This window comes from Rhopilema esculentum, chromosome 20, assembly GCF_057945365.1.
Source record: "Rhopilema esculentum isolate cy_ngs chromosome 20, ASM5794536v1, whole genome shotgun sequence".
NCBI classification, from domain to species: Eukaryota; Metazoa; Cnidaria; class Scyphozoa; order Rhizostomeae; family Rhizostomatidae; genus Rhopilema; species Rhopilema esculentum.
In genome coordinates, this window is record NC_142834.1 from 8,548,080 (window position 1) to 8,682,218 (window position 134,139).

Sequence of the window (134,139 nt, forward strand, 5' to 3'; positions counted from 1 at the left end):
TTTTTGAAAGTGTCGCAGAATTTTTATTGGCTGTTTTCGATTTTTAAACTGCAAAAAACCGTTTTTTGCGTGTTTTAATCACTAAATCCTCAATAACTCGGCAAAAACAGGTCTTAAAAATACGGGAAACGGCTCAAAAAATCGAGCATCAAACGGCCCATCTCATGGATGTACTCAAAAATTTGTAACTGTGATACTTTTTGAGTAAATTGCGAAAAACCCAAGTCTTCAGAAACTCGGGGAATCACAAGCCTATTGTTTTTTCTGAACGCCTTTATGTAAACCTGAATCCCCCTCGCTCTCAGCCAAGTAAAAGTCGAATAACTTTGCAAAAACTGGTCCTATGCGACTAAACGAAATATCACAAGGACGGGCGCAATCTTCCGCATCCAATGGTCGAAACTAGCATTTGATACTGTATATGGTTTTGCCAAAAATGCGACTTTTAGCTGAAACACTGGCCATTCAATTTCAGACAAAAGGCTCTCTTTGTGAAAACACTAAGATGTGAGGGCCGGGCCGGCTGGAATATCAAATATCTTTTGAACGCAAAACAGGAAAAATACACAGAAAATGAGCAATATTTATCTCAATCCATGCTACCATTCCACAAAAGGATGTTTAGTTTAACCTTTTGGATGAGCGAGTAAAAATTAATTTTCCCAAAAACAAACAATTCAAAGGATTCTCACTTCAAACAAAAGAAATTCAATAGACGATTTCTAAAGCTTCATCTCAAAATACTCTCTTCATTTGTTAAGGGTAGCAATTGACAAGGGCGAACCTAAAAGGAGACCATAAACAATGTATCAATGATGGGGAATGCTCCCGACGGAGATGGGCATCTTTTCGCAGTAGCTAGACACTGGTCGTGCACCGTTTTAAAAGGAGAGTTTGAGAGGGGCAATAAAGGATTAAAGTAATTTCAGAAAATACATTTACTAAGGATGCAGGGATGGGATAGAAAAGGGGCTAGATATTGTATTGACCTATGTTTCTCGATATTGAAGGGGGTGTATTTATCGTTAATATAGGGACTCTATTGCACATTTTCCGACAATAGATGGCTCCAAATAGCAGGTTTTCATTCAGTATTACCCTACTTAATTTTCGGCAGTATAGCGGCACAAAAGCTTTAGGGGCGAGGGGCATTTCATCTTAGAGCTAAATGTGATGGGACAAGTTACAGGGAGATGTAACAAGGGCGTACGGAAAGAAATTTTCTGCAACGTTCTTATGCATAGAAATTCTTTACAGCTGTAAACGATTACAAACTAGAAAAAAGTGTCTGTATTGGATTTCTGTATAGAGACTTGGTTCCTTTCTTCATGTGCGTTTGCCTCTTTTCTACTGATGCATCGACATCATCTTTTGTTGCGGCGTCCACTGGGTGTCTGCGGCAGCGAAGTTTTTTCTAGAAAATTTTATGAAAATTTCAATTATGAAAAAAGCTTAAAAGAAAAGCCACCTATATTAAGTGATCTATAAAAATAAATACGGAAGGAAATAAAAATAACAAAATTTTTAAAGAGAAACCCTGACGAAAAGGTACCTACAGTAAGTGGTAAAGATTATCGCTTACAGAAACCAAAGAAGGTTTTAGAAAAACTTTATAAGAAAGCTATCTACCTTCATTAGGTGATTATAAAAATAAACACGGAAGGAAATAGAAATAAAAAAGGTTTTTAGAGGAACTGTGAAGCAAAGCTACCCAAAGTAAAATGTAAATAAATAATGCTACGCAAAGAAGTAAATATAGATAAGGTTTTTAGAGAAACGTTTTTTTCAAAGCCTTCTTTCTAAATTAGGTGATGTATAAAAATAAATATGCAAGAAAATAATTACAAATAGAAGACTGAATGCTTCTAGATAATTTCCTTCTTCCAACTATCTTAAGTTAGTTTAACATCTTTTAGCCAGAGTCTTTGATGCGACTCTGTAACAATTTAAAGGTTTGAAAGAACCAAAGCACAGTATACATGGAAAGAAATTTCAAAAGGCAAATGCCTGACATCAGCATATCTTGCCTTGAAGCTCAGAATTGAAGCTGACAAAATGACATGTCAAGGTAGAAGTGCATTAAAAATCTTCCTAATTTGTAGCGATGGATTTTTTTGACGACGGCCTTGGACAGTGTCATGAAAGTTCAGGCTTGTGAGTCAAAAAAATTTCCCATTCAAAGAAACTGCGTACTCCTTGACCTGCTAAACAGGTATGAAAAGTATTTGACGAGTACCGAAATTAACATCTACTAATCTTTGTACTAAAATCTATAAAATCAAGACCTAGTAACTCATTTATGTGAAAGAAATGCAAGAGAATGATAACTTTTTGCAATAATGGAGTTTTTTCTATGGTTTCAAGAGTCTAAATCATTGTAGCAGTTGAATTCACACTCCAATTACACAGGTAACCAAATAATGAATGAAATCTTCGTCACTATCTTGACGTTACCAATTTTTTAAGGTTTTTGAGGAAGATATTAAACACTAACCTTGCAAGACAAACCCCGAATTTTACAAAAAATCTTGTTTAGGCGAGGCTATATAGCCCCTTCTCTATATCATCTCTAAAATAAGGAGGAGGGCTTCTTTTTCTTTAAAAACATATAGTTTCAACTCTTGGAACAATATACTGGTCATGACGATCATAGCAAATACTGCTTTATCCGGCATACCAATTCTTTACTATCCGGCTCACGTTTTTCATACATAGAAGCCTGACGAAGATTCGCCCGAAAGAAGTGATTTAGATTCATTTTGGAACTGGAAGATGCAATCATTCTATTTTTTTTCCGGGGTGGGGTGTTCGTAGGGGGGGGGGGGGGAGAGGTGTAGGTCTCATGACCAGTGATTCACAAATATTATAATAAGAAAAGACCAAATAGAAAGTCAATCAGATGAAGGCATTTGGCACAAACTCGAAGAAATTTGGTCACAGTATTTCGAGGCGAGAATATCTAAGCACTACGTCGCAAATCAATGTAAAAGGGTTTAAGGAATTTAAATCTCCTTAATCACTGGGGTTTTGTATCCAATGAATAGGATTGAATAAGGTTTCCACATATATTGTAATCAAGGCTTTAACCAAACGCATTCTAAGTTTGCTCCCTGAAAACAGGTTTATGTTGCAGCCGGCTGATTGACTGCGTATTTATCGAAATTACAGAATAACCAAAGTAAGAGCCCTTGTTAAAAATATTCAACGATGCTTGTTTGCTTAACGTTAAGCAGAACAGCCTGGAAGATGTCTTATCTTCTTTCTGGTAAGATAAGATAAGAGCAACACTTTGAAAGGAAATTAGAGAACAGATTCGATTACCTCAAATGAACGCGATCAGCCCATTCCCTTCATCCAGGCATCGAATGTCTGCTACTTGTCAAAGCTTTGCGCTGCACTGCAGTACATATTCCAGTATGTTTCATAGATCTAGTTGATTAATAATGGTTCAAAGTTAGTAGAAGTCACAATAGAGCACCATCAAGTAGGCCATCTTGGATAGCATAAACCTTCGAGAGCACTGCCGAATTCATTGCACAATGCCAGAGCGGATAATGTTATCCTCAATTTTCCATTAGCATCATCAAAACTTTATTATACATCATATTTAATATATGGTTTTTAATTCAAGATATTGATTATAAAACAAATGGACTGCTTATTTACTTTCTACGACCACATGCAATGCTCCAGGGAGATTCAATTTGAATGAACCACAGGTAGTCCAAAGGAGAAACAAATAGAACAATACAAGCGGGAGAGGTGACTCTTGGGAGTTCACAGGCAATCGCGCCTCCGAGCTGGCAAGAGATGCATCCAGGTAACAAATATTATTTTGGAAGAAAGGTAAACTATCAAAAGGAACAACTTCTGACTCATTCCTTTCTCCAAACCATTTGCTTCCACCGATAATATCAAATTTATGTTCAGAAAAATTAGCCAAACTGTTTTTTCGGGCACGAGGGGGGGATGTGTCTTTCTTCATGAAAATGTCATGAATAGGAATAAATGGCAGGATCAGTTTATCATGCCTTCCATATCGATGTTGAAGAGATGAACAAATATTCCATATTAAAACCTTTTACACCAACAATAAAAAAAGCTGCTTGACGGCACTTAACACTCCAGACTAAAACATGAATCAATATAGGGAACACAGAAGGATAAAGACGACACTTTTCTCTAAAAGTATGCCTCATAAAATCTCGACTAAACTACAAGTGTCTGAGCGCACAAAAAGGGTATTCGAACTTAATTAACGGGTTCGTAACAACACGAAAAAACTAAAGAATATTTTTCTTAAAGAACTCACAGTTTCGCAATACAAGTACTTAGACAATGCAAATAAATTGACATTTTGTGGTAGTAATCATAAAATCTAAAAAATTCTCTCACAATAAAAAACATTACTTATCTATTTAGAGAGTATGTAATGAAACTATCGGGAATCTCCTGATTCAAATACCCAAGCCAATCAAAAATTGTGCAAAAACAATAGTTATCATATCACCTTGCCTTGATTGAAATAGTATCCTGAAGCACGCCCCACTCAAAAAGTATTTGAAGTCCAGCTATCTTATGTAATATCAAACAATGTCTCGTTTGATGCAGAAGTGACCAGAGACACCAAAGAACCAAAATAGGTTCTTGGCCTATAGTTATGAAGCAATAAACATCCTTACCAAAGACAAGAGCTATTTCATTTCGACTCAGACACATTGTTTAAGCACAACATCAGATTGACAGAATAAAATTTTCCCCAAAAATTCAAATAGTTGTCTGAATGAGCCTTTAAAACCAAGCCTTAACAACTGAGTTGCTAAATACACCTTGAATTAAAATATTACCTCGTTTATATACTAGGAGAAAATGACATCTGTGACATCGCTATCGTCCCTGTTGAGACTCTACTGTCCCGAATTTTCCTGCACAAGACCCTTATGGTAGTTCGAGATAAAGAGCTCAAGATACTGTCTGTATTCGTTAACTTGTTTTGTTAGTTTCTCAACAGTTCGTTCCAGTTTGGCGGACGACTCCCTCTGTCTACTGATTTGTCATTCGTGTTCCTTTTGCTGTCGCATCAATTTCTCTTCGATCTCGTGCCGTTCGAATCGCAGTTTGTTGACTTCAACTCGAGATTCTTGCAGCTCAACTCTTATACTGCAAAGGAAAGAAAGAACCCATAACTCACAAAACTAGGACATTGTGTCAAGAAATTTGTAGGGGTGGTATAGAAAAGATGTGGCAGAGTCCTGGCACTTTTTTGTTAAGAAGTATATTTATCATTATATTGTATCGTAGATAAGCCTGATATAAATCTTCAATAAGATTAAAAGTCTAACTAATAGATGCAGCCAAGGAACAAAAGGTAAAAACGTAATCGATTTTGGCATCAGGTAGCATCTAAATAATTTCAATAAAGTATAAGTCCTGTCCTCTTTTAATTTATACGAAGAGCTAAGAAACAAGACATAAAATAGTTTTCTTCTTTCAACCAAAAGAGAAACCAATAGAAACACAAAATTCAATAAAAGTCGTTCTAGAGGAAAACTTCATTCACGGAACTTGTTTCAAACAGTAAAAATCACTTACTCTGTTTCTTTGATCAGCCAAGCAAGAGAAAGGGCTTTTATCTCATAACTCATTTCCAGCCTGCAACTTCATCAATCAACTTTGCTAAGACGTACAATCAGATAAAAGAGCAACAAAACACCTTCATGATTTGCTCTTCTGCAATTAGCCAAAGTCCTGACTGTAAGCACTTGCAAACAAAATATCTCTCCTCCTTTTGGTTGAATAAGAGAAACAGCAAGTCTTCAAAAAACACAAAATTTACAGCTCTCTTTTGATCACTGTCTTCTCCTTTTCGATAAGGCTCTCTTCAAATTCAACACTCTCCAGAGATTTTTCATCCTCTTTAAAGCATACTGAAATAGTTATCGAACAATCCTGTAAAAAAATAAATTAAAAACCTTCAAGCACAAACATATAAACCGCCCAAAAATGATAGAAAAAGCTTTAAATTAAATTCAAGATCCTTAAAAAACAGGTTTGAAGGAACTGCTGATAGAAAAACTTCACAGAGAAAAAACAGCACCTCAATTCAGGTAACATCTAAATAAACTGAGGCACATTATAATTTCAAGAAAGTATAAGTCCTGTCCTCTGTTAGTTTGTATGAAGAGCTATGAAACAAGACATAAAATAGTTTTCTTATTTCTACCAAAAGAGAAACCAATAGAAAACACAAAATTCAATAAAACTCGTTCTAGAGGAAAACTTCATTCACGGAACTTGTTTCAAACAGTAAAAAAACACTTACTCTGTTTCTTTGATCAGCCAAGCAAGAGAAAGGGCTTTTAACTCATAACTCATTTCCAGCCTGCAACTTCATCAATCAACTTTGCTAAGACGTACAATCAGATAAAACAGCAACAAAACACCTTCATGATTTGCTCTTCTGCAATTAACCAAAGTCCTGACTGTAAGCACTTGCAAACAAATTATCTCTCCTCCTTTTGGTTGAATAAGAGAAACAGCAAGTCTTCAAAAAACACAAAATTTACAGCTCTCTTTTGATCACTGTCTTCTCCTTTTCGATAAGGCTCTCTTCAAATTCAACACTCTCCAGAGATTTTTCACCCCCTTTAAAGCATACTGAAATAGGCTTCAAACAATCCTGTTAAAAATAAAAATAAAAAACCTTAATAAAAAACATATAAACAGCCCAAAGATGATAGAAAAGGCTTTAAATTAAATTCAAGATCCTTAAGAAACAGTTTGAAGGAATTGCTGATAGAAAAACTTCTCAAAGAAAAAAACAGCACCTCAATTCAGGTGGCATCTAAATAAACCTAGGCACATTATAATTTCAAGAAAGTATAAGTCCTGTCCTCTGTTAGTTTGTATGAAGACCTATGAAACAAGACATAAAATAGTTTTCTTATTTCTACCAAAAGAGAAACCAATAGAAAACACAAAATTCAATAAAACTCGTTCTAGAGGAAAACTTCATTCACGGAACTTGTTTCAAATAGTAAAAAAACACTTACTCTGTTTCTTTGATCAGCCAAGCAAGAGAAAGGGCTTTTAACTCATAACTCATTTCCAGCCTGCAACTTCATCAATCAACTTTGCTAAGACGTACAATCAGATAAAACAGCAACGAAACACCTTCATGATTTGCTCTTCTGCAATTAGCCAAAGTCCTGACTGTAAGCACTTGCAAACAAAATATCTCTCCTCCTTTTGGTTGAATAAGAGAAACAGCAAGTCTTCAAAAAACACCAAATTTACAGCTCTCTTTTGATCACTGTTTTCTCCTTTTCGATAAGGCTCTTTTTCAAATTCAACACTCTCCAGAGATTTTTCATCTTCTTTAAAGCATACTGAAATAGTCATCGAGCAATCCTGTAGAAAATAAATAAAAAACCTTAAAAAACAAACATATAAACAGCCCAAAGATGATAGAAAAAGCTTTAAATTAAATTCAAGATCCTTAAGAAACAGGTTTGAAGGAATTGCTGATAGAAAAACTTCACAGAGAAAAAAACAGCACCTCCATTCAGGTGGCATCTAAATAAACCTAGGCACATTATAATTTCAAGAAAGTATAAGTCCTGTCCTCTGTTAGTTTGTATGAAGAGCTATGAAACAAGACATAAAATAGTTTTCTTGTTTCTACCAAAAGAGAAACCAATAGGAAACACAAAATTCAATTAAAGTCGTTATAGAGGAAAACTTCATTCACGGAACTTGTTTCAAACAGTAAAAAAACACTTACTCTGTTTCTTTGATCAGCCAAGCAAGAGAAAGGGCTTTTAACTCATAACTCATTTCCAGCCTGCAACTTCATCAATCAACTTTGCTAAGACGTACAATCAGATAAAACAGCAACAAAACACCTTCATGATTTGCTCTTCTGCAATTAGCCAAAGTCCTGACTGTAAGCACTTGCAAACAAATTATCTCTCCTCCTTTTGGTTGAATAAGAGAAACAGCAAGTCTTCAAAAAACACAAAATTTACAGCTCTCTTTTGATCACTGTCTTCTCCTTTTCGATAAGGCTCTCTTCAAATTCAACACTCTCCAGAGATTTTTCATCCTCTTTAAAGCATACTGAAATAGTTATCGAACAATCCTGTAAAAAAATAAATTAAAAACCTTCAAGCACAAACATATAAACCGCCCAAAAATGATAGAAAAAGCTTTAAATTAAATTCAAGATCCTTAAAAAACAGGTTTGAAGGAACTGCTGATAGAAAAACTTCACAGAGAAAAAACAGCACCTCAATTCAGGTAACATCTAAATAAACTGAGGCACATTATAATTTCAAGAAAGTATAAGTCCTGTCCTCTGTTAGTTTGTATGAAGAGCTATGAAACAAGACATAAAATAGTTTTCTTATTTCTACCAAAAGAGAAACCAATAGAAAACACAAAATTCAATAAAACTCGTTCTAGAGGAAAACTTCATTCACGGAACTTGTTTCAAACAGTAAAAAAACACTTACTCTGTTTCTTTGATCAGCCAAGCAAGAGAAAGGGCTTTTAACTCATAACTCATTTCCAGCCTGCAACTTCATCAATCAACTTTGCTAAGACGTACAATCAGATAAAACAGCAACAAAACACCTTCATGATTTGCTCTTCTGCAATTAACCAAAGTCCTGACTGTAAGCACTTGCAAACAAATTATCTCTCCTCCTTTTGGTTGAATAAGAGAAACAGCAAGTCTTCAAAAAACACAAAATTTACAGCTCTCTTTTGATCACTGTCTTCTCCTTTTCGATAAGGCTCTCTTCAAATTCAACACTCTCCAGAGATTTTTCACCCCCTTTAAAGCATACTGAAATAGGCTTCAAACAATCCTGTTAAAAATAAAAATAAAAAACCTTAATAAAAAACATATAAACAGCCCAAAGATGATAGAAAAGGCTTTAAATTAAATTCAAGATCCTTAAGAAACAGTTTGAAGGAATTGCTGATAGAAAAACTTCTCAAAGAAAAAAACAGCACCTCAATTCAGGTGGCATCTAAATAAACCTAGGCACATTATAATTTCAAGAAAGTATAAGTCCTGTCCTCTGTTAGTTTGTATGAAGACCTATGAAACAAGACATAAAATAGTTTTCTTATTTCTACCAAAAGAGAAACCAATAGAAAACACAAAATTCAATAAAACTCGTTCTAGAGGAAAACTTCATTCACGGAACTTGTTTCAAATAGTAAAAAAACACTTACTCTGTTTCTTTGATCAGCCAAGCAAGAGAAAGGGCTTTTAACTCATAACTCATTTCCAGCCTGCAACTTCATCAATCAACTTTGCTAAGACGTACAATCAGATAAAACAGCAACGAAACACCTTCATGATTTGCTCTTCTGCAATTAGCCAAAGTCCTGACTGTAAGCACTTGCAAACAAAATATCTCTCCTCCTTTTGGTTGAATAAGAGAAACAGCAAGTCTTCAAAAAACACCAAATTTACAGCTCTCTTTTGATCACTGTTTTCTCCTTTTCGATAAGGCTCTTTTTCAAATTCAACACTCTCCAGAGATTTTTCATCTTCTTTAAAGCATACTGAAATAGTCATCGAGCAATCCTGTAGAAAATAAATAAAAAACCTTAAAAAACAAACATATAAACAGCCCAAAGATGATAGAAAAAGCTTTAAATTAAATTCAAGATCCTTAAGAAACAGGTTTGAAGGAATTGCTGATAGAAAAACTTCACAGAGAAAAAAACAGCACCTCCATTCAGGTGGCATCTAAATAAACCTAGGCACATTATAATTTCAAGAAAGTATAAGTCCTGTCCTCTGTTAGTTTGTATGAAGAGCTATGAAACAAGACATAAAATAGTTTTCTTGTTTCTACCAAAAGAGAAACCAATAGGAAACACAAAATTCAATTAAAGTCGTTATAGAGGAAAACTTCATTCACGGAACTTGTTTCAAACAGTAAAAAAACACTTACTCTGTTTCTTTGATCAGCCAAGCAAGAGAAAGGGCTTTTAACTCATAACTCATTTCCAGCCTGCAACTTCATCAATCAACTTTGCTAAGACGTACAATCAGATAAAACAGCAACAAAACACCTTCATGATTTGCTCTTCTGCAATTAGCCAAAGTCCTGACTGTAAGCACTTGCAAACAAATTATCTCTCCTCCTTTTGGTTGAATAAGAGAAACAGCAAGTCTTCAAAAAACACAAAATTTACAGCTCTCTTTTGATCACTGTCTTCTCCTTTTCGATAAGGCTCTCTTCAAATTCAACACTCTCCAGAGATTTTTCATCCTCTTTAAAGCATACTGAAATAGTTATCGAACAATCCTGTAAAAAAATAAATTAAAAACCTTCAAGCACAAACATATAAACCGCCCAAAAATGATAGAAAAAGCTTTAAATTAAATTCAAGATCCTTAAAAAACAGGTTTGAAGGAACTGCTGATAGAAAAACTTCACAGAGAAAAAACAGCACCTCAATTCAGGTAACATCTAAATAAACTGAGGCACATTATAATTTCAAGAAAGTATAAGTCCTGTCCTCTGTTAGTTTGTATGAAGAGCTATGAAACAAGACATAAAATAGTTTTCTTATTTCTACCAAAAGAGAAACCAATAGAAAACACAAAATTCAATAAAACTCGTTCTAGAGGAAAACTTCATTCACGGAACTTGTTTCAAACAGTAAAAAAACACTTACTCTGTTTCTTTGATCAGCCAAGCAAGAGAAAGGGCTTTTAACTCATAACTCATTTCCAGCCTGCAACTTCATCAATCAACTTTGCTAAGACGTACAATCAGATAAAACAGCAACAAAACACCTTCATGATTTGCTCTTCTGCAATTAACCAAAGTCCTGACTGTAAGCACTTGCAAACAAATTATCTCTCCTCCTTTTGGTTGAATAAGAGAAACAGCAAGTCTTCAAAAAACACAAAATTTACAGCTCTCTTTTGATCACTGTCTTCTCCTTTTCGATAAGGCTCTCTTCAAATTCAACACTCTCCAGAGATTTTTCACCCCCTTTAAAGCATACTGAAATAGGCTTCAAACAATCCTGTTAAAAATAAAAATAAAAAACCTTAATAAAAAACATATAAACAGCCCAAAGATGATAGAAAAGGCTTTAAATTAAATTCAAGATCCTTAAGAAACAGTTTGAAGGAATTGCTGATAGAAAAACTTCTCAAAGAAAAAAACAGCACCTCAATTCAGGTGGCATCTAAATAAACCTAGGCACATTATAATTTCAAGAAAGTATAAGTCCTGTCCTCTGTTAGTTTGTATGAAGACCTATGAAACAAGACATAAAATAGTTTTCTTATTTCTACCAAAAGAGAAACCAATAGAAAACACAAAATTCAATAAAACTCGTTCTAGAGGAAAACTTCATTCACGGAACTTGTTTCAAATAGTAAAAAAACACTTACTCTGTTTCTTTGATCAGCCAAGCAAGAGAAAGGGCTTTTAACTCATAACTCATTTCCAGCCTGCAACTTCATCAATCAACTTTGCTAAGACGTACAATCAGATAAAACAGCAACGAAACACCTTCATGATTTGCTCTTCTGCAATTAGCCAAAGTCCTGACTGTAAGCACTTGCAAACAAATTATCTCTCCTCCTTTTGGTTGAATAAGAGAAACAGCAAGTCTTCAAAAAACACAAAATTTACAGCTCTCTTTTGATCACTGTCTTCTCCTTTTCGATAAGGCTCTCTTCAAATTCAACACTCTCCAGAGATTTTTCATCCTCTTTAAAGCATACTGAAATAGTTATCGAACAATCCTGTAAAAAAATAAATTAAAAACCTTCAAGCACAAACATATAAACCGCCCAAAAATGATAGAAAAAGCTTTAAATTAAATTCAAGATCCTTAAAAAACAGGTTTGAAGGAACTGCTGATAGAAAAACTTCACAGAGAAAAAAACAGCACCTCAATTCAGGTAACATCTAAATAAACTGAGGCACATTATAATTTCAAGAAAGTATAAGTCCTGTCCTCTGTTAGTTTGTATGAAGAGCTATGAAACAAGACATAAAATAGTTTTCTTATTTCTACCAAAAGAAAAAACAATAGAAAACACAAAATTCAATAAAACTCGTTCTAGAGGAAAACTTCATTCACGGAACTTGTTTCAAACAGTAAAAAAACACTTACTCTGTTTCTTTGATCAGCCAAGCAAGAGAAAGGGCTTTTAACTCATAACTCATTTCCAGCCTGCAACTTCATCAATCAACTTTGGTAAGACGTACAATCAGATAAAAGAGCAACAAAACACCTTCATGATTTGCTCTTCTGCAATTAGCCAAAGTCCTGACTGTAAGCTCTTGCAAACAAAATATCTCTCCTCCTTTTGGTTGAATAAGAGAAACAGCAAGTCTTCAAAAAACACAAAATTTACAGCTCTCTTTTGATCACTGTCTTCTCCTTTTCGATAAGGCTCTCTTCAAATTCAACACTCTCCAGAGATTTTTCACCCCCTTTAAAGCATACTGAAATAGGCTTCAAACAATCCTGTTAAAAATAAAAATAAAAAACCTTAAAAAACAAACATATAAACAGCCCAAAGATGATAGAAAAGGCTTTAAATTAAATTCAAGATCCTTAAAAAACAGGTTTGATGGAATTGCTGATAGAAAAACTTCACAGAGAAAAAAACAGCACCTCAATTCAGGTGGCATCTAAATAAACCTAGGCACATTATAATTTCAAGAAAGTATAAGTCCTGTCCTCTGTTAGTTTGTATGAAGAGCTAAGAAACAAGACATAAAATAGTTTTCTTGTTTCTACCAAAAGAGAAACCAATAGGAAACACAAAATTCAATAAAAGTCGTTATAGAGGAAACCTTCATTCACGGAACTTGTTTCAAACAGTAAAAAAACACTTACTCTGTTTCTTTGATCAGCCAAGCAAGAGAAAGGGCTTTTAACTCATAAATCTTTTCCAGCCTGCAACTTCATCAATCAACTTTGCTAAGACGTACAATCAGATAAAACAGCAACAAAACACCTTCATGATTTGCTCTTCTGCAATTAGCCAAAGTCCTGACTGTAAGCACTTGCAAACAAATTATCTCTCCTCCTTTTGGTTGAATAAGAGAAACAGCAAGTCTTCAAAAAACACCAAATTTACAGCTCTCTTTTGATCACTGTCTTCTCCTTTTCGATAAGGCTCTCTTCAAATTCAACACTCTCCAGAGATTTTTCATCCTCTTTAAAGCATACTGAAATAGTTATCGAACAATCCTGTAAAAAAATAAATTAAAAACCTTCAAGCACAAACATATAAACCGCCCAAAAATGATAGAAAAAGCTTTAAATTAAATTCAAGATCCTTAAAAAACAGGTTTGAAGGAACTGCTGATAGAAAAACTTCACAGAGAAAAAACAGCACCTCAATTCAGGTAACATCTAAATAAACTGAGGCACATTATAATTTCAAGAAAGTATAAGTCCTGTCCTCTGTTAGTTTGTATGAAGAGCTATGAAACAAGACATAAAATAGTTTTCTTATTTCTACCAAAAGAGAAACCAATAGAAAACACAAAATTCAATAAAACTCGTTCTAGAGGAAAACTTCATTCACGGAACTTGTTTCAAACAGTAAAAAAACACTTACTCTGTTTCTTTGATCAGCCAAGCAAGAGAAAGGGCTTTTAACTCATAACTCATTTCCAGCCTGCAACTTCATCAATCAACTTTGCTAAGACGTACAATCAGATAAAACAGCAACAAAACACCTTCATGATTTGCTCTTCTGCAATTAACCAAAGTCCTGACTGTAAGCACTTGCAAACAAATTATCTCTCCTCCTTTTGGTTGAATAAGAGAAACAGCAAGTCTTCAAAAAACACAAAATTTACAGCTCTCTTTTGATCACTGTCTTCTCCTTTTCGATAAGGCTCTCTTCAAATTCAACACTCTCCAGAGATTTTTCACCCCCTTTAAAGCATACTGAAATAGGCTTCAAACAATCCTGTTAAAAATAAAAATAAAAAACCTTAATAAAAAACATATAAACAGCCCAAAGATGATAGAAAAGGCTTTAAATTAAATTCAAGATCCTTAAGAAACAGTTTGAAGGAATTGCTGATAGAAAAACTTCTCAAAGAAAAAAACAGCACCTCAATTCAGGTGGCATCTAAATAAACCTAGGCACATTATAATTTCAAGAAAGTATAAGTCCTGTCCTCTGTTAGTTTGTATGAAGACCTATGAAACAAGACATAAAATAGTTTTCTTATTTCTACCAAAAGAGAAACCAATAGAAAACACAAAATTCAATAAAACTCGTTCTAGAGGAAAACTTCATTCACGGAACTTGTTTCAAATAGTAAAAAAACACTTACTCTGTTTCTTTGATCAGCCAAGCAAGAGAAAGGGCTTTTAACTCATAACTCATTTCCAGCCTGCAACTTCATCAATCAACTTTGCTAAGACGTACAATCAGATAAAACAGCAACGAAACACCTTCATGATTTGCTCTTCTGCAATTAGCCAAAGTCCTGACTGTAAGCACTTGCAAACAAATTATCTCTCCTCCTTTTGGTTGAATAAGAGAAACAGCAAGTCTTCAAAAAACACCAAATTTACAGCTCTCTTTTGATCACTGTCTTCTCCTTTTCGATAAGGCTCTCTTCAAATTCAACACTCTCCAGAGATTTTTCATCCTCTTTAAAGCATACTGAAATAGTTATCGAACAATCCTGTAAAAAAATAAATTAAAAACCTTCAAGCACAAACATATAAACCGCCCAAAAATGATAGAAAAAGCTTTAAATTAAATTCAAGATCCTTAAAAAACAGGTTTGAAGGAACTGCTGATAGAAAAACTTCACAGAGAAAAAAACAGCACCTCAATTCAGGTAACATCTAAATAAACTGAGGCACATTATAATTTCAAGAAAGTATAAGTCCTGTCCTCTTTTAATTTACATGAAGAGCTGAGAAACAAGATATAAAATAGTTTTCTCATTTCAACCGAAAGAGAAAACAATAGAAAACACAAAATTCAATAAAACTCGTTCTAGAGGAAAACTTCATTCACGGAACTTGTTTCAAAGAGTAAAAAAACACTTACTCTGTTTCTTTGATCAGCCAAGCAAGAGAAAGGGCTTTTAACTCATAACTCATTTCCAGCCTGCAACTTCATCAATCAACTTTGGTAAGACGTACAATCAGATAAAAGAGCAACAAAACACCTTCATGATTTGCTCTTCTGCAATTAGCCAAAGTCCTGACTGTAAGCTCTTGCAAACAAAATATCTCTCCTCCTTTTGGTTGAATAAGAGAAACAGCAAGTCTTCAAAAAACACAAAATTTACAGCTCTCTTTTGATCACTGTCTTCTCCTTTTCGATAAGGCTCTCTTCAAATTCAACACTCTCCAGAGATTTTTCACCCCCTTTAAAGCATACTGAAATAGGCTTCAAACAATCCTGTTAAAAATAAAAATAAAAAACCTTAAAAAACAAACATATAAACAGCCCAAAGATGATAGAAAAGGCTTTAAATTAAATTCAAGATCCTTAAGAAACAGGTTTGATGGAATTGCTGATAGAAAAACTTCACAGAGAAAAAAACAGCACCTCAATTCAGGTGGCATCTAAATAAACCTAGGCACATTATAATTTCAAGAAAGTATAAGTCCTGTCCTCTGTTAGTTTGTATGAAGAGCTAAGAAACAAGACATAAAATAGTTTTCTTGTTTCTACCAAAAGAGAAACCAATAGGAAACACAAAATTCAATAAAAGTCGTTATAGAGGAAAAGTTCATTCACGGAACTTGTTTCAAACAGTAAAAAAACACTTACTCTGTTTCTTTGATCAGCCAAGCAAGAGAAAGGGCTTTTAACTCATAACTCATTTCCAGCCTGCAACTTCATCAATCAACTTTGGTAAGACGTACAATCAGATAAAAGAGCAACAAAACACCTTCATGATTTGCTCTTCTGCAATTAGCCAAAGTCCTGACTGTAAGCTCTTGCAAACAAAATATCTCTCCTCCTTTTGGTTGAATGAGAGAAACAGCAAGTCTTCAAAAAACACAAAATTTACAGCTCTCTTTTGATCACTGTCTTCTCCTTTTCGATAAGGCTCTCTTCAAATTCAACACTCTCCAGAGATTTTTCACCCCCTTTAAAGCATACTGAAATAGGCTTCAAACAATCCTGTTAAAAATAAAAATAAAAAACCTTAAAAAACAAACATATAAACAGCCCAAAGATGATAGAAAAGGCTTTAAATTAAATTCAAGATCCTTAAGAAACAGGTTTGAAGGAATTGCTGATAGAAAAACTTCACAGAGAAAAAAACAGCACCTCAATTCAGGTGGCGTCTAAATAAACCTAGGCACATTATAATTTCAAGAAAGTATAAGTCCTGTCCTCTGTTAGTTTGTATGAAGAGCTATGAAACAAGACATAAAATAGTTTTCTTGTTTCTACCAAAAGAGAAACCAATAGGAAACACAAAATTCAATAAAAGTCGTTATAGAGGAAAAGTTCAGTCACGGAACTTGTTTCAAACAGTAAAAAAACACTTACTCTGTTTCTTTGATCAGCCAAGCAAGAGAAAGGGCTTTTAACTCATAAATCTTTTCCAGCCTGCAACTTCATCAATCAACTTTGCTAAGACGTACAATCAGATAAAACAGCAACGAAACACCTTCATGATTTGCTCTTCTGCAATTAGCCAAAGTCCTGACTGTAAGCACTTGCAAACAAATTATCTCTCCTCCTTTTGGTCGAATAAGAGAAACAGCAAGTCTTCAAAAAACACCAAATTTACAGCTCTCTTTTGATCTTTGTTTTCTCCTTTTCGATAAGGCTCTTTTTCAAATTCAACACTCTCCAGAGATTTTTCATCTTCTTTAAAGCGTACTGAAATAGTCATCGAGCAATCCTGTAGAAAATAAATAAAAAACCTTAAAAAACAAACATATAAACAGCCCAAAGATGATAGAAAAGGCTTTAAATTAAATTCAAGATCCTTAAAAAACAGGTTTGATGGAATTGCTGATAGAAAAACTTCACAGAGAAAAAAACAGCACCTCAATTCAGGTGGCATCTAAATAAACCTAGGCACATTATAATTTCAAGAAAGTATAAGTCCTGTCCTCTGTTAGTTTGTATGAAGAGCTAAGAAACAAGACATAAAATAGTTTTCTTGTTTCTACCAAAAGAGAAACCAATAGGAAACACAAAATTCAATAAAAGTCGTTATAGAGGAAAAGTTCATTCACGGAACTTGTTTCAAACAGTAAAAAAACACTTACTCTGTTTCTTTGATCAGCCAAGCAAGAGAAAGGGCTTTTAACTCATAAATCTTTTCCAGCCTGCAACTTCATTAATCAACTTTGCTAATACGTACAATCAGATAAAACAGCAACAAAACACCTTCATGATTTGCTCTTCTGCAATTAGCCAAAGTCCTGACTGTAAGCACTTGCAAACAAATTATCTCTCCTCCTTTTGGTTGAATAAGAGAAACAGCAAGTCTTCAAAAAACACTAAATTTACAGCTCTCTTTTGATCACTGTCTTCTCCTTTTCGATAAGGCTCTCTTCAAATTCAACACTCTCCAGAGATTTTTCATCCTCTTTAAAGCATACTGAAATAGTCATCGAACAATCCTGTAAAAAAATAAATTAAAAACCTTCAAGCACAAACATATAAACCGCCCAAAAATGATAGAAAAAGCTTTAAATTAAATTCAAGATCCTTAAAAAACAGGTTTGAAGGAATTTTCTGATAGAAAAACTTCCCAGAGGAGAAAACAGCACCTCAATTAAGGTAGCATCTAAATAAAGTGAGGCTCATTATAATTTCAACTAAATAGAAGTCCTGTCCTCTTTTAATTTACATGAAGAGCTGAGAAACAAGATATAAAATAGTTTTCTCATTTCAACCGAAAGAGAAACCAATAAAAACACAAAATTCAATAAAACTCGTTCTAGAGGAAAACTTCATTCACGGAACTTGTTTCAAAGAGTAAAAAAACACTTACTCTGTTTCTTTGATCAGCCAAGCAAGAGAAAGGGCTTTTAACTCATAACTCATTTCCAGCCTGCAACTTCATCAATCAACTTTGGTAAGACGTACAATCAGATAAAAGAGCAACAAAACACCTTCATGATTTGCTCTTCTGCAATTAGCCAAAGTCCTGACTGTAAGCTCTTGCAAACAAAATATCTCTCCTCCTTTTGGTTGAATAAGAGAAACAGCAAGTCTTCAAAAAACACAAAATTTACAGCTCTCTTTTGATCACTGTCTTCTCCTTTTCGATAAGGCTCTCTTCAAATTCAACACTCTCCAGAGATTTTTCACCCCCTTTAAAGCATACTGAAATAGGCTTCAAACAATCCTGTTAAAAATAAAAATAAAAAACCTTAAAAAACAAACATATAAACAGCCCAAAGATGATAGAAAAGGCTTTAAATTAAATTCAAGATCCTTAAGAAACAGGTTTGAAGGAATTGCTGATAGAAAAACTTCACAGAGAAAAAAACAGCACCTCAATTCAGGTGGCATCTAAATAAACCTAGGCACATTATAATTTCAAGAAAGTATAAGTCCTGTCCTCTGTTAGTTTGTATGAAGAGCTAAGAAACAAGACATAAAATAGTTTTCTTGTTTCTACCAAAAGAGAAACCAATAGGAAACACAAAATTCAATAAAAGTCGTTATAGAGGAAAAGTTCATTCACGGAACTTGTTTCAAACAGTAAAAAAACACTTACTCTGTTTCTTTGATCAGCCAAGCAAGAGAAAGGGCTTTTAACTCATAAATCTTTTCCAGCCTGCAACTTCATCAATCAACTTTGCTAAGACGTACAATCAGATAAAACAGCAACAAAACACCTTGATGATTTTCTCTTCTGCAGTCAGCCAAAGTCCTGACTGTAAGCACTTGCAAACAAAATATCTCTCCTCCTTTTGGTTGAATAAGAGAAACAGCAAGTCTTCAAAAAACACCAAATTTACAGCTCTCTTTTGATCTTTGTTTTCTCCTTTTCGATAAGGCTCTTTTTCAAATTCAACACTCTCCAGAGATTTTTCATCTTCTTTAAAGCGTACTGAAATAGTCATCGAGCAATCCTGTAGAAAATAAATAAAAAACCTTAAAAAACAAACATATAAACAGCCCAAAGATGATAGAAAAGGCTTTAAATTAAATTCAAGATCCTTAAAAAACAGGTTTGATGGAATTGCTGATAGAAAAACTTCACAGAGAAAAAAACAGCACCTCAATTCAGGTGGCATCTAAATAAACCTAGGCACATTATAATTTCAAGAAAGTATAAGTCCTGTCCTCTGTTAGTTTGTATGAAGAGCTAAGAAACAAGACATAAAATAGTTTTCTTGTTTCTACCAAAAGAGAAACCAATAGGAAACACAAAATTCAATAAAAGTCGTTATAGAGGAAAAGTTCATTCACGGAACTTGTTTCAAACAGTAAAAAAACACTTACTCTGTTTCTTTGATCAGCCAAGCAAGAGAAAGGGCTTTTAACTCATAAATCTTTTCCAGCCGGCAACTTCATTAATCAACTTTGCTAATACGTACAATCAGATAAAACAGCAACAAAACACCTTCATGATTTGCTCTTCTGCAATTAGCCAAAGTCCTGACTGTAAGCACTTGCAAACAAATTATCTCTCCTCCTTTTGGTTGAATAAGAGAAACAGCAAGTCTTCAAAAAACACTAAATTTACAGCTCTCTTTTGATCACTGTCTTCTCCTTTTCGATAAGGCTCTCTTCAAATTCAACACTCTCCAGAGATTTTTCATCCTCTTTAAAGCATACTGAAATAGTCATCGAACAATCCTGTAAAAAAATAAATTAAAAACCTTCAAGCACAAACATATAAACCGCCCAAAAATGATAGAAAAAGCTTTAAATTAAATTCAAGATCCTTAAAAAACAGGTTTGAAGGAATTTTCTGATAGAAAAACTTCACAGAGGAGAAAACAGCACCTCAATTAAGGTAGCATCTAAATAAAGTGAGGCTCATTATAATTTCAACTAAATAGAAGTCCTGTCCTCTTTCAATTTACATGAAGAGCTGAGAAACAAGATATAAAATAGTTTTCTCATTTCAACCGAAAGAGAAACCAATAAAAACACAAAATTCAGTAAAATTGGTTCTAGAGCAAAACAGAACGGAACTTGTTTCAAAGAGTAAAAAAACACTTACTCCGTTTTTTATCAGCCAACCAAGAGAAAGGGCTTTAAACTCATAAATCATTTCCAGCCTGCAACTTCATCAATCAACTTTGCTAAGACGTACAATCAGATAAAACAGCAACAAAACACCTTGATGATTTTCTCTTCTGCAGTCAGCCAAAGTCCTGACTGTAAGCACTTGCAAACAAAATATCTCTCCTCCTTTTGGTTGAATAAGAGAAACAGCAAGTCTTCAAAAAACACAAAATTTACAGCTCTCTTTTGATCACTGTCTTCTCCTTTTCGATAAAGCTCTCTTCAAATTCAACACTCCCCAGAGATCTTTCATCCTCTTTAAAGCATACTGAAATAGTCATCGAACAATCCTGTAAAAAAATAAATTAAAAACCTTAAAGAACAAACATATAAACAGCCCAAAGATGATAGAAAAAGCTTTCAATTAAATTCAAGATCCTTAAGAAATAGGTTTGAAGGAATTGCTGATAGAAAAACTTCACAGAGAAAAAAACAGCACCACAATTCAGGTAGCATCTAAATAAACTGAGGGACATTGAAATTTCAATAAAGTATAAGTCCTGTCCTCTTTTAATTTATATGAAGAGCTGAGAAACAAGATATAAAATAGTTTTCTTATTTCAACCAAAAGAAAAACCAATAGAAAACACAAAATTCAGTGAAACTCTTTTCAGAGAAAAGCAGAACGGAACTTGTTTCAAACAGTAAAAAACTAAAAAAGCACTTACTCTCTTTCGTCAATTAACCAACCCAGAAAATGGGCTTCCAACTCTTTAAACATCTCAATATTTCTCATTTCTTTAAACATTTCATCGGCAGCTTCATTTCTTAACTAAGGAGGAAGGAAACATCTCCTGAAATCCCCACTGTCACTGCTTGCCAATAAATTATCTTTCCTACCAGTGGCTTAATGAAAAAATCAGCATGTCTTCCAATAAGAGGCATTATATAGGCAGCTCATTTGATAATTGCTTTCTTTCTTGAGGTAATGTTCTCTTCAATTTCAACAATTTCCAGAGAACTTGACATCTTCTTTCAAGCATTTTGAAATAATCATGAAACAGTCCTGTGAAAAATTTACTTAAAAATTCTTTAAAAAACTCAAGAAATATAAACAGGCCATAGAAGAAAATTAAAAGATAGAATAAATGCAATCTTGGAAAAGGTTCTACTCAAATTCCAGATCCCTAAGAACTGCCTACAGGACTGATGTTTAAGGGACTGACTACAAGATAAAAACATCACAGAGAAAAACAGTATCTCAATCAGTGGTGGTTAGTTGGTCAAATATTGCGGGGCACCAAGCCTACTGTTTGATAAGATGATGTCATATTTTCCCGTTTTTTCTGAACAAAAGACCATCACCCTCCAAAACACTTGGGGCAACAATCCCCAGGCCCCCCAGGTGTTGGCCACTGATCTCAATTCAGGCAGCATTTAAAAAGTCAGGTAACAAAATATTTTGAATACAAAGTAGAGGTCCAGTCACTTACTATATAGTACTAACAGTTAAAAGACATAAACTATTTTACTATAAATAAACAGCTAAAAAATATTTTGAGAACCAAGACTTGAAATATTTTTCACCCATCTAACAAGCAAGAAGAAATAGAAAATTTAAAATTCAATAGGCATCACTTTTCCCCAAAATGCTGTAAAATGTTTGCTTTTTTAAAGCCATTTTCAAGTTGTGTTAATGTGTGATCAATTTTAGTAACTAGGAGTTTGTGAATCTTTAGCCTTCTACACAAGACTATATTCTCTAGAGAGTAAAAAATGAGATGTTTCAATAGTTTTTACCCTATGATTATGATGGCATAGAATTTAAATTACCTTAAAATAGAAGTGTTCTATCTTTTATTAGATTCAATATTGAGATGGCCTCTCCTTAAAAATTCCCCTTCATAAAAATTATCCTCATGGGGGAGGGTACTTTAATATCCTCATGGGGGAGGTTTTGAGGAACGAGAACATGCCATTACTTAGGGGAACCTTTTTCTGAAAAGTGCAGAATTATCGGTACCACTTTTAGAAATATGTGTGGAATTATGGGTACCATTTGAAGAAACATGCAGAATTATGGGTACTATTTTGGGAAAAGTATTGCAAAATTGTTAGGAGAGAAATTTAGCATCAATAAAATGAATGTACAGTTAGAAATGAAAGTGTGAAATATGTGTAATATTGAGATTTGCAAACATGGGACATGCAAAATTTGTTTAATGATTTTTTTGCTTCAAAAATGTTGTTTTCCTTGCAGAATTATGGGCAAAGTTTTCATCATGTTTGCGGAATTATGGGTCACATTTGTCTAGATATATGCGGAATTATGGGTCCAAATTTTGAACCAAAATGGCATGTCCCCATCCAAAACTGGGCTTAGTTACCCCCCACCCCCCTCTGAAAAATTCTCTAGTAATTGTAGCTATCTTTTGAATTATGTTTAATATTTATGCTTGTATTTATAATTTTCAACCCTCATTCAAATTTCTACACTAGGGTATCAAAAGTATTGCACCACCTCGAAGGAGGAGAAATGGCGCATGAATGATCGAAAGCTATTGTTATGCAAATTAATTCTGTTTTTAGGGGGCCAATGGCAATTGGTCGAAAGCCAAACAACCATCAATCAAAACTTCAATCTATTTAGAGCATTTATTTAAAAAAAAACAGTAGCAAACGTCCTTTAACAGTTTCAAATTTCAATATTTTGATGGGTAGACGCAAACTTTTGAAACCGCAAAAAGCCTCCTTGAAATGGATCCACATTTTTGGCCAACGTATTCTTGTGGAATTTCGCAATAGGCCTGGAAACCTTTTGCAATTAATGATTCTCTGGCTTTTGGACGACCATTTGGATCACAGTTTGTAACATTTTTCATTTGAAGTCAAACATTTTTAGCGATGTTAAAGGTTGGACTTGATTCTGGCTATGCCAAAACTTTAATTTCTTTTGTATGGAAATAAATATTTGTAAAAATGGTTTCCGTTTACTCAGGTAACTTTTTGATTTGTATTTGTGCAAAACACTCATTATATTTTTTGTGGACGGATTTTGAGCTGCAAAACCTTGCGCAGTGTTGGGTTTCATGCCTTTTACTGCCCCTTGGTGCTGTACGTAGTGAAATAAAACCGACAAATTCTTTCCCCTTTAACATCAAATTTATTTTGGTCGCCAACTTCTCGGTTTCGTTACTACTGTAACATTCTCGAGAAATCTTTTTTGATTTACCGCAGCTGTTGTGTAGCTGCATTTAACTTGGTCAACATTTTTTTTAAAATTAAAGACCGCTTCCCCGTAAATGTTTTAAAGCGACTCGCCTCTCATTTGACAATTTTGTTTCCTCAGGCATGGGCTACATTTTTACAGATAAAAATGTTTTTGTGTAATTTATACATTTTTAACTAAGTTTTCTATGGCGTCAGCAAAATTTGCAAACTTTTCCCGCCAAAGTTTGCTCTAAAATGCGCTTATTTCACCCAATTAATGCATTCAAATGTTTTGCATTGTCAAAAAGTCGACAAAAAGTGCCGCCATTTTGAGCAGGGTGGTGCAATACTTTTGATACCCTAGTGTATAAGTTGGTTTTTGATGTTTTGTGTATTTGTGTATGGGATGAAATTGAATGAACCAAACTGAACTATCCTCTGGCTGGAAATTTTCGCTATTTTTGAGCTTTTGACACTTCTGTCATAGTCTTCTTTGATTCTGAATGTCTCCAGCAACATTAAAGAAATGATTCCTCTGGAGGAAAGGAACACTGCATGCAGCAAGAAGAAGGGGGAGGGAGGATGATGGATCAAAAGTGTAATCCAACTGGTCACATTAATGCCAGTGTTTGGCATTATTAAGCTGCATATTTCATTAAAATAACATGACAAAAATGCTAAAAGGTGGCTTAAAAAATTCATATAACCATCAAGACTCAAACCTGTGTGCACTTTAAAGTGTCCTTTGATTTTCAAAGCATTCGTCGCCATTTTTTCTTGCAAGCTTGCTTAAATTTTGCAGGGGTTGCCGGGATACTCTCCTTCGCAATTCACTCGACATTGAATACAGAAAATCGCAGTTCACAGGTTTACACAACTATCAAAATTAAAATCATTTAGGGTGAGGCACTTGCATTTTTATTGGTTGCTAGGGACACTTAGGAAAACTCATGAGAAGCGTTATCGAGCTAACTGCCCAAAATTTTTATTTAACCTGGTCTACTTCATTGCATCGAGAGTCAATAGAACGAACAGAATCAGTAACGGTAACAAAATAGAAGGAAAAAGGGACATAAAAGAAAAATCTGTTCCACCACACTATGTTGTATTGCTAGTGAAGATTTAAATAAATACAATTAAAGCAACAGCTGGAACTCCCAGACCCCCTCTCGGGCGGGCTTTGTCTCCTTTTGGGTTGCCTCCCTCGGACAGCACACCTCTCCTTTGCTGAAATTCTGGATTCGGCCCTGTGATTTTTTAGCTTGACACCCTACTTACTGTAGAGCTGCTTGAATTGGGCACTAGAAACGCAGCTGAAACGCAAAACTCTTTGTCTTTAACAATAAAGAAAATAAAATTAAGGAGTTCTTTTTATAAAGTTTTCGTAAACAGACGATGATAAACAGTCACAGAGACAGCGAAGAAGAATGGGGCCAAAGCATTTTCTGTTTTTATCATTTCAGTTTTCTTTCTAATTTTTTCATTTTTCTACCCAGTTTCATTGTTCTCTTTAGTAGGAAATACGTTTAAAATAACTTTAATTTTGAAGTAATCTATGGAAAGTTCAGCTAATTTCTACTGAATTGAAATTAATTATTGAGCTTGCAAGCAGTTTTGACTTTGTCTTAAATTGTTTGTGTAATTATTTATAGTTGTTAATATTGCATTAGGTATGTTCAAGGTTATAGAGGGCCAAGAAGTGAAATTGCGGATCCCCTGCGAGGGAAGGGGGCAGAAAACTTCCGCCACTGATAATGATAGTGATAATAGCAAATAAATTCTTTTAGCAGTTGTTCACGCATAATTGCAAAAAACTGTGGTGCCAGCAAGCTTAAAGATATCGCCACCAGTATGTACTCCAGCTTGGGTTTCTTTTGTGTATATCGACTCTCCTGGTGCGAATGAAAAGCAAAGCTGTAACTGTGAATTTTTCGAAACTGGATGCTTGCATTTTGTTTCATTCTCATGTAGTACGGATAATTTACAACTGATAAAGGCCAAATACAAGGTTAGGGTCAGGGTCAGGGTCAGGGTTAGGGTTAGGTATTTGTCATTAGAAAAAATAATCTCTATATAGCAATGAAATATGCAGTATTTGAACTTCAAAATAATCTAAGCAGAGGATGTTCGCCCTGCTGCCAGCTTACCTCAACAAACTTTAAAATGTTGGGCACACACTACGCATATTTTACAAGGAACTGCTGTAAAAGAACACTCTTTATTTGATGATAAGCCTAAAAAACTAAAGTGGATCCAACTAGCACAGAATGAATTGGCGAAATTGATGGAGTAGAGATCATGAATTTTATGAGACCTAACTTGCTTTCCTTCACACAATATTTCGCTTACAAGATGAAGTCGTAAATATCTAGTTATTCTTTACATTTTCAAGGTTTCCAATGCTAGTTGCAAAGCTGTGAGGCCAAGGACAAAATTAATTCATAACAAAATATTTCACAAAAAGCTCTTTTGATTTGCAAAGAGTGAAGGGCAAGTTTTGTAAATAATTGGGGCCTTAATAAATGAATTTGATCATTGGGCCTAAGCCATAACTTTTTCATAAAAAGTGCCATTATAATGCTGAGTATAGAAACTGTGCTTTAAAAGCCTGAGCTCCAGTTTTGAAACGGGTCTGGAACTGGAACTCAGGCTCTAGCCTTTATGGCTATTATCTCAGTGTCCTTATCAATCAATATCATACCTTAATGGTATATGTAACAACTTCGCAACTTTTTATGATTATAAAAGTTATCATCATTGTTAATGGTTTTGTTGAATCAGGATGAATTTAATTCAAAAATCAAAAATTTAATCATTGGTAAACATTGAAAATATTCAATACAGCTTCGTAATCAATGTGAGGCTAGATGGCCTAGGCTCAAGGACAGATGTGACATTTGTTATTTGGCAAGAAATAATGACATGAATCCACAAGAATATATCTCTGAGAAATATTTAGATGGTAGAAATGAACAGAAAATATACTTTGTAGTGTTGCAGATATGAACAATTATCCTTCTAACAGACAATTTCCATTTGGCAGGCCAGAAAGTAACATCGACAATGTTGGTGCCAGATTCAACCCACACACTAATAGGATGCCTAATCGCTTCATTAACATGCCACCTAGGATGCCTGCTGGAAGCCAGCCCTACAGCTACAGTGGAAACCGTATGCAAAACCAATTTCAACAGAATATGCTTCCTTTTGCGGACCAGCCAAGGATTCCGTTCAGACCTGACTCGTGGCTATTAGGCAAAGGCCCAATTTATCAAGACTCGAGTCGGCCACAAATGCCCGGGGCTTTCAATGTACCAAGTAACGTAGCAGAGTTCAAAGGAAGTCAAAATATTGATATGAACGCAGGATACCAAGATAAACAGGGTTTTGGAAGAGCTGAACATGGTGGGAGATTGCCAATGGTGATGGATAACTACCCACGATTTAGAATGCCAGGCTTCCCCCCACCAGTTCCTTTAAATATGTCACTCAATAGACCACCATGGTTAGCAAAAGAAGGGTATGTTGAAGCCACCCCAATGTCTGAGAATAACCCATCACAGAGTTACCACAGTGATGAAAATGTCAATGATAATGAATTTGTGAAAAAGTGGCTATCACAGAGAGATATTAAGAGAAGTTCAATGGAAGTTGAAGGAAATTGTAAGGTATTTCATTAATTGTTTTCATCAATTGCTAATGCTCTCTACCCTCAGTGGAATATGACCCGGTTAGTCATCAAATATACAAAAAATCAAGCCAAACAATAGCAACAACAAAAGATCTATTTGGAGTACAGCTTGAAGAGATTCCTTATTGATTATGTAGGTTCGTGCAAATAATGAGTTTGACTGTTATGTTGATTAATGGTTGATAAAACTTCGGACCAGAGACAATTTATTTTGTTTATTGACTTTTAGTTGGCTGCCCCACTTTAGTAAGTTACTGAGGTGACTACAGAAACCTTACACAAGTCACATTTGTTAGAGGCCCACTCATTGCTTTGTGTGATAGATAGTCTATCTTCATTGTTTTCTCAGATAAGACTTCAACAATTTCAAGATGATTTGAAGAGCTACCTGAAGTGCATTTCTGAGCTGCAATTGTGTAGAGATGTACTTCTGCGATTTGCAAACACAGATGAAGATGAATGGCAAGAGGTTGTTGAGAAGACAGAAAGCATTAAGGTTTTAGTTTAAGCAAACTTACTTCTGAACAAATATTGCTGAATAGTTTCTCACATATTTCCAAACAAACTGTTATTTCAGATTGATATAACTTTTCTTTGAATTTTGCCCTATAAACATTTTCAGATACAGGAATCATGACACCAATGGGTTTCCCCTTGCACAATATGAATCTTATAAAGAAGCTCTATGAAAATCAAGAGACAACTGTAAGAGTAAACTGCAATGATACAAAGTAGTTTAACATAAAAAGGAGGTTGGACAGGGTTGTATTATGCCACCATAGCTATATTTATGCCAATTACTCAATTAGAGAAGTTTTATAATTATAATGGAAGGGTGAGGATTGGTAGTGTAAGGTTCTCCAACATAAGTGTGCAACTCAAAATCAGAGTTACTAAAGCTCCTGAAGCAAATTGAAAATCTTGCAATGACTCATCAAAACTGTTGAAGTTCATTTCACTAACAACTTTATGTCATACCTAAGCATGAATAAATGTATGTATGTTATTATTAGATAGATAGCTAGGTAGAACATGCAGATAACACAGAGCCAGAAAGAGTTGAATAGAGATGAACCTGGTTGTGAGAGTAATTGATCTGAGTTATGCAACCTAGAGTTACATACTTATGTATAATTATTATGACACATTTCAATGGCTTAAAATTATTATAATGAACAGCTAGGTAAAAATGTCAAAAATGAATGAGTGAGTCGTTAATTTTTGACAGAATGAACGAGTCATTAAGTTACCTGAAGATAAATATATGGGCTACCCTTGAAATGTGAAAGATGCATGTGTAACCAGGTTCAAGCAGAGTTACAACATTGTAATCATATTGTGTAAAATTAACATATTTTATCTTTTATAGTAGAAAATAGGAACTTTTGCTTCTGTTCTTAATAAGTGCTATTTTTGTAGGACTTTTCTACAAAGGTGCAGAGTAATCAAATTTTAATCCAATATTATTTTGGTTGTGTTGATGACTTGCTTTCATGTAGGGCATAAATAAATATATATATATATATTATCACTAGGCCAAAAATCAGTTGGTGGTTGTTTGAATGTCAACAAATCAAAAGTGTGGAGGCAATACCAAGTTACAAAAAAATTGCAAAATGTTTATTTTTATCTTCTACATCATAGAAACTCAAAATAGTAATTAGAAACTTTTTCATTCAGGAAAATTTGCAAGTACTTCAAACAAAACTTTTTGAAAGTGATTATCTTATGGCAGTCAACAAGAAATTGAAAAAGGTACAAAAGAAAAGGGTAAGTCATTTTGCCAAATACACAATTAAAGAAGTTTATTCATCACACTAGTGACATCACTTAGGAGTTATCTAAATACATTCGAAATATCATTGAAGGCTTTAAAAATAGTTTTGATGGATGGTGAATTCAATAATTATAGACCTTGCCATTCTTAACTTATTTTTAAGTGTTTATTTAATTGTAAAATTTTATTTGGTTTAAGGAAAGGCAGAGGAATGCTAGAGAAAGAAGAGCAAAGGAAAAGCTTGAAAATAAAAGAAGAACTATTTTGTTACATAAAAAGATTGACGAATGGAGGCATGAAATCGTTTCTAAAATTAATGCAAAGAAAATGGTGAGTATCTTTTCTAGCATATGATTGTTTCTTTATTTCTAGGAGAATGGTTATATTGAATGTTTTAACTGAAATTCTGTAAGGCCAATAGTGTTTCAAAGCTGCATGCTCGTTTACGATGGTTTTTTTATACAAGAACAATTCTTTGATGAATTATTTATTATCCATAAGGTTGACTCGTTGAAGTCAGATGCTGGTCAGTCTCTGGCAGAGGTGCGAAGGAAGATTGTTGATGGTTCAAAGTGGCTGGAAAAGGTAGATGGGACGGTGGAGTTACGTGGAATACGGAGACAAACGGCTTTGCAACGAGGTGCGCTTCCCTTTCATTTTTCCCTTTTAAGTGCTTTGTTGTAGACTTCCGGGCCTTCCCTGACATTATTGACTAAATTATGTCCCCATTGATTACACAAATCTTGTTTCCGCTGCATTCAGCAGACTTCTTCTAATATCATTTTAAACACCTTAGGACAATTTTCACTTTGGCTAACCAATGTTTTATAATTTTGAAATTTTTTAAATATAACTGTCAAAAGTTTTTAATGAACAAAGACGATTTTTTTCAAAAGGAGTAAGGCGTAATTGTCTCGTTTTAGATTGGTATGTTTCTTACATCATGAAAAAAATTCTGAAAATGAGATGGGTTATCGGTTCTACGTTCTACGTCGCTCGTAGCTCCTATAATGTTATTATAACATTGTGTTTCTGAAAATAATCATATTTTTTAGGATTGTTTTAAAATGATTTAAAAACTTTTTATTTTCGGCCAAACAGTTTTTGCGAAGTGATAATCTAAAATTGTCATGCATTTTGTCCATTAGGTATCTTCGTCTTTGGGGATCAGGACAAAAAGTTTGAAGAAAGACTCAGCAAGATGAGAGAAATTATAAAGCAGAGATTAGATATTTACAAAGATGAAGAGAAAACCTTGAAGGTAATGCTAGAGGAAGAACATGAGCAACTTAAACGTGAAGACGATAGCAAACGAAAAGCGCTGATGGAAAAAGGCAAGTTTCTCTTTTTTATTATACTTGAGCAAAAAAGAGGCTATAGACAGTTTCATCTGGTTAATCTTTTTGTTAAGGAAAGATTGCCAGGATATCTGATTGTCTGGTTAACAGCTATAACAATTGATGAAGAATCTTATAGTATAATTCATTTATACACATTTAACATGAAATTTGAAAAATTATCGCCACTTGTGTAGCCAAAAGGCAGGATTATTTCATGCAGTGCCTTTTCACTCATTTGAGTCGTACAAATCATGTTTAAGTTGTAATCATTACTCAGATATCTAAATTAGGCTGGTTCAAGCCGTTCTGCCCCTCATCTTCCTATCACCTGCCCCTTATCTGCCCCCAACCCTTCAATATGTCCTATATGTATGAATTTGAGGTTTTCTGTTTGCAAAGTTTTCCAGAATCTTTGATTTTCATGAGGATGGATAGTAACAACGCTCGCTCGTCCCAGAGATTTTCTTCTGAAACTCACCTCTGCGAAGTCACATTACTAGTTCGTAGAAACAGGGAAACACACGAATATCTGATTGATCGAGAAGTTTACTCAAGTTATCTTTTTCGTTATTAGAATATTTACGTCTTTTTGGCTACAACCCATTGCTGGAATGTCGTCGTTACTGGTTACAGGCTGAAGAGAACCCAATGTCTTTGGTTCAAATAAGGTAAGTAAATATTGTATAAATTATGTTTTGTTTATAAATGAAAGATGTTTTAAATATATTTAAAATGCTTTTGTGAGGTAAAGATAAATCGGAATGAAACATTGATATTGCCCAATTCTATAGCACATATAATTCTTGAAACTTTTAGCTTGCCGATCGTGAAGTTTTTGCTCTCGTCGACCATTTAGTGTTTTTCATGTTTTGTATAATTTTTGTGTTCCTGTTAGCTAAAAGATTCTGTTCTAATTTCTGCAGTTAAAAGCCTCTATTTTCTATGGCTTTCTTAGCATTCTGTGAATTTTATCCATTCTCAAATTCTGTGAATTTTATCCATTCCGAGGAAAGTTTGAAATAGGCTGCTGTTTGACGTTGTAAGATACCCCTTATAAAAACCAAGTTCTAAGTTTCTATTTTGTATATCAAGGTGATTAAAAGGTAAGGTGTTTGCATTCATTTTTAGAGATTTGTTTTTTCCTTTGATTTTTCATTCATATCCCAAGATGGAAAAGATTCTGTTACACTTTTTCAATAAAATTGAAACTGCTTATAATTTGATATTATCATTTCAGACGACTTTGGGACGTACATCTTGTTCCTGATGGTGACCCCATTCCTGATGGATGGGTTTCACCAGAAATAAACAAGAACCCGTCATGGAACAAGTATTTAAAAAGGAAGAAGTGACACGGTGGAATACAGGGCATGATTTTTGGACATATTCGTGTTTTCCTTATACCAAGCGAGCGAAATCTGGCTCCCTCTATTATATATGAATACGAGTATTGCTTTTACATTACAAACTATATTTTCCATTGTACAGAACGTTTGTATAAATTAGCATTATTATCATTGATACAACCCAACCACCGACTGTTTTAAAGGGCTCATTTTATACATACACTCTACACAAAATATTTACCATATCGTACCTTGTAAGGTCTCAAAATGTGAATTTTCTTTTTTAAAACTGCAACGAAAGTTTTAATTTATTTTTTCTTGCTATGAAACATTTTTTCTTGTTTCCAATTAATCCCAAACGCTTTGTATTTTTAAATCGATTAAGCATTGTTCGTTTCAAACTGGTATTGCTAATATAACAATGGTTTGGACAGAAAATTGATAAAAAGGTTTAATTGGGCCAAAAGGTTTAATTGGGCCAAAATTACTGGTGATTACATTAGCAGATAAGATTTTAGATGTGTTCAGTTTAAAGGAGCGAATTTTTAAGTGACAAATTAAAGCATAAAAGTAAATAGGGAATGCAATGTAACGCTAAAAGCCCTCAATATTGCTGACATGCTCATAGAATTTTATCTCTGTTTAATAATGGAAGAAGCTCAGAAGGTTAAAGCTTAGTTTTCAAATCTCATAAAACTCCAAGCAAGGGTTTGATCTGCATGCCTGAAAGTCATTTCCAATGTTGGTTTGGGTAGAAAGGTGGGCATAGGGTGCGACAACCAACTTGGTACGAGTCATTCTAGAGAGCAAAGGAGAAAACAAAGAAGTTGCTAAAAAAGTCGTTCCTTCTTAAACCCTTAATTCTCACTAAAACCCTCGTGTAAAAGCTTTCAAAGGATATCTAGCAAAAATTTGGTACGCTGTTGTGAATTTCTGTGTGAATTTAAAGTAAAATAAATGTAAATGACACAGCAATGAACATAAATTCGAGCCGGAATAAATGGGCCCCCATTTTTTTCTTTCGGGATTTTGAAGACCCCCGCTACTTGTAGCAACTTCTTTGTTTCAGAGTCGAAATATATTTGATTAAAAATTCGGAACTTCCTTGCAATCACTTTCAACAATACTTAAACCATTTGAATTAATCATTCATAAGGCTTTTATAAACAGTGGGTTTGACGAATATTTTTTCAACCCCCACCCTTATTGATTCCCGACCTCAAGGTAAGGCAGTTTATGATTTCCAGCCAAATTTAAATATTTTTTCCTTGAAAGAAGGCAGTTCTGCTTTAATGGGTCTGTAACCAGGTAAATCCATTGACAATTTGCAAATGACGCAAGAGCAGTGATTATCAGCAGCAACTGCAACAACACAAACAACAAGTTCGTTGAAGACGAGGCAGAATCGAAATTTCAATTCGATTTTTCGGACAAAGGTAGCTACATAGTGCCATACATTCAATAGAAGGTTAATGTTGATGACGATGAACTAAAGATCGGTCACATAATGGTGATTACTGCTTCACTGGAAGAACTGTCGTCTTTAGATGTTAAAAGCTTGCGAAGGTAGAAGAAAAAGAGGGGGAGACATTAGAAAGAAAATGAGTCACTGAAAAAGGTTTGTTATTTATAATTGATTCATACTATGATTGATTCAAGCCAAAAGGAAGAATTAAAATTAATTTTGATCTGCCATCTTTATGATTAATTTTCTTATTTGTTTCATTAAAAGATTGCAACTAGAAAAGTTAACTTTTGATTTATTGCGGCTAGAGTAGGTGGGTTGCAGTAACTTAAATATTCTTGTTTGTTTTTATTCATAATTCGTCCGGCAGCCAAGCTGAATTACACTTGTAACTTCAACGCTTATTACTTTGAGTTATCATAATAGGCTTAAAATCTGTAAGTTTCCTTTGTTTCTTTTGAAATCAGCCCATCAACCAGAAAATTATATGTATTTTTTTTATTTCCGCTTTTTTTCGTTTGTTCTATATCAAATAGACCAACCTCAGGAGTAAGTTATAAATTTCTGTTAGAGCTTGCCAATTCAAACGTAGGTATTTCATCAAGATCTTCAACCTTCAATCGTTTACTCCTTAAGGCTTTACAACCAATCTGGATCATTTACTCAAGGAGCATTAACAAAGAGGAAAATTAATTCAGAAGTAGGATTAATACCATTTCCACCCAGCGCTCCAGTTTGTTGATTTCTACACAACATTGCATTTGGTTTTGGTTCAACAAATCTTCAAAAAGGGACACACTGTTGCCCAAGCAAAATAATCAACAACATGATGCAATTATTGACAATGCAGTATTTGTTAAGTGAGTTTAAACAAAGAAGTTTTCAAATTCCAGGTATGGGGTCAAGAAGAAAAGATTTCCCAATTGATGGGGTTTATAAATACTTGGTCTCTAGAGAAACCAATGCAATGTCAAAGATTGATGAGTTCACAAAAGATAGATTTTGTGCAAGAAAATTGCCTACAGTATTGAAGGAGAAAGAGCTGGATGTTGGTCAGCTTGATAAAATATTTTCATCAGCATGGCTTGATAACAAAAATGTTGTCTGTGGAACTAAATGCAATTCAGTAAGTTTGCAAATCACCAGATATTGTGATTTGACAGTTGAACCCCTCTTTGTCAGATCTTCAAGGGCATGTAAAGAAATTGTCAGACTTAGCAAATATCTTACTTATCTGGGGTATAAATTTTTACTTGAATAAGGTATGGAAATCCAATTGGAATTGAAATTTAGTCTGACTTAGATCCCATTAACACAACACCAGTTCCAAAAAGATCCGTATCCATTTGAGTTTACTTAGGCATTCTGTTTACCTGAGACCTGTGTAACAGTACTCGTTTTAGATCACCTAGCAGTACTCATTTGAGTTCACCTTCAAAAATGTACTCATTTGGAACCAGTCTTATTTTGACTCATATATAAACACCTGAAACACTGGACCTTTTTTTAGTACGTTACCATAAAGAGTATAAATTATCCCACAAAGGAGGCTAAAACAATAGCAGCCGCTATTTTCCCATCAACTTTTTGCTCAAGTTGAGAACTACAAACAGAACAACACATAGAACTACAAACAAAATATATGGTATTTCTAATACTCTTCCACGCTTCTTTTGGAACATTTTTTCTTTGATTCCATGCCAACATGATCAAGTGGGAAATCACTTTTTCAAAATCTTGTATACATGTGGTGGAAATCCTATTATTTGTTTATCTTAAAACTCCTTGAAATCCTTTGTTTTTTGGAAATCTCATCGCAATTAGCAAGACATGAAATTATTCACAAATATCCACTGTAGCCTCAAGTGAAAGATTTGGTCAGTTTCCTCTCATGTTCCTGTCCACAGCATCATTTTTCATCACAGTAACTGGGACCTCACTGAAACCGATCTTGAGTTCAGGTCTTGTGTGAGCAAAATGCAAAAGTGAGCTATTTTGGAAGCAGTCTCATATAAACAGGAGGAAGTGAACTCCAATGGATGCAATGAAGGATTCAATTGTTATTGATTTGAAATTTTTATGTTTATAATGAATTCAAAGAAAAAGCTAAAAAAGCAAAAGGCTTTAAATGTAAATATCGCTATTTTAACTTATGCTTGATGTATTAAATAAACTGTAAAACTAATATTTCCTAGCTTATCAATCTACTGTTAGTTTCTATTTATTATTGTGAAGAACTATCTTCATTGAATAAGCACAAAACTTTTTTTGTGGTTTAGCTCATTGTGGTAAATGCAGTATCAAAAAGACTCTGGAATATTCCTGTGTTACGTGGGTCGGTAAATGCACCGCAGCCAAGAACCAACTGTGGTATACACAGCATAGCAAAGAATCAAAATGGTAGCATTTTGGCAAGTGGTGGTGAGAATCCGAACAATATTGCAGCATACAGACTTCCATCAATGGAGCCTATTTGTGTAGGAGAGGTATGAATAAGCATTCTATTCTCAAGTGTTTTGCCCAAGGCTATGATGACAGAACACCAGATCGACTAATGAACTAATTTTTAAATTCATATTTGGAGTTTTGTTTGCAAAATATGTTTTAAAAAGCATTTAAAATTTTGGTTTTGAAATACTGAAATGAGGCTTGGATATTTTGAAAGAGGTTGGACCCTGGTAAGTTTTGCTGCCCTGAAATGTTTTTCTTTCAACATTAATCTGGTTAACTGCTGTCAGAAGGTTTTTAACCATACATGTATTAAATCATTCTGATTTCTAGCAATATGAAGCTGCAAAAAAACAATTTTTAGCTGTCAAATTTGAATCTATGATATTTTACAGGGTCTTAAAATATCCACTGATATCAAGTAAGGTTGTCAAATTTACTTGAGTAAAACACTCAGATCCAATTTTTATTTCTGTAAATTCTAAATAATTCTATTAGTTGTTTGGTGATGTGAACACCAAATTTCAGTTGTTGATGTTCACAGCACCTCTCTTATGATCTCTACTGTTGGAAGTTGTCAAGAAAAATCTAGTGCTCAGTAATTCTAATATATATTTATTTTCGAAGCACCACTCTGATTGGTTATTCTCACTTGCATGGATTTCTCCAACATTGCTTGCCTCAGGTAATTTGTTGTTTCCATTAATTAAGTTTTCAATTTCTTTGTCAAACAATGTATTAATTAATATTTTGGGCTTTGCCTCAGTTTTGCATTGATTAAGGTCTTTTATTACAAATACTCCCATTTTATTAAACTTTTTAATTATATATTGGTGTATCATTTTCTTTCTTGTCAAGTGTGATGGCCACTGGGAGTTGACAACCCATATTTTTTTTTTAATTTTCACCACTTTTCATTGCGACTTTTATAAGATCACAAAATGCCAAATATTTTGCTTTTTTGTGCTTTTTACCCATCATTTGGGTTCTTTGAAGCAGATCCAGATTCCTCTCCTTACGTAATGTCTTTCACATCCATTTCTTCCCTTGAACAGTGCATGCCTTCCTTTTTCATCTTTCTTTTCTCTAACAATCATCTTCTCTAGCTCTGTCTACATAGTTCAATCTTCTTATATGTTCAGACCTTTGAAGGCGTGGTGTACTCAAATTCCCTTCTAGTTTCCTCACTATTTCATTCCTGATCTTGCATTTCCTGGTTATTCCTGACAAGAAACATGCTTTCATCAATGCCATTGTTTCCATTTCACACAATAAAGCTGGTCTAATCTGAAGATTAAGCACGCTCTCTTTCAAAGATATGTAATAAAGCTTTCTTTTCACCCATTAGCTCAGTAACTTCATACTATGTGAAGCAGCCAGCTATTAAGGGAAATAAACCCACTTTAATCTCAATTTCATCTGTTTAACTCAATTTCCTTTTATTCCAAGGTGATAATTTAAAAGAATATCAATTTTATGCCTGTAGATTCAAGGTAATTATTTTAAATAAATGCCCCTCAGTGGTTCTTTCTTCAAATGTTTCCATTTTTCTTAGGCTCTCGTGATGGCTCTATAGCTATTTGGTCTATTCGTGATGATTGCGAAAAACGTTGTAGCCCTCCAGTGAGATACTCCAATATTTCCCCAATGCTTGTAATGAAAGATATTGAACTGGTAGACAGAGTCAGAGATATTGTGTATAATGAGCATTCCCAGGTTAGTTTCTCGCTATTTCTATGATTGCAAAGTTACCCTTTTTTATCATTTTGGCTTGCTGTTTTTAGAATAATTCTGTGACTGGGCAAAGTTTAAGATAAAATTATTCACATTTCTCAAACATACTAAAAATCCTTTTCTCCTAAATAACTTTATCCCATTTTGTTTAACATGATATTTGAAATGGAATTTTTCATAGATTTAGCTAGATCCAAGTGTTTTAAATGAACTGCATAAAAATCTTTGTTGGTAAAAACTGTATGCGAGACAGTATCAAGGTTAATGTAGTTGTAATGGTTTCTTTTTCATCTGATTTGGACACAATCTGGTTTTTTGTAAATTAGAAGCCCTCATCAGTAAACATTTGTAGTCAATAACTTTCACACTGCAATTGCTTCCTGCTTTTTGCCTGTTTTAATACAGTATGAAACTTGAACTTTGCTTCTAGGAATTAGCTGCAATTTCCACAAATGGTTTTATTCACTTTCTCAACCTTGAATACTACAAACAGGTTAGTTATTTTCTTTGTTTAAATTGTAATCATTTTCATTTGTTGTCTGACATCAATTGCAAGTTTCAGTAAAAATGCAATTCATTTCTTAAACAATCTGTTTACCTCTCATAACAACCATTTACCTCTCATATGCACATCTTATACCCTATCATATGCACATCTTTAGATATCTGTTTTCTTTCATACTGCCAGAGAGCTGCAGTGCCACTTCCACATTGTCAAGAGAACGTTTGCCTGGCTCAGGAGAAAATCAACTGTCTATATGCAGTAGGATCTTTGTCTCACGTGTCACTAATAGATCCGAGAACATGTTCTCATGCTGGCTCTGTGTCCTCTGAGGTTCATGGATCAGGTATTGCCATATATGCATTTTTATGTCTATTTCTTAATGATGCTATTGCCTGGAAACTTTGTTAATATCAAATACCAACTTTTGAAATCAAGGGACAACGTTTAGGATTCCCCTGATCACAAAGGATGAGAATGTTTCTCCCTTATCTTTGCTAATGTCCTTTTGTATGACGTTCATGTAGCAATACGAGCCAGATTTTCTTTCTTTTCTGTATCCTTTAGTGCATTAAATATATTTGATGTTACTCTTCATTCTTTGCCAAAGTCACACTTTTAAGAGAATCTGCAGCAACTCTGTGTCACCAACCTCTACCTTGAGCGTCTTTTTGTAAAGTCTTTACATGTAAAGCTGAAATGTTGTTGGGCATTCGGTTGAATATTGTCCCTCAAGGTATCAGCCTTGGTAAACCAAAGGTATCAACTTTGAAGCAAATATAAGCCCTTACAGTATAGAATCTAGACAGGACCCCATTCAAAGCTAAGATTATTTTAATTGCTACTGTTTTTCTTCTTTGTTTTTAAAAGCTTGAAGACAGTTTCAACTGTGCCTATTTAACATAAGATTTTCTTCGTACAACAAATTCCCCATAACAGTGTATTGTGAATGTGTGTATATACTTTTTCTATATCTTCAGGTGTCCGATCCATCAGTTTCAGAGACTATGTGCTCACCATCGGAACTGGTTTAGGCTCTGTACTGTTTTACGATTTACGTAATTGTAAATACTTGCAAAGACAAGATCAATCACGATGTATTCTTAAAGCTGGGAAAGGCTGGCTGGTATGTTTTTCTATCTTCTATTTCTAAGCGAAGTCTAGAATTCCATGATTTGTCTCCATGAACCACAACTCTTTGTGCCTTTTTTTCAATTCATAACTTGAATTTAAAACGCCAACTTTATCAATATTTTTTCCATTGCTGTGTAGAACAATATATTAGTATGACAGACGGTAGAGAAGCTCTTTTGAATATCGAAGAACTGTAGCACAGGATCTGGCTGAGAGGTGCTGTACTGTTGCACGTTGTGAATACTCGAAGCCATCAGAAAAGTGTTGTTTGGAGCCTAGCTTTGTGGTTTTAATTTGCTTAAAGCTCTTACGTATCATATCTTGTTTCTGGTAAATGTACTTGTTCAATAAATTCTAGAAATGGCCCTTAATTGATTTGAGGTTTGTGTTCTCAGCGTCTAAGCGCCTTGTCTTTATAAATCTTGTTGCCCCAAGCCAAAAAGCTTTGTTTTAATTTCTTTCAGCGGGATGATTCGATCTTACGACATTTCTTTTGGGACATACAAGAATACCCAAATGCTGTCTATACACATTGCTATGATCCGACAGAGACAAAATTATTCACAGCTGGTGGGCCACTTGCTCTTGGCCTGTATGGAAATTATGCTGCTCTATGGGATTGAAAGCTAATAGAAATCTTTATTCCAGAAGCTGTTTATCCAGGAATACAGGATACAGTCATTTCAATGTTTGCATTTCAAAGGAACAGATTATAGCTGGAAGGGTATGAATAGCTACTGTATCGAGGGCACATGATTTCCTTAAATTTTGTTGATGGTACTTCAGGTAAAAAGTAAATTGATGCGCATTTCACAGAGATAACGCTTCTCAATAATAAAATACGAAAGAAGCCATTTTGCCATTGGTTTCTGAAGGTACCACACTGAGTCTGGAACATATACCCATTGAAAAATATTGTTTTTTAACAAAGCTTACGTGAAATATACCCAGGGAAATATTCGTTGGCCCTTGCAGCTAATCAGTTTGTATTTGGTTAAAATTTGACACATTTTCAGCCATATTATCGCAGATTTTATTAATTTCTTCATTTGCATTATCGCATATTACACGTGTGAATACGTCACTTTTAGAACAATTGATATGCAACATCATTAGCTCAAACTGAATTATCCTGCTCTTGTACACGATAATACAAGAATGCAATAATGCAGATAGATGTTTAATTGTATATATTTGTGGATATTTGAATTGAAATGTTTTTGAATTTCTATTGTTTAAAGTTATAGATTAATTGTGTTATATTTATTGCTTTTATCAGCTAACTAAATTTAATGGTTCAAATTTCTCACCTCAGTTACGAGATCTGATTCTTTAACAAAAGCTATTAACAGGCATCTATACCACTTTAATACCAGTGTTAAGAACATAAAAATCGATGCATTGATTGAAAACTAAATCTTTTCTCTTGATTCTCTAATTTAAAGACAAATTATGCGTTTGATTGTGTCGAAAAGTTTTTGTTGTCTTAAATTTCTAAAAGAGAATTTTATGATACCTCATTGGCGACGCTATTGCTTCATCTGTAATAGAATTTTCAATATAAAAAAGTTTTTCTCCAGGCTAGGGGTTTTGGATTACAGTTCAGTTATATATTTAAGTAATATTAATAATCGCACGTAAGGGAATGTCGTTCATATTGCAAATATGTATTTTTCGTACCATTGTTTTGAAATTTTATGCAAATTAAAAGCTTTTATTTGTAGAAATGATTAAGATATTAGCAGATTTTATTTATTTTTGAATAAAATTATATTAATAAACGGAACGCTTCGTTTTTTGATCAGTTCTGTTCAACTATTCGTAGATTTTCACAATTCACCTGCCTTCGGTATTCTTTGTGGAAAATGTAATAAAGGAAAATTCTTTTAGACTTTCTTTGTGAATTGAGTCTTTCATTAAGACCAGGGCCGTAGAAAACATCTTAAACTTTGGGGACATGACACTGAAGGTCCCTTTTTCTATTCAAAGGGGAGTGCTTGACCTGGGAGGACACTGTACCTCCAGTCTACTTAAACTTGCTGTTTTAGGGGAAATTTGTGACTAAAAGGGCACTTTTTGCAACGGGCGTTTTTCCATTTAAGGCAAAATTGTGCGACAGGAGGGGGGCATATACCTTCAGTGTTCCTACATCTCTGACAGAGACTGTCCTTGATCTTAAATTATTCTTATATTTCACATGCTTTTGTAAAACCCACTGTTAAAAACCACATACTTCCTTTTGCCAAAGATAAGATAAAATGAGTTTTTCGTTTGACAACAGACGCATCTCTTTTCTCCTTGATACTGGCATTACAATTTACCCAAGAGATTCTGCGCTTGCATTTTCGTATCATTTTCCAGGAAGCGTTCGCTGATCATGTAAAAATTGGTCTTGAAACTTCGCGTGGTTTAGCTGACATCGTTATGCTGCCTCTTAGTGTTACAGTATAACGATAACATCTACAATTCTTTCCGACTACGTTAAAAATGAAAAAAACTTGTATTTTAAAAACAATTTGTTTGTTAACATAGTTTAGTTAAGTAGGAACACATACAAAGGAATATCGCCTTACTTGCCTTCAAATATATTATGTACACATGCTTAAATAAAATTATCTTTGTTGTGAGCTAATACTTCAGCAAAATTAAGAGAAACACTTAACCTTGAAAATAAAGCTTCGGTGAATTAATTGTTTATTAATAAAAATTAATTAAGAAGACAGACCTTTTGGTGTAACTGGCTAGACAAAAAGTAAATGTCACAGAAAACATTCTTCCATCCTATGGCTCTTGGGATCTGAATTCACTCAGGTCCACCACGCTAAGAAAGAAAAAAAAGTTGTCACGATATGCCAATAATCATGTTCAGTCATCAAACTTTGGCATAGCACAGAAAGGTGGAGTATTATTGACCATGCAAAAACAATTGGTAATTTTGCTCTTATCCACTTTTAATTGAATATCAAAATAACCTTGGAGCTATTATAACCGAGAGTTTAACTGAATGCTTTGACTGGGCCCTTAAGGCTAGCTTTTCAAGATCAATTGTAAAAAAGAAGTAATTTAGCAACAAGCATTGTTTGATAAAGTTCGCCTCATTTGTGATAACCTACAACAATTGAAGTTTATCAAACATATATAACTTTTTTATTGTTTACAATTACTATATATTTGTAGAATAAATATTTTAAGTTTGCAAAAGAATACTCACTTCAATGTATGCAATCTCCTCTTGGGATATTTCTTGTCTTCGATATTTTGCAGGCAATTCACTGACAGTTTCTAAAATTATGCCATGCTCTTTTGTCTGCAACTTCGGAACAGTAGACTTTGATACTACCATGCTTTTTATCTTTTCAAGCAGTGGAACTATCAATAAAAAATTTGATATAATGAAAACCCATTCTCAAAACGGTCTGCATGACAGCTTCATGAAAGGGAAATTGAGTGAATGTTCAACAAAGTACAAAATATTATTTATATCTTGCTGATCAAACTGTCACTGCCTTTCACATTAAGGTTCAACATTAAGATGCAAATTGTTCAACACTAAGGCTATTTGATTAGCTTCACACCAACCAGAACAAGGATGCTGGAAGAAGGACTAGTCAGTTATCAAGCCTTTCAAAGAAAGCAAATGACAATAAGTTTTAAATTTGATAAAAGATTACATTAGATATCAAACAACAAGCTAGCAAGAGAAAAAGTGTTAAAAGACAAAGATGGCTAGTGTTGTCCCAGGTAAACAATAGTATTAAGTATGCGCATAAATCATATCTAGCCTCTATTCCAGTTAGCACATGTTTTAAGCTAGTTCTAATCTGTATGATTATTGTGAAGATAAACATATTTTGAAGTCTTATTTCGTCTCAATAATAGGCTTATTACACTAGTTTGGGCTTTTAAGGTTATGCCTTTACCAATGAATTACCATAAACCCCTTTGATAATTAAATCATTATCAACTGTCAGTGAAAAAATTGATAAAGACCTCAATTGAGAAATTTTTAATTGAGAAAGTATGTTGGGAGAGGCTTTCGTGGCTTCACAAACAGTGTTATAAAAAGGAGATATTGGTCTCTTTTGACATCACATGTTAACAAACTAATCTGCTATAGCTAGCAATGAAATAGGAAGTGATTGCCCACAAAAGGAGCAACAGATAGTGTTAAAATAGTGAGAATGAGAAATATTACACAATGCTTTCAAATATGAAACCTTTTTTCAAGTCATGATACATGAACTAGGTATTCCCGAAATGACCCATTTTACCTGCAAACATGGCTAAAGCAGAAACAGTGTTGACTTTATAATAAACTTTATAATTGGAAATTTTCAAAAGCATTAAGACAATGTCGCCCATTATTTCTTTCAAAAATAGTGTGTTCTTCTGTTATCCTTTCTTGGATTTCTATTAACAAATCCAACTTATTGTTTGTCTTTAAATAATATTGATTTGAACAGCAAAATTATATATCTCTTTTGTCATTTCAAAGATTAGAAATGCATACAAAATTTTCCTCGTAAGATAAAAAAATGTTTATAAATAGGCAAGGTAATATATGTTTTACCAAATATGTGCTCAAACATGGATAGATAAAAAATAAATTCTGGAAGAGCTAAATATCCCACACAGCCAAATAAGCAGGGGTCTTTTTTAGCCCACATGCAATTTCTTTCTGGGGATGCCTGGTAATGAAGTAAAAAAAAGTTTATAGAGCTGGGGACCTCTTAAACTTACAAAAATAAGCATTCTGGTAAAAATTTAAAGAAATTGGTAAGAGTTTAGAAGGAAAGTAAAAAATTGTTAACTTTGTGATGTGCAAGCTTTACAAAATATATGAATAAGTCCATTTTTTTAAAGCATTTGTACAAAGGGAGTTGTCAAAGCCACTGTAGAAGCATTATGGATGGAATGAATGTGGTGAAAAAGTAGTGTCATTCCAGCACCATCAATATGCGTCCATGAATGATAGCTAGCTTCTTTCAAAAATTACTTGAGCATATGGTTCTGGAGCAATAGAAACAAATTAAAAAGTGAGAGGCTTGTTTCAAATGTTGCAGTCTTGTGCTATGTGTTTTTTCAAATGGACAGTTACATTGATATTCTAGAGGTGACGCGTGACAGTACCTGTATCTGTTGCATGCTGGGAAAGAAGAAGAATGCTAAATAGTCAAGTTGCAAGGTTCAAGGTAAAATAAAATGTTGATACGTTGGAGTATACTTGAAAGAGGTGCATGGAAGAAGGAAGCCAGTGAAAAGAGAAGTTTATGATAGAAGAACTGCATTGTTGAAATTTCCAACAAAGTCTTGAGAGGTTGCTTCAAATGCAAAGAAGGCCAACAAACAACAAACTTACAGTTCTATGCTAATATATTACCCACAGTACTGAGGTGACTATGGCGTGAAAAGCTTCAAGATTATATTGGATAGACACACTGTTTCACCTTTGCTAGCTAGAAGGAGGAGCAGAGAGTCTTAAAATAGAAAAAGATCTGAATATCTTATCCATCCACAACTGATAAGGTTTTTTAAGGGACGATCAGAAATATGATTCCAGGTCTCCAGAGATTCCTGTCCAAGTTTCTTTGAAAAATTCATGAATTTTATCCCACAATTCATCTTCCTCTCCTCCCTAGATCTTGTAAAATGATAGGGTCAACTGATAGGCTCCTTTTTATTCTTTGTTTTAGAAATAGGCTCCTGGACAGGCTCCTGGGCCTTTACTTAACAATATTGACTGAAAATCATAGGCCTAAACTCAGGGGGAGGCTCTGGGGCTTCAGCCCCTCCTGACGAAAACTGAGGGGGGCTGAGCCCCTCCTGGAAAATAAGGGAGGGCTTTACCAATTTTTAGGTTAGTTTGTTAGATTTGTTGCATTAGATAATTGCGTTTACAGCAAATGTGACATCAGCAGCTGCCATTAGGAATTGTCATTAATTTTTTGAGCCCCCCCCCTCCCCCCTGAAAAAATTGCAAGTCTACGCCTATGCTGAAAATACATTTAAAAAATACATTTAGGATTTAAATTGCAATATATACACATAAATAAACTATATCTGATTTTAATTATGTAGCTCTCTTGCTTTATTTGCTCTCTGTATTGACATTTAAACAAAATTAGAAAGCAAGTTGCAGTCTTTTATATTCAATCATATTCATACTGTCCAAGATATGAAGTGTTGCTGGATTTCAAAGGGAACAAAAAGCATGAAAATGATAAATATTTTGGAGCTCACACTTTGTCCTCTCTCTGGCAAGAATTAAAATTCATCTTCCTTTAAAGATTTTCAAATTTAAACATATGTACTTTTTCATTTTCATTCAATACTTTCAGCAATTAACTACAAATTTTATAAATATTAAATAATTTTCAATATAAAATGCTGACGGGCACAAGAAAATAACTCGAGAGCTTTCGAGCCATTACTCTACTGGCGTGTCTCGTTGCTTTAAATGAATTGATTCCCAGATTCGATTAATAAAAAGATTAAGATAAAGCATACATCTTCCCAAGAGAGGATCCCTTTGAGGAAATCTGATAAGCGGTACGTGGGACCTTGCTGCAGCTGTTTGCAAGCACCTACGGCAAATGTTTACAGCAGCCATTTTGAACGTCGGGACTGAAGTCCTGTGTAAGTTGTTGTCGCTGTTCAAGGGAGGGGGTACTCCCATTAAGTCCTGACAGGGGTTCTGTTGGTTTGAGGGTCTTACCAAATGGCTATCAAATGGCCAATTTTCGATAATAACTGAGCTGCTGGGTTTAGCCTGCAATTGATTCTAGATAATGAACAAGATTTTCTCTCCCGAAACAACAACAGTCAATTGTGAAGAAATCTGTCAAAAAAGGACCAGGGGAGCACAAAGAAATGGATGCTACCAAGGACATAATTTCGGTTTTTATGCTCCCATTTGAGGGTTGTTGTCAAAAAAACTACCATTTGAGTGTAATTCTTTTAAAATTTTAGCGTTGGCCCTCTTTGACCCTGACTGGACCCCCCCTGCTAGGCCATAATGGGAGTACCTCCAGGGAATGATCTACTTAATGACAGTTAATTTCTGCTATCAATTTTTCTATTTTTCCGCTGAAAATTATCTTATTGATGAGTTCCTAAAATTCAAAATTTTCCTCAATGCTACGGCTCAGATATATCTTACTACATACTTCATGCTTTTTGCATAACACCCACAAAAGAAGGAAATAATTAAGTATAAACCATTAATCTAGTTAAATGATATGGTTAGAGAAATTGCAACGAATGTTGTCTTGGCACAAAATTGGGAATGCAATTGCTAGTCACTATAAGGAGGAGAAATAAGGCAATATATTATTTCATTCCTGTTTTTGAAAAAATTTGCTATTGAATGCATGAATGTCTCAGTTGAGAATTTGTCCCCTTGCCTAGCTATCATATATGTACAACTTCCCTAAGCTTCTTCCTGTCGGTTGTCGGACAACAAAGTCAGTTTTCTGGGCCTTCCGCTCTTTAAGATTAACATTTGACGGTGGGTTGATTATGTGTTGAAGCCTTGTGATTTAACTGCATCATGAAATGAATCGATACTGAATTATGTATAGTATCTACTACAAACAAGTAATCTTTACAATATTTTGATATTAATGTTTCATAGGTTTTATAGTTATAATAGCAGCCTAGGAGTAGCAAATCAATGCACCTGCTTCAACTACCTTAGGAAGTCCTCCGATTTTCATCTCTATATATATTAAGTTGAATTTACCTCAATATCCTACCTCGATCTTTATCAATCTCAACATTTCAATGCAGCTAAAGAGGAGCTTCTGACAAGTGACATACTCATTAAGCAGTAGTCCAAAGTTGGAAGACTTTGGGGGGGGGGGGGGCGAGCAAAGACCAGTGGAGCGAGCCTGGCTAGACGGTCTTGGGAATTTGTTCGATTGTATTTGCACCATTCTTAAACACAAGCATTCTTGTCGTTGGAGCAAGCGGCTGCCCCTTCGCAAATCGGTGAAATCCTAGAGCAGCGTGCAATGGTTTCACGTGAGCAGTTTCCAATTCCTTTCTTGTGCACGTGCTCTGATCAATTTGGCCTAAGTTATTTTTGGATTCGCTGTACTTATGCATGTCAAATGCCTTTAATTTCAACTGTCTAATTTCTAAAAGTAAGTGTTAAGCAGCTCTAAATACAATCAAACTGAAATATGAAGCTCAAAATTTGATTAATAAATCTGAAATATGAAGCTCAAAAAAGTTAATTAATAAATCCTATCGTCTTGCCGATATCTTCTACACAGAAAAAGGTCTATCCCGTACACAATACTTCGTTTTCTTTAAAAAGCACTATCTATAAGGTCTATCCCGTACACAACACTTCGTTTTCTTTATAAAGCACTATCTGTACATCATATTCACCTTATACCGTTGACCCTTCGATGAAAAATGCTCTAGACTACATGAATATCTTCGTTATTAAAGGTCATCATTGACAATGGTCGCAAGCACTTAAGCAAAGTCATCGCTATCCAAAAAAGCCATTCAAGAACAGAAAATTAGAAGAACTTGCAATTGTCATGTCAACTGGAATTAAAATGCAACTGACAATGCTTGAGCATGGTTATGGAAATGCCTATCTTCGGAAATTATTATCTTAAAACTTTTAACAATTGTCACTTACTTATTGGTGAAAATAAAGAGATGCAAAGAAAGAAAGGGTTATTAATCTTTGGACTGTTTTTCGAAAATGACAGATATCTACAAATGAGATGCAGACACAAAAAGACCTCAATTTTATAAAACCCATTCTAATTACAGGGCCGCTGGGTCAGCCTTCCACAGCATGTGCTACTATCTCATGCCGGATGTCAAAATAACGTTTGAAATGTGAATGTTGCTTTCCAGCATGAACTAGTTTGCGCAAAACCTCTTGATTAATAAATGAAATGGTCACCGGTAGCAGGTCCCTTGCAAATATGTTCTCCAACATGTCATCTGACCATGTCTGAACTGTAATATCACTATGGAAGTTAGCGTATACAGATTCCCACGCAAAAATACAAATCGGTTCGTGGTTTCACGCAGCTTGAAGCTCAGATGTCCCGTTTCACAGCTACAAACAGTACCGGTGTTTAATAGGATAGGTCTCTGCATTCAGGCAAGAATGAACGACAGCTCTATGTAAACTCCTTCTTCAAGACCTTCAGGAGTTGATAGTACTTAGTGAACTATCATTGAAAGAAACATTTAAGGTGAAATGGTCGATTCCTTACTCTTATAAGGCATAACAACATAGCTATTGTACCAATGACAGACCAAAAAGAAAAAAGGACCAATTTTTAAGAGTCACAGTTACACTTATACGCTTTGAGTGCATCCCGAGTCAACTTCTATAAATTAAGGGCATCGTCCATTATGAAAAATGTTTACATAATAATTCAAAGACAAGTGTTTGTATCTTATATATTTTAACAATGACAAAAATTGCTTTCGGGAAATAAATTAACATGCTTGAACTGCAAAAATGGCTTGAAATCCTACAACTTATACTACGAAAGTATCTCTCATTAAGCACAAGACACCATATCATCAAAAGGGAAGAAATAATGCACAGCAGCGTTTGGCATTCAGGGGCTACAGGGTAGCGGCTACTCATTAAAAATGCAAAACAAAGTTTTCAATGGTCATTGAACTAATCAAAGAACAATCATTGTGTTGTTTTTATGAGATTCCTTTACCAGCTTTGCTCAGTTTAGTGAAGGTATCTGTAAAACAAAGTGAAGGTATCAGTAAAACAAAGTTGGTTTTCCATAACCTGCAACTGCCACTACTTGGTTCCTTCTTTGAGACAACTCACGAGGCAAAGAAGGGAACAAAAACTTCTACACTGTCCATATCTACAGTTGAGGTAATTTATTTTTCTTTTTATCGCCGTTTTTACTTACAATGATAGCCTGGAATGTGTGAATTTTTTTCGATGAAGATTTTTGCAAGATTTAAGAAATAATTTTTTTGCAACGAAGTGCCCAATACCATAGAGTAGAGATTTTAAAAACCTACAAAAATGCTTGGCCATGTAGCTCAGGTTAAGAATATGTATAGTCGAAATATGGTCCATAGAAAAAGCCGTTGTTTGGCTGAACATTGCTTTAACACTTTGTGTACGAAATGCTCTATCACTTGCCCAGAATAAGTGGGGACCGCTCAATTCAGCCTGTTTGCTTCAATGTGTGCTTCAGCTGTTCTAATGGCTATGCACGGCTCAAGTTACGTCAAAAGCCTTACGCATGCGCTAGAATTTTCAAGATTTTTCTACGTAGGAACCGTTGCAGAGGTAGCATTTTGCGACCACTTTTGATACTGGACAAATTGATGCTTGAATCTTTTAGGTTAGAATACAGCTAGCAACCACCTCGCTTTTAAATATTGGCAACACGCTTTCGTTATCGTTTGTGAAATCAGCAGAGGGCTAGCGAAGTTCAGTACACATATTTTCAGTCAGCTGAAAATTCCATATAGCATTTGAAATTCTAGCGTTAAATCGAAAAATATCGGTAAAGAATTTAAAAAAATATTCAGCATATTCTGGACTAGTCACCATACAAAAAGAAAATTCACGTTTACACTTGCCTTTATATATCTGACACCACATCCATCTAAGATGGTTGTCCTACACTTGTTAATTTTTGAAATAATCCCATTCTTCCTGGTCATGCGGAAAATGAAAGGGGAGAACAATGGATTACCAAAAAGTATTCTTTCTAGTAAATCTTAGTTTGCTCGAAGTAAATTCAAGTCTATTTAAAAAACCAGTATACATTTGCAAGCTCTAGAGAGTCATCAGGAAAATGTAAAGGAATTGACTATTGTGGTGAAGTTTGAAAAACATGTCATCTTAAAAGTCCATAATATTTAAAAGTAGGCTAATATTTATTCCTTGGCTTATTTCAGAGAATTCAGAATTTCAGTGACAATGAAATTCAAAAGTGATGAAATGGTGGCAGTTGAAACAGACAATCAGCCTGTGACAGATAGCTTGAATTGCCAAAATGCAAGCTTGGACAGATACTATTGCCCAACATGCACTACTGTGATGATCCCGTTATTGGATAACTCCGTACAATGTGAGCTGCTTACAGACAAAAACGGATTGCTAGCCATTGCTAGTGAAATCAGCAGTGGAAGCAGGCGAGGCAGTGTACAGAGCATGACAGAGGTACAAGAAGAGGTACCATTCAAGGACGAGGTGGCAACACTAGAAGCAGTTACCTCTCCTAATGAAATTTTATTGGTAACGAGAAGTTTTGAGAACCAAGCATCGCCAGTTCAACCACGTCGATCAAGCATTGCTATGCTTTTCGACGGGATAAAATCGCTTGGGAATCGCAGAAAACCTGAACAAAACCGGAAGCTCGATATGAAAGAGAGAGTGATTGAAGAAGAGACGTTGCATGATGGGATAGAACAAGGGTCAGCGGAGTCGGAAAATGATAGTTCCATGCACCGAATAAGTTTTAGCGATGAAATTGAAACTTCTGGCAAGGAGTTGAGGCGTAAAAGTTTTCAGCTGGACAACGGGACACTGGTTGAAGAAGAAACTGCACAGTTTGATTCAAATTTGGCAATAACAACAGAGGATGCATCACCACCTGGTACGGTTAATTTTATTTCAAGAAGCTTTGAAACCGTTCAGGAAAATCCCCAGCCACGAAAGGAAAGCATCATTGAAAAGTTAAATTTTTTCAAAATGATTCCGAGAATTGGAAAAACAAGTGCCCAAGAAAGCAAAGAAGAACAGCCAGAGTTTCGTACTGAGCCAGTCGTTGCAAGTGGTGTCCGGCGGAAATCTCTTGCTCCTTCAATGTTTCTAAACAGATTCGTAGAAGATGAAGAGAATGAAGCTGCAAACGAGAATCTCAAAACCTCGGAACCAAGTGAAGAGGTAGCACAAGCTGCAAATTGTTTAGCAAGTGAAACAGATTTCTTTAGCCCAAACTCTCCCCGGTATGTTACGACTGGAATCCGCAGAGGATCTGTTGCTGCTGTTTCTGCAGCTCCTCCTTTCCTTGATTTAGCTAACAGAAAAACTGAGCTTGCACAGCTGTCTCCATCTGAAACGGACAATTGTCCAAATGTGCGATATGTCGAAGATGGTATCAGAAGGGGTTCCATCGCTGGGGTGTCTGCTGCCCCTCCTTGTATATGCCCTAATGTAGAGGCGGAAGACCAGATCATGAGCAATACTGAGCTGCGAGCTGAGGATGCTGGGGTTCTACGAAGTGGTATCCGGAGAAGGTCACTGACTCCGGCCAATGACGAACCAGAAAGCGGGTCTCCTGAATCATCGCCGAAAGCAGCAAAGAGGGTTGCATTTGGTCTATCATCTTCCACAAGTGACGAAGAGGATGCTGTTGACGAAGCAGATGAATTCATGGATCGTGTCAAGGAAAGGTACGAGAAAAAGAAAGGGAAACCAGAAGATAAAAAAGGAGCAGTCGGACTTTTCGAGTCATTAACTGGGCGGAAATATGGCGTCGATTATGCTTCGATCGACGCACGTCTTATTCAAGAGAAATTCGATGAAGAGTATGATGAAAAGCAAAAGGAAGCAAGTAAACGTTCGATTCCGGCCATTACCTTCAGTCTCGATACATCTGAATATGAAGAAAACATGGAATCAAAAGATAATACTATGAATTCTGAAGAAACAATGGAGGAGAAAAACGGAAATGACAACAAAGAAATTTCAGTAGACAACCCAGATCAACTGGTGGACTCAAACGAGGAGCCACGGCAAAATAATGTCTCGGAAGAACAGGAAAATCCATCGAACAATTAAATTTAAGTTTGCTGAAGATGAGTTGCAAGGCAAGCAATCAAATGACATCACCAAGTCAATGTTTTGCAGGGAATCGATACGTGAAGCTTGAGTTACGAATTTTAGAGCGCGTTTTAATGAACCATTCTGTATCGCTTTCTTATAAATTGCACATTATCGATCACAATCAATTTCCCACACTAGCCGTGTAAGTATGCAAATTAAATCAAAATAGCAAAGCGCAAATTAAGATTGTACTTCCTTCGTTTCAAAATTCATCAGGGGTTCTTTAGGATTCTAAAAGACCATCGCATACGTTATTCCTTGAGGAGATTGCAAAAATTCAATAGCAAGAATTCATATTTGCAAAATCGACACATCACTTTATCAAAGTGGAAGAAAAACGAAAAGGGGTATAACCAAACTTTACAGGCGAGTTTTTCGATTGATGTACACTGTTGCATCGTGGAAGAGGTTCGCTCCAACTTGTGGAAGAGGTTCGCTCCAACTTGTGGAAGGAAACAATGTGTTTAGCAAAATTTACCTGAAACCTTTAACCTGAGACATCTGCTTCTGAAACCTTCAAAAAGGCACAATGTTAGAGTGCTACAGCAGGTAGAAAACATTAACAGAAAGCCAAAATATTAACCATGTTACTGAATACTGCCCCTTGAACAAAAGCTACAATGCATTGTAAATATGTTAAGAATGACAATTTATCAATTGTTTAAACAGTTTAATAAATTCAACTTTTTTGATAATGCCAATAAGAAATAACCTACTTTTTATAGAAAATGCATAGACGGAACCTTTGCTTATCCACAGGATAGCAAAGCGCAATATATACACATGTGCAGCAAAGCTTTTGAACAAGTAGATCATAAACTGTGTTGAAAATACTATAATAATATAATCAAGTAGATTGATTGATGTAGCATGTACCTAAAATTTTAAACAAAAATAAAGTGCCTTTCATGGACTACTTCTTTTCAAAATCTAACATCACATACAGTAATGATGAATAACCCAGCGGATTTTGTTGTATAACAGTTGCAAAAAACGAATAAAACATTTCAACACTTCAATGCAGTTTATTTTACACTGCTACTAGAACGATGAAAAATAAAATTTAGAACACATATATCCCAATTTTGTGGCATTTTGAATTTTCGTTATTTGCTTCCTCTTGTTTATAATCGTTTTATTCGGTTCTCCTCTGCTAAACTGTTTACTCTTAAAAATGATATGCTGTTTTCATGATTGTGAACAAAAGAACTCTGCTTCTAGGGGCCTTTTTGTCTGGAGAAAGGCTACCCAGCTTGCTGAGTTACTTGCTGTGAAAGGGTAGAAATTAACAGAAGTTCATACTGAGCCAAGTAACTTGCCTCTAGCCTGGAGATCTGGGAAACAATCAAATGAAGTACTCCCAATTTGAAATGAATTGAAATTTCGAGCACAACATAACTAGCTTTTAGAGAAAATATGCACATTTAAAAGAAAAAATTTGCAATGATAGTCCTGCTGCTCTAATTGCTTCAACTGGATGGTTTCTGTACAATCTGACAGGTGTATAAACACCTAAGAGACAATCTTTTAAAAAACAAAATATAACCAAGGTCACCTTTGTTGGGAAAGTGGTACAAATTCTCATGAATGTATAAACCTGAGACCACCATGCTATTTTTGAAAACACCCAAATACCAAACATTAACACAAAATTTCAAAGCACTGAAAAGCAACTAAAGATGTCGATGGTTAACAGATTTCTCCATCCATAGGTAATAAAACTACAACAAAACTACAGCTTGTCTAAAAAGATTCAACCCTTCCATTACTATTGTCCAATATTCATTCATAGTATCCAAGCAGGTTAGGCCATTGCATTTCCAGCTATAGCCCAAAACAGAGATTTTCATCCATTGAATCCATTTAGCCTGGCCAGATATATGATCAAACACAAGTTCATATGTATTAAACTCTTTGTAAAGACATGTCTGTGAACCCTTTAAGGGTTCTAGTGTTTAAAGTTTTTTGCTTGAGAGGTGGGCAGGAATCAAAATCTAAGGATGTAATTTCCTTTGCTTTTGTGTGCTGATGTACAGAACTGAAAAATAAATGATGATATTCAACCATCATTTTTATAATAATTATAATTGTAACATTACACCATAAATACCAAATGACAGAACTTGAAAAATTGTAAGAAACTTGTATCTTTAACTACGAGACAACATCATAAAACCCAAGTGAACTGAAGTTTCTGAACTGAACTTAAGAACATAAAACAACATACATACATAAATGGAAAGTTATGGGTTGCTATAAAGCTATATTCTGGGTAGTTCAATATTCTGTTCAAACCCTTCCAAAAACTAAATTTTACACTAAGAAAATAATCTCATTAACCAAGTGTTTAATTTTCTTACCATTATTTCCTCTAATGAAAGCATCTCCATATTTGTTCTTCAACTAAATCAAAAACCAAAAGCAATGATAAAATATCATGTAATAGTGGAAGAAATGAAAAGCCTCGAATAATACATGGAATTAGAAAATTTTGTATGAAACAACTTCAGAATATGAAATATCTCAAGTGAGAAGAAACTGAACTGAAATTTATACCCCTAGGTGTAGATCATAATTTACAAGAAAGGATGAATGACTGGATCCTCATTTGACTAACCTATGCCCACTAGCAACTCACTCATATTGTGAGAAAAAACTGATTGATTGGTCTAGGAGCATATTTGCTAAGAAAAGTAGCATTTTCCAGTAAATAGCTTGTGCACTCATGCAAGGACCTAAATATGGGTGGGGCCAAGGGCGGCCGTGCCCCCCAGAAAACTTAAGCAGCATGAGTAAAATGCTTTTATTTTGCAAAATATGTTGGAACCATGATTCGATTATAATTACATTGCTACGATTTAGTTGCCCCCTGCCACAGGAAAAATGGACACCTATTTGTTTAGTTGATTGACAGGTTGTTGCGATCAGTAACACCTCTATTGTTTTATCTTGTAGCATGTTATTTAGCAGTACGCTTACAAATGTTTGTGGGTTATACCGGCTCTGGCAGACATGATATTTGTTTATATTCACTTGTTTATAAAACAAATTTCGAAGCATGAAAAACCATGGCAAAGATCACAAAGATTGAACAGTTGAACGGAAAAATTATCAGTCATGGGAATACAACATGAAGCTGGTTTTGATGGAGCCTGGCTTGTGGAGTTTTACTCAAGATGGGCAAGAAGTACCCGTACAATCTGCAGACACATCTGCGAGAAATGCTTACAGATTACATTCGGAAAAGGCCTATTCATTGATCGCTTTAAGTGTTGAGAAAACTTAATGACGAGTCATCTAATAACTTAATGACGAGTTTAAATGCACAAGATGCTGATGAAATGGGGTGGGACGATATTAAAGGATCACTTGTTGAAGAATTTATTAAATGAAAGAGAAAAACGAAAAAGAAGCTTTTGATGATGCTTTGTTTGTGAAAAGAGGTGCAACCTTTAACAGAGGGAAAGGTCATGCAAGTGGTGGTCGAAAAAATTGTTCTTGTGGGGGCTCATATGGTGGTAAACCTTTTTCATCCAGTGCAGTTCAGTTGCAACAGAACCGTAGCGGCTGGAGAGATGCAAAAAGGCCTAGATGTTTTCAGTGCAATCAAATTGGTCACATTATAAAGAAATGTCCCCAGAAAAAAAAATAATGCAATACATGAGCCTTTAAACATTGCTGAAAATAGTCTCTATGATGACAGTAAATCATTTGAATTTGAAGATATAGCATTATTTTTTAGCATAACAAATCATACAAATGAATTGTTTATGGTTTCTGGTGTGACTAAACATATGACATTTGATAGGAGTATTATGTTCAACTTTGTTAAGTATGAGCATCCATTGAAAGTATTTTTGGGTGATAGCACATTTGCATTGGCTCAAGGTGAAGGGAAAGTAAGGCTTCCCACATGTTATGGATCTGATGATGTTTATCTTGCCTTACATAAAGTATTGTTTGTGCCCAAGTTGACAAAGAACGTTTTGTCAGTACCAGCAATGGCTCAGATGGGAGCAGAAGTTTGTTTTGATAAGGAAAAGTGTGTTGTGTACAAAAATGGTAAGAAAATAACCGTTAGCCATGTATCAGATGGCAAGCTATGAAGAGTATCCACACCAGAATTTGCTCATCTTTCAACAGCATCAAAGGCACTATCGCTGAAAATATGGCATGAAAGGTTGGGGCATGTTAATCAATTAACAAAGAAAAATCTTGTTACTGGTATTATGAGAAATTATGATAGTGTTTCTTCTGAGAAGATTTGTGAATTGTGTATCATTGGAAAAATGCATAAACAGTGTTTCCCTAAAGTCAGTCAGCACCGAGCAACTCAACCAATGGAGCTTATACACACTGATCTATGTGGCCCAATGGGTGGTAGTTGATATGTATTGATGTTTACTGATGATTTTTCAAGGTATACAACTGTTTATTTTCTGAAGAATAAAGAAGAGACTTTTGAAATTTAATGAAGTTTAAAGAGTTTGTTAACTTGGTAGAAAACCAGACTGGACATCAATTAAGAAAATTAAATGTCTTTGCTGAAAAAGGAAAGGAGAATATTAAAGTTATTCAAAGTGATTATGGTGGAGAATACACTTCAAAGAAATTTTCTCAGTATTGCACAGAAAATGGGAATTTCTCATCAGTTTAAAAATTCGTACTGTCCTGAACAAAATGGAGTTTCTGAAAGATCAAATCGTACAGTCATTGAGGCAGCAAGAACAATTAGTCACCATGCAAAGTTACCATTAAACTTCTGGGCAGAAGCAGTAAACACAGCAGTTTATTCACAAAATCGAAGTGCTACTGTAGCATTGAAGAATAGAACTCCTTTCGAATGTTGGTTTGGAAGAAAACCTGACCTTCAAATCTACGTGTTTTTGGTTGTGTTTGTTATATGCACGTACCAGATGGTCAACATCAAAGTTGGATCCAAAGGCAATCAAAGGAATATTTGTGGGTTATCACGAAGGTACAAATGGATAAAAATTGTTTGATCCAAGAAAAGGAAAATGTGTTCAAAGCAGAAATGTTTTATTCTATGAAGATAAGTTCTATTATGCTAATTCAGAAGATGTTAAAAAGATTGTTTCTTCTGAAGGTGAAGATTATATGGAAAGCATAATCAAACATCCTATTGATCACAAGAATTTTCCTGAGATACCAGAGGATATCGTCTCAGGGGGAGAAAGTCCTGTGAAGGCAACATATGAAGAGACATTCATGGAAAAAGTCAGAAACATAGGAGAAAGAGAGAAACAAAGCATTCCAAAAGATTGACTCGATGGACTACCAATTATGCTGAGCATTCCTGTATCACCCAAGGTTTAACATCAGAATTTGATGAACCAAAATCTCACAAAGAAGCTTTGAATGGAGAAAATTCTGATCAATGGAAGGAAGCTATGGATTCTGAATATTCGTCTTTATTGAAGAATGGAACTTGGGGATTAGTACCACTACTTGAAGGGAAAGAACATTGTTGGTTCATGCTGGATTTTAAAAGTCTAGCACAACTCAGATGGTGCATTAGATCGTTTTAAAGCCAGGCTTGTCGCACAAGGCTACTCCCAAACCAAAGGAATGGATTATGATGAAGTTTTTCACCTGTTGCAAGATATTCTGCTATAAGATCATTACTCACATTAGCAAATATACACAATCTTGAGGTACATCAGATGGATGTGAAAACTGCTTTTCTTAATGGATCTATAGACTCTGAGATTTACATGGCACAACCAGAGAGATACAAAGATTCAGACAAACTAAGTTATGTTTGCAAACTAACTAAGAGTATTTATAACCAGAGAGATACAAAGATTCAGACAAACTAAGTTATGTTTGCAAACTAAATAAGAGTATTTATGGACTCAAACAGTCAGCTCGTTGTTGGAACTCCACTCTTGATCAACATTCAAAATCGTCTGGTTATCATAAGAGAAATGCTGATAGTTGTATTTACATCAAGTTAATCAAGAAGGTAGATGGACATACCAGTTTTGTAATACTTGCTGTTTACATTAACGATATTATTCCAGTATCTAATGATATTACAATGCTAAATGCAGAGAAGGCATCACTGTGTTGCAAATTTGAAATGGTGAACAAAGGAGAAGCGCATCATGTTCTTGGAATGTCAATCAAATGTGACAGGAAAACAAAGACTTTGTTTATAAGTCAACAAAGCTACCTAGAAAGTATATTAAGACGATTTGGAATAGAGGATTGCAAGTTGGTCTCAACTCCTATGGAACCACGTACAAAGCTTGAAAAATTATCAGATGATGAGAATTCGTTTGATGGACCAACATATCAACAAGCAATTGGATGTCTGACATCAACTGCTACAAGACCTGATATTGCAGCAGCAGCTGGAACTTTATCTTGTTACTTTATGAAATCCAAGAAAAGATCATTGGTTAGCTGTTAAATGTATATTACATTTTTTGAAAAGAACATTGAATTATGGACTTAAATTCTCTAATAGTGAGGATGACAAAGTTGTTGGTTTTGCTGATGCAGATTGGGCAGATGATGTTGATTCACGCTGGTTGTGTGTTTCAAAGTGGTAGCTGTACTGTGTGTTGGTGCAGCAGGAAGCAATCTACTGTAGCCAAATCTACTACTGAAGCTGAATACGTAACACAAGAAGCTATCTGGCTACGTCGATTGATGAATTATCTTGGAAACAGAATGTTTCTACCTACTATTATTTATGAGGATAATCAAGGAGTGATACAACTTTCAAGAAATCCAAAGTTTCATAACAGAACAAAACATATTGATGTTTCTTATCACTTTGTTAATGAAAGAGTGACATCAAATGAAATTGTTGTTGATTATTGTCCAACCCAGGACATTGTTGCAGATATAATGACAAAAGGACTGCCAAAAGTTACTTTTGAAAAATTTAGAAACTTGTTAGGAGCTCACAGCATTATTTAGTTTGGTTAATATATACACATAATACTTTGGGGTTTAAATTTTGCTTTAAACATCATCATCAAGTGGCAGTGTTGGAATTATGATGATTATAATTACATTGCTACGTTTTAGTTGCCCCCGCCACAGGAACAATGGATACCTATTTGTTTAGTTGATTGACATGTTGTTGTGATCAGTAACAGCCCTATTGTTTTATCTTGTAGCATGTTATTTAGCAGTAAAGTCTTCCTATTGTTGTCATATTTTTCTGTAGTGAAAAGGTTTTGTTCATTCATTCCATTTCTTATTGGAGCCATAAGTCTGCAGAATTCCAAGAAAATATGGCTGTTGTTACACTTATTTTTCATGGCTGCCCCACCGCCACCCCCCACCCCCAAACAAAAAGTTGTATCTCGATATTTGCACTCATGATATCTACTCTAAAACTGCCATGAAATACAGACCAAAATACAGAGCGATCACTCTATCAACTATGATTATAACCCGTCATAAACTGTAGTTTACAATCTATGACCTGATACTTTGCATGTCATGAAAATGATGCTGCAACTTAGCAAGGCAAAGTGTGTCTGTTGCATAGGCACTGCGTTTTCAAATTACAAAAGCCAGCTTCAAATGCTGGAAACTGGAAAGCTTAGCATTTATGCATCATGTCAGTCAATATCTGTCCAGAAAAATTCTCCATCTGGAGAAATTTTGGAAAAGATTTTTGAAGTTCAATGAAAAACAAGAAGCTTTCTCTTCGTACATTACCTGACCATTTAAGTATTCCTCGGTCTGCCCCAAAACAATGTTCATGTATCCATCTAAGCAGGTAAGCACCCCTTTGAATAAAAAATAAGAAATATTTAATTGTCAAGATGCAATATCTTTATTTGTTAAAAAAAGAGTTCACAGAAGCGTTCTTTTTCTGCTACTTTTTGTTAAACTCGGCAAAGCTTTATGTCAAAAGACTTCTGGCTACATCTTGAGAAGACTTTCCACAACAATAAACCTCTTTTTATCATCATTAACTTACCTCGATAATCCACCCCAGAGTTGAGTTTCACTACAACAGGACGGCCAATTATTTGCTTGAGAAAGTCACTTGGATTCTGTCTCCCACTCATAATGAAAAAATTGTCGATAAGGTCAATAGAATTCCTTCTTCTTCAACAATAAACCTCCATAAACATCGACCACGAGTAGAAGAACTTTTTTAGGCCGTTCTGCCTCGAGCTCGCATGCAGCTTGGAAACGAGTTAGCTTTTTATTCACCACTGGTTTATAAAAAACAGTATTTTTTACCCATCTCTTTTCACTACAGAACATTTGATTAAAGAAAGACAGGGAAAATGTCCAAAAACTCGGCATACCCACCTAGCATACTGATTTTTTAAATGGTTGCTTAGGACATCTCGAAAAAAATTATTCTTATTACTATTAGATTTTATTAGAGTTTAAAGACATCAGGAAAAAACTTGGAGATATTTTTGGACCATATCTCCAGCTTACATCATTTTGCAAGGTGAAGCAAACTGTTACTAAGAAGAAACCGTGAGCAAACCGTGTATCTTACGGCCAGAAACATTTTTCATCAAAATCTTACATTGACCGCAGAGTGTTCGAAGCAATTTTTAAGGATTGTACCTAAGGGTGTGGAAATATAACATCTCCCATTTTCATCCCTTATCTTGTTTAAATATTTTGCTTTTTTAATCCATATTCTGAATAGTTTTTTTGAGACAGGATCTCGATCTAACCTTCTTGAGTCTAAAGTTAGTCCAAAAATTTTGTTCATCCCCTACTCCAATTTCAATGCACTACTGGAGACGCTATCAAGTATTTGTCTCATTATTCCGGAATATAAATATTTAACTCGCCTTTACGGTGTTTTGCGGACAACCTAATGTTTCTCGAAATAACGTGTTGACTTTGTTGATTTGGAGAGAAAATTGCGCTGATTAATCTACAATGTTGTCACCTCATTACCTTTTCTGTTTTCCATTGGTATATTTTCAATTGGATAGTCCAAAGGCAGAGGAAAGTGTATCTTTGGGTTACCACAATTGCTACCAATACTGCAAACTAGAGCTAGGTACTGCATAAAGCAATATTTGATCATGAAGGAAATGTTTCGAATTTATAGGGGACATTGAACCGACCACGACCACATACAATTTCTGAATCCGGTCGAGCTTCTCAGAATCTATGCCAATGAAGCTTTTATCTAACAGATGCTATTTCTGAATGTGTAAAAAATTACTGTAGGTTGTTTTTATCTCTTGAATTAGGCATTATGTCATGCATTACGTACAGATGGCAGATTTTTGTTGTTGAGGCTTTGAGTATAAAATATATTGGCAAACAACCTAACGTAATTCACAGCAACAACAACGTAGAAACAAAGCCTTCTTGATTCTCACTTAAACACTTCGTGACAAAATTGCTATGACGATATGATGGCTTTTGACATACCAATTTCCCTCCAATTGTTTTAAACCACGTCGTCATGTTTAGATGACGAGTATCAACACCATTAATCGTCATCAAAACAGAATGCTCTTCAATTATTTATAACATCTTGCGTTTAAAGTGATGGGGATAACACTGTGTTTCATTGAATATTCATTAAACAGATTATTTTCAACAACTAGCTTGATAATTTTATTAGCAGATCAAATGTCGGTAGCTAGCGATAAAAACTAATTTTTTGCCTATGAAAAAGCTATTAGAGGGAGATGCAGTTCAAGAGATTTTAGGAAGAGAATGTCACAATAGCAGGCTTATGAAACAGCTTAGAAAACTACGCACCGAAGACCAATTAGAATCAACGACTTCTGCTCTACTAAAACTGTGATAAATCTAAGACTATATACGACCTTCACAGCAGAAAGTTAAAAAAATCGATTTCTGAGCTGTATTTGCGTTAGCACAAAAAACTTGCTTTACCTGAAACTACGTCTTGGTCTAATGCACTGCACGATGGATGAGTGTAGACCGCGCACATCTGGAACACTTGTTGAAATAAAAAGCAATCGGCATCCAAAAAGTGCTGGGAGCCCTTTGGGCTACCACAATAGAAACATGGACTCATTTAGAGACGAAATTTTCTACAGAGAAAAAGAGACATTGGGAACTTTGAGCAAAGTGATCTGTTGTCAAGGGTTAAAGGACAGTCAACTGCAAAGTGGAAATTGTACTTTTCTCGCAGGGTTTCGGAAAACCCGGCCCGTTCCACAGGATTTAGGTAACCTGACACCTAACGTGACTTTTCCAGAACCGATTGAAACCCTCTCGGAAGAAGAGCGCAACAATCTAAAGCTAAAGAGAAAGATGGAATCTGTGGAAAAATGGATAAGAGAGTGCCAAATGTATAGACATTGTGTAGATGGAATGACTGATTCGTATATGTTCAGTTATCCTTTTTGGATGAAGACTGCAGTGGAAATGCGCAAGAAAAGGATGAAGAGGAGAACAAGCAAAGACAGGGCTGCTGAAATTAAGATGGAAAAGAGGCGGGAAAGAAAGAAGACCTAGTAAAAGAGCGAGGCAGACATTGCAAATCAGCAAGAAATCAAGTGGAAAATTAATCCTTGTACGCCCTCACCTCACGTTATGTGCTTTGCCCGAAAGAAGCATATCTTCGTGGGCACGTGGCTAGTTTACGATGAAGGATTGATCGGTATGATAAGCTAATACAACGTCACACACCCCTAGAACAATTAGTAACATGCCGGGTACCCATCCCGTAGCTGAAATGGGTTTGTTTATCTAGTAACACTGTGTACTTAAGCATCAGTGTATTTTAGCTCGGTAGCTTTTAGGATGATAATTTTTGAGATAATCGTTGTATTTAATATTTATCACTGTCCAGAAATAATTTTTTAGATTTAATTTTGTAAGGTTTGGTGTCCAAATTTGCCTAACCAAGCCTTTTCCTTTTGCATAGACTTAACTGTTCAATCTTCAAACGATTATTCTAATGAAAAAGGAATTATGTAGAGTAAGTATTTTAATTTGGGTTAAAATGACACATGAGCATATTTGTAAATGTTACAAAGACTTTGATCTTATCAACAGTAGAGATGCATATATTTTGTGGTCTTTTGACTTCATCAAATCGTATATCTATCAAAGTCGGCTGTTTCAAAGAGTCGCTTTTTGCTCAAAAAGCTCTCTCTCTCTAATTCAGAAACTAAATGCTAGGTTGATATGAAACGCGATGCCTCGCTTATAGGGATATTTAATATCGAAGAAGGCAGTAAAATTTAAAAACAAATAGGATAGAAATTCTTCACATAGAATATCCAGGCTGCTTTATTTCTCAGCATTCTTAAACAGATTGTTCTCGAACTCATCTTTCTTCAATTAGACTTTCTAAACCTCAGACTTTAATTACGAAACAATATCAGACATTCATTCATTGGCTTGGTTTTTAAAATCTTGCCACTGCTAATCAAAACACAAATTTTAAGGCCCTTTTTACGAGTCTGAATACCTACCTAAGCGAAAGTCGGGTTTATTGGCTCTTGTTTAATAAAGGAGAATTCACACGACGTTGAGGTGAATTTACTAAACCTGGGTCCAAACCGTGTTGGTTGCCTAGTTCAACCTGGGTTAACTTGCAAAGTTTAAACCAGGCATACAGCAGATGGTAAAAGGGGTACTTGACGTGCTATTTTAAAAAAACTTGTTGATTTTATTGCAGCAGAAACAGACAGGTTGTTTTTGCCAATCTTTTATTAATTGATTAAATCAAATTGTCATTTCTAACACAGATGGCTTCGTACAATGAGAGAAATTCAATGGGCTGTTAATACTTTCACGCAGCATTTGGTGTTATAACGATCTTTAATTCACGAAAGCTTTTTATCTATTAGCAAAATTCTACTCTTAAGTAGTAATTGACTTTGTTGTAGCAAATACTTGTCATAATTGCGCATGGCATCATACATTATGCATTTTTATTGATGCAAGGGTATTCTTGATACCTGTTATAACCGCTGTTATCATTCCCTTCCTGAGATAGCTTGTGTAAAAGCTGAATTAAAAAAAATCCACGGGAATTCATGAATAATTAGCTTAACGGTATGAATTGCTCATGGTGAGATCATTGTTTCGTTGTTGAGCAGCCATGCTAAACACTTGCCTGAGAGAAGACAGATTGAGAATCAATTCGCGATATGATAGAAAGAGCTTCAAATTTGCTTCTATAAGGTGCCACGAGTTTTAAAACTAGATGCCACAACAATATCAAAACCTGCTAGCATTGATAAGAAGATCTGCATTTTTGCATGTTTTTATGTCTTTCAATTTCCTTGGAAGAAGTGCCCTTCAGTGTTTACAGAGAGCATAGGAAAGAAGATAAATTTGAGCAATAGAAGATATTTCAAAGAAAGGCAGTTCAGATTATGTGTACCAATCGAGAAATAGATAGGTTGTTTGAGTGGACACCACCTCCATCCACCGTTGTTAGGCTGAAATCAAAGAACCAAGTATTTATAAAGGCAGCTTACGAAATGCCAAGCTCACCACCAAGCAAAAGACCCGAAAGTTTGAATGTAGATGGCATCAGAAAGAACGCGTTAAGAGATAAAAACAAGGAAGGCATGAAAGAAAAAGGATCAAATTCAGGGTCAAATAGGAGCAGAAACGGATCGGAGTTTGATAAAATTTGTGATACTAAAACGGGCATAAGTAGAACAGAATCGATTGCAGTCAAGCCACCGTCATTCTTCCACGAAGAGATAATTGAAAAGACTGAGGTGAAAAAAGTTGAGGGAGGAAACAATGCTTATCTTGAAGCCTTGGGTCTTTTGGACGAAACTTCATTGGAAGGTGATTCAACGAGGAAGATGACTCATGATTCAACTGTTTTCGTTGATGAAAGAGTAGGCAAAAAGCCTGTAGATGTCAACAGTCTAATGAAAAGCAGAAAGAAGAGTGAGTTCAATCCAACACCAAAATTCTTATCCCTTTCCTATCAGAATGGTATTGAAGATAATGCAAGCGATGCAGGCAAGGGTGCCCTGTACGCAAAACGCTTCTATCACGATGAAGAGACTGACAACCATAAAGTTTTGAAAACTAGTAGAGTAGGTAGCAAAAAGAAGGGTTTTCTTTTTAAAAAGAGAAGAGACCCTACTCCCAGTTTGCAACCAGTAAGCAGCACAAATGAAGTAGATTCCGACCAAGGAATGGAAACAAACAGCATAAATCCAAGAAGAAAGTCAGTTTATCTGCAAGAAGATATCAGAGAACAGCCAGTAGATATAGATGATTTGTTTACACGAAAACAGAGTAGAGAAAACCGCCACGACCAGTTTGTTTCGATATGTTACGAGAGTACGGAAAGAATGGGAGAAAGAGCACGATCGGGTGGGCTATACGCAAAGAAACTGTCAAAATAACATAGGGCACTGGCTTTTGTTAGCATTTCATACCAACGATCTATTTGTATAGTATTGCTATTAATAGGGACAGAGACAGAATCTTGAAAAAAGAGATTTTAGATGGCTTAATACCTGCATTAACTTAAAATTTATTGTTCTACGTTTTGATAGAATGACCTTTGTTTTTCATAACGGTCCTAGCTGCTTGAAGGTTTTTCTTTGTGACTAGGTAAGTATAATTTCAAATAAATGCTTTGGTTCCACCAAAAAACTGCATAAAGTACTAGTAAAACGTTCATATTCTTAAGCAAGGGAAATGTATATAGATACTCTCAGGGACGCCTGCATAAGGTCAAGGCAGGAGGGGCATTGTGTTTGCTGAGGGCAAATCGTAGAATTTATCTACCAACATAATCGAGTAATCGTGGGGGTGGGGAAGGGGTAACATATTAAAATATCAACATGGAAATGTGTGCCACCCAAAAAGCTTGATGTTTTTATCATAAAAGATTCTAAACATACTTAATGGGTACTAAATGGCCTTGTCACTTTTCACAATGTTTTATTTTATAAAAATCACAGCTGTTGTAAATGAGCTGGTTGTAAATTTTTAATTGACAGCTAATTTTAAATACTGATTTATCCTCCTTAGGTTCTTAGAGTTATCAAGTCTTTTGTTGATCTACTATTATCTTTGCCGTTTTCCCTCTAGTGGCTTACCTTGTCACAGACAAACTTTTCAACCTTTGCATTTTTGTGCTGGTGTTATCATCTTTTTAATATTTCTAATGGAAATTAAGATAACAAGAGTGGTGAAAATGGTCATCAATTATCGATAAGATTCCATTAACTTTTATTAGGAGTCGTGTATTTCAGGGCACTTCTTGCCCCCTCTGCCCCTTTTCGAATAAAGATATTTAATGTCATTTAAAACCGGAAACTTATCTTTAGAAATGAGAGAGCTGTCTTCATTACCCTCACAAATAAGGCTTGAAAACAAAGGCAAGGTCAAAGTCAACATTTCTTAGTCAAACGATAATCTTACTTACTGTTTTTAACTGGAGTAAAACTTTTGATTTATTTCAAATTCAATACATTGCTAAAGATTAAGTATTTCGTTATCATTGCATTTTAAACTTTATCGTGAGTAAAAAAAGATTTAGTCACATTAAAATGAAATCATATTATTCTAATCAAATTGGAATTGAGTTTCTAAGATTTCATACCTTTATTATGATAATATTTGCATGTTTTAGTAGTAATTAAGTTTTAGTAGAATAATTTGTTATTATTGCATTGTCATTTTGCATTGCCATTAGTCGTCAAATACAAAAGATATAGATTCCTCGTTTTTTATGAAAATATTGCTTTCTTTAGTACTTACTGGTGTCTAACGAACTTCTTTGCAGCTGACATCTTTGCGGCAAGAAAATTGAAATTTACTTTTTTTTAAATCCTTGAGAAGAAATCAACTGTAAACAAATCACAAATAAGGGTTTAGAGTAAACTGCTTGCACCATAAAAATGTTTGTTTCTACAACGGAAATTTCCACTTCGAGCTAACGAGCTTGAGCTTCAACAACCTTCATAAAAGGCGACAGTAAGCAAATTTTCTAAAATTTGTAGGAACCTACAAGAGACTTATTTTTTGCCAATGCTATGATCTTTCTGGAAACAGTCACATTTTTAAGGGGTAGATTGGCAACATTCTTTGGGCAATTTGAAGAGCAAGATCGTCTTTAAATTCAACAGCTTTAGATTCCATGTATTTGAAAACGAACAAGCCACTGTTCTGTAGACAGAAGGAGTTCCTTTTGACCCTTACACTCTATTAGTAACATTTGCTGTAGGCAAGCAGATATTATTAGGAAAACCTTAACTGTCATGTGTTTGCGTTTCTCATAGACCTATTTAGCATAACTGGGTACATATATTTCCTAACTTAAAATTTACGATTATTTTATACTCCAAATTTTATACTCACAAACGGCTAAACGTGCTGCACACTGACCAAGGTACTGCCAGTAAAAGATCTACGATTTTCAAATATATGACTTTGTTCTTAAAATTGATTTGGTGACGTCATCTCTTTGCCACTCTATTTTATGAGGGGGGGCTTAAAATCGAAAGGCCATGACCCTTGTTTATTGCATGGTTGATATTTATCAAAATTATTTTTATAAACTCAAGTGAAACAAAGCAAAAATGGATTGTAATAAAAAGTTATTATTTAGGCTCGTCAAGCAGTGTCAAACATATATGCAAACAGAAATTTAGCCAAAAATGGAAAACAAATAAAACATCTTGAGATATGTTGATCACATAGCGTCCAAAATTGCAAAACACAATGGCAAGTGTTCTATTTTTATCAGAGCCTCTTTTAACATACAAGCTGGGGGCAATTGCTTTCCAGCCCCTATGATTAGGGTGGCAATTGCCCCCTCTTTATATAATCGAAGGGTTGCCCCAATAGCTAATTTCTTTTTAAATTGACTATGATGTTTCAGTTTCAGTTTCAGTTTCAGTTTCAGTTTAAAAAATTATTACAGTATTGACTTTAGACCATATTGAAGACTGTTTCTTTGAGACAAGTAAAGATCACCTTGATTGGCCTGCCTTGTTAGATGTTGATGAACAGATGAATAAGAAAAAGTTATGAAAACAACCAGATAAAGTTTTGTTAACTGAATCAAAACAAAGGCTAAGAGTCTGAGCTCAAACATCTCAGAGAGTGTGGGAAGTTCAAGATCTTTGAACATAAGAAGACTGGGTAATAAGCCAAGTATGTATGTAGGTATAAGGAATACATTAAAAGAATATGTACATTTCAGTTAATAAAAACTGCTATCAACATGTGTCCTTATCTTTAAATTTCTTATCTTATCTTTCAAATGCTGCTTTAAAATCTCTAAAGCTTAATTTAAAAATTTAAATTTAAAAATTGGTTCAATGTATGACGCATATGTTAAAAACCAGACGATAAGACCATATTGTGGAAAGGGCAGGAACAAAGCATTATACAAGCAGAGCAAAACATCCAATTGTAGAAGGTTGAGAATTTTGAAAAAGATTCCGCATGTTCTAATTTTTAGAAAGTTCTTGAAAGTTTTTACAAGTTTGTGAAATCTTTACAACTGAAATAAGCTAGATGTTACTTTTTTGACATTTACAAGACTCCAGTAGCTTGATAATATGAAAAGAGCATTACTGTTGAATGAAAAATTGATTTTTGTTGCTGATTAGGGTACTTTGCTTTTAAAAAGTAAAAGCACAGCTACGAGACATCGATACACGCCAATCAAATAGGATACAGAATTCGTCTGTTTGGTCTTAAATCTTTAAATACACGGAACGAGATTATTTGGTTAACCTCAAAAATCCTCAATGGCAATCACTTCTGCTTTATCAAAAACATTCGTTTCTGGGCATCTGATAAACTGCGTTTCTCAAACCGCAAAATGAAGACGTATCACATCGAGTAACTACGATGAAGGATAACTTTTTTCTGTTAAAAAGCAAAATTATGTCAGACGTAAGACATCATTAAAAAGATGATTCTGATACAGTTTATCTTCCCAAAAAGTCAGTCCTCTCTATTTTACTTTATTTTGTGTTTATGGTGTCTGATACTTACAAGCTAAAGAATTGAATAAGTCATTTACATATAACAGATTGATTTACGAAAAGTGCATCTACTGAGCACGATTACATAATTCTGTTGATTGAAAGGTGATAACATGGTATTAAAAAACGATCTGTGTTTGCTGAATGCATTCGCACCTTGTTCAATCCTTCGATCGATTATGGATTGACAAATTGGTGCACAATGGCAGCTTCAGTTATTATGATAGTTCGTAGTTATCACCACAATGAAGCTGATGTCAAATTGTATGCGTCACGTAGCATTGACTTCTAGGAACAGCAATACGTAGGTTGATTAACATTAATGAAACCCTGGCAGGTGCGTTGTATATCTGCCTTAACACAAAAAGACCGCACAAATTACGATGTCTTTCGTGCTACTTAGAACAGTCATACCGCAAACGATTAACAAACGCCACTTGCAATACCAGCAAACAAACAAAGGAGTGTCTAGTACTTATTGTTGTCCTGCCTCGCCGATCTTCATTCGATGCAACTGCGCTGAAGAAGCCCATTTAGCTGCAGAAAGGCTCTACATGAACGCGTCAACGTGAATAAATTATGGTGCCATCACGCTGTTCTCCAACTACCTCAAAACCATTTAGATGAAAGAGGGTCAGACAAAAAGAAGCTGCGTTCAAAGAAAGGATCTTCAAGAGTCACGTCAGTTTCTCTAAACCAGCTAGCACGTTTCAAGCACCAAGAAGGCTTTGGTTGTAGGTTTGCAAAGTTCAAAGGTAACCTACAAATTCTCTTTGGATCAGCAAAAAGCTCAATATGCAACTGGATATTGATTTCTACAAGCCACCACCTTGTTCTGTTTTTGTGCTGAAGAAAAAGAAAGGTAACGTCAATATAAAGCAAACTGATTCAGAGAAGCCTTTTCTACAGAGGAATTACTACAGAGGAAGAGAAATAAAGAGAAATGAAAGTTGGGTTGCATGTCAATCTGAGAAGCCTTTGAATTCACCAGAGTTTGCCATATTTCTCGACCAAGCCAGTCAAAATAAATTCAATTCCTTTGAGTGGATAGAGAGATGGTTAAGTAAGATCGAGAAACCTTATGATTTTATTTTTAACAGAATGGATGGCACGGGCTCCACATCGTCAGGAATAGAAGAGGACTGGTCTTCTGAGGTGGTGTGGCATGGACAATGGGGAAGTCGGGTCCAGGAAAAAGAGAAAGAGCCCCAAGAAAGCGATTTACCTTGGCAGAAGAGAGAAAAGACAATACCCAGGCAAATGGGACAGAGACAAATGAGTTTAGGTAGCACTAATGAGTGCTCTTCCGGGATTTGCAACAGCAGTAGGAACCGAGAATGCAGCAGGGAATCTGTGGACAGTTGTGACAATGAAGTGTTTAATGTTGAATGTCTTTTGGCTGAGCCCACAACAGAGACTTTTGTCACACTCAGTTGTGACAACATTGCTAAAAAGGGGAACAATTTTTGCATAGATAAGAGACATATTGCAGTGTGCCATTTAAAAAATAAGCAAAACAATTGAAAGATGAATTTAAAATCATGCATAGCAAGTACCTCTTTGCAGTGGTTCTGAAATATATTAAAAAAAAGCTTAAAATGCGTTTCTTTTAATGCACTCAGATTTTGGCAGAAGAAAAATATTCTTTAATCTTTTAAGCATTCATAGGGAAATGTATTATTCAACTTTTCATGCACGCAAATAAAGCAATGCAATTTTCTGGATAAGTAACAAGCAGTCACTTATTTGGCCAAGTGTTCTTAGGCATTTGAATTAATTATTTATATATTTTCCTCTCAAGTCCTGTTTTGGTCGCCTTAAACAGGTTGGTGGATACAACATCAATTTCATGGCTTATCAACTATGAAAAACAAAGCCAGCATTCAGCTAATAATAATTATCCAATTAAAAGATTGAGGCTTGCTCCTTCAATGAACGTTATTGATGAACGATCTGTTTTCGCCTTTGTCAAACAAGAAACATGTTCACGTTTGCACTCTAAATAAGACTCGATGTACCACATGCTTAATCAACTTTTTCAACTCCAAAAATTTATTCTGTAACTCGACTAAAAAATGGGTTATTTTTTTTCAAAGCTACAAATAGCTTTTCCCTAGATTTGTGGCTTATTACTTTGAGATCACTACTTTCCATGACATTTGGTCATTTTTCTTGGGTACCAGATCACAGGAGAAATTTCTAGTATAAGAAAAAGTTCATACCCACATCTTCAACATACTGAAAGCCTCATTCATTTTCACTTTATTTGTTTTGCCTCATACCAATGTTTTAGCGTCCTAAATCTTTCATAATTTAAAGATTTCTTGAAAACGTTGCTTATTGTTGCAGAATTAGCAAGACAAAGATGTTTGTTAAAAACGACTTTAAAGCACTTATTTAGCAATTCTGAATATAATGAGCAACACTGAAGAGTATTTCAATGTTAATCAGGCACCGCGAAGCAGGGGGGCTTTAGTCAAGTATTAAGTAATAAACTATCAGCAAAGCCTCTTTTTATACGGTTTTAGCCCCCCCCCCCACTTTTCTCAATGCTCCACGGTGCCTGTTAAAAGCATTAAGATATCGATTATCTCGTATCAGTTCTATGCCTAAGCACATCAATCTGGTCATTAGCAGGAAAACTAATTTCCAGCCTATGTGTCAGTAGAATGGCACATTGATTTAAACTTGGGGATATAACAACCAAAGTAGTTATTCGAAGCGCTAACCGCTGTTTGCCAGGGTTGTGTATAGTAAACGCCAACTAAATGGTTCTAGACGTACCTATGTTCATAGAGCTCTTACTATGGCTATGTATATAGAGCAAAGGAGAATGAAACTTTTATTAGAGAAAATCTTGTCAATCTCTTTACAATATATGACAATCAAAAATATTTGAATCATTTAATTTTAAATTTATTGAAAAGTCGCTCGTCATTCATTAAGATAAATACATAAAAAAGTCTGCTTCGGAAAATACTGATCCCTTGGCTAACGGCAGTATGAGCATTAACACAAAAAATAATGCCATAAAATTTCTTCGTAAAATGGCAGGATTTTGAGTATTTTTCAACTAACCTGTTGAACAGGAATTCCTTGTTTCTCGCTTGGGATGAATATATACATTTTAGCATCATATGGGCACTAATTAGCATTACATTGTATAAAATCTGTTTTCATCCCACAACGATTATTTTGTTTTGCTATTAGTAAGAATAACCTTTATTTCTTTCTATTTGTTTAATGGCCAAGCATCGATAAACTTCTAAACTTTGTTTCTTTTTCTCTATAACAACATTTCCACTAAGGCAAGGCTTTTGTATGGACAAAATTCAGTTGTTTATAAAATTGGGATTTTGGATTAAACGTAGTGAATCGAACTTTTTGCCAAGTACCAGCCTTTTGCTAAATAGAAGCAAGCTACACATTAAGGCTCTAATCATTTTATGTCACGTAGAGGTGCCGCACAGTCTAAATGACATACTGGTGTTTTGTATAGATTCAGCACTAGATATAGAAATCCAAGTGCTGAATTGCTGGTTGTTTAAAGTGATAGGCAGAGTCAAACAACAGGGGGGGTTCTTGTGCGGCATAGAATAACGTAAATTTTCACGGGATTCCAGCTATTTTTGGAAGAAGTTAATCACCTCAAAGCATCGAACAAACCCCTAGACTGGGGAAGTAAAACTAAATTTACTTGTAGGACTCTAAAGCCGTACTGAAGTGGCTTATGTCTTTATTTGCTTTTGCTTTGAGCAGGTTTTCGTTTTGAAAATCTACATTCAGCTCAAAGCAATATAGCACAATGTCATTGTACCGTGCATCTTAAAGCATGAAGGTTGCCTAGGAGTGAGGCTTCCCTCGGTTTCAAACTGACGATAGGTCTTTTTTTAATTTTTTTCTTGCCGCCGCAGCGTACATAATAAACTTAGCACAGCAACGTGGTTTAAGTATCGTGATGGTAATGCTCTCCATGATTTTATTCCAACACCAGAAAAAGAGTTTTGTTGAAATAATGAATTTTGATGCTTGTAACCTCTTCAATGATAGCTCGCTGTTGACCACCCATATTTTTAATCGGAGGTTATATTTGGCAAGACATTGCTAGCTTGCGATGCAAAAGCTGATGATGTTCTCTGAACTGTAAATTTTCGTAATTTAAGGTTAAAAAAAACACAGTTTGAGACTAATTACGACATTAAATCAAATATTGTTTCGATCGATTAGCTGGATATTGAGAACGAACACAACTGCGAATGAATGTCAGGTTGCTAGATGGTGGTAATATGACGCTATTATTTTGCAACTTGTTGCTCTGCTATATTGTTTTAGGGAGCAGGGAGCTTATAGGATAATACAAAATTGCATGATAGGGTATGATGCGATTGCAAATTCATCGAGACGGTCCCTTTAAATCAATTTGACAAAGGTACAATTATAATAATCAAATAATCCCCTTTCCCAATCTTTCTCAACTTTCAAAATGGCGCTGGCTTCAAACTTACCAATCGCTGTACCATTATGTACTAAAGATAACAGCATGTTGATGAAATTAAATGTGATACCTTTTTCTATGTTTCCTTTCATATTCCCCTAGAATATGATTGTAACGAGTATAATTTATAATTATTTAAGAAAACTTATTACTACCTTTTACAAAAACATTCAACAATATAGTATCAGGGAATGTTTGGCCTGTTAAAGTTTCAAACTATCTGTTACGAGCCAAAAATAGCCACAACATCAATTTACTATTTTTAACCAAATGTTTATAAGAGAAACAAAGAAAAGATACAATTTATTCTTAATTGACTGACAAAAAAGTGATTAATCAAATTGCCATTTCCTGGACGATTAGACTGTTTAAAATATTCTGTTGATACTTTACCTTCAAGGATCTTAATCGAATGTATCTTATCTTATTGATAGAAATATTCTAACTTTTTAATGACTATCATAAAAACCCTGGTAACACACCAACTTCAATATCAACATGCTTTCTTAAAAAATGTTTTTTTGCGTGATTGGTCTATTTGTTTGTGTTCATCTACGTTGCCTTGATTAGGAATTTCAGCTATCAATGAATGAGGGCATTACAACATACTAGTTTCCCTGCTGGGTCAATATTTTATTCATGATTGAGGTAAACACTGAATTGGTGGTCTTTCAATTATGTATGGATTACCAGAATCAGTATGCTGGTTGACAATTCTATTTTGCTGACGATCAGAAATAGAATCATTTATCGTGACACTGCATAAACCAAAAGCTGCACGTACTGGAGAATTTTTTTGCGAGATTTCAGGTTTGCATTTTTGTAATCTATTAATATGGCAAAATGTTTTAATGCATTTCGTATAATTCAAGTGATAAATTCTATCGGTAATTTTTAATCTGAATAATTTTTAATCAGTTGTTAAAGTCATATCCAGACAAGATGTGACATAAAAAGTACAGTGGTCAAATTTCCGATATTTTGACTGATGTTATTAGCAATCAAATAACCAGCAAGAAGTCTGCGTATATAACTTTTCATCAAAATTATAATCGATAAAACGAGATATTGAAGTATTATCTATTCTTTAATCATGAACATAGAAAAGCGTCACAAAAATGTGGCGGGATTTGCAAATTTCTAGTTTGTTTAAATAGGCATTTTGAAAGTAGTCTGTGTAAATTTAACCGGGTATTCTACAAACCGTTCTTCCTCTATCCGGCTTCATTTCCAGGTTACAGTCAAAGGTGTCAGTGCTATGACTACAGTCAAAAGAGAGCCAAAATACATTCCACCAATCACTACAATCACTATTGGCCAATCTGGAGCATCATTCAGCACCAAACCAAGGTCCAGCCAGTTATGGGATACAGTTAGAGATGGTTTGGGAAGAGATGGGACAAAGAAACCATATTATGGGAGTGCTCCAAATGGTACAAACAGAAGTAGGCAGGCAAATGGCACAAGCAGAAGTAGTCAGGCACAGCATAGCAACCCTTATCAGGCCAAACAAAATGGTGTAGGATCTTCAGGAAAAAATAAAAGAGACCCTGGAAGAATAACGTTGGAAGCAGATCAGCAAAATCAAAGAAAGTACGATGATATAAAAGATGAACAACAGCTGCAAGAGGAGCAGTTTCATTACCAAACACCTGACTATAATCACATTTATGACGCATTAGACAATCAGAGAGATGGAGATATAAATGGCGGAAAACCCTCTCTGAAAGGACAACGGGTATTGTTAACTGGTGACTCTAAAATAAAGGACAATACAGATAATGTGAAGCAGAATAGAGCGGATTATGCAGATAGTTGGGACCGTGAAAAGAACATTGATCAAGACGTAAATCAAAGAAAAAGAGGGTCCGAGCGTCAAAGAAGCAGGCGATCTGGTGTCGAGAATAGACTAGGACGTGACTCTAAGACAGAAATCATCTCGACAGACCGTAAAGACAGTGATAGTGGAAATGACTCTGAAAGCAGCAGGTATGGAAAATATAGTCCTGATGAAATGTTGATGGGTAAGAGTAATGGAGAAGCTGTGTCTACTGCAAAGAGGTCTGAAGAGGAAGACTTGTCTGAAATAGAGGAAAGCATTCAGAGTTCTAGTGACGAAATTGACATGGATAAAGAAAGTGAAAATGAAGTTGAGGACAAAAGCAAGAAGAAGCGGTGTTTGAAGAGACTTATCAAAAAGTGTGCACCTAAATTTGCAAACAGGCTTCTCGATGCAATGGAAAAGGCTAAGAATGACTGCAAGCTGCAATTTGACGACATTTGCAAATTACATAAGGAGAAAAACGGTAAACCCATTTTTACCAACTATTCATGTGAAAACGGTGAAAACAACCAGAGATTGGGATTTGCGAAAAAACGCTTGCAAAATCTGCTTGGTGGATTTTACACAAGAGCGTGCACAGATATTGAAAATTTGAAAAATGCAGCAGAAGATTGGCTAGATGAGATTAAGCCAAAGGAAGACGAAACATGGTCACAGCTTGATAGTGAACATGGAATTAGGTGTGTGCCGCATTATGACAACCAGATCGAAGATCATTCAATATATGTATGCTCTTGCTGCTTCAATCAAGTTATCGACAAAGATGCACATGTTAATGTAAGATATCTTGAAAACCAATATGGCTGCTCCAACCCAGTTATTGTAATGAGAAGCTTCGAAAACAGACCTTATCTTTGTGAAAGAATTCTGGCCAGCATGTCAGAGAAGCGACGAGATATCTTCCTAAAACGTATTGGGAAAAAGCACCACATGAAAAGCGGCGTCCACTGTGTTTCAAATCTTCCCAAGATGGATGAGCAACTAGACGAAGAAAAAGAAACAGCAAACCAAACAGATGTTGCGCAATCAGACGACGATTCTTAAATGACACATCTCATTTTTTATTCGCATTTTAATATCCTGTCTCATTTTATATAGTTAAAATCCGTTATAACATAGTTAATATCCGTATAATATAGTTAATATAATAAAGTTAATATCCTGTCTCATTTTATATTGGATCAATTGCTTTATATACCTAAGTTCTTTTCTGATAAAAATTTTGCTTTCAGTCTTTTTCTGATAAAAATTTCAACTGATGTACTCGTTCACATGTCTTGGCATTCTACGAACTACGCTTAAATGCTCCGTTAGCGCTCTGGAAGCATCCCTCACTCTTTCATTCGCTGCCTCTACTTCAACTATGAACAAAGCAGCTTCAGATAATACTTCATATTTACTTCATTTTGCCTTTTTGGATCCCCCGATGGACAACTATTGGCTAAGTCTTCGAAAGCCATTTGCGGAGAAAATCATTAAGCAAACTGCGAATTTGCACAGAGGACCTTTAAACCAGCGTAAATACCACGGGGATTGCCCAGTCAGTCCCAATGGTGCACTGTCCCCACATGGGACTGACAGGGGTGAACTGTTATAGAAACAAAATTGTGTCCCTACAGGCTTAGCCTGCAAACTTCTTAGCTAATACGCTTCTTGTAAATACTAGGTTTATGCCGATTGAGGGTATGCTTGGCACAGGGGTGCGCCGTTATAGAAAGAACCAAAAGGCTTTTGAAAAACATATCAAAAAGCAATAGCAATAATAAGAAAAGGCTACTTTTCATCATTCGCAGCTAAGTAAGATAAAAAGCATCATCGTAACTTTCTTTGCAATCACGCTCAGAAAAGCCAAATTCTGATAAGATACAGGTATATCCGAGAAACTACGCCCCTGCCATGCTATTAAATTGTAAAGAAGTCGAGGCTGTTTGCAAGCGTATGTGAAAATGCAGTTGCGGCTAGCAAAGTTAGTTTGTCATCATTGAAGAAGCCCAGCCAGTGAAAATCTGATTATAATAATAGCAAATGATGCCTCTTCTAGTACTTCGTTACATGGTTTGTTATAATCTGACGCCACATTCCTGAAACGAGGGTAACCAATAAGCAATTCCCCCTGCGTCGAAAAAACAACCAGGGTGCACGTTTCTGCCTTTACTTAATTCTGTTGAAGTGACATTTGCATTCCCCTGTTAAATGCAAAACCTTGTTTATTAGTACGAGCTAAAGGGATGTTCCAAAAGTATCATGTTTTTTTACAACTTGATAAAATTTGCAACAGATATTACCGCAAATGAGTTAAGACTTGAAAATAGCCTGACATAAGGATTAATGTGAAATGTGATAGTGTGATGAAATGTGCTTATTTCATGAATTAACCCTGTACTTATAATATCATCGTGCAAATACTCAGATCCTTCACCTGTGCATTGAAACAAAGACAACTTTAAGTTTGACAAATGAAATGTCACAAAACACCTATAAATTGATATTTCACTCTGCTCATCACCTGAAATGTCAGACTGTTTCCTTAGCATGAATCTTGACGAGAAGCACCAATACACTCACTAATGTATTGAGTGCTGATCTCTTACTTAAATGAAATATTTTTTAATCTACCATGATAAAGAAACAGCAGTCACCTCTTTTCCTAACAAGTGAGAAGATTACAAGGCCTTCTTTCAGAGATAAGTTATCAAGCAACCTTCTGATGGCCTTGTTTCTTGAAGTTTGATAATTCTGGCGTGAAGCAATCCATTCAAGTGCCCGCGCTTTACCATTACAGTCACGGGCTTCACTGAAGACTTTTCCTTTGGCTCGAAGTACTGTTGCTCAGTATAGTAAGCATTATCCATATCGATACCGGTGCCAATGCTTTGCCTGCAGTTTTGACATTCTTGCTTACTTATCGATACATTAAAATGGCTGTCTTCTGTTTGAGACGATGCATCTAACAGGACTGGACTAAAATCTTCTTTTCCAAAAACATCGTTTTTAAAAGTCTCCAATTTTTCAGTGAAAACTCTGTCATTACTCTGGTTTATACTGGCACTAGGTTTCTGCCTTCCAGCTTCATACCCAGAGCCTCCATTGATGATTTGGTATCTTTCGCTCTCTGACTGTTGTAATGAGGTAAATCCTTTCTTCGGGTCTTCTTTGTACATCTTGTCAATTGTTTTCAAAGACTTTGTCTCCTCTTTGCTAGCTGATTCTCTCTCACAAGCCCTAACGATTTCTTGCGTACCAACATGTGCTTCTTCTTTGGTCGCTTCTTGCAACTCATTTATCTGATACTTAACTGTATCATATCCCACATTTCTCTTCTTAGTGCTGTCGCTATCATTGATTTCATCAAGATTTTTGGCTTTTCTCAGGCCGAGCAATGCTATTGATGACTTAAGAAGGGACCATCTTCTCCTTGCCTCTGGATTGTATTCAAAGCTTCTCGTTACAACAAAAAGCTCAGAATTATTTGACCGGTCATTTGGAAGAGCTTCAACACAATCATCCGAGCGAACATATCCTTCCGCAGCCATGACGTAATCGTTGGATATAGTGGAGCTCCCAGAAGCACTTTTAAGCAAGCTGGAATCGGCAGAAGATTTTCTGTTGAAGGTAGCATCGTTTCTATCTGTGAAGCTCTCTTTCCTTTCTAATATTCTTTTCAAAGATAACTTACCCCATCTACTCTTATATCTTTCACCCCTATGTACCTGTCCTTCGTCGAGGGGTTTCTCCACCTGAAACATTGATGGTATTATGCTTCTCCTTCGAATGCCACTTTTTTCCTCCAGATCTTGCCTTGCATTCATGTTAAGGTCCTTGTCAGGCATGGAAGAGTTTCTTTCATGCTGTTTAATTTGTGCTTCTTCCATTTCTTCATCTAGTTCCTTACTATATGTTGTTTATCAAACTTTTCAGCATAAGTTCTAAGCTTCATACAGGTACTCAGAGGAACCTACTTGACGGCACCTTTTACCGAATCAGAACTATTTTGCAAAGGCATAAAAAATCTTGCATCGTATAGCTTATCTTAATTTGCACGTCTTTCTCCTATTCCTTTAGATGTTTGCCTTGGTCATTCACCACAACCGAATAACATCGACTAGCACCAACCAACGAAATAAAAGATTAATGATACAGCCTTATCACTTTGGATTGTCTGAAACAATTTATTCGATTTTTATCTAATTCAAGCAGACGCAGTATATAAAGTAGGCATCGGATATTTTTAGCCTGTTTATAGATATTCAAGAGGAATCCATGATGAATATATTGATTTTCTCAGCAGGCGTATAGAGTCGGTTAAAAGTATGCATTTAGTAGCACTGACAGCATGACAGGTAGCCAAAGATAATATTGAAAATAAATGAATGTTATTGACAATACTGGCTCAAATTTTTAAATTGCTTATAGGGCAACTTGAAGCCCACTTTGCCATGAATAGGTTAAGAAGGATCTGAGAAAGGGTTTGACTTAAAAACCTTGGTAACTTAGCTGGTGTTAGCCCTCATAATTCATGTATCAAAAAGGCGCTACTGTTTATCTTAATTCAAAGGCACTGAATCGTGGTAAACTTTGAAATCATTGCAATATCACGTGATTTTGGCAACAGTTGTTTAGAATTAGCCAATGACAAAACAAGTCTTTAAAATCAGTATGAGGTTACTTCATGTGATCAGACTCGGTTCCAACAGTAGAACTGCAGCGCAAAAATTACGACACAGCATTATTGGGTATACCATCTCCTTTTATCATGACTCGATTCCATTAAATTAGTGTAAGCTGGATTTTAAAAATTGGGCACAAACATTTCATAGCGCTGGACTCTAGCTGATCATTTTAGGCATCATAGTTTGTTTTGCTAATCAACCACTAATTTTGTTCGCAAAAACTTGCAAAAGGAGAGAAACCTGCTTAAGAGCCATTTTCATCACATTTTGACCATAGCTTGAAAAACTATGTTGGTTGTCAAGTGTGAGAGATTAAACTATTTTTTATACTGCTGTATTTAGCAAATGCAAAAGTCCTTGAAGCAGCTCAGAAAAAACCTATACATATACAATTTCTTATGAAAATTTGCAAGAGTGGTGTCATTCTTTAATTGTGAATAAAGGCTTGCGGATAAAGACACACGTATCTTTGCAACTGCAACTTACTTATAAGAAAGGAGCAGCCGTTTTTCAGGTTTTCGGCGTAGACATTTTATTTCAGTAACTTGGAACAGCAAACATTAAACAACTATAAGCTTCAATTGCAGAAAGTGTCATTTCAAACAACTATATGAATAAAGACGCACAGTTTAGAACAATTATGGCATTGATACTTTGAAATATCATTCAAACATCATCCGTTTTACAAGTGCTCTGATAGACATGCCCACGATCTACAGTTAAATTATTTAAGACTGTGGGCTCATACATCCTAAAAAGAGGCCAGCCTCATAAAAAGTCACCATTTAATCTCTATTTGAGATTTATCGACAGTATCATGTGAGGCTAAATCTTGACCTGCGTCTCCAAAACCGATTTTTTGTTGTTGAAATTTTAACAATTTCGTCAACTGTTTTCATGCTGACTTTTCGGTAGCCACTACCAATGACAATTTGGTCATTCTGGTCACTTACGTACAAAGCCATATTTTCATCTCTTTGCTGCCTGATGGACCTCATCCGATTTACTGCTTTAGAGAATCTTGTCGCGTTCTTCAAATTATTCCATCTTTGATGAGCTGCACTTCCCTCGTCTGCCGCAGGAGTGGTTTCAAAACTCCGTGTTAATACGACAACATCGAATGCTTCATTGTTGCTGTTCAGAAGTCCCAAGTCTTTTTCAGGTTCAATGTTCTCATGTTCTTCTTGCACCTGAAGACATTTCTTGTTTGGTCCTAACACGCTGCTTGCTCTTCTCAGCTTTTCCTTGTCTTCACTGATCTCGACAAATTTCTTTAATTCGCTGGCCCTTCCGGTTTCAGCAGAAACGTCATGCAAATCGTCATGCAAATCCCCATTATTTTCCGTTATAGAAGCCTCTTCTTTGACCTCTCTTAGGACACTACTGTCATCAGCATTAACCGAATCGTTTGTTTCTGGAAAAGAGGCTACACCGTTTGAATCGTGCTGGCGCACATTGAGTCGGCCATTACTTATTACGATTCTACGGACCCCACCAAATAGAATCTCCTCTTCTTTATCTGAGAGAGGTAATCCTTCATCCAACATCTCATTTTCATCGACATTGCGCCTCTTTTTCGAATAAAGGCGATTAACAGCCTTGTTTGTATTAACTGCTTTCTTCCAGCGCATCTTTGGATTTGAAGGTGCTTCAAAACTCCTTGTTAAAACAACTATTTCATTGTCAGGATTTGACATTTCAGCTGCTGTTCCAAGTTCCATACTTGGGTCCACATCGAGTGCCTCATCAACAACATTTTGAAACACAGCATAACCTGGAATCTCGCCAAAATCACTGCCAATTGATTGATCAACTTGAATTTCTTCGGCTACGTCAGAAATGCATTGCTCTATAGATTGACTACCCGAATCTATAGCAAATCTGTCATTGCTACTAATTTCAATTTCATTCTTAATGGCACTTTCAGTTTCAGCAAAATCATCAGTCTGTGTTTCAGCTGATGTCATCAAAACCAGATCTTGTCGACATCTTGAACAAATGATGTCGGTTTCCATATTGCTTAAGAAAATTTTTTTCCTCCCCTACCCTTCTTCTTCTTTTCATTTCTCGACAAGCATAACATTCGACAAGTTATTCTTCAATGTCGAGACCAAATGAAAATTATCTAGTAATTGATTGGAGTGAGCATCACTGTAAACATTGGAGTAGAATTATGTCTCGAGGGAACCATGAATGACAATTCAGAGAAAATAAAAGGCTATTATCAGTTAACGTGTGTCTTGCTGACAGTGATTGGTCTGAGAATTTAATCTTCACAAACAACCTGCTCCTATTTATGAATTTGACTTCTTTGTGGTTTTCAGGGTAGTAAAAAAGTTTAAAGTAAAACCATCATTATTCAGCGGTATTTCTTTGAAATGATTCGTACTCCGCGATGGTATTATGCAACAGTTTGAATGCTTTCTGCTATCAGTCCATTCATTGCACCATAAACAAAGTTCTATATCCACGATAACATTCATAAACGTTGTAGAAATAATAAACAAATTGCCAATAATATGACTGAAGCGGTGATATGATACGACAATTTACTTTTCATCCATAGATCTCTGCCTTTATGCTTAGATGATCGCTTCATTGTTATTAGATTGAAACTGTACAAAAGCATCTCATATGTGATTTTTCAAGCTTTTTTATCTAGCTAGGTGTTGATTCTAAATATAAAAGGTTTCAGCTTGATAATATGGAATTTAATCACGTTCAATAAGTGACAGGGTACGCATTCTTCTGGTACCTTTGGGCTTTTGTTTTTGGTACAGATTTCATGGTTGAGGAGTTTGTGCTCATTGGAGCAGTACTCGAATAATAGGGCCAAAGCGACAAATGTGCAAGTTTGAATTGGTCTTGAGCATATGAACTTTATGTTGGTATAGTTTCTCCTTCACACGTTGCTAGACAACCTGAAGCTAGAAAGTGGAGAGCTAAGTTTTTAGAGGACCATCTTGCTCTAATTGACTAATGTTTTGAATGGTAACTTGATAAAATATTAACGTTTTTTACGTGAATTATGAATGGACCTTCATGTTAAGATTTCCCAACGTTAGTTATCTATTTACTCTCTTGCCCAATCAAATAAAAATTGACTTTATCCTCAAAATCAAAAGATCTTCCTGTGAACAATACCCTCATAACAATAATGTTAAGAGAATTTGCAAAAAATATGTCAAGCTGCATCTGTTTGTGTAGTATCTAATTCAAGATCATTTCTATCCAGCTCATTTTTTCCCAATTCTATAGGTCAAAACTTGTGTGGTTTTTCAATGATCTTGAATCGTATTAAAGACACCATGGCTTCATCAAAACTAACTCAACAGCAGCTTGAATCACAGAAGTATTGGTGAAAGTCATAAGGTCATGGACTTGCTGATGAAGTATGTCGCTTCTGAAGGAGTACAAACAGCAAGTGGTTGTCAGCGGTTCAGCTTTTGTGCAGTTCCCCAAGGCTGCTGCCTGGAGCTAATACTCTTAAACTAAGCTGTTCATCAACAGTATGCCTACCAACACTGTCTACCAAGCCAAATTCTTTGCTGTTTAAGGTGTTCTTGCAGGTTGTTGTTTAAGAAATTTTATGATCTGAAAGGGAGCTGTGATCCATAGCATAAGCAACCCCACACAGTGGTGAAGGTAGTGAAAGGATTGCTCTTATCATCCATATATTCTAAAAATCCCAAAATACTGTCTGCCCAAAAAAACTCAAGGTTGTGTTTACATAATATTTACCACCATAAAGCTACCTCTTTTCTTCCTAGATTACTCCATTCTGGTCTGGAAATTTGGCAGAAACATTTATCTCATTCCTGGGGCATTTTGGCAAATTCTAAATAATGATAACCATATAGCGTTTCATTGAAAAAATGATTACACATACATTCTCCACACTTTTTAATGTTAAATTTTCGTTAGACATCTTTTTTCAAAATTCTCGTTCCATTGTTTCCCCACCTGTTAATCACTGTTAGCTCAATTCCCTAATGCTAAAATTTATAGGTCTGCTATTTTGATTGAAGTGATATATAAGAAATTTTTCCAAAATTTTTGATCTACTTTGCTTCAAAACAAAAATGGACTTGACGAAGTGCTTTGTGATCTTGTTCAACCATTTACGAGAGTTTGGCTCATTTCATGACCTGGTGAGATTACGGCAGCTTGTCAGAGTTTGTGTAGGTTCTGACAAAAGCCACTTTTATTTGAAACAGTAGGGGCAGCCAAGTTTGTTTTAGGTAGCTTTACAGGCAGCTAGAACATATTTCATAACCAAAAGGTTATGCCTTTCAAGACCTAACTCAATATAGAATAAAAAACAATCATTTTTACACATACATCTCTCATAGTAGACGTTCAAATAGAAATTTTGCTAAAACAACAGTAAAAATAAACCAGCATAAATCCTGGCTTATTCTTGACATTAAATTGAGCAAATAAAGCAAATACTGTAGTTTAGCTTCTGTGAAACCACTTAATCTCAATGCAAGCAGTATCATTGAAGAATTATTAGTAGTGTCTTTTATTGGCAAATGGTACAGAAAAATTATTTCCATTGTGACAAAATATGGTAGAAATGATGACTGACATACTTGTCTTTGTAAAGTGTCACCGACACTCTTCAGGGTGCAAATAGTAACAAGAAATACACCAAGAACTGAGACAAGTAATATTCGGTACAAAAGTGTCACATTGTACAATCCCTTTGCGGCATCCGCCACATTCTCTCTTTCTTCATTCGACAACGTTGATGTACGATTTTTCTCAGTTTGGGAAAAAATTTCTTGATCGGTGTCTTGGCCCTCTTTTGAGATATTCTCGTCCATGATCTTACTTATGTAATCTTGTTCCATAATCACTTTTTCATTACCTTTTAAGAAATCACTAGTTTTAGAACAGGGTGATGATGATTTTTTGTCCTCTAAATTTTCCAAGGTTGTTTCATTTTGGGTACTTTGTTCATCACCGTCATTATCATCATAAACTTTCCTTGCTGACGACTGCATTCCCATTACTCTTTTGAGTCGATCCTCCGAATTTTCCAAAATCCTCCTTCTTCGAGCTTCTCTTCTTGCATTCATGTTGTTGAAAGATCAAATTTAACAGCTAGTTGTTAAGAAATTTCACAAATAACCTTCTCAAAAGCCTTTATTTGCTTCCTTGTGTCATGGCGGACTCCAACAATCTAAGTTCCAAAAGAGGCTGAGTCCTCCACAGCTTGTGCGCAGCCTGTCGTTTCCTGATGTAATGGCGGGTAAATCGAAAATATTTTCGCTGGTAGCAATTATATGATTTAGATCTCAAGCTAAAGATGGACCATCCAGAAGAGGCTATTGATAACAGAGAAGGTACTGAAATTTACTCTTTAAGTTTTTATTATGCAAAGTATTTTACAGAGGCAGCAAAACTTAGTAGTATAGTGCGCAGATGCTTGGTCAATAGCAAGTGTTCTGATCATCACACCATCAAACTGAAAAACTGATGGTGATGGCCTACCTTAAAACAAAGAACAAGAAATTTGAATCTTGATTTCAGAACATTTTCACAACCTTCCCCTTTTAAACAAGCCCTAAAGAGCAATCTCTCCAAAGACTTTGAAATATCTAAGGCTTTGGCGGCACTTAAGAACATAATCTTGATTGACAATCCCTATACTGGGGCTGGACCGTATACTGGGGCGCCTTATACTGGGGGAAACGTTACCAATATGGTTGGCTTGATTTACTTTGAAACCATTGCTTGTAAAGTCCCAGATTCCAACAATATAACGCAAGATCAACTTTTGTTTTTCCCCCATAAGGATTTATCACTGATTCATATGCTTTGATAGAGATAAACCACGGAGTTTACTAAATTGATCCTTATTTCCCAGCCTTAATATATTTAATGCATCTAAAGTTAGAATATAAAACTGGTATGATCTGGCAAAAATTTTAGGCCTTCAGTCTCTTACAATCCCCATATTTCTTTTTTGTGGTCCTTTGCTTTGGTACTCATAAATTGAGCCTAAAAATATGACCTAAAAATAGGATATTATGCACATCTTTCATTTAAAGTATTTTTATGCACTACAACTAAAATGCAGTGTTGCTAACACACCCAAGATCTTTTCAAAATCTATGAAAGGCAAATTAGCACCTCAAAAATGAAAAAAAAAATTGCAAATTATTCTTGGGACTTACCAAGAAAACCAGAAGTTTGTTGTCAGTGACATAGTATACCACACTTCCCACTTAACAAACTTGGTTATGTGCCAAAAAGGCCCCCTGTCATCCCCTGAAGGGTTTTTCCAAAAGGAATGGCAGTGAGTGCTCTTTTATTGGTTTAAACATGCTTTTGTCTGTAAATTATGTCATTTGTCAACAAATTTCTGGTTTTTTATTGGCCTTGTCCTCCTCATGAAAAATGTCTTTCAGCCACTGTGTATTTCAGGCCTCACCCTAGATCCATGCTTTGTAGAAGCGTACTTTTTTAACAAATGCAGCTTTTTGTTTTGCTAGTCATTTAATAACACTGGAAATTTGCTTTGTTTTGTCACTCTTCTTGTTGATCATTGAAAGGACATTTTCAACAAAAATTAGAACTAGATGAATCAGGTATACCATATGCTGAGAGAATCTTGTTCTTCATTCTAATTGCTGAACTTGACTGTCCTGATAGGCACCAACAGGAAAATGATAATGCAAAAAATTGATATAAAAAGCAACACCAAAACACACTGCTTAACTGCTTAACAAACACACTGCAAGACTGGCTGTGCATTTATTGTTTTGAATTTACAAGAGAAAGTAAACATATGATATACTGTAAAAAACTACAACTTGCAGCTTTTTAATTGCAACCCTTATGTTATAGTGAAATTCACTTATGAAGAGCTACTGGAACAGAATAAATCTTTAGCTGAAGAGCTCACACAATGCAGGGTAAATATTTGTATGAATTTTTATAATTTAACCCAAGATATATGAAATTTAAAAATTTTATTTTAATTCAAGCACAAGTTTTTCATAGTGGCAAAAAACTTTGAAATCTAATGTGAATAATCAGAGGTTCCAGGGGAAAAGAGTGATCATCTTCACTGGATTCAGTTGTCTGGTGCAATCACCTTTAAGCTAGAAGTCTTATTTTTTTTAAACAAAACCAACATCTTAATACTCAATGTCAAGGCTTTAAATAACTTTCACTCTTTCTCAATTGAATGGTTTTGACATTTGTGTCAACTCCCTATAAATCATATTTCTTAGTGCAGTAAGCATCACTCTTTGTTTTGGCATATGTTTTACCATCAATAAAGCTGCACAGAGGCAGATTTTAACATTTGAAAGCCTTATTAAGCTAAGCACCACAGTGTAAACAATGTATAGATTGATAATGATATCAATTTGCATGCAATGTCTTGAAAAATATTATCAAGGTTCTCAAAAGGACCAATGAGATCAAGATGTATGAATGTTTATTGGATTCATTGCAAAGTCTGACTTTCAAATACAATATTATCTGCCTAGAGTAAAAGCAAACTGGGGAAAGCAAGTGTCGTTCTATCTGTTCATAGATGACTGGCATATAATGAACCTTAATATCAGACTTAGCAGGAGACTTTAATACCTTTAAACAAAATATTTGATAATCATATTATGTGCCTTGCTTTAATAAAATTACTAATTATTTTTATATTTTGTATTTATGCAAATATAATATTTTTGGCAAATTACTATTTTATTTAATAAAGCACCCTCATGAAAAGTACTTCTGAGTGCCTATAGTCCTCTCAAAACATATGTATTAATTATAAATATTAATTGTTAATTTTGTGATGCTATTTTTCATAATTGGCTTTATAAAGGACAGACTTATGAGTCTGTCCTTTATAAAGCCAATTATGAAAAATAATAGCATCACAAAAGTAACAATAAATATTTATAATTTATGCAAGTATCTAGCTTTAAAATCTGATCTTTGTGATAAAAGTTGATAGCATTTATACCAAATGTGTTGGGACCATTTATCATTTGCAAATCAGGACAATTTTAAAGCAGACTTTTGTGACAGTGTATGCAAACTGAGTCTGACTTACGTAAGCAAACTTATGAAACATTGTCTGTATGTTAAAGCAAATCTCAATTTTCACCACAGTGTGCATTTTTTTAGTCAATGTCTTAGGGTAAAAATATCAGCCATGACTGGGATTATTCTCAAAAGGAAGTAGAAAAGACTTGTGCCTTTCTTATTTTGTTGATATAACAATGTAGAACCAAATACTTTAAAAGATTCTGTATTTATTTCTTGTTTTTTACAACCTCTAGTTAGGTTTAAATTTCAAGTCATCTTTGGGTAAAAAAACAGCATTGTTTATTCATATTTGTTTTTAATTTGTTTAATTATGATTTAGGCTGACAAAGATTTTGTATGGACATTATGGAAACGCCTTCAAGCAGACAAACCAGATGTCTCATCAGCTGTCAGTATGGTAATTCAAAGGTGCGAAAATGACTTTTTATGAAACACGAAGGTCAATTTATGAACATTTCATTTAATTCATTATGATGTAGTCGTAACAACTGAAAGCAACAAAAAGAATCTGCATTTGTATCAAACATGTTAAAGTCTTTCATATTATCAAGGTTGTCAGAAAAAATTTTTACCATTGTATAATTCAAGTACTCTACTTCTGTCATCCTTGGTGGTAACCTCTGATTAACAATAACTTTGGCTAGGATGAATCTCCATTAAGATTGGTGTCTGTCTTTCCTATGACAGGCCTGTTTTATTTTTATAGAGAGCAAGAAAAAGCAGAAGCTAAGGACAGGAAAATTTTGGCAATTCTTAAGGAAAAGGATAACAACATAAGAATACTAGAAGAGGTAACTCACTCTTGTTGACTTGCAAAAATATGTTTTCAATTTTCTCAACATTTTAATTTTTTTCTCAGACTTTTTGAATAATTTTCTTTACCATAAAAAGGTCTTGTCTGCTGGGGCAAAATGTTAATTGACTCCTACATTATTTTTTTTAATTTCATGTTTTTCAAATAATATTCTATTTATCTTGGACTATTCTTTTCATTTTGAGTTATTTCTGCCTATCATTTATTATTGTCATTGCATGATTTATGGAAGCAAGTTACAGCTTATGTCCAGTGTCCTTGCATAATTTGTATTCCCATCTTGTTTCTGATATAGATTGCTGCAGATTTAGAGGTCCAACTGAAACAATCAATGGAAAGGTAATTCAATAAGCATTGTTGCATTTTCATTTTTATTTTGTGGATCTATATGAAATGAATTATATAACATGTGACATCAGTTGTGTGGACAAGGGGGAATCTCACAAAAATCACTGGGAAACAGTAGCAAATAGAAGTTTCTTCTGTTAGCAAGAAAGGCTTGGCCTACTTCCAAACCCCATAGCATTGCATCTTTTTCATCAATCATATGCATGCTAGTTGTCATTTTAGTTTGAATAGCTTATGGTGTTTTATTTACTACGAGTATCGATTCTGGTTAAAAGATTTTTTGTCATTTCAAGACTATCTGGCCTGCTTGTTGATCGTACAGAATGGGAAGGGAAGATTGATGAACTGAGAAAGACTGTTCAGAAACTAGATGAAGAAAAGATTTACCAACAAGAAGTGGTTTGTATTTTGATGTATTAATTTTTTGAATGATAAAATCCTTTTGACAAACCTAATAGAACTAATTTGAAATTCAGATATTTTGTATTTGCTCCCAGTTTCCAACCTGTTCTGCTCAGGTTGTATTTATATTATTTATGTATGATTGTTCAGAATTTCACTTATGATATTCATCTGAGGCCAACCGATTAAAGGACAATTGTGACTTGAATGGAATGAAAATGCTGAGGATATTGAGATACAGATCTGTTCTCGCAGATTCAATTTTTGCTATTCTTTTGATGGATTCTTTTGCTGTTTGTCCGACATGTCCTTAGCATGAAAGATCTTGATCGGGCTACTTTTGTTCCATGCCCAGCAATTGTGCAATTTTTTCTGAAGACACTTTTGAACAGCTTGAAAAGGCGTAAGAAATGTTTATAAAGAAAGTTTTTTCAAAAAGAAAAGGTTTGTGTCCTTTTTTCTGAGACTATGCCTTCTTTCAAAGACCAAACAAGATTTTATAAAATTTTGTTCATGTATCTTTGATAAAAACAGTTTACCTCTTTTTTGCTTTTAGATGAAAGCTAGAGAAAACCAGAACGAAAACGAACGGAAAAACTATCTAGCTGAAAATGAAGCTCTGGCAAATTCAAACAAAGGCATGTCTTATCTTGTTTTGTATTATTTTTAACAAATGCTGTCTTTATCATCAATTTTAATTGATAGCAGTATTTGTAGACAACTATTACTAGCATCCTTTGTATTTCTACTAGAATGCAGTGAGCGCATCAAAGATCTTGAGCTTGAAGTTGATAAACTGAGCAAAGAAAAATCAAGTGCTGCAACATTAATGGAGACAAATACTGTTCTTCGAGACAAAATTAAGGTGGACTTTGAATTTTCTTTCGAATTTAATTAAAGCACTTTAATAAAGTTTTATGCTTAATTCGTAAAGGAGATGACGAATCAATAGAATGAATAAACCTTTTTCAAAGTGGATGGAGTAAAGACAGATCGGAATCTTCTAGAAGCCAAAAGACATCATTTTAGGTTTAAATTGACGTTGTCTTTAGACATTATTCCAGTGAATTATTTCGAAAGAATAGGCCTTTCAAAAATAATTGTTTCGAAAGAATAGGCCTTTAACCCATTTCTTGCAACTAATTATATTACGAACATCTGTATAGTTATTAAGGAAAACGATTAAAAACTTTTCTGAGTCCCAGCTTACCTGATTTCCGGGGCATTAATTGGTGTTGGATCTAACTTGATGATGTTAACTTCACTTTTTTGTAAATCCAAATTTTAATCGTCTTCGTTATTTTATATCGCCATAACACAATGCTCTAACTTTACCACGGTACAATTTAATACAATAGTTTTTGCTTATTTTCCAAGGTGCTTGAGAAAGATTTAGAACTCACAAAACGCGAGGTAAACCCAATCAAGTTTTTTTTTTCATCTTATGACGATTTGTCGTATATTTAGTTCTGTAGTTATTCATTCAAATGCCTTCAGAAGAGATAGCTAAATTTTTCAAATATGATGAAATCTCGCATACCATTTGTTTTTGTGAACACCATCGGACGCTGTAGTTCTGTTTTTGATAGTTTCAACATTTTCAGTACTACAGCTCTTTGCAGGATCTTCCCTGCTTCGTGATTCGTATCTATTAAAAATTAAAATATATCAAGCATAATTGTAATACGTATCAAAGTTGTCTTTTATTATGTTGTCAGCACGATGAAAAGATTTCAAAGTTGAAGTTACGAGAAGGACAACTTCTGGAAGAGACCATAGCTGTAAATGAGCAGCTTGAGCAAGTTGAGCAGAAAGACGCCGAGATCGCAGCCTTGAGGTACGCATGTTAATTTTTTCAAACTATTTTAATTTTATTATGTTTCCTGATTTTCAACTGACAGCCAGTCATTTGTTTTAGCTCTGAACTTAGAAAGATGAGATACGACCATGAAGAGTGCCTGAATCATATTGAAGAACAGAATGCTATTATCAAGAATTTGCAGCTTTTACAGGATGAGACGCAACTAAGTAAGCATAGAACAAATATAAAACGCTTTAAAGTGTTAAATCGTCTAATTTTAAGTTGAAATGCTTACAACATCCCTATTTTATTGTGCTAAGTGACAGACTTTATGAAAGAATTTGTTTATGTCTGACCCATTAGTCGTATTATTCAGCTATGCAGTATTGTTTTATCATATTATTTATCATACTATCTTATTAACAAGCTGTTCTTGGTACCCCTTCAAAATCGCCACCAACTCTGATGCAGTGAAAACGAATATTTTATCTTATGATGATATTGGCTGCTCTAAAATTCTCTTACCAACATTGCTTCTTCGAGCTTGAAGAACAATATCTTTGTTTTAGTATTAAAGAACCAACAGGAAAGCCATAAATCTGAGGTTAAGTCGTACAAAAATGTATGTTATACCTTTTATCTGTACACTTGAAAAATTCGAAACTTATTTTGACAATGCTTTGTTCTCGATGTACTGACATTATTGTTTTGTACTTAAATCATCTTACGCAGCAACTATTGCAATTTCTACTGCCGATCCATCCTAGAATATTCATTGGCAAGCGCTCAATTGATTTTTTATATGGCTTTTGTTTAGCAAGCAACACTTAAGCTTGTCAGATTAGTGCTCTTTTCCCAGTTTAATATGTATTTTCCATTGTAATTAATAGGTTAGTGCCGATGACATCATGTCGTTCTCAGCTACAGTAGCCAGATATTGAGTTGTTGTCTGTTGTTTCATGTAAATAAACACCATTCTGACATGTGTGACACCAATGATTTGGATATTCCTTTTTTATAATAAGCAAATGCCTTGTTTATAAGACCAAATCTTTGAAGCTTTTTAGCAACCTTTCAGCAACTTTTCACAATTTTTCCCACAGACGTTGAACGAGCTAAGAATGAAATGCCTTTCACTGCAATCAGCAAGCGAAAAACTTCATGGCGATACAGATGCATTAAGAAAGGTTGATATTCTCTACATAAAAAGTATTTTACGTTTTTACTATCTAAAATGCTGTGTATCTTGTTGTTATACCATTTACAGTTGTTTTAAAGAACACACTTTTTAAAGTTAGTTAAAAAAGAATTGTGGCAACAATTAGACCTTGGTAGCAAAGCACTTTTAAATAGAACTGACTTAAGATTAGAATTTCGAAAAATTCCTTAGGATTCCTTAGAATTCTTTAGGATTAGGATTAGCGTAAAGGATCTATGGCCAGGTACGTTAGTTGGTAGAGCAACGACGTACAGCGACTTTGTTCATGGCCTAGACACTGTTTTGATGGTGTCACTCGCTCAAATTGTCTCGCAGTATATTTTTTCAAGTCCTGTCTTTCACTCAATCTTTTCAAAAACCTTAAGTTTTCAAAGATGAGGAATGGGTGAATAACTCAGCCATTCGTTACCTATGTGACACTTAAAAAAACCTACTTTGATAAAGATGTTTCATAGATACAATCTTATCTCTAGAGTCTGAGTGTACGACAAAGAGAAAATATAGATAAAGATATGGTGATTGCTGATCTAAAGGAAAGTTTAAAGACAAAACACGAGGGTTTTGACTCGGAAACTCAAACTGTTGACTTGGTGAGAATTCCACTGCTCTTTGTTTTTTGTTTCACTTAATATAGAATTACAGAGCTTATCAAAACTACAGCTGTCGCTTTCCTTTATCAGTTTTCTCTTATCAACCACTTTTGGCACAATTTTCTTTCTCTTTGCTGAATCCCCTGTCACCAAGGTACAAATTGTTTAATAACAGAGGCAAGGGATATGTGTTATGTGATGCATGGCAGACCAATAGCTGCAAATGGAAAAAACTTATTAGATTTTTGGACAGAGGTAATTGCTTAATGGCAATATTGCTGGTAATTGCTTAATGGCAATAGTCCTCTTTTAAAGGCAAAATGTCCTCATTTCCAAGTCAGCAAACCTTGCTTGAGGGTTAAGAGCTTGTTTCTATGATAAACTCAACTTAAACTATAAAGGTCTGCAACAAGCAGCAACGAGTGTTTATTAACATTCCTTGTCATGCTTTCATATTAAGTTTCTGTTTAGTTTTTTCAACTGTTTCAACAATATTTTGCCTAACACTATTGTCCGTATTTCTACATCACTGGAAATTACTAAAGTTACTTTATGTTTTAACGTGGGGACTAAATTGGGGAGTGTAAAGTAATATTAAGAAATAGAACTCCCTACAGCCAATAGCAGAGATGTAACAGTCTTAACATCTTGCAGAACTGTAGCCGTTGCCGAGAACTAGAGGAGCAGCTAGACGATGTGAAGGACGAATTCGATAGCTTAAAGGACATTGTGCAGGAAAAAGGAAGGTGGATCACACACACGTGAATTAAACGTTTGAGATTGTATCCGTTAACATACTATTTTGTCTGTTTTTAATTCAAAGCGAAACAGCCAAAGATTCAAAAAGGCTATTATATGCACAATCATACAGCTAGCTTCAGATCAAAATGTAATCATTACGAATAGAACTAATCACTTGGATTTAAATCTAAGATCGAAAATAAATTCGTTTGAAAATCTATGGATTTATCTTTTTGAATCGATTTGAAAGGTATCTCTTATTTAATATTTTTGGAAACTACTTCTTGTTGCTAAACTTTTCTTTTCCAGCCGATGCGTTCCAGTAGCAAGTTTGTAACTTAGGTTACGATTTCAAGAGTTGAATAGTTTCATTTGAGACGTTTTTACTCTTAAGGATAAGATTTTAGCCACCTTTTGGTTGGTTTTGATAAATGTATTTTGAGAACATACCTTTTCAGCAGGTCAAAGTAAAGTTTTTATTTTGCTTATTTTCCTCAGGCGAATTTCTTCGTTGGAAAAAGTATTAAGCGAACAGAGGAGGCGGAATATGGTTTCGAAAGAAGATAATGACAGCGAGGTTATCTTCTTTTGCCTATATATAGTAGATCTTGGTTTTCAAACCCAAGATGATGATCAGGTGTTTCCTATGATATTATGCACTATATTACGTCATTTTGCTTGAAAAATGGAGGTCTCCCCCTCCCCCCCTACATGACAACAGTTCTCTCGACTTTTACTTCATACAGTTCAGCGTTTTCTTTGAATGAAGATTTAAACAGTCTTATCAGACAGCCTTCCTGAGATAATATTTTGGTGATAAATAAATGCTTCATAACAATTAAACTTTTTGGTTAACCACTAAAAACAATTAACTACGCTTTTAGTTTGCCGAATCCAATTCAAATTTCAAATCAAGGATTAGAAGTCTGGAAAAGGAGATTGAAGATTTAAGCACTCTTTTGACTTTGAAGGTAACGTTTATTGGGCTTTGAGAAACCTAATTAAATAATCGAGTGAGACATTTAGACATCAAATAATTGACAAATGATTTTAGCCAATTTCCTCCAAGAGTGTTTTCTCATAGTTTATTCCCAGGTTCGTTGTGTTCTGATTGTCAGCAATATATGATATCAATATGTGAACGTGTTTCGTCTGAAGTCATCATGTTTTAAGCTGTTTTGCTCTTATCAATGTTTTTAAATGAACGCTGTTTTGAATTATCCCATCATACTTCAAAACTAGCCCAAGTGCTAAAAGAAACGAATTTAGATATACAATAGCTCATGCAAAGGGAATGTTTATTAAGAACAGACTTGGAATGTGAAGCCATTTTTTAATTCCATTTTTTTTTGGTTTCATGTTAAGCTAGTAAATAAGGTCCTTTGAATGACTAAAAATAACTCGTTTACATTTATGACGTCCTTTTTGTTGAAAATAAGACTAGTTTACATTATTTCTTATCTGCATTTGCTAGGACATCGAAGTTCAAGAAACTAGAAGGGCTCATTCTCGCAGACTCCAACGATACAAATCTCTGAAAGAGAATTATTCAATGATTAACAAACAACTACGCACATTTCAGCAGGATGCACCACTGTAAGTAAACCAACATTGTTCATATGATGCCGATAATTTATCAAAGCTTCTATTCAATTTGGTCCTTTTCTAAGTATGATGTTGAATATTTCTTCTACTTTTATTTGTTTTCTTGTCAAAATCTGTCACTTCATATGATTAGTATTGCAGTGATTAATCTTATCTTACCGAATTCTGAATAAGAATTTCTCAAACGATGTATGATTTTTCTTTTCTGCAGTAAGGCAATCAATGATGTAAACATACGTGCTGACCCCAAATCTCTCCAGCGGGAGGATAGCGAAGCTGTTTGGAATGAACTAGCATTCTACAGAAAGCAATACAATTTGCTCAAAAACGAAAGGTATGATATGAGACAAGTAAAGCTATACTGGGCTTATAAATTGGGAAAAGTAAAGAATGTTGGAATTTTGATGTCTTGTTTTAAACTCTGCAGGAGAATTGGCACGATGCTGAAGCTAAGAAATATCCTTTCAAGAAAAATAAGATATTTGAATATGTACTGACCATTTAATAGCTGCATATTTCACTGGAGTCGTTGTAAATTTTTGAAAAGCTTGTTTGAAAGCATACGATTTAAGCAAAATCTCAAATATCAACTCAGAGCCATAAGTTCCTGTTTCCTTGAAGTACGTTAAACGTCCTAAAACTCATGTCTGGAATTCATTCATTAATTTTCGCTAAGGCAATTTATCGTTTTCTTCCAGAGAGGATTTGGAAGAGGAGTTTGACAACCTTCGAGTAAAAACGATGGCTTCCAATGCCAAGATAAAGGAATTGGAAATTGAACTTGATCATGAGCATGGTGGTAAATATTTGTTTCCTTCTTTAATTTTGTTTACAGTTTGGTATCCCCGAATTCATTAACGTTTCGCAATTTAATTTCGTTTACCATGGCTGATTTGATTTTTTGCGCTATCTTAGCCCTTCTGAAGTTTTTGTAAGATTTTTACAATTTCGTACACCTAAAATATATAATGGAAATCCTGTAATATCTGCTGCTTAAAGCCTTTAGTGCCTTGAGTGAACGAAAGCTAGAGGTTAGTATCCTTCATTCACTCACCGTGTTATTTCTTGCGACATTTGTAAAATTATAACAAATTGAAGTAGGACACGTGGTTTTGCCATAAAATATCATCTACCTGTCGGTGTCGTTCTATGGTATGCTGCTACTTCAGTAATAGGTTTGTTTTGTTATCGTTTTTCCTTACGTACTGTTGTATTTTTTTTAAGAATGCCTCAAGCTTCGAAGTGAAATGCAATCAAAGGCGAAGTTTGTAAGTCCTTCAAAGATGTACTCCATGGAAACTCAGGTAGAAATATGGCGAAAGAAGGTAGTTTATGTATTTCTGCACTTTATACATTATATTCTTAAAATGATTTAATGCCATCTAAGAAAACATTTCTGAGCATGTCCCCTGTACTGACTGCAGAGTTTTTAAAGGCGTACATTCTAGATGCTTTTATATTTTTGTTTTTTAAAAACCTGGTCGATTATAAATGAGAGGTATCAGATCCTTTTCATGTTTTTTGTTCCATAAACCTTCAGTTTTTCTTATGAATAATTGTTGTTCCTACTGGTTTGTACCCAAGTAGCTTAAAATTCTAAATCTCAAGGGGCTGCCAACATTCACCTTTTGCAACGAAAGAGCGTTTCTATTTAATTTTTGCGCTGCTTATCTCTAACTTCATTTCTTTAGTTCACCAAGCAATTTATATTGTCAGTGCATCCACCAATTTGAGATCGGTGCCTAGGTAGCCAGGTGTCCCTAATATTTGTGACTAGACTAGAACATTCCTATCTAATTTGTGGCTTGGCTTTGTCCTGAAAGTTAAAGCAGCTTTTCCATTTCTTTTTCAAGTCTAAACAACTGGAACTGCAAAATGAGGCGCTGAATGCTGAAAAGGAGGCTTTAACCCAACGTGAAAAGTATGATCAATTTTAAAACTCTTTTCGCATAAATTTTAGGGTTTGAACGCCCTGGAGTTTAAATAAAAATACTAAGTGGCAGTCCAAAGATTTCTTTTCATTTAATTTTTTATATACACAAAAACAAATCCGAACTCGAAATAAAAAGATACTATTTACATGTTCCATTCAGGGCAAAACAAGGTCTTCTGTTCCCTATCATGGACAAGACTTACTATTCGTTGATTTTATAAGAAAAAAAAGCCAAAAATTTAATCTAGTTTCAAAAATTAGTTTCGAAAGTTGATGCACGTAGAGGTAACCTAATGGCAACAGTAGCGTGATTTTCTTGCATGGTAACGTTAAGAAGATTGTGAATGGTGATGATGAAGTGACTTTCACCATACAATGTTACAATCATATTGTTTTGGAAATACGAAGAAGCACCCGAATTGCGAATGTTTTCAAATAGTTAAACAATGTATATAGTCTAATACATTTCTAGATTATGAGAGGTCTTTAAGCGGGTTTATGTTTCCAACGATGGTGCTGTTTTCGTTTTTTATAACTGATAATTATTTTAATTCTGCAATTACTTTTAGTTTTAAAAATTAGGTTCCTGATTATTAACTTAACTTTTTTATATCTGACCATGAGTACTTTTGTAGAGATTATCAAAAGAGGTTCAGAATCGATTGGTTTCAATCTTGTAGATATTATAAAAAAGAGATTGTCGGCCTCACAGATGAAATCGACCATATTCACAAGAATATTAGGGATAAAATTGATGCAGAGGTTCAAGCATCTGAGGCCATCGAAGCTTTGGAGCAACAAGCTAACAAATCTTTGGACAGGATTGCTACCTCAGTTAACGACAGAAAACGACATCTGGTGAGAGCCTTTCTATTTCTTTCCTTTTAATGCATCTTTCAAAGAAACTACAATTTTTAGGCCGTTCCAGCCTTTAATGCAAAATGGAAATGAAAGGAATTGTGACTAAGGACAAATCGTCATCACTTACTTGCGCCTCCACAGTTGCAAAAGATGGCGATAGTAAAAGCTGCGAGCAAGTATCATTGTAGCAACTCTTGAAAGCGTTACCGCTTCATTCATCTAGATATCTTATTACTTTCTCAGTCCTTTTTGCGTATGATTTTCAACGCGAAGAGGCCGTTTGTGATGTGTTAAGAATTTAAATAAGTATTTCTTAAGATTATTCTCAAAAATTGTGTTTGGTATCCAGCATAGTTTTTGTCATCTCTGAAGTTCCTATCGTTAGTTTTATTAGCATTTTCACACGAAAATACATTTGCTACAGCGCAACATCTGCCTTTGAGCTGTTAGATTATAAGGATCTTTTGCACGAAACTATTGCCTGCTGCCTATTGCCTGTTAAATATATTCTGTATATGAGAAGAATATTCTAAAGAAACAGCGAATCCAATATAATTTGAAATGAACCACGAAGATGCTGGAAGCCTTTTTGCATGGGGAAATCAAATTAATTGTTAACTTACTTTAGAAAAAAAGAAAAATTGTATGAGAGTTGAAGATATCTGACCATTCTAGTCACTCACGCGAAATTAAATCCTAAAAAGAAAAGTGAAAAAATTGTTTTATGTTCTTTCACATTTGCGTGTTTCCAAGACTATGTTTGCTTCTCACGTCAATTTCAAACGCATTAACTGATTAATTTGTCTGGTTTTATTAATCTGTTGAACTGTAATACTTCTGATCCTATCTTTATTCTTTAGAAGAGATTAGAATGCTTTGACTGTCGTGCGGGTCCTGGTGATTCTTCATCATAATTACTTGTAACGGTAAATGTCATTTACTCTCGGATAATCGTTTATTGACTGCTCTTTTCTTTTCCGAGCCCACGGGTATTTCGCAACCAGCAACCACTCAACCTCCCAACCTCCCAACCTCCCAACCTCCCAACTTCTGTACTATTTGGTAACTCGTCAAATGTTTTCAATAGTACGAGTTCACTTTTTCATGTTTCTTTTAGATTGAGCAGTACATTCAAACAAGCCCTATATCACCAATACGAAGGCTGTCACCCAAAAGGCCAATCAGCCAGTCAACCCAAAGTACACAGACGATAGACTCAGAGTCAAGTTCAGAACACGAGTTTCCTTTATCTAGAATACCTAATCATATTCGCCATAAACCAAAACGACAGGGCCCTGAAAGAGATGTCCTGAAAGAATGCGATAAATTGTTTGCAGAAGACCTGCAAACTCCAAATAGAAATATTAGAAAAGTTACTAACAGCTTGTCCCCTGTTCTCAATGGCAAAATCTACAAAAGAAAGAAAATGCCACCGAAAAGCAGCCCTGCTGTAAGAGAGCAAACAAGTCTGAAAGTTAGGATTCTGAGTCTACAGCAACAGGTAAAGAAAGATAATTTATGTTATCTTATCTTTTCTCTTGTGTCAGAGGTGTAGCATCTAGGGACCGTGTGCCAATTTCATTTAATGGGGTCAGTAGCTATGTCACGATCCTCCAGTTCATTTCAGTCTAGTTCGGTTCCGTTCATTGCAGTTTAGTTCAGTTCACTTAATTTCATTTTAAAATTCCACTACATACAGATGCCAGTAAAATAGTTACATAGTACATCAAAGTAACAAGTTGCAATAGAAAAAAAGCAAACGAACAAGTTTATAAGGGGATTTGTATGGATGAAATTTCTTGAAAAGAGGGACTCTCCCAGTAGGTAAACTAATTAAGGAGAGAGCACCCCCTTGGTTAAGAACAAATATTACTTTCATTACCCATACCGTATTTTAAGTATGTCTGTAAGTGTTTGATGGTTATTAGTTCTAGGACTACTTTGTCCAAAAGGACTTTGCTCCAACCAGGTCAAAACTTTCATGCTTCGCCCCTGCATTTATAGGCTTAGTAACATGCATTAAACACTTTGTCTTGAGTCAAATTGTGTCTTAGATATCGTGTTGCCTTGAGTCAAGTTTGAGAAGTGGTTATTGATCTCTCGTGACCCATTTGCTAGGTTCAGCGTCTCCAAACTGTATCACACCGTTACGACACGACAGCCTAATTGGCACTGTTTTATGGAATTTTTTAGCTCGTGACTGGCCTCCACACGAATTACCCATTTCTAAGCAAAGACCCCAAAGTTTACAAAACTTTGAGACAAGGTTTGATTTTTACCAACCCCTGTAACGGTCCACAGCCATAAAATCAGCAAAGTGTGTTCTGCTCATCAAGATCGAATTCTTCTCCTGCATAATAAGCATCATGACCCCCACCAATCCTAACAAAAAAGCTCGAATTTATTTCATGACAGGTAGATGTTCTGCGAAGTGGCAAATCAAGGCTAAGTGCCGAGCTACAGGAGCAAAAAGAATATAACGAAACAGCCAAGGGAGAGCTAGATGTTGCAGTAAAGAAGCTTGAAATGAGCAAAGTCACCATTCAGGTTTGCACACGTCTGTAAGCATTATTATTGAAGTGTGCAGGCCCTTGCAACGTCATTTCAATGCTGAAATCCTGGACAGACAGAGGGCCCCCTCCCCCAGTTCAATTTCGACATTTCTTTGTTTTTATGCATACGCCAAGTAAGAAGGGGGATGGGTAATAATTTTTTCTATAAATGCATGCTGCCCGACATAATTCTAGTCATTTATCTCAATAACTGTTTTAAAGATTTAGATTTCTTTTTCAAAACTAAGACAAAAACACTTTGCTGTAGTAATCTGTCCCTGATTTCTTCTTTGTAAATTTCTTTGCAGAGAGTTTTGGATTTTCTTTATAACACGCATCTTTAATTTTTGTTTAATTTTACCTTTTTGTGTCTTGGTCCCGTTTCCAGTACTGTTGATATTATACAACCCAGAAAGAAAAGGATGTTTGAAAACTTTGTCTAGTATAAACTTTTAAATCGGTTTGCCTTGGTATCTTTTTTGAATACTTGTTTGAGATTTTACAAAGGTTAAGATTATTGATGCTAGAAAGTTGTCCATTTGAGTTAATGGGCCATCTTCTCTAGAGGTTATCCGATGAAGTTCAGCGGTGTTGCAGTGATCGAGAAAATTTAGAAAAAGAATTGGAAAACGAAAGGAACAAGACAAAACCGCCTGAAATTGGTTATAAAGAAATGGAAAATAGATGGAAATTAGCGACGACAGAATGCTCAAAGCTATCTTTTCAAGTAAAAACATTACGTGGAGAGAATGAAATGATGTCTGCAAAACAGAGAGAGTTTCAGGAAAGGTAAACAATCGTTTTTCTGTCATCTTACAAATGTTGCTTTGCAGTGCCAATTAGTTTTCTTAAATAAAATTTCTGTTGTTTCGTTATCCAGTTACTGGAGAAAACAAGAACTTAAAAAGCGTCCGATCGTCTACTGTTTACAGTTCAAAAACCTTTGCAGTCCTATAAAACTTTGGAAGCAAAGATGACCTCATAGAAAGATTGTGAAGTTGCTTGATCAAAGTGTATTGTTGGAAAAGAGTATCTATCTAAATCACGTCACAAAATGAGTTTCAAAGAGAAAATTTTCAAATACAATACAATTGATAATTTTAATTCTGATGAAATTTAGGTGTTGTAAAAACTGTCCCTTTGTACTACCTGAATATAAAGCAAATGTTAGCTACTGGCCTGACTGCTGTTTCTCCAATAAATGGTTTTTGAGCTAGGCGTCCGTAGGGGAACTTTCATTGCCATGTACCTTGGCCTAAAGTGCACATTTGCTCGAAATGTTGCACATTCAAGGCCAGCCTGTATTAAATCAACTACAATCTCACAGACCAAAACTTGTTCAACCCTTCGCAGGATTGTGTGGCTAGAGAGGCAGTTGAATCAGAAGAAGCAGTTACTTGAAGACATGAAAGAGAAGCTTAAGGAAACAAATCAAATGACTGCGAAAGAAAAAGAAAGTCTGGTTTGTGGGTTTATTCTTTACTCTTTTCTCTTTTGTGATCTGTCTTATAATCTTAAAGCTTAATCATAGATTCTATATTTGCAAATCTATGTTTGGAACCAATCTGATATTCTCAGCCTTTTTGTTGAATCGTATTGTTCTTTACCACCATAGTTTTTAAAGGAGTCCTTGGATGAAATAATTATGATGAATTCTTTGTGTCTTTAGTATGAGAAATACACAGAAAGTATTCTACAGAGGAGATCGTACGGGAAATTAGCGATTTTTCACCTCCCCTTCGTGTTCAGGCTTTATGTTCACGTACTTTTGTGTCCAGGTATCTCAAAAGTTTGGACTCTATCCTCGGTTTGTTCCTCAGAACTGTTTAGCTATCAATGCACATGGTTCTATGACCAAATCAAAATAGGTTATAGATGCACATGCATCAATCACTTGTTTCGTCTGAAAATGAATATGAATAGTTTGAAAATGTTTCGAATACTGAAGAGGACATTTCTCAAGAACTGAGCAAGTAAAGATCGACCAGTTTCTTTGCAAACAAAAGTGCAGTAGCAAAGCTCTTGTGGATCTATCAAAGATTCGTAATTGCTTTTGCTGTATATTTAGAAAATTGATAATGAAATTATGTTTTGCCTAGGAGGAAATGAAAAAGAAGAATAAATCCCTTTTACTGAACGACGATCAAAAGAAAAAATATGTGAGTATCGCAAATGAAAGGCCCCTTGGCCGCCGTGTTGTTGAACTTAGCTATGAAACTTTTATTGCTGGCCACAAGCCTGAATGGTAAACAAAGACAGATGATAAGTTGGGCAAGATGCCAAGTAACCTTTTGCTTGAGCGGTGCTTTTACTGAAGCCACAATTATTTGCCTGTGCTGTTTTCGTCTGTATAAGTTATTCCTTGAGTGCCAGCAATGATTTATGCTGAGTTTAGACTTGATAAATCCAAGGATATTAAGCTTTTAAGTACCCCAAAGCTTTACTTTCCAGTGAATGATCAGGGTTTCAGACAGACTTGAGCACCTGACTTGATTCTAAGCAAAGATAACACTGTTCAGACTTAAACTAGAAATAATGTTATTTGTTAAAACGGTTTCCTTTAAACTCGTATTATTAAAAGCCTCTTCTTTGACAAATTTGCCTGCAATTGTGACATCGTTTTCTTTATCTAGATCGACGATTTACGCAACAAGATAAACCAGTTATCATTAGAAAAAATTGAACTTAAAAAGCAGTTGCAGGAATGCAAAGAAGAATTGAAGCGAAAAGTAAGACAAGTCGTTAACAGCATTGCGTTTACAGCGATAGCCAGCGCCACTCTTTCCTATTGGCAATAGCAGCCAGCCCCCTGATCAAAAAAATTTCTTAATTTCAAGGATTATACAACTGCGTAAACGTTTGTTTATGTATCTGGCCTGTCTTCCGTATTACATGGATAAGATTACTTGTACCCTTTTGTTCACAATCGCTTGCCAAACAAAATTGACTTGAATCTTTTAGGCTTAGCTCAATTTAGATTGCTGCCTAGCATCATATTCAATGCACGCAGATGTTTCCAACAAATGGCTATCGCATATGTCCTTTTAATAATTTTGTCTTTGTATCATTGCAAATAGATGATTTAAATTCCATGCACGAAGATAACTGTGCATATTATGTCAAAGTTTTGAAGGATGTCCGCCGTCTCATTTCGGCCAAATAAAGTTCCAGACAAATTTTGTCTCTAATTTTAATTACTCGAGACTTGGCTACTCTAATATATACCATATCCTCTTGAGCTAGGACAAGCAATAAGGTTATCATCTGTAAAGTAGACATTTTTTGCGACTCCCTTTAGTGTACAGAAAGATACAGTCATAATTGAACGTAGAATAAAAAAAATTTGATAGCAAGACCATTTCTGAAGATGAGCCATAGCAATCTAATTGTACTTCATCAAACGTCTTTTTCAGTCTCGCTTACTGCAACAGAGCCAAGATTTATGTAGCCATGCAGAAAAAGCAGTCAGCGAAATGGAAAAGGCTGCATTTGACCAGCTTCATGAGCAGGCAACTGAGCAAGAAAAGTTATATGCAAACCTTAAGCAGGATTTGAGTACAGAACGCGGGAAAGTCGTGGAATATCAATGGGTCATCAAGGTATTATCTGCACTTTTTATTTTTTCGTAAAGATGATCCACATTTTTTATGCATCGAAGGCATGCTAGGTTTGCACTGACTGATAATAAGCTCTATGGTGATTTGTTTTATATAAGAAGGATCCACCCTTGGGCAGCTCACCTTTCATTTGAAGTCCATTTCTTCTGGAAGTGAGCTAATTGGGAACCTAGTATTTTATCTCTATAACGTTAACCTTGACCAGGGAAGAATCACAGACTGGCTATTGCTTTCGGGGGTAAGGGTTGTCGGTACATCAAAAGAGACCATGCCACCATATAATTATGTAAATAAAGAAAAGGTCACGGTAACAGGCTGCTTGACTGACTCCAATTGAATGATTGCAGCGAAAAATCGATAAAAATATGGAGAACAAGAAACACCGCAACGCGTCGAGAACAAACAATAATGAACACGATCAAAGTAACGGTGACTACCACATTCAAACACCTCGGATTCAGAAGTATCGTAGCCATCTTCTCACAGTAACGGGGCAACATTCGTGGATATGAAAGAGAGGGTCTCGAAAAAGAGCTTTTCTGACTTATATTTCTCTCTCACAATCATTTTACCTAACCCTATTTACATTGCAATGTGAAAGTAAACTTACATGATGATTTCAACAACAAATATTAGCAAATATCACTGCAGATTGGCACTAGCCATTTAGCGTTTTATAAACAATGCATATTTCTAACGTGTCAGAAAGCTTCGTCACAGAATAGAAAATACAAAAAAAGTGTCAAATTTGCATGTCTGTAAGATCTGTCGGTTATTAACCGCAAGAAGTTAAGCTGTTTTCATCTAAAGAGCAACAGCCTACCATAGACTTTAGAGCATCAATAATTAAAACGTGTGGATTAATGTTTTTCGTTATTATAATAAAATATTCAAAGTAAAAAATGTGACTTTTTAACCTGATAGCTAAAGTCACGAAGTGCCAATTTCCCTTGTTTGATTGCTCGGGCTCATTTTCAAACTTCCCCTTCCTTCAAACGAAACAGTAACCATCCCGTGCGTTTATACGTGCAAAAAGTGTTCAGATATGATATAGTATGATGCTTAACCAGAAAGATTTTGGCTTTAATTGAATAGAATCCTTAGAATTAACCAGAAATAAGAATTCAAAATTTTTGACGCCCATTCCTGCAGGAATAGCTGCCATTTTCAAAACTGTTTTCTCAGCTGGCTCAATTTTCAAAACTCGGTATCATTGAAGTGAATAATTTAAATTTGTTCATTGTTATTTGTTTCCTTTCAGTCAGGTTGCTAAAAACGTTTTGTTTGATAAAAAGCTAATTGTATTGTTCGATAGTTCTTGCGTACATCTCAGCATGTACTGCCTGCTGCTTATACACAGTAGATTAAATGACACTAGTGTTTAATACAAATACCAAAAGCGTTCCAGTAGAAAAACGAATGCGATCCCTGCAGTTTATCTTGGAAGCTGTTCATCACAAGGGACCCCTAAATGGAAGACTGAATGGAACAACCAGGCTCACCCGCTTATACTCATTATTCTGAACATTTGCATATCTTTTTTATATCATATCTTTCAAATTCAGGTTCTCTTCTTTGAAAAACACGAGTTGTTGGTACAATACGTAAACCAGTTTTGATGCACCAGCTTTCGTAAATATTTTATCCTCACCTAATCCAAGTATTATAATTAGTTATTCTTCCACAACATTGTCGTATGATTGTTAAATCGATGTTAGATTTGCCTATTTCGGTTGCATAGACCTAGGAAACCTTTTAATTTACAAAGTTTACACGTGTTTGTCAGTATCTCCGCGTTCAAAGCCTGGTTTCCTAGCCAAGCCTAATCAATATTCCCAAGCTATCGTTGTTCTTCACACAATAAGAAATCCTTATGCGATTTCTTCCCCTAGAATTTAGTCGAGGTTGTACTGAAAGATACCCATCATCTTCAACTTGTTATCGTGAAAAGGAGAAGGCTAAAACGGGACGAAGAGATAAAAAAGCAAAAGAGCCAAGAATCAATGAAAGAAGCCAGAGATATTGCATGCAGCATATTGGACATGACGTCAGAAGAAATCGAATTGTTACTGGATGAAGAGCCTAGGGTGATCAAATTTTAAAAGTTCATTTTTGTCAAAAAAAAACTATCTATAACTGTTGAAAGAGAAGAACACAAGTAAAGCGCATGCGCATCCTACCTTCGCACTTTCTCTGCCATGAACCCTAATAACATCCAACCTATTTTATTGAGACAAGGAAATTCCATAAACATCCGGTCCTTTTAATATTCAAAGAATTTAAAGTAGGCGCTGAAGTTCGGATATTTTGATATTGTTGCATAAAACAGTTAAAGCCTGTCTAATGTGTAAAAATAAAAATGTTTTAACAAATAGAGTTTGTCTAACAAGTTTTCTGTAAAGCACTGTAACTGATTACATGATTCTCATCACTTCTTTGAATTTGAATCTGATTGAAAAGATCTTATAAACAATTTTGGACTAGAAGAGTAGCAATGTAGAGTTCCGTTCACTAGGTTAGTCTTGGTGAAAATTTCAATGTAATATCGCAGAAAAGGGAAGCATAGTTTGTCTTCAAACAGGAGATATCGTTATCGCCAACAACTAGCAATAGTTTTCGGGTCCTTGACAAAACGTTGCCTTCAACATTGGCAAAGGCTTTGTGTACATATGCCAACTGAAAAACAACTTGATAAATTTCGAGTGATTCGTGTTCATTAGAGAAACTTCATTTTGTAATCTTTTCGTCATTCTGTCTAGCAGCTTTTTTTGCCTTGATCGTTATCCAACCATAGATATCCAGCTTTTAACTAACCACAAAACCATAAACCATAAATATTGTCGTTAGCAAGGAAACAAAATTCCATGTAACTACGACACTTGCTATATGCGATTTTTGTAATTATTTCCTTCTTAATGCCTAAAGGAATTTCACATTCAAAATTAACAGACTTGTACTGTAGTCGTTATGTAGCGATATTGGCCTCTTGCATTCTGCACGAGTGGTTACACTGACAAGAATACATGGGGTGTAGGGTACAATAAGTGATTTGTTGTAGTTCATAATTGCCCAGTTCGCTATATGCTTGGTACATGTCCTTTCCGCGAGTTTAGTCTCTTTTCTTAAGTAACTCAAACAAGGTTAATTTTATTACCTTTACATCAGGAGCAACTGGACGACACTACTGGCGATGACGTCAGGGATATTCTCAAAACATACTTCATATCCATTGTGAGTAAATAAATTCAATTCAATATTTTGCCTTCATTAAGATCCAAGTGCCAATAAACAGATCATATTATACCATTGTCGTTATTATTGGGACAATGTGACTTTGTTTGTACAAATTTATCTCTCCAAAATTTTTTAGCGTATTTGAACTGTCTTCACGAAGAGACAAAGAGCTTATGATGAAAGTTAAAATGCCACCCTTTTATAAGGAACTTCATTATTAACTATTCCTGAAACTCACAAAATGCATACCATTAATTTTCAGGAGAGGTTCTCAAAAAGACTCCTAAAATTACTACTTGAACTTCTTGGAAAACATTGGAAACTTAGAATGCAGGAGCAACTTGGAATTCAGACATGAAAAAATAAACTTTCTTAAATAGAAAATGACTGTGTACCTGATGTAGGAACCAAATCATATTTGTATATCATACCATTTTGAAATAGCTGTTAAATTAAATTTAAGCACTCTGTACATTTGTATATAACTATGAACAATATTTTTGTGCAAAGTATTGCAAGGTTTAAGTTACTTAGGCCTATGAAACTACTTGCATCTTCATTTGATGCTAACTATTCTTTGTTCAAAAAGATTACTATTCAGTGGTTCACCAAAAATTCCCATCCTTGTCAAACAAAACAAGTTTTGATAACTTTTTGCTATGATCAAGTCAGCACTAAGCAAAACAAACAAGGTTCTAAAAATAAATGAACTTTTTTCAAGCCTTGTCATGTAGCAGGGATGTGGTAGTTACTATCCCCCCATGAGATTGTTGCATATCATTTCCAACATATTTTAAATAGATATAGATGATATGATAAAAAACCACAAGTTTGCTTGTTTCTTTAAGTCAAAATAAATCTACAGTGGTTTCATTGATTTCAGTTATTAAAAAACTATCTTTGTGATAAAATGCTTAGTTTTCAGTGACCAACAAGTTCTTTGCTTTCAGCCTTCAATTCATTTTCAGTGGTTTCTTCCTTCTTCTGTGCCAAATGTTTATGACCAGCTGTCACACCCCAAGCATCTGGCTTTGACATAGAAGGGCAAAACGGTCTACCACTTGCAGGCTTTATGTTCTGCCAGTACTCCTTCTTAGCTCTGAAAATAAAATGAAAATAAATATCATGAGCCTTAGCCATGCAGATGCAAATATTTTCTATTAGAAATATACAGACCAACAGTGTAAAGTGAAGTATTTGTACAATAGTTGGCTCATGTTTTTGGTTTTCTTCCATAAAATTATATAACTTCTTGAAATTGTTTTTATGATCTAAATATTTACTTAAACTAGGATGAAAGTTTGCAGCATTGCATTTGCATTTTGTTCTTGCCTTCCAAAATTTGAGGCCCCAATGCATTCCAAATTTGAAGCCCCAATGACTAAAGGCTATAAGAACAAGAGGTAATTTTATTTAGTCTGAAAGGCTATTCAGTTATATGTATTTTGTGATGAATGTCTAGAAGATTTTATTCCAAAAATATAATGGGTGAAAGATGGCTTGTGGCCTTTCAGTGTCTTTAAAACTATTACATAGAGAATGCTCTATTGGCAAACATGCTTAGTATACCATTCTGACTTCAAAAGTAATTTGCTGTAAGCTACATGGTGATCGTCTTACAAAAACTAAAGGGCATCTTCTTGAATCATTTTTATACATTCCATGTTTATGAAGCTTAAAATCCTCTATTTTCAAAAACCAGATCATACCCGACATGACAGACATGACCCTTTGTTAGAAATATTGGAATGTATAATTTAGAAGAATAACTCGTGTAAATGTTAGCTATAAACAAGAGCAAATACATTTGAAGACTCACCTCTGTCTGACCCACGGTTTAGTGTGCATGAGAAGTCCACCACCCCACATGGCATGCTTTTCTGTTCCTTCTGGGAGCTTACCTCTTTCCTTAGAAAGCTAAAACAGCCAAGAGATGTGGGTGATTTACATGAAGATATTTTAAAATTATAGCATTAATAAAACCAACAGTTAAAACAGAAGACAAAACTGGAAAATATCCATATTCTCAATTCTTTATACGAGGCTAATACATTAATTAACATGGTAATAATCAATACATTTTGTTGTTGCTTCAAATAGTTTGTGGTTTACATTGTATTTCACAAGGTATTGAAAATGTAATTAGTGTTACCAACTGAGAGCTAAGGAAAAACAATAACTGATTTTTTCAACTTCTTACCTCTTCAGATAATGCCCTGATGTGGTAAGGTTCAAAGCCACAGCATCCTCCAATGTACCTGACTCCTAATTCATAAGCATCTCTAGCATATTTGTGCATATCCCATCTTGTGCAAATCCTTGGTTCAAGTGCTTTAGGAAAAAGTTTATTATTAAGATTAACATTGAACATGTGCCAAAGTAGCTAAATTGTAAATATGCATTCAAGAACAAGAGAACATGTTCAAATTCCCCCTCGCTGTTCTTTGCGCATTCAACCCTAACCAAGCAAATAGATTAAGTATGAGTGGTATAGAAACATTAAGAAGGCAAGGTAGAAAAAACTTTATATGCTCACCGAAAGGAAATTCTGGCAAATCAATGAATCCTTGTGTATTAACATCTGGTGTCTTAAACCCTAAAGGTTGGACAATTAAATGCTTCTTGATGCCTGCAGCATCAAGCCCCTTCTTAATTTCTGCAACAGCAGCAAGTGCTACATCAGGGTCAAAATGACAATTGATTCCCACAACATCAGAACCAGCTTGTGCCATCCTTACTCCACAAGTTGCAGTGGACACACCATGAAGGTCACCCTCTGGCCCTATGCACATTGATGATGCTACAGGAAGTCCTGTTGCTTTTAACACCTCAATAGCCCATTCCATTTCTTCAATGTGCTCAAAATATTCTGCAAGCAAAAAGTCTACACCAAGTTCCACAAATGCATCTGACTGTTTCTTGAATTCTGCTTGCACAACTGCTTTTCCTAGTCCACTAAGATATGAAGGAGTCTGACATACCCCACCAAGCACAAGAGCACCACCTTCACTGGCAACTTCTCTTGCAATTCGACATGCAGCCTTGTTGATTTCTGCACACTGTAATGTTATAAAGCATTTACAACTGTCAGTATTTCACTAAATTAGATAAGCCAATTTAAGCAAAATAAAAAATATTACATATGACACTTAAATCACCCTGGATCTAGAATTTAAAGCTAAAAAATAAGAAATTTACCAAGAAAGGATCAGGATAAAAAACATACCCCATAACTACCAGCCTTGTTTCCTCGGTTGCTCAACTTGTCATCAGAGGCATAGAAAGTAAATGCTTGCATAACATCTGAACCAGCCCGCAAAAACTCTCTATGAAGTTGTTTAACTGCCTCTGGATGTTCTACACATGCTTCTGGTGTCCAAGGCCCAGCTTTAACATAACCACGCTTCTCAAGGGCAAACACAAATCCTCCATCTCCTATGACTACCTCTCCAGCATCTAGACGCTCAAGCAATCCACGCTGTGAATGAAATTTGTTTTCTTAAATTTGCTCAATCACTACTATGTAATTAAAAAATGGGGACATTTGGGTTATACTTGGACCAACAGGAAGTACTGTTTTAAATAGTTGATTTTTATAAACATTAGTGAGCAAAAGTAACACACAGGTTCAACAAATAAGAATCGATGATAGTGTTAAACAACACGACCATCTAAATTTAAAGCAATAGAGTTCTAAAGTGTGACATCATCAAAAACCTATTTTCAGAATTTTTGAACTTTAATCACATAGCGTAAAAGATCACCATGTAATACTTTCAAATACGCAAAATTGGCCAAATATGTCTAAAATCGGTTGAGATATGGCTAATTAAAGATTTGAAGCTTGCTAATAAATCACTGTTATTTTGGCTCTGTTCATAGAGCTATGAACAGAGACCAAAATACAGAGGTTTGATGGGGAGAGAACCAATAAACATGTGGCCATATCTCTGCCATTTTGTAATACACTTGCCTGATTTTGCAAATTTAGAGGTGTTTCATGATACTCTTTTAGGTTATGGGATCAAAATTAATAAATTCTAAAATTAGATTTTTGTGACGTTAGGCATCATTCTATAGCTGAAAAACAATCAAACAAAATTTAAAATCATTTGCATATTTTTTAATTCAAAATTTGTTTTGCCATCAAGGAGTGCTTAGTCAGTAAATTTCCAAACTTGTGGGCAAATTAAGGATGTCTCATTCGCTCTGACAGCAAATGGAACTTGGAAACCCCCTTGAAAACAATAGCCAGTGACAGGCCTGCTCCAGTTTGTGCTGCTTTAAAAACCAATGCTCCTTTCACTTATATAGAGTTATACATTACATATACAAACTTTTTTCATAAGAACAACTCTTAAAAAAATATCAGGCTGAGATTTGCCCCAAAAATAAAAACAACATAAGAAACACGGCAGACTGAAGTTAAACAAAACTGAAGAAATAAAATACCAGTAAAATTGAAAAATAAAAGAATAGTAATAGAACAACAAAAAGCAATAACAACATAGAACTGAAACAACAGTTACAATTTAACAACATTAAAATTGATGTTGTTTATAACAAATATTGTTCATTTGCTCAAAAGGAACTGCAGGTACAAGTGCAACATCCATGACAGAGACTTTCATTACTTTATCGAGCACATGATATGTCTGGAGACTACTATGCTAAGGAAATTCAATTACAAAAAAAGTAACAAAATATGAAACAGGCGAAGCTGAAATTATGCGAAAAAATAGAAAAGCCAGGCCAAAATTGTTCTTACTAAATGAAAATTTGAAGTTTCAAAATGTCAACCATACTGAGAACCCTTTAACTTGGAAATTATAGAGAGTAAGGGCTTATTATAGAGACAGGTCACTTAAGGTTACGGTAAACGTTTTTGACATAATGTTTTGTTTTCTCTCCCTAGAAGTGTGTCCGCAATTGGAGCTGATGCCATACGTAACGTCAGCGAGGTAACTCAAACCGTACTTAGTTAGGGTCGTACCTCGGCACACCTTAAACGTCCATTTCACGTCCTTGGAGAGGTGGTATTGTCTCTGCGGGTACTCAAGTCAGATCTGATTTCAACCGTCTCGTTTTCAACTGCTTTATGTGACGTTCCCTTTGCTGACAAAACCTAACTTACCGTTACGTTAAAATCAGCAGCTGAAAGAAAATTTCTTCTACACATCTGCTTATCGTGAGATAATTCTAAAATGCTTTCTTCTTTTAGTTTGGTCCAGTTTGCGTATGTTTACATTTAGAAGAAACTAACTCGATACAGGAGAATGAATGCCTGTGAGTGTCAAGTTAGTTTGTATGATTGTGATACAAATTTTTTAAGACATATACAATAAAAACCTCTAAGCCACCAACAGAGGGTCCATCCCAATATGCGTACCCCATACAATAAGAAAATCTCTAAGCCACAACAGAGGGTCCACGCCAATACACTCATTTTTTTATAAGAAACTGGCTATAAGAAACGAGTACTAGACCGAGGGGCAAATCACTCTAACCAAATCTCGTACACCTTTTGTGAAAATCCTATTGTTTTATCTGAAAATCCCCAGAAATCCTTTTGTTTTAGGCAAATCTCGTACGCTATTTGCAAGAGTGAATCGCCCCTCGTACTGGACAGTCAGAAAAGTTAAGAAACTTCAGTACTCGAAGCAAAAAAATAAGAAACTATAAAATTGTGATAAAACTGGGAACAACGAAATTTTGTAAAACCCCAAAACATGATTGCCCTGTTGGCCTAGAATTTATAACACAAGGGATAAAAATATACTCCACACGTCCAAATACAGCATCAAGAACGGCAACTGGAGTACTCAACATCGACCTTTGTTTCTTATAAAAAAAGAGTGTATGCGTATCCCAGAGAGCAGATAGCTTGTTCATTTTAAGTTAAAGGTGGGACCAATGCTGCTTCTCACTTTTGCACAGTGCTTAAGAGAATTTAATAAAAAACAAAAAGATTTTAAAGGATTTCTAGATAAAATAATAGGCTTTCTACCGAAGGTATACGAGATTTTCATAGAGCGATTTGCCCATCGCATTTAGTGCAAACAACCCTTGAAAAAGCTTCTTGGTTTAGGTCGGCTGGCTGGCTGATTGCATTCTACTTTTAACTTTGGAAGGCTGTGCCTGGAGTTGATAAAAGTTCAGGTGGTTTATGAATAGTTAACGAAAAACATAATCGCTGATGAATTATTCATCTCCTGTGATCAGTTTCGGAAGGTTAAGCGCCACTTAACATCACTCAAATCTGACACACTCGAATTTTCAAAACTTAACAAGGTCTGGCGCTAGTTGTCAATTTCATTTACATCTTTACGTTTCCTGTCCGAGTTAATTTGGTGTAGATCAAATATAGGCATGTCAGATTGACAATAAATATAAACAAAGCTTAGCAGTCAGAAAAAATAATTGTTGCATTCTAAAACTAATATTCTAAATCTAACTAAAGTGAAGCAAGTCGCGATGTTGTAAACAGTGGACTACATTTGGTAGCATCGAAATCTACACAGTCCAATTGATGAAATTAATCTCTGCACAGTTTCATAGTTAGTATCTAATAGTTAAGAAAATTAAAAATCAGTACCTTGTTACTCATGATTAATGCCTTTGCTGGGTCTGAAAAGTTCTAGCGATCTGGGTGACTGTTGCCGTGATGGTCTTGATGCCGGTGTGTCGTGCAATTGTTGTTTTCAGATTATGGGAACGCCTAAGTCCAGCACATGACTTGTAGACTCGTTGGTCCTGATTGACTGGTCTGACGGCCAGCGGCAAAACCGGTTTTGTAGCTGAACTTGTACGTGGTCTAGACCGCTCTAGGCAAGACTTTACTGTACGGGGGTTGTGAAAAAACTTTTGTCTTTAAGAAACTCTATATTTGTGGTTCAATATTCACACTGACTTCGATTACACTTTGCACTACGCGATCAAATGAAATGATTTTTGTACTATTTTTCCTAAAGTAGACGAAATAAACAATGTGAAATCAATGAAATGCATATTGGCAGGCCGTGCGGCAACACTATAGAGAAAGAGAAAGCAATGAAAAGTGTATTATGTGTATAAACATATTAGTCTTCATTAATTTACGCGTATTTATTGTTGTTCATTCTCGTCGCATTGCGGTGTTTCTTATTTGCTACAGAAAAGTAAACCTGTTTCTGAAAAGAGCACGTTGGTCTAGACATGTAAACAATTCAATTCGTGAGCTTTTGTTGCCAGCTTAGTCCAAGGTCCACATGGAGGGTTGCCAACTCGGCCTTTTTTAAGCCAAATATGTCAATTTTGGCTTTTCTAAATGCTGTTTGGATTTGGAAAAATAGTTTGGCTTTTTAGCTTAATTTTGCCTTTTTACATGTCCAAGAAAACAATTTATATTCTCAATTTTCCTATTTCCATAACTTGGGGAAACGGCTTTCAAGAGGTAGGAAACCTGCCCCCCTCCACCTGAATATTTTTAATAGCAACAAGACATCATTTCAAAAGCGTCGTTCAATCAACTTTTTTTGTAACAATAATATTTTGAAACAATACAATGCAGTCTGCGCCCTGGCTAAATTTTTTCTGATTGAATTGACACGATACGGCCCTCGAGGCAATCCACCAAATTAAATGAATTTGGCTTCTTAGATATTTAATTGGCTTTTTGGCTTTTTATGGGCTTTTTCGGAGCAGAACAAATTTGGTTTATTTTGGTTTTATTCTGACAACGATTTGGCTTAAAACTTACGCATACGCCTGGCAACCCTGACAGCGGCCTTACTCAATTCTCCAATCAGGAGTAATCGATTCATCTGGCTCTATCTTAGATAGATACTTCATCAAATTAAACTTCGTTTTTCAGGTCTACAGTATTTTCACACTTGAACCAGTAAATAATGATACTTTGTTATTAAATCTTCAAAAATACAATATTCAAATTTCAGATAAACAGAAAGGTAGAATATAGCAAAGACCGAGATACAATTTTTTGTTTGGGGGGCTAGGCCCGTTCTAAATGCAGATATTTTGACTTCCAATATTGTTTTGAAAGGATCGTTTGGTTATGGTCGTATCAGCGTTAAGCCGGATTTCCAATGAGCAAAGTTCTACCCGTATCGACACGGATCGTACAGCCGCGCATGCGTGTTTCTAGTGAATTTTTGAAATACGCCTATCTCAAGAACGTGCATATGCACACAAACAAAGTTGAATTGGGTCCTACTTTTTTACGTACTACGCCGTATCAAGCCATAAAACAGCCAATTCACTTTTGTACTTCTGGGCATTGATAATGAAATCAAGATGGCTGCTAAAGTTCTGTCTAAGAAACGTGTTGCCAGATATCTCACAGTAACACAAAGTATTCCACGAGAACAATTCCCTTTGCAAGTAGAACTTAAAACTGATGTGGGGTCATCCTGAAGAATCTAGAGAAGTACTCTTGGTCGTACAAAGGCATATCTTGCACAAGAAGATAAAGCTCTCTTTTAGATTTTCGATCTGATAATAGTTTTCTTACCCAGAACCTTCTCTTCCTGGTAAAACGATTCCTTTTTACAATAAAAAAAATATTTTTTCCACTAAATACAGCCGCTGTCCATCATTCACGTGTCTAAAATATTGTAATGGAAATTGCACCGAAATTCAAACATATTTATATACGCGGATTTTAATACGATACACGAAAAGGTTTTTCTATTGGAGACTCAGCTTTAGGGATGTGGGTCCGTCAATAGGCATCATCACTTGACAACTCTATAGGCACCGGATAGTCCGAAAAAAACTGGTTTTTCGAGTTTTTCGAGCTGATCTGCCGTGGACGTCTTGCATAGTGAGTAGGTGTGATTCTTCCACGTGGTCTAGCTCTCGAAATTAGCCAATGGCCAATCATTGGTGCGGGATCTGTTCCTTGCAGAGGTCCGATAAACAAAACAGACCCAGCAGATTTCAGAGTGATGGCGGCATTTGCGCGAAGCTCCAAGGAGCTTACCAAGTTAACGAAGTTCAGATCAAGAATTTTACAAAATGCCGTAAAGTCACTCTCTTCAAGCACTGTGGATAGAGCGGATTCTAGGTATGTGGTACACTGGATCTACCCGATATTGTGCATTAAGTCAACCTCCCCCTTCGAAAGAAGCGACGCTACGTAAATTCACTAACTACAACGCCAATCTGCGGCCCCCTTTCTGCTTTGAACAGGTCCAAGTAGGACCTGTGGAACCCCTAGCCTCGGTTCACCAAGAATAATAATAAAAGGAAGGGACTTCAATTTCGGTGAAAGTTCTTGGCTATTATTTTAGCTACATTGTACATTTTTACAACACTGCATGTTAGTTTTTGAATTAAACAGACGAATTCTATACATAGACAGTGGTATCACTTGTAAAAGGTTTGGGAAAAACAACCAGAAGATAGGCATAAAAGCACCGTACAACCGGAACTGAAATTGCATCATTGATGGTGATTTTTGGCGTTGAAAATTAACAATCGAACCTATTGTTCACATGTCAATCACTTTTCAAATTAAAAACCTTTCGGAACATGTGCAAAAACAAAAATATTATTCATTGGCAACTGGTGATTATGGCAACTGGCTCTCTCAAACCGATTATACCACCATTCTGCTCCTACACACACCTACCCCTTTGATAATGAAACTGATGATTTATCAACATTTTTAGGCCAAGTTAAACAGAATAATCGCAAAATACAGCCAAGAACATCGTTATTGTTTCTCTTTTCTCGCACATATTACAGAATCCGTACCAATTATCCTAAAGAAGGAGGAAGGAAGTATTTACTCTAGTGCCCCAGTCACCAACAAGTTCTGGCAAATTGGGCACTTTAAAAAAATTACACCTGAAAAATGAGGCACTTACTTCTCCTGAAATGCCACTTGCAAAAACTTTTAGAGGGGGGGGGGGGGGGGAGTACAGTGCCTTCTCTGCCCATGGTTCCTGCGTCACTGTCCTTGAGGCTCAGAGGATCTATACTAATGGAGAGATTGAGTTTTTGAGTGGGAGGACAATTGCAGTTACATTTCTATTGTTTAAATAACCTTTCTCTTCCTTTTCCTATACAGTTGACTTCAATTATAGTCACACTAGTAAAAGTCACCCTACCATTTACTGTCACATAAAATGAGGGCACAAATTTGCAAAACTACTCGGTTTAGCTCTGTTTACAGTCACACTCCACTTACTGTCACAGTATTTCAAGTAAAACTTGGTGTTATTATAACCAGAGTCTACTGTACAAAATATGAGATTCCTGAAGTAAACCAATCAGCTAAAAGAGAAAGGGCAGTTGTCTCTCTATCCCTATGATTTTTGCTACTGATGTATGTAAACCATCTGTCAGGGCTTCTATTCTAGGTTTCGCTAGGGGCTATCAAAGTCAACAATATTTAATATGTCCTCATTTGGTTTATCTTTTCTTTTCTCACTCCCCCCCCCCCAAATAACTCTCAAAATTTAATGATTTACCTAATAATTGATGTGTGTTTACAAGAAATTTACCAAGTAAAGCTGTAGTGCTCTGTTGTTGAAACCTTATCTGGATTTCATCCAAAAAAACCCAACATGCTACTATTTTAGTGGGAAGGCAAGACTTAATAAGAAGCTTAAAGATGAAGCAGACACTGTAATTATTGGTGGAGGCTGTGTTGGTGCAAGTATAGCATATCATCTTGCCAAGCAAGGACAAAAAGACGTGGTTTTGCTTGAAAAGTCAGAGCTGACAGCAGGATCAACATGGCATGCTGTGAGTGTGTTGTCATAACTCACCTATTTCAACTGCAGGCATTTCATAATTAATTAAAGGCATTTGACATGCATGAGTACAGCGAATCCAAAAATAACTCAATCAGAGCACACGCGTTTGAAAGAAATTTGAAACTACTCGCGTGAAACCACTCTAGCGTCTCGCCGATTGGCTGAAAGGCGAAAATTGTTCACATGCTTTTCTCTGGGCGTAATTCAATTGGTCAACACTTGAGGGTCAAGTGGCTGTAAGCCACTTTATCTGTGTCGAATGCCTTTAAGAAACAAAGGTTCATATTGTTAATATTATGAAAAAACTCTAACCATGTTTTTTCAATTGTTTTTGTCTTCCATAATCAATTGCATACAATGTTTTGAACAGAAGACAACCATTAATTCTTACCCTTACTAATTTATTTTCTCTCAATTTTTCTTTTCTGTTCTAAGTTTTTATTATTACAGATTTTGAATATTTTATGTTGGTATATGCTAAATTATTTTCCTTTTATCTGCCTGAGTTAAGTAACTTGTTCTCCCTATCAGGCTGGTCTTGTGACACTTTACCACCCAGGTATCAACCTGAAAAGAATTCATTACTACAGCATCAATCTGTATGCTCAAATTGAAGCAGAAACTGGACAGGTAAATAAATTTCACAAAAAAATATGAATACCTTTTTGTTGCTTTGCCAAGCCTTTTGCACAGTTGTCATTTTATTTTGAATAAATTTTCCTGACCTGCTTTACCCAATGGTTACCATCAAAAGAATACTTTTCATGAAAACAAACATTCCACCCAAACAACTACCTGTCAGTGGTGTGCCCAAGGGGGTAGACTGGGTGGACCATGTTTTTCCAGAAGTCGATTTTCTAATTTCTCGAAATCCCTTGGGAGGGGGAGGGGAGTTGGGCTGTCAGATCGATTTTGATTTTCGCACTGGCAAAAATGCCACCGGTACGAAAAGTGCTGCTAGAGAAAATTGCTTGTCCAAAAAGTTTCAAAATAGATAAAAAATACTAAAAAAAGGATTTTCCAAGAATCTGAAAGGCATGGTCGAGAAAGTTTGTTTTAGTCCAACCCAGTCTTTTGGGCTGGCAACACCACAGCTACCTGTGTTAAAACATTTATTACTATCAATTGTTCATTCCAAAACAATATTTTAAGAATAAAATTTGTGTCTGATGTAATGCATAAATGTTAGTCTTGAGTACCCAGGCACAATTGCCTGCTTCCCTCAGCTAGTTTTCTGATATGTTACTGTGGTTGTAAACTCAATCTTCAAGTCCAGGTTTTATAAGGGTGGTAAGAATTCTGATTAATATTTAATTGTATGAGATTAGACTGATTCAATGTTTATTTGAAGCATTAAAAATGCCCTTCTGTTTATGAAAAGTGAACATGTAACAACTTTATGTATTTATGAGAATTGTTGTTTTCACCTGCACACAATAGTTAAAATATTTTGTGACATGATGGCAGTGATTTGCAGATGAAATGGCCATATGTTCAGTAGTGTAGTCATGGTATAGGCAAATAGATACCCTCTGCTACCAATAGTAAGCTAATTCAAATGTTTTTCTCAAAATCTAATACTGCAATACAGCTGCTTTAAAAGCTGCCAATACAGTCTAACTAGCATAAGTCAGTTCTTTTCAGACCGTACAAAACAGAGCAACTCATGCAAAGTCTGACTCACACCTAGGTCAGATATTTTCAACTTAAGCAAAGTTTGGAAAATCTGAAGTAGATAAACCATATGAGGCATTTTAGCTGAAGTATGAAGTATAGAATGAATACGTCATCACATGTATAATACTAATCAAATGTCTATTCAGCATCCAAAAAAAATCACCAATATTTTTTTATACAAACTCTTTGGCATTTATCTTATTATTAGATATTGCATTCAGCTAGCCAATGCTTAAAAAGACCAAAGCCATCATATCTTCTGCAGATGCAGATGCAGATGCATGGATGGCTATGGTGTAACTGCAGCTCCTTTGCCTGCAAAGGTGGTCCCGGAATTTTAGAGTATTGCCCCTTTCAACAATCACCTCTATTTTTATTACAGATGTTTTTCCCTTCAAGAATGTTTCTCATGGGAACCATCTAGATATTTTGGTTTTGCTGCATATATCTGACTTGTGTGATACTAATTTTAGATTGGACTTCAAAAATAGTCTGACTTTATAGAAATATCTGACTTGTAAAATCTATCTTGTGCAATGAACCAATTATGCTTATGCAGTTTTTCATCCGAAGGGTTTATAGGCCCACAGAAGGATTTTTAATGACCACGGAAGGGTTTTAAGACACAGTTAACAAACAGTTTTCCGGTTCTCTTCAGAGCTCATTATATTGGGAATTCCACTGTAGCTCTTCTACCAAAACATCTTGGACGAAGCATTTTTGTGAGAGCTATGAAATATATCTAACTTTTGCATGTCCATCTTATGCAAGTTTGACTGTGTGCACCAATTTTTACAAATCCTTGATAGAAAGTAAAGAACAGTAAGGTATTTTCCCATTCAATTATTTATTTTGCATTTTTATCATAATCTTATGGGATGCTTTTGCTCATGGGAACTTACACATATCTTATCTACTACACAGCAAGTTGGTTTCCATCGGCCAGGCAGCCTGAGGCTGTTGACTACACCTGGTAGGGTTGATGAAGCAAAATATCAACTGCAAAGGCAAGGATGGCATCAGTCTCCAATGACTCTGTTGTCTCCAACAGAAGTTCAAGAACTGATGCCCATTATGAACTGCAGTGATGTTCTTGGAGGGCTTTTTACACCTGGTGTGTATGATTCGTAGCCTACTTATGAGTAATATTAATAGTGTTAAGCTATTCCAGAGAAATTGTCATAAAGCATAATGTATGTAATTTGTTACAATATGGATACAGTGCATGCTACAAATTTGATTAGACACATAGTTCATGTTCCCAATAAGGAAAAGTGCAGTTTGAAAATCTGTTTGCTTTTTAGTTCTGAATCAATGTTTGCACATTCCTAGGTAGGAATGCCATTTCAGAAATTCATAGGGAATTGTTACTAAAAATCAGAAATTTTTATTAATATGTCTTGGCATTTATAGAGAATATTCACCAGTCAAGTTTGAATTTAATCCATTTCAGATGATGGACATATTGACCCATATTCCTTGACGCAAGCGCTTGCAATAGGTGCAAGGATGCATGGTGCTGAGATATACATGCCTGCTCCAGTCACAAAACTGAACCAGTTAGAGAATGGCAAATGGGAGGTTGAAACCCCACATGGCACAATAAAAGCCAACCGTATTGTGAATGCAGCAGGTCAGTGGTGTGTTTTTTAACCAACTCACAAAGACTCACAAATCCATTTTTCATGTGGATATTTTTGCAATCTAGGGTGCTTTGTCAAGAAACCTCAAGGCTTATCAACAAATGAGACTCTTGAGCACAATAGCTAGCAACAGCCCAGGCAATATCTTACTGGAAATTTTACTCAGTTCTGAAAATTACATCATTCTTTAAATCCCTCCAAGAGTACAAATCCTCCCATTGAGTTATGCACACCTTCCAATTAGGCTAGTCATCCCGTAAACATTTATTTTGGTATTATTGGGTTGGAAAATAGATATAATTTAAAAAATAAAAACAAGCTGACATGATATTATAAAATGACCATAATAATGATATCTTAAAGTAAGTGAAGAATGAAATAGATTTGACAATGATGAAATACTATGTTTGTTGATATATTGCAAACTGCTACTTCCTTTCTTTAATTCAATCTTTAAAGTTAGTAATATAGAAGAGGCCTAGCTATTAAGATCCTTTTTTGTTCGGTAGGATAAGAGGTGAACAGATTTTTTCTTACCAGTCTGCTTGCCAGTCTGCCTGCCAACATACTTAGCATTTCTCCATACTTATCATCATACACTTTTGGATGTAAAGTTAAATTCCTACTTTCATTGAATTAAATGATTTGTCTATGACATTAAGAGATTGCGACAAGGAAGATTCTTTTAACATGCTATGGCAGCTATCTACATCTTTTAAATGATAACTGATTTAAGTTGAAGTCAGTGATTCTTAATTGTAGGTTTCTGGGGACAAGAACTAGGAAGATTGGTCGGAGTGGAACATCCCATAACACCAATTCATCATCAATATGTTGTCACAACTACAATACCAGAGGTAAAAGAGCTGAAACGTGAAATTCCAGTTGTAAGAGATTTGGAAGGGTCCTATTATCTACGAATGGAGAGGGATGGTTTGCTTTTTGGACCGTACGAAGAGGGACAAAAAATGAGGCTTCAAGGAGAATGGTGAGTTTTCTGTTCTGATTGCAAATAACATCATTCTTGAAAAGCTTGTCCATTTTTCACAATATCTATTTAAAATAGAAGATTAAAATTGCACATGCGAGGTGTTTAGAGGATTACTAAACGCACAGGCATTGTATTTTTCGTCATATTGAATCGATTCAAGAAATATACAAGTAGAGAAGCAAGTTCGACACGCCAAGGAACTGAGTTTGGCAAGTTGAAGAATTAAAATGTTTGAATTCAGATTATCAGAGAAAAATCATGGAATTTGATGCTTCATTTGGTGTGAAAAAGATATAGAGTTAACATTTAAGTCATTATCTTCAATAATGTGACGGTCAGGAGCACTTCTTCGCCATCACATTGTTTATCTCGAGAAATGAAAAGGACAATTTTGTAGTTCATTTCTCATTCATCGTAGTCAGTGCGTTTTCATTCTTTTTATATACGTCCAAATTACATGGAGTTTACTTTTATTAATTCAAAGGACCACTCACAGAGACCATCCTTGAGTTTTATGAAATATAACTCTGATATTGTACCTCATTTCCTTTAACGTTGTATTATTTCGAATGTGTTGGTGATTTTGAACTACAAACTCACCTAGAACTTTGATCGTCTATTTCCAAAGAACTTTTCTCTCAGAGGAAACAATTATTCTAATATTTTGGTTCTTTTCTCCCCCAAATACAAGGAAAACACTAAAAAGATCATATGCTCATTGAAAATAAGAACCAACAAAACTCTGGGAATTTTCCGACTACTAAGCCCAGCATATTTTGTTTTGGTGTCATGTTGAAAGCTAGAGTGCGATAATTCAACCAAGATATATTCGATAGCCACCATGCCTGTCTGTACGCTGAAGAATAATCCTAACAAATTTACTTCTTCAGGTGGGATGGTGTTCCTGATGGTTTTGGAAAAGAACTATTTGAAAGCGACCTTGATCGAATAATGGACAATGTAAACAGTGCAATGGATAGATTTCCTTGCTTGCAAACTGCAGACATTGGAAGTGTTGTAGCCGGTCCAATTACCTATACACCAGACATCCTTCCAATGGTTGGCCCATTCCCAGAAATACATAACTACTGGCTGGCACTTGGTTTTGGCTACGGGATAGCCCATGCAGGTAACATCCTTTTTATTTTATTTTTTTTATTTTTTCTTTCCTTTGTAGTAATTCTCCTGAAAACAGGAAAAGACAAGTAAATTTTTTTCGAAAGTTGCACGTCAATCAAACCATGCTGAAAAGACAGAATGAAACTTAAATTGCTCTTGTAAATGGTTTTCACTTTTTTTGACGGAAAACGTCGAGCCAGTCAAAATCGTTTATGGTTTACGTTAAGGATACCTTGATTCTGCACGTGTAAGGGAAGGAGGGGCAAGGTGTGCCCTCTGCTATATTTTTACAGAATTTGCTACCTTTGTGGGGCGGGAGTAAAAATAAAAATCAAATAAGTCTCTTGTAGTGCAATATTTTGTAATGCAAAACAGTAGCCCAAAACAGCCTCGACATAGCCTATAATACACGTAACACTTTGCATCAGACGCTTATCAGAGTATCAGCTCTTTTCATGCTATTTTGAATGGTCATGGCATTTTAAAGACAACCACCCAAGATTATCATTTGGCGATCAAACCGTATGACGTAAACATAGTGCCTGTTGCCCCCTATTAACCCCTTCCTCTCGGTTTTAAGGCTGAGGAATCTTTTGACTGTAATTCATCGAAGTTATGATTTCTTTGAGGCGGTGTTGGTAAATACCTGGCAGACTGGATCATTGACGGTGAACCTTCTTATGACCTCAATGAGCTTGACCCTGGGCGTTATGGTAAATGGACCAACAAGAAATTCGTTTTAGAAAAATGTCGTGAGTCTTATGGTTTTAACAACCTTCAAGCGTATCCCAAGGAGGAGAGATTTGCAGCTAGACCACAACGAACAAGTCCAGTATATGAGGTAATATTTTCAAAGGATTCTTTGCTGCATAGAAGTGTATGTACGTAAGCTCTTATGCGTGGTAAAATAGCTCTGTTGCTATCTGATGTAGTTTTTATCTAATAGCTTTCTTGGTAAAATAGCCTATTATATATTACATATAATGTTATTGTTTTATTTAGAATATCAGCTTTAAACAATCATCGTTTATTTTATTTCACTTTGCGTTTTGAATAAAGTATTGGTAAATCAAAAAGAACCCTAAAAACTCATTTTTGGTACCAAAGTTTTCAAACCAACTTATGTTCTCTGTTTTAAAGCTTGTCACGAAGTGATTATCGTTTTAAGCTAAAAAAATACTTGACTTTCTAAGAACTTATTTTACCATCAGATTCAAGAAACAGATAAGTTTTTTCTGATCCGTCTAAAAGGTAAGACGCTGAAGAGAATCCTTCTCTAGTAAAACGCATAAAACGTTTTGTTATCACATTGAATTCATGTGTTACATATAAGTTGCATATTAGTGAAGGAACATTCCAGTTAAATGCGATATTCCCAGCCATGTGCGAGGGTTTGCTCCCCAAACGAAATTCTAGAAAGAAGAATATGTTTCTGATGGAGATGTGCTGAGTTTGCATTTTCCCTTTTGAAAATAGTTCGAATTTTTCGGCTCATATCTCGAAGCCTTAGGAACCAAGTAGAATGGGGAAATATGCTCCCAATTTGCATACCACTTCCATTAAGTGCGTTTCAAAGTTCATTTTTAAAACACTATTTCGTTATATCGCTGACCTGTCTGACATTCAAAGGATCAGTTTCTAGCAAAAGTCCTTAGGCAATGTCTATTTTAATTGAGCATGCTCAATATATTGTCCTCTAGTTTCTTTCGATAAAATTCTCCCTTCTTCCTTGTTCACACCCTTTTCATCTGATATTACATCTTTTAAAAGTTTTTGCTTGTTTTCTTGCAGCACACCTTAAAAGAAGGGGCTGAAATGGGTTTTCACAATGGTTGGGAAGTTCCACATTGGTACCAGCAGCCTGGAGATGAAATGGGATACAAACCAAGCTATTTTCGTACGAACTGGTTTGAACCTGTTCGCAGGGAATGTGAGATGATTTTAAAAAGTGTTGGCGTAGGAGATTTGTCTGCCTTTGCAAAGATCGAAATCAAGGGCAAAGATGCCTCAAAGTTCTTAGATTACATCGTCGCGAACAAACTCCCCCCGGTAAGATACTGTTATTGAATTTTTTTATCATGATTCATTGTTGCAGGCTTTAGAACTTCTAGCTCAGCTAGTGTTTGCCCAAGGATTAATCTTCTGAGGCTGCAAGATTTTAGGCGAGAAATTTCAACTTCACGCAATAGGTTGATCATTGAACATCCTTCTCAATCGAATGCGTTTCGAAACCGATGGCTTGCTGTGATACTTCTTCAATCTTCAGTGTATTTAACGGACCAGCTATTTCCTCTGCGTTCTTGTAACGTTTTTGCTGGCTTCATGTGTTGGCCTTATGTTGTAGTGAAGTGTTCAAAGTTATGAGGCTCTGTCTTCTAACAAAAGAAATTACTTGAGTTTTAAGGAATATTGACTTGATTTTGCATTTTGATATCGTTGTTGAGGATTCCCCTATAAAAAACCCCTTTTTAGAGCCATTCACCATGGCGTAACAAAGTTCAGGGCACCTTAGCTCGATAACTAAGGGCTCCCGACTAAATGACCCCCAAATTATTCTTATATCCTTGTATTTAAGGTTTTGCCCAAGTTTACCTTTTTCAAAAACTTTCAAGTTCTTCAAATGAAGCTTCTATAACTCAGCTCTCCCTAGCTAATTAGAAAAAAATTTCATTCTTATATCTTCTTATTGTGTTTGGCATGTTCTATAGCATTAGAAGGAACTTTCTTAGTGTCCGTTAATAGGCGCCTTGTCTCAGTTTTTTCCTTAGGGCCCCATGTGCCTCTGTTACGCCACTACCTTCACCCCTTCATCCCTATATAAGAGATCACAATTTTCATTTGAAAATTATCCTTTATCCTTATAAATTTTATCGGTTAATTATGCATTCTGCTACAATGTCCCTCAGTTTTTTCGTTTACTTTGCTTCTCGCAAATATCCTGTACAACATCGCTCCGCTTTAGGTAACAACTGTTCTAATCCATTAACCTTTTTCTGACTTCACAAAATACCCAAGAAATTAAATCCACTAATTGACTGAAAAAAATTGTTTAAAATTTCTTTCAAAATACTCATTTTTGGTGATTTACGTTCTTAGAACTTAAAACCATGTCTCTGTTTCGAAAACCATGTATTCAAGTGTTCATAGCCGTAATTGTTAGAAATCTGCAGCTAATTTGCGATTTTTTGCGAATCATTACTGAGAAATCTTGCTATCCATGTGATCAATGTAAAGAAAGTATTTTGACACTGTTACGATGTGATGAAAATAATTTTTTGGAGTATTTGGATTTGGACATATGATCTAAAATGATACCATGAAGTAGATATAAACGATTCCGTAATTGATTTCACAGACTCTTTGCCAATCAAGTCATTTTAATTTGTTCATGGTTCTAAAATTATGACCCATGCCGAACCAGCATTTATCAGCTGGCAAACTTCAGCTGTCTTGCTTGCTGTCTTGCTGTCAATGATAACAAATTTGACTGTTTTATAAATTCAAAAGAATTTCGTTCGATTTACCTTATTCAAAATGCTTTGAAATTTAAAAATTGTTTGATTTCAGGTTGGTGGTGTTAATGTCAGTCATGTGTTGACGCCAAAAGGCAAGGTGTACGCTGAAATCACTGTGTCGACACTTGGGCCTAACCACTATTTCATCATAACAGGAAGTGGCTCCGAATATCACGATTTAAGGTAGTTATATCAGCGTTATACATACAACATTTCTACTACTTCATTCGGTATATATCCAGTTTTGTATTAAATTGCTGTCTGTTCAAATTTATGAAGTCTAGTTATTTAATCTTCTTACTTTTAAAATATCTTTCTTAAACTTATGGAGGGAAAGTTGTATATTTTCAGTAATTTTTCTAAATTCCTTTTTTCCAATTAGCCAATTAGCTTGTTTCCATTTTTCAAAAGCATTCCTGTGATGCGAAGATTTCAATTTGAAGCTAAATGAAATGGTACTTCCCCATTTCGTAGTAGTTTTTCATACTAAAATATATTTTTCACCAATAAAGTCATTCACCGCCGTTCTCAACAGTAGATTTTAAGACACCCAATAGCATATGGATGTATTGATTCTTGTAAACATAAATTTGTTAGAAACTTTTGCAATATGAAGTAGTTTGGAATGTCAATCGATATAGTGACATTTGTACATTGAAAACTGGTAGATAAAGAAGAAATTTGTAGAGCAAAAAAATGAAAAGATCAAGCTAATATGTATAATTAAACGTTTATTTTTAAACAAACGTCAATGATAAGATATCAGGAATTTATGAAACTGAAATTAAAATGACGCATTTTATTTTACCCATCAAAACCACGTACTCTCGAAAATCAGTCAATTATTCTTTAAGTCATAATTCTGGGATATTTATTGATATATTTATTGTTCTGATTCTTTTTAGATGGTTATTGGAAAATGCAAGAGATTTTGAAGATGTTCAGATAGTGAATAAAACTGATGAAATGGCTTGCATATCAATTGCTGGACCTTTGTCTAGAGATTTGTTGTCTAAATTGACACCGGAAGATGTTTCAAATAAATCATTTAGGTTTATGAAGTGTAAAAATATGGAAGTAGCTGGAGTTCCTGTGTTAGCATTGAGAGTGTCGTACACTGGTAAGTGCAAAGTATTTCGTGTTCTTTCCTCAGAAGCGACATTTTTAAGCATAGGAAGGTAGGGAGGCAAGAAGGGGAAGAGGCAGGAAGGGAGAGAGGCAGGAAGGGAGAGAGGCAGGAAGGGAGAGAGGCAGGAAGGGAGAGAGGCAGGGAGGCAGGGAGGCAGAGAAGGAGTGAGGCAGGGAGGCAGGGAAAGAGGGTCTTTGGTTAAGTGTGTAACGCCAGTATGTAGTTGCATCAAGGCTTTGTACCACCAATATGTTTATTACGGACTTACGTCAGTTGCATAATCCCTATTTGATATTGTCTTACGGCAGTAGAAAATAGGTAATTTCATTTGTAAGAGGACAAGAAAATCTTTTAGAATGGAGTAAGGTTTAGGAGTTTGTTCAACAGTACCTTGTTGATAGAATTTTGTTGCTGTGAAGAAAATATCAGCGAATTTGTCTTTCCCTGTGTGAAAGTCAAAGAAAGTACATCAGCTACTTTTTTATTTGTGAAAAGTGTATATGTTGTGATAGGTCAGAAGAAAATGTTTTAAAAAAACTGGCTCTGAGAAAAAGTTGCTTCAGTTAGAAAAATCTAGTTTTTTCCTTAAATATCAACAAACGCAGATGTACACTCCTTTTAATAAGAACAAATTTATAAGAACAGGAGCTTCAAAACTGGGCAGAATTTAAGAACAAATTAAGAACATGCTGATGTACTGTTAAATGTAATTTTGAGCAAATTTGTGAAACCCCTTCAAAATATTTTATTTTTTAATTCTCCATTTTCATTTGCATCCAGCTTACTCTGTTGCCTGTTTATTAGTAGGATGATTTGGTCAGTTTCTACATTTTTCACCAATATTTTTCAAACCTTACATTATAAGTTGAAGAAAAAGCCAGAAAGTGTATTGTGCCTTCACTCGAAATTAACAATCAATGAACTATTACCTATCACTGTTGGAGCTGACCGTCATTGAATGACAACTGCAAAGCCATTGATAAACACTTCTTGACTTTTCAGTTTTAAGTTCATTTTAATTTTATATCAAGCAAGTATCAACTTTTTTTTCAGGGGAACTAGGCTGGGAATTCTACGTTAAGAATGAAGAAACCGCCAAGCTATATGAGGCTATTGTTGATGCTGGAAAAGAGTTTGGTATTGGTCATTTTGGATCGTATGCAGTTAATTCAATGAGACTTGAGAAAGGGTTCAGGCTATGGGGGGCTGAAGTAAGAATATTTTCATTTTATTTTTGTTGGGCCATCTTTTGTTGGGCTTCAACACTGTTTACCCATCTTTCTTATTGGTTAGAGGGTAAGTTTTGTGGTGCTCTTTAGGAAAATCCTCCTAGAACCCATTGGTTAAGTATGAAATATATTAAGTATAATGTTTGTTTATATCGATATTTGCAGACTAACTGGTTGGAGCGAAAGGAGAAAGTACTTTCAGGCTTAGGGTCATGAGTCTCCTCGGATATTTTCACATCTTGTAGGATTTTGAGTGAGAGAAGATTTTTTGGAGAAAGCAATCAAGGAAATGTATTGTTACATTATTAAACCGCCAATGTAAGAAAGATACATTAAGCAACAAAAATTCTCCAGAAATCAAGATATCTTTGATATATGTGTACCTCTACGTTAAAAATTAATGTTTAATTAACATTTTACGAACGAATTTAATTTTGTCATGCCAATATGTCTGCAGTTGCAAGCCTGAGATGGTTAGTAGTGGCCTACGTGCCTTGAAAGATCTCAAGAATTATAGCAGATGATGCAACCAATGCACCAGCAAACTCATGCCACTAGCTATTTAAATGATGCCCTCCTATTTAAATAAAAAGCAATCCTGAATTTATCCAATACTCGCATATTGCCACTCTATTTTGACACATTATTGCATTTTTAACTATATTCCGTATTGCAAGCATTCATATGGCACTTTTTCAGTTGCCAGGTGCTAACGCCGATATCATATGTTATTTATCTTCCGCCTTCGTTGTTTTTAGAAACTTTCTTATCATGTGACAACAGTGCGATCAGTCATGTATGTGTTATATACAACTCGAAAAATCTTTGGTTTCAACATCTCAGAAATTAACACCATAACACCATAAAGTCCTGTCTTTCTACAAATGACAGATTTTACTGTTAAACACGTTCATACAATTCGAATGGCCTTTGAAGTGAAGCCCCTTGCAGTTGTATTGAAGATTTTTTGTGATTTAATCTCGTATTTTGTGCTTAAACTGGTTGATATTTCAATTTTGTTTTTGCAAATTTGCATCAGCTCATTAATCTTTTCTTGTTCCCCGTTTGCATTGTTAGCATTTGAGGACTAAGTGCCAATTTAGAAGGCTATCGGCAGATGCAAAAATGGCTTCAGCCTTCTGACAATAAACTATTGGCCAATTAATAAGTTACGCTCACGTGGGAGTGGTGTTTCCCTTACTGATTGGCCAATTTTGATTGGCAGATAGCTAAAACCACTTAAGTTTCCAAAGCCACCCGTTTTTCTACGTATTATATTTTTCTCTTTTACTTGCCTTCCAGCTAGTATTCTAATTAGATTCATTAATTGTTTTTAGACAGTAACACTATCTTTCTATCACAGATGAATCTTGACGTTGGTCCGTATGAGGCTGGCTTGGATTTCTTTATTAAACTTGATAAGGTAATGACAACTCTTGATTCCACCTTCCAATTGGCATCAATGCTGTCTTATATTGAAATCGCCAAAATGTTGGAAACTTCAGTTCTTCCATTGATCGTGCAACCTGTGTTGATTATCTGTAGTGAACATTGAATTAATCACAGTTCATATAATGGTCATTACATTAATCTCAGTTTTTTAACACTAGAAATTTAGTGGTCATTATATTGATCTTAGTTTATAACACTAGAAATGTAGTGGTAATTTCATTAATCCCAGTTTATAACGCTACAAATCAAATGGTTAATACATTAATCTCAGTTTATAACACTAGAAATGTAGTGGTCATTATATTAATCTCGGTATATAAAACTAGGGCTGTTGATCACTACATTAATCTCGGTTTACAATACTAGAACTGTAGTTATCATTACATTATTCTCAGTTTGGAATAAACCTAACATTTTAAAGATAGTATAAGCATAGTTATTGTGCAGACGTAACTATAGATTTTATACTCCATTGCCTTTAGCGTAAATTGAATATTTTTGCACTAGGGAGTCAATTTTATTGGAAGAGATGCGCTGCTCAAACAGAAATCCACGTTGTTGACGAAGAAACTGGTTTGTCTAACACTTGACACTGATAATATTGACGCAGAAGGAAACGAAACAATCTGGTATCAAGGAAGGGTAATCTCGGCTTCTTTCTATTATAATCCTTTCTTTGCATTTTTAAATTCGTGATACATCTGAAATTGAAAGCTGACAGAATGCCTATTTACATGCTGGTGGTAAGAGCTAAGAATTTACAATAGAAAATGAAGGTGCTAAAGAGACCATTAATAAGTGTATGAATGTAGTTATAAATTTGTAATGAAATTACTGTTTACCAGTCCGTCATTGGGTGCTTGATGCCGTGTATGCAGAGATGTACACGCTTTGGTTTAAAGAACAGGACGGCCCCAATGCTTAATGACCTGGCAACTTTTACTCTCCAAATATTTACGTTCGTTCCTCAATATACTTTGATAAAGACTGGTGTTTATTCCGCCTGGCGTATGGCATCCATATTTTGCTGCGATAAAGGGTCAGGAACTTGGGGGTTCTTGTGACAGGGAAGGGTCAGGAACTTGGGGGTTCTTGTTGACATATTTTCGCTGGTTACTTGCAGCATTTTTCTGGTATTGCTGGGGTACCGCGGACCAATGTATTAGTGTACATTGGTCACCTGAAATAATCGCGAAATGAAATAATCGTTGTTCTATCCTTTTGTGTATTCGTGTAAGAGTCTCGTGGAAAAGATGCTATTTGAAATTTCTGGGTTTCTCTATGCTTAGAAATCTTGGTACTCTGTTCACATGGCATCAACCGTGTATGTTGCACCCCCTTTGCTCTCAGTGTTGTATGAAAACGTACCGGATAGTTTTCTTGAAAATCTCTCGCCCGAGTGGAGCACTCTGATAAGATATAAGCAAAGTGACAATTAATCTGCTATCTCCAGGGATTGTTTACCAGACCGTACTAGGGTAATTAATTCTCTACTTGTAAATGCAGTATCGTGGCTTCATTAACTACGATAACGGCTCTCCGTATAACGTTCCTTCCTATTTATAAATTTATAAACATTTCACTAGCCTAACTCATTTTATAAGCAAAAGTTTTTGAATTATCTGATAGGCCGATGATTTTTTGTTGAATTCATGCAACATATTTGTATCAACGTGCGAATTTAGAAATGTTTTCTCACATTTAACATGATCGTTGTGAGTAAACTACTATTTTGCCAGATGCTTTGCCTTTGATTTATTATTTGGTTTACATGCAAACAATTAAGTTACCTGTAAAAATTAAGTACAATTAAGTATAAAGAAAAGTTACCTGAAGATGTCTGAAGATGACATTACTTTTTAAAGGTCGTTGGCAATACAACATCTGGTGCGTTTGGTTATCAAGTTGGAAAGAGTATAGCATACGCTTATCTTCCGACCATCTTTCAAGATATTGGCACTGAGGTCGAAGTTGAACTTGTTGGTAAGAAATACAAAGGAACTGTTACAAAAGAACCATTGGTTCCTCTTGAGGCTGCTAGGGCTAGGTTAGCTGCAAAGAAGAGTGTCACGGCTTGATTTTTTCGTAGTTGATGGATCTTGCAGGCCTTATACAGGCTTGTATCTTTTTATATCGATAAATATGTATGTAGAATTGTCAGTAACTATCCACTTGGTGGAATCTCAAATCATGGGAATTTTAAATATGATTCTTTTCATTGTACTTTTTCCATATAAAGGAAATTATTGCTTAATATAGTAATATATAAGGAACACCGCAACGCGACGAGAATAATCAACAACAAACACACAAATCAGTGATGGCTAAATTATTGCTTGCATCAACTGAGCTACAAAGAGCTCAATCTGGAACACTTCCTGTCAGTTTTGGTATGAGTTCCTTTACCCAAGTGTGTATCTATTCATCCAGCACTCCTGACACTCCTTCGTATTAAGTATATAGCCATAAATACAAGGATACTTAGACCTAAAGCTGTGTATTAGTATCTGTGTATGGGATTTTTTTTAAAAAAATTTCCAGATTCAAGTTCATTTCCTCTTCTGTTGCCATACTCCTCAATCGTTTGGGCACTTGCCTTTCTCCCAGCCATCCACCTTTACTTACATATCTGTTAGATAGCATTAAAATTCATGTCATCAATTAATCTATCCTTTTGTTCCTATTATAGAATCTTACCGTGTTCCGTTGGTTTTAAACTTTTCGGAAAATTTGACCGTAAATTGTAAAGTGCGCTTGCACCATTGTGATTTTTTTCGTTGCATCTGTATCGGACATTAAATTCTTGGTCCAGAAACTAATCACCTTTCTATGCACAACCAGACATTTAAAAAACCTATTTCTAGCAGTAATCTTGATGTTGTTACGGCAGCTACATCGTGTTCGATTTTCTTTTGTAAGTATCTGTCTGAGCTGTCTTGTCGCAATTCAATTCATTCTTTTCTTCATTTGCTTCGGATGTAAGATCGCCTGTGGCACATGTCTGCAATCTCCCAATAACACCGGAAATACTTTCAGTGTTTTGTGATACTCAAAACTTTGTTATTATTCAGTGTATTCTCCGCTCATCTGCAATAAAACTCCACCATTTGAATTATATCTTTGCTGTGTATTTGATCTTTGTTTCACATTTTTGTCATG

At 35.2% G+C, this 134,139-nt stretch overlaps 8 protein-coding genes and 1 long non-coding RNA gene across 19 annotated transcripts; 5 read left to right on the top strand and 4 right to left on the bottom strand.

The window, feature by feature from the left end:
* Positions 1-326: 326 nt before the first annotated feature.
* On the bottom strand, positions 327-14,881 carry LOC135692997 (uncharacterized). 5 transcript variants are annotated; one of them, XR_016145004.1, is made up of 4 exons: positions 9,975-14,881; positions 5,593-9,601; positions 3,322-5,160; positions 327-1,414 (listed from the first exon to the last, which is right to left on the bottom strand). It is a non-coding gene; the product is annotated as an uncharacterized LOC135692997 (long non-coding RNA). The 5 variants fall into 5 exon arrangements; XR_016145006.1 differs by having other exon boundaries at positions 329-1,414; positions 5,593-8,870; positions 9,244-14,881; XR_016145007.1 differs by having other exon boundaries at positions 335-1,414; positions 5,593-7,410; positions 7,784-14,881.
* A 77-nt stretch (positions 14,882-14,958) lies between these two features.
* Positions 14,959-46,597, bottom strand: LOC135687213 (alpha-ketoglutarate dehydrogenase component 4-like). Of its 5 annotated transcripts, none has more exons than XR_016144999.1 (7): positions 45,364-46,597; positions 42,068-42,225; positions 24,142-41,677; positions 20,938-21,275; positions 20,205-20,559; positions 17,284-19,834; positions 14,959-16,910 (listed from the first exon to the last, which is right to left on the bottom strand). XR_016144999.1 is itself a non-coding variant. In XM_065203719.2 (3 exons), exons 1-3 carry the CDS (start codon positions 45,464-45,466, stop codon positions 41,660-41,662), a joined length of 279 nt encoding a protein of 92 aa, XP_065059791.2. In that variant the 5' UTR covers positions 45,467-45,516; the 3' UTR covers positions 41,426-41,659. The 5 variants fall into 5 exon arrangements, 1 of the variants encoding a protein (XP_065059791.2); XR_016145001.1 differs by having other exon boundaries at positions 17,284-19,104; positions 19,478-20,559; XR_016145002.1 differs by lacking the exon at positions 20,205-20,559 and having other exon boundaries at positions 14,961-16,910; positions 17,284-19,104; positions 19,478-19,834.
* Positions 26,422-31,603, top strand: LOC135687209 (uncharacterized). The gene is made up of 8 exons (XM_065203716.2): positions 26,422-27,087; positions 27,460-27,606; positions 28,791-28,880; positions 29,086-29,217; positions 29,389-29,527; positions 30,036-30,221; positions 30,802-30,895; positions 31,465-31,603. Exons 1-8 carry the CDS (start codon positions 26,422-26,424, stop codon positions 31,577-31,579), a joined length of 1,569 nt encoding a protein of 522 aa, XP_065059788.2. The 3' UTR covers positions 31,580-31,603.
* Positions 33,053-39,479, top strand: LOC135687210 (DDB1- and CUL4-associated factor 12). The gene is made up of 9 exons (XM_065203718.2): positions 33,053-33,191; positions 33,932-34,164; positions 35,318-35,524; positions 36,114-36,171; positions 37,042-37,202; positions 37,651-37,713; positions 37,909-38,068; positions 38,703-38,848; positions 39,321-39,479. Exons 2-9 carry the CDS (start codon positions 33,934-33,936, stop codon positions 39,477-39,479), a joined length of 1,185 nt encoding a protein of 394 aa, XP_065059790.2. The 5' UTR covers positions 33,053-33,191; positions 33,932-33,933.
* Positions 46,598-47,584: 987 nt separating the features above from the next.
* On the top strand, positions 47,585-53,257 carry LOC135687301 (uncharacterized). Its single transcript, XM_065203830.2, has 2 exons — positions 47,585-48,739; positions 49,783-53,257. The coding sequence occupies exon 2, from the start codon at positions 49,805-49,807 to the stop codon at positions 51,668-51,670; it is 1,866 nt and encodes a 621-aa protein (XP_065059902.2). The 5' UTR covers positions 47,585-48,739; positions 49,783-49,804; the 3' UTR covers positions 51,671-53,257.
* Positions 53,258-53,402: 145 nt separating this feature from the next.
* On the bottom strand, positions 53,403-59,884 carry LOC135687302 (U6 snRNA-associated Sm-like protein LSm6). Its single transcript, XM_065203831.2, has 4 exons — positions 59,685-59,884; positions 59,420-59,490; positions 54,076-54,118; positions 53,403-53,753 (listed from the first exon to the last, which is right to left on the bottom strand). Exons 1-4 carry the CDS (start codon positions 59,773-59,775, stop codon positions 53,710-53,712), a joined length of 249 nt encoding a protein of 82 aa, XP_065059903.1. The 5' UTR covers positions 59,776-59,884; the 3' UTR covers positions 53,403-53,709.
* A 24,970-nt stretch (positions 59,885-84,854) lies between these two features.
* LOC135687787 (centlein) lies at positions 84,855-110,329 on the top strand. 3 transcript variants are annotated; one of them, XM_089114659.1, is made up of 33 exons: positions 84,880-85,023; positions 86,531-86,598; positions 88,065-88,153; positions 88,452-88,536; positions 88,855-88,898; positions 89,201-89,306; positions 89,866-89,947; positions 90,062-90,174; positions 90,687-90,722; positions 91,028-91,146; positions 91,228-91,337; positions 91,680-91,732; positions 92,214-92,297; positions 92,803-92,919; positions 93,574-93,680; positions 94,159-94,237; positions 94,545-94,631; positions 95,135-95,256; positions 95,477-95,599; positions 95,964-96,064; positions 96,490-96,590; positions 97,119-97,186; positions 97,879-98,056; positions 99,177-99,560; positions 100,475-100,606; positions 101,177-101,400; positions 101,965-102,073; positions 102,711-102,770; positions 103,245-103,340; positions 104,025-104,210; positions 106,121-106,315; positions 107,394-107,459; positions 107,725-110,329. In XM_089114659.1, exons 1-33 carry the CDS (start codon positions 84,987-84,989, stop codon positions 107,818-107,820), a joined length of 3,657 nt encoding a protein of 1,218 aa, XP_088970785.1. In that variant the 5' UTR covers positions 84,880-84,986; the 3' UTR covers positions 107,821-110,329. The 3 variants fall into 3 exon arrangements, with proteins under 3 accessions (XP_088970786.1, XP_088970785.1, XP_065060510.2); XM_065204438.2 differs by having other exon boundaries at positions 93,574-93,665; XM_089114660.1 differs by lacking the exons at positions 106,121-106,315; positions 107,394-107,459; positions 107,725-110,329 and adding an exon at positions 104,576-106,108 and having other exon boundaries at positions 84,855-85,023.
* On the bottom strand, positions 108,293-114,221 carry LOC135687789 (betaine--homocysteine S-methyltransferase 1). Its single transcript, XM_065204441.2, has 6 exons — positions 114,058-114,221; positions 110,689-110,940; positions 109,999-110,521; positions 109,663-109,793; positions 109,282-109,379; positions 108,293-108,561 (listed from the first exon to the last, which is right to left on the bottom strand). Exons 1-6 carry the CDS (start codon positions 114,067-114,069, stop codon positions 108,384-108,386), a joined length of 1,194 nt encoding a protein of 397 aa, XP_065060513.2. The 5' UTR covers positions 114,070-114,221; the 3' UTR covers positions 108,293-108,383.
* A 2,101-nt stretch (positions 114,222-116,322) lies between these two features.
* On the top strand, positions 116,323-133,739 carry LOC135687788 (dimethylglycine dehydrogenase, mitochondrial). Its single transcript, XM_065204440.2, has 15 exons — positions 116,323-116,526; positions 118,049-118,214; positions 118,757-118,855; positions 120,827-121,016; positions 121,356-121,535; positions 122,308-122,533; positions 123,427-123,665; positions 124,285-124,496; positions 125,447-125,704; positions 127,223-127,353; positions 128,076-128,290; positions 129,353-129,510; positions 130,892-130,951; positions 131,488-131,622; positions 132,846-133,739. The coding sequence occupies exons 1-15, from the start codon at positions 116,408-116,410 to the stop codon at positions 133,056-133,058; spliced, it is 2,601 nt and encodes an 866-aa protein (XP_065060512.2). The 5' UTR covers positions 116,323-116,407; the 3' UTR covers positions 133,059-133,739.
* The last annotated feature ends 400 nt before the right edge of the window (positions 133,740-134,139 follow it).

What these genes read in the sequence shown, in the direction of transcription:
- LOC135687209 (XM_065203716.2), top strand. Translation starts at nt 26,422, where the DNA reads ATGAACAATTATCCTTCTAACAGACAATTTCCATTTGGCAGGCCAGAA. An exon ending in AGAAGACAGAAAGCATTAAG is followed by an intron (nt 27,607 to 28,790) that starts GTTTTAGTTTAA and finishes TTTTTCATTCAG; the next exon opens with GAAAATTTGCAAGTACTTCA. An exon ending in ACAAACGGCTTTGCAACGAG is followed by an intron (nt 29,528 to 30,035) that starts GTGCGCTTCCCT and finishes TTTGTCCATTAG; the next exon opens with GTATCTTCGTCTTTGGGGAT.
- LOC135687210 (XM_065203718.2), top strand. Translation starts at nt 33,934, where the DNA reads ATGGGGTCAAGAAGAAAAGATTTCCCAATTGATGGGGTTTATAAATAC. An exon ending in ACCTTGAATACTACAAACAG is followed by an intron (nt 37,714 to 37,908) that starts GTTAGTTATTTT and finishes TCATACTGCCAG; the next exon opens with AGAGCTGCAGTGCCACTTCC. An exon ending in CTCTGAGGTTCATGGATCAG is followed by an intron (nt 38,069 to 38,702) that starts GTATTGCCATAT and finishes CTATATCTTCAG; the next exon opens with GTGTCCGATCCATCAGTTTC.
- LOC135687213 (XM_065203719.2), bottom strand. Translation starts at nt 45,466, where the DNA reads ATGGCTGCTGTAAACATTTGCCGTAGGTGCTTGCAAACAGCTGCAGCA. An exon ending in GGATCCTCTCTTGGGAAGAT is followed by an intron (nt 42,226 to 45,363) that starts GTATGCTTTATC and finishes TTTTATTGATAG; the next exon opens with TTCCACTGCTTGAAAAGATA.
- LOC135687301 (XM_065203830.2), top strand. Translation starts at nt 49,805, where the DNA reads ATGAAATTCAAAAGTGATGAAATGGTGGCAGTTGAAACAGACAATCAG.
- LOC135687302 (XM_065203831.2), bottom strand. Translation starts at nt 59,775, where the DNA reads ATGAGTGGGAGACAGAATCCAAGTGACTTTCTCAAGCAAATAATTGGC. An exon ending in AGGAATACTTAAATGGTCAG is followed by an intron (nt 54,119 to 59,419) that starts GTAATGTACGAA and finishes TTTTTGATTTAG; the next exon opens with TTGAAGAACAAATATGGAGA. An exon ending in TTTCATTAGAGGAAATAATG is followed by an intron (nt 53,754 to 54,075) that starts GTAAGAAAATTA and finishes TTTATTTTTCAG; the next exon opens with TTCTGTACATCAGCACACAA.
- LOC135687787 (XM_089114659.1), top strand. Translation starts at nt 84,987, where the DNA reads ATGGACCATCCAGAAGAGGCTATTGATAACAGAGAAG. An exon ending in TCTGGCAAATTCAAACAAAG is followed by an intron (nt 89,948 to 90,061) that starts GCATGTCTTATC and finishes TATTTCTACTAG; the next exon opens with AATGCAGTGAGCGCATCAAA. An exon ending in AAACTCAAACTGTTGACTTG is followed by an intron (nt 92,920 to 93,573) that starts GTGAGAATTCCA and finishes AACATCTTGCAG; the next exon opens with AACTGTAGCCGTTGCCGAGA.
- LOC135687789 (XM_065204441.2), bottom strand. An exon ending in TCAGGGCATTATCTGAAGAG is followed by an intron (nt 109,380 to 109,662) that starts GTAAGAAGTTGA and finishes TGGCTGTTTTAG; the next exon opens with CTTTCTAAGGAAAGAGGTAA. An exon ending in AAACCGTGGGTCAGACAGAG is followed by an intron (nt 108,562 to 109,281) that starts GTGAGTCTTCAA and finishes TTTTATTTTCAG; the next exon opens with AGCTAAGAAGGAGTACTGGC.
- LOC135687788 (XM_065204440.2), top strand. Translation starts at nt 116,408, where the DNA reads ATGGCGGCATTTGCGCGAAGCTCCAAGGAGCTTACCAAGTTAACGAAG. An exon ending in GTGGATAGAGCGGATTCTAG is followed by an intron (nt 116,527 to 118,048) that starts GTATGTGGTACA and finishes CTACTATTTTAG; the next exon opens with TGGGAAGGCAAGACTTAATA. An exon ending in CTACGGGATAGCCCATGCAG is followed by an intron (nt 123,666 to 124,284) that starts GTAACATCCTTT and finishes GATTTCTTTGAG; the next exon opens with GCGGTGTTGGTAAATACCTG.